Source organism: Blennius ocellaris, assembly GCF_963422515.1.
Source record: "Blennius ocellaris genome assembly, chromosome: 17".
Classification (NCBI taxonomy): Eukaryota; Metazoa; Chordata; class Actinopteri; order Blenniiformes; family Blenniidae; genus Blennius; species Blennius ocellaris.
The window spans coordinates 2,245,991-2,367,886 of record NC_137666.1 but is presented as its reverse complement, the minus strand read 5'-3'; the positions used below and the strand labels follow the sequence as shown (position 1 = coordinate 2,367,886).

Genomic DNA, 121,896 nt, shown 5'->3' with positions numbered 1-121,896 from the left:
TCACAGCGAAGGCGGCCTGTTTGTGATCCCACAGCGAGCAACAGTGCACACGTTTGTTTCTTGTCTGTTCGTGCCCTCGTGCTCGTCCTGCAATAGCCACAGGTAGAGGAGGATCACAGGGTCTCGTGTTGCCGGTTTCACGGTTCTTCCAGTCCGCACATTTCCCCACAACGTCAGCAAGGGATGATTCGGGTTTGGTCGAGGGGGGGGGGGATTTTTTGGGAATGAAATTAGATCAGGGTCAGAGATCAGGAGACATTCACTCTGCAGAAATAACATCCTTTCTTTTGGCGCGTCTACTTGGAGGCCGACTACTGAATGCAATATGAAAGCATTTTCATGCCGTGTGCAATGCATGTAGCAGTCTGCATTTAATGCTTTAGTCGAGTCCATTGTGCCATTTGGTGTTGCACCGTTAAAGTTGTACTCGAGACTTTGAAACAAGAGAGTGTCTGGAAAAATCAGTGTCAATGCTGCTTTTAACACAGATGTTCCCATGTGAAGTCCTGCAGCTACTGACAAGATCATGACTTAAATAGTATTAAACGTCAAGGATCATGTCAATGTATAGGGAAATAAGGAAACTCAATAATATAAATTGTACACAGAGCTGATGTTCTCACTTTCTAAAAGGTACATTTGCATGGGAGGTTCTCTATAGATGTTGAATTATGGTATGCTGCTTCTTCTTCTTCTTCTTCTTCTTCTTCTTCTTCTTCTTCTTCTTCTTCTTCTTCTTCTTCTTCTTCTTCTTCTTCTTCTTCTTCTTCTTCTTCTTCTTCCTTTGTTGCATTACCGCATCTGAGGTTCTATCTACCGACATAGCTCCCTCCCCCGGCCCTGATGACTGTTTCCCTCTCTCTCTCTTATCAGCAGCTTCTCCATCCCTCCGGATGACCGTTTCCCTTCTTCCTCTTCCTCTTCACTTGGTTTCAATGGCAGTTGGCATCCGTGAAGTCTTACTACCGTCATCTGCTGGTTTCAGCTTGTCCATACACTTCCCACCTCTCAGAAAGAAAGAGAGAAAGCAAGAAAGAAAGAAAGAAACCATGCCAGCAAGCTTCATTGTACGCTGTCACGGACGACAATATCAAATCACCTCTTTTTATACGGAAAGTTTAGAATGAATCAATGTTTCCATGCAAGAATGCCAGAGGGATTTGTTTCCACAGGAAGTGAGAAGCATAGTGGCCGGTTTACCCTCGGTGTGACGAACCACTGAAATGTTGCACAGACGTGTTGAATGAAGACGACAGGGCCGACGTCCTTGAGCCAAAGCTAACGTATCATTTTGTAATTTTATTTGAGAATCCACACACACACACACACACACACAGATTTGATTTGGAGATCTGACCCACATCCAGCTTTCAATCCCTCCCTCTTTGAGAGGTATGGATCACAATGCTAAACACCGACCTGCCCTTATCCCTGCAGTGTTTTTTTAACCTACATACAGTTGATGCGTGTCTGTGAGCTATTCATTTGGAGAGGCTCAAGACTTATGCAAAGGGGGCCTCCGGGGTTCACTCGGCACCGCTTCCCCCCCCCTGCGTTTGTGTTTCTTGTATGTCGAGTGTGCTTGTGAAGACATTACAGTGATGGATGGTGGGCGGTGCCACATGCAGGGAACAGAGGGAGCATGCACCTTTCAGCAGTCTAAGTAGAGAGAGAAAAAAAACGAATGATGTAATCGCAGCGTATGTGTTCTTTGAGTTTTGACTCTCCAGAGGAAGCTGTGAGCTCGGCAACCCATGGTGCTGAGGCAGGCGGAGGCCACAGTGAGGTGGATGGAGGAAGAGGGGCGGGCCGGGGTGGCCATGTGCAGGAGGCCTGACAGATTATATAATATTGGCTAACTATGAATGGCAGGATAGTGAACTATTTGAGGATGACACCACGATTCTTAACCTGTGGGGAGGGAGAAATTCAGGAGTTGTCAATTGCGAAAGGAAAATTTGTGTTCATTTCGGTCCGATTAGGATAAATTCAGTTTTGTCGCTGTCTTAAGGTCATTTCGAGTGAGAAGAGATGAAGATGAATATGAAGAAGCAGGGTGGAGGTGGGGGAGTTGGTTTGTAGGATAGATAGAGCTGTGTGTCGTCGGCGAAACAGCAGAAATAGATATTGCATTTGTGCAAGATAACGAAAGGGGAAGGAGGTAGGTGAAGAGAAGAAGGGGCCCGAGGACAGAGCCCTGGGGCACCCCAGAATTGACCTGGAATTCCTGGGATAAACTGAGTGTGGCCTCAGAGATAAGAGGGTGTGAGAGATGCCAGCGGAAGATTTCCAACTGAGAAGGATGGTGTGGGAAATTGTGTCAAAGGCTGCATTCAGTTTGAGGAGGACGAGAATGGAGACCAGACCAGAATCAGTCGCCACGAGGAGATCACTGGGGATTTTGAGGAAATGCGTTTTTGTACTAGAACTAACACTTCCAGTCTGTAACCAGATCGGATCTGCTCATCGAGGCTATTTAAAGACTTAAATAGAAATATAGTAACAGAGCAACAGTTTCTTTTCCCCCCATGATTTTGGCAATGAAAGGTTGGAAATGGAGCGCATATTATTGTAGTTGCTCAGTTCTGAACCAGGTTTGTTCAACGTAGAGGTGATGGCTGCAGTTGTGATGAGTGGATGACGGCGGATATGAGAGGGAAGAGAGAGCAGAGGAAGGATGTGACCATGATGAAGCCAAAAAAAAAAAAAACCTCCAAAAAACCCCATAGTAACTCATTAAAGATTTTGACTCTGATTACGTGTGAACCGCATCATTTGACGTCACACGCCTTTGTCTGAGAAACACTCACAAAAGAAAACTCAAGGTCCTGCACTGGTGAGTAACCCGGAGTGTGTGTGTGAATAAATCAATGCCATCCCTCATTGTTTATCAACAGCACGTCTATCCTGAGACAGAGCAATGCCAGCTCACTTCCTTGTCAACAAAGGAAGAGGAGGAACCAGATGGAGAGTTGTTTCTGCTGCCTGCAAACCGGCCGACGCAACAACACTTCAATGAGCAGAGTCCCAGGACGGGGAAATGTGACAAGCCCAAGGACCTCTCTGACACCCAATTGTTTCCTGAGTTTCTGTGTCCGGCCTTCCGGACCGGAAACTGTTGGGCACCCCCCAGGGGTGAGTTTGTATTTGTGCATTCATGTGTGTGTGTGTGCGCGCGCACTGTACTCCACGCTAGTGTTTTGTGTGGGATGTGAGAGCGCGGTGGGATTGTTAATGAAGACGCAAGAGGTGCACTGGCCCTCTGCCCATTTCTTTTTAAAGAGTGTAGCAAAGGATGGAAAAGAAAAGACATGGAGCGCTGTGCAACAATGCTGCAAACAGCTGCTCATGTTCACTATGAAGCTTTGTGTTCCCAGGGAAGAATATAGTAACTTTGACCTTTCACCATCCTAAGAGAAAGAACTACATGTTTGTTTTGACTCTCAGTTTGTATACAGAACTTTTTTTTTTTAATATATAAAAGAGAGCAAATACAGGAGAGTTACAAATCTCAATGTAACCATTTACAAGTTGTCCTTTTTCAAACAAACTCTACTTCTTCCATACAAATGTAGTCTAATTTTAACCCTGGTGTTCCAGACCAACCAACCAACCCACCTGCCAATCAATTGACCAACTGGCCAACCAATCAACCAACATGCCAACCAATCAACCAACCAACCAATCAACCAACTAAACAACCAAATGGTATATCATCATCATACATACAGTTCAAGGTGACTAACTGAAAGAGAATAATAGATAGAACCGTTGATAAATGAATGGAAATGAATATAACTAAATATGCTACCAACTAAAATGCAACGCAACCAACCAAAGACATTCAATAATAAGGCAGTTTTAGGTCACTGATTTACCTCACGTGAATGTTTTTGAAGGGGCTTTACTTTTTTTCCCCATTTTTGGAGGAAACCCAATTGCAGAGGAAGCTGTCTTGTATTTGCCACTATACAAATAAAATTGAATTGAACTGAAATTTAAATTCCACACAAAAAGGCCAGGCATATACGTTTTTTTTGTTGTTGTTTTTTGGCATTTTGGAAGAAGAAACCAGAGTACAAACTCAAGCATGCGCAGGGGGAAAACGCAAACTCTGCACAGAAATACCTCTTACACTTGACCTTTCCCTTTATGAGATAAGAGTGGTTACCACGAAAACGAAAAAGAAAGAAAGAAAGAAAGAAAGAAAGAAAGAAAGAACTTAACATGACATTATAGTGATTATAAAAGACTTGAGTCTTTTTATATACGCAAATTGCCTCTATTTGATTTAGTCAACACAAGTCATGTTGACTTTATTTCACACTGTGACCAAGCATTGAGAAAATTACTTTTAATCGACACAATTCTGCAACTATAATAAATTAATCTGAAAAAAACAAAAAACTTGAATAATAAACTTGGAAAACGTTCCTCTACCGCCCTCTAGTGGAACACGCGCGCCACTATTACTCAACACTATCAAACTCAAGATTCATATGATGAAATCATCAACTAAAATAATGATATTGTTGTTGTTTCATTGATATTTGTGTTAATAAAGCATCTTATTTAAAAAAAATTTTTTTATAATAATAATAGATAAATAAACCTTGACGCAACTCTGACCCGGAAGTACATTACTGTTATTATGCTAACGATGTGTCATCCAGCCTTCAGGTTCAGAGTGTGAGCTGCTCATTTATGGACAAATAACCACACCGCACAGCTGAGAATCCGTTTTTTATCGGACCTACAAGGACGACTCGTGCTTGTCGAGTCGCTGTCAAACCGGTAAACACGACATTTGTGCGGCGGAACGGTGCTAATCTGCGTCGGTCTGCCACAGCTGGACCGTTAGCACGGGAGCTAACTGGGCTTTCCTGGTCCTGTCGGGTCCACACGGGACTGCAGCGGGATGTCCTGCAGCCTGCTGGAGTTCTGTCGGCTCCAGGAGCTGAAGACCGTCCGGGACTTCTTGTTCCAGGCACAGAAGCCGGACCCGGCGGAGGAGGAGAGGAGCCAGACAGGTAACGCTGGAGGTAAAGGTAAAAAACGACTGTCTGCAGACACAGCAGCTCGGTTAAAACTGCCAAAAAATAACATCCTGATCACGGCACAGTTGAGAGACAACAAGAGTTTTCAGAAAAGTATTTTAGTTATCTGCAGAAGGTGCATTTCAGGTGTCATGTGTGAGGAAATTGGTTGCGACCTGCATCAATGACAAGGTGGAGCACAGAAGAAGCTTCTAGAGGACCTGCAGGCTTCTGCATCTTAAATCATATTAAGACCTTCATGTGTAAAAATGTATACGCATTTGCAGGATAAACATTGTATTTTTTTTTTTAAATGTGAATAATATCTCGGATGGTCCTTGTTTATGTAAAAAAGAAAATGAAAGCAAAAGCATGTTGCTCGATAAATAGAGATTTCATCAGTCAATGTAGATGGAGCAGCTGCTTTGTGTGCAGTGTGGCTGGTTGTGCAAACTGCAGCTGCAGCTCATAATTGAATATCATTGGAAACTTCATTTGTCGGTTGTTTTAAAGTTTGAAGCGTATTTGTTTTGATGAGTATTGCCTTCATTGCATAGGATAAGTAAAAGACTATATTCTTATGAGTTATAAGCTACAAATAATTTGTAACAACTGTAAAATATGTGGACGTTTTTCCTCCAACTTTTCTCTTGCGGTATCACTTTTCTAATGTCCCCCATGCATATGACATTTGAGTCCAGGCTGTTTTCCTCTCCAGCAGAGAATGAGCTGTCCTGGGACACGTCTGACTGGGAGTCGGCATGGGAAGGTGGTGAAAACAAAGAAGAGGAATCTACTTCTACGGCACCGGTGTGTCTTTGCTGCATAATTGTTCTTTTACTCCACTGCACCACTCATCAAGTCCTATTGAAGTCCGCAACGCCAGAGCTGTAAAGGATTCCGTTGGTTTCCTGCTTGGAACAGGTGGAAGAGGAGATCACGGAGCAGAATGGACCCTGGCTGCAGGACTGCGTCGTGTCGCTGTCTCCTTGCTCCGACCTTCTGGTGGTGGCTCATGAACACAAGGCAGCGTTCCTCTCAGGTCGGACAGCATTAAATATACCCACACACACACATTCATCATTGGGGAGTTTTGCGTCCCTGCTTACGTTCGCTCGCTCTTGCAGCTAAGTGGCGCACAGACGACAGCGGCAGAGAGGAAATGACTCTGGCCGTGTCTTGGACTGGAACCCTCAGCGCTGAAGACGGGTGAGAGGAGGTTATGTTCAGACAGGAGAGTTGCATCGACACAAATTGTCGAAAGCAGAAAGAACTGCAGTGATGTCAGTTATAGATTTACACTTTGTCTCGTGGGCGTGGTTCTGGTTCTGGTTCCAAAGCCCTTGATCGGTGCAGTTTGTTTAAAAAAAATGTAGAAAACAGTTGTCTAATTGGGTGATGTTGCAGTTTATTACAGATTGTGAATCTTTAAGTAATCTCGCAAGAGGAACTATATAAATCCGTTTTGAATGGATCCGACACAGTGAAAGCAACATAATTGGTTTTGCTGTGTTTTTGCAGAGAGTGTGTGACGAGTTCCATTTGCATTCCTCTGGCAAGTCAAAAGAGGTAAGAATGACGCAGGCATGTGAAGTGAAGATGAGGACACGGGAAGTCCAAAAGGTTTGAGATGTGGAAACACTGCATGCATCTCATTATTTATTTATTTAATTTTTCCCTGTGTGTCCAGAAGCTCCACGGGGCGGCCGGACTGGACGTGTGTCGTGTTGGGGTTCACGTCCGGCTATGTCCGCTTCTACACCGAGGTACCACTAACTGTGTTTTTTTTTTTTTTTTAAGAGTTCCTATTTGCCTCCGTGAATTCCCGTTGATTCAGCATAAGCGAGATTAATCGGTGTTTCCTGTGTCTGATCAGAGCGGGGTCCTCCTCCTGGCCCAGCTGCTGCACGAGGACCCTGTGCTGAGGCTCAAGTGTCGTACTTACGAGATCCCCCGTCACCCCGGAGTAACCGAACAGGTGACGCTTGTAGTTTTTAAAAGGATAATATAGAGTAACACGGCGCAAAACGGCTCCTACAACTGCGAATTGAATATTCAGCCTTTGCACTGGCTCCTCTAACCTTGCTTAGATTTTGTATTTACATTTTTTTCTTCTTCTGTTGCAGCCTGAGGAGCTGAGCATCCTGTACCCCGTAGCTCTGGTCACCATCGACGGCTTCAGTCTGTTTCAGTCGCTGCGCGCCTGCAGGAACCAGGTGGCGAGAGGTAAAACTGCTTCCGGCTCCTTCTTCCCTCTTCCTTCTTGTCCACTGGGAGCATTACGGTCGCCTGTAATCTTCGTTGTATTGATGACAGACGTTGTTTTTCATGTGCCGACTGGGTGGATAGAGTGTGCCACAAGGCATTCAGGTACTGAAAAAGACACGCGGCGTACTGCATGCCGCCTTTGCTAACCACTAAAGGCGGCAGGCGAGCTTCTAGCAGCTTCTAGCAGCTTCTAGCAGTGCGCCTTGTTAGTCCCTGTGAACCTGCTGGGTTAAGATGGACCAACCAGAGTTTCTTAGTTGCATTTAAATCGGTCAAACATTGACATCTCTTTGCAAATCTCTGAGAAGGTTCTTAAAAAGCCTGGGGAAAGATGCAGAAATATTTTTGCCGGATTTCACAGGTTTAAGCCAAATCCACCAATAGACATTTTAAAGAATCTGGTTTGCTTTTAATTGTCATCTCAATGATCAGTTTGCATTTTTATAATTCCAGTGCACTTTTATCAAAAAATATGTTAACCATAATTCTATTGTGAAAATTATAAAAGGAGATTTTTTTTTTTCTTAGCATGTAATTCCTTATTGTTTCGTCTGCCGTGCAGCCGCAGCAGCAGGAAGTGATGTCATCCAGCCGCCTCCTCTGGCCTATAAGAAGTGGGCCCTGCAGGAGATGGACAACATCGTGGACCACAGCAGTGTGGGTGAGTGACCGCGAGCTTTGATGTATATCGACCGTCTCGCGAAGGGACGACACGGCGTCCAACGGGAACGATTCCCCACGTCCTTTTTTTTTGTCCCCAGGCATCATGACGCTGTGCGTCTTCGACCAAATGAAGAACGCGTCCGTCCTCGGGGGGTTTAACGCGTCGGTCAAGGGCAGCCCTCCCGCCATGAGCCAGTACGTCACCGTAGGAGCCGGCCCGTACGCCGGCTTTTACTACGCCGTGGAGGTGAGTGTGTGTGGACGAGCAGAGGAGACGGTGAGACGTTTCACCTGGGCTGGTTTGAGAAGTGGACCTGGGGTCACCGCTGTGACTCTTCACCCACCACTCTTAGAAACAGGAGGGTTTAAATGTGGATAAATAATTTCCACAATAAAGGGGAATGCAAACTTAATTTCTCTGCTTTTTGCTAAAACTTGTAGACAGTTGAGGAGTCATGGTTGTGATAACTCAACGCCTAATCTTTCTAGCGATGACAGGATACGAATAAATCTGTTATTGGTAAAGGCGGCATGATTGTGTTTGTTACTCAAACTGGACCGACTTTTTATGTTCCAATAAATCCGGTTTTGTTGTGTGTGTTTGTCTCTCTGTCTCTCTCTCTCTCTCTCTCTGTCTGTCTCTGTCTTTCTCTGTCTCTCTCTCTCTCTCTGTCTCTCTCTCTCTCCATCTCTGTCTCTCTCTCTCTCTCTCTCTGTTTCTCTCTCTCTGTCTGTCTCTGTCTTTCTCTGTCTCTCTCTCTCTCTGGCTCTCTCTCTGTCTCTCTCTCTGTCTCTGTCGCTCTCTCTGTCTCTCTGTCTCTGTCGCTCTCTCTGTCTCTCTGTCTCTGTCTCTCTCTCTCTCTCTGTCTCTGTCTCTGTCTCTGTCTCTGTCTCTCTCTCTGTCTGTCTCTGTCTCTCTCTTTGTCTCTGTCTCTGTCGCTCTCTCTGTCTTTCTGTCTTTCTCTGTCTCTCTGTCTCTGTCTCTGTCCCTCCCTCCCTCCCCAGGGAAGCTCCCAGCCTCTCCTGTCCCACGTGGCGATGGCCGTGGCCAGTAAACTCACCTCAGCCCTCTTCAGTGCAGCCAGGTGTGTGTGAACGTCTAAAACCACATCCGATGGTCCGACGCCTTCAACGTCTCATATTTTTCCTTTTTCCCCCGCCTACTTTTTTTAATATGCTGCTTCAATGCTTCTTTTTTTTTTTTCTTCTTTTTTTTAAATGACGTATCTTTAGACACACAGCAGGTTTATACTAAGTGTTACCTTCTGCAGTCTTTTAGGAATCCTCCTTATTCTACATCAATATTAAGCAAAGCAACGTGAGCAATATGAGATTTTAGGCACATCAAACCCTCACGACTCAGAAAAGACTAAGAAAAATGTGTTAGTCCTCTCTGTGCGCCTGCATTCTCTCACACTTGATGCATGATCTGTCTGCAATCCTCGACTGATGTAACTGTAATATATTACAGTCCGATCAATACTCTGAATCAGTGGTTCCCCACCTTGTAGCCTCCCCCTATAAGGTCTCTATGAAAGGCTGCTGACTCCCACTCCAATCTTTCATTTGCCAAAACATGACAGTGAAGTCGTCCCCTCAGCTGCTCTAGATTCTAGATGACATCCTGTAAAACCACATTTTTTTCCAATCACACAAAGCCTTTGCCCCCCCCCCCCCCCCCCCCCCCCCCCAGGTTGGGAACCACTGCTTTAGGCAAAAGCTCTTTTTCTTTGCCCTGTGCTCGGGAGAGACGTTGATTTTCATTCCTCTTTTCCTATTTTTGTTCTTTCTCCTTCTCATTCTCAGTGTCTTCCCTTATTTGCTCATATTTTTTTCGTATGTTCCCTCCTCTTATTGTGTCCTCCATTGTTTTCCTCCCAGTGGATGGTTGGGATGGAATAAGAACAAGAGCGAAGACGAGGCCCCGCAAAAACAGAAGCCCAAGGTGGAGCCCGCGACTCCCTTAGGGATCAGGTAGCAGACCCGCTGTCTCAGTACCGATGCAACCCATGCTCCTGTCGCGTCCCGTTGGAAGTAGGTGCTGTGCGTCTCACCCCGGACCTCCCTCTGCCAGATTTGGCCTCCCAGACTCTCGGCGCCACGGCGAGTCGATATGCTTGTCTCCGTGCAACACGCTGGCCGGAGTGACGGACGACTTCGGTCGAGTCACGCTGCTGGACTTGGGGAGGGGCATCGCCATCCGCATGTGGAAAGGTGAGAGGAGGAAGAGAAACGGAATGGGGAAACGCAAGCGTTTAAGAAAATGTGCAATTTGGTGCCAATTTTCACCCGGAATGACTCTGAAGCTTTATTTTGCAAGAACGTCACAAGAACTGGGAACAAATCTGAGCCAGCATTTGTCATGATGCTCGAGCAGTTATCAGATGAAAATACAAATAATTTCGCGCTTGTGATTGTCTTCTTTTCTTGTCATTTCGTCAGGTCACAAGTGAAATAAAACTCCAAAAAGAAGTAGAGAAGCGGCTGGATTAGATTTGATCAAACATCCTGAAGGCTTATGTCTTTATTTGTTTTATTTCTTTTTGAGAATAGATTTAGAAAGACATCTGAGACTACAACGCAGGAGAAAAGTCACATTATTTTAACATTAACATTAAAGCATGACAGTTATGAGACCCAGCAACTCGCATGAGGAAAGTGCAAAAATGTTTCAAGACATTTTCTAGCAGCCCGACTGAGATGAGTGTTGAAAATGTGCTTTTCATCCCACAAATGCGTGTTTATTTTTGCACCATTCCATTGAGAAACAAGCGAGCTCATTGCAAGATTTCTTTTCTGTGCTGATGAGAAGCTTCTTCTCTCCTGTCGGTGCTTCCAGGCTACAGAGACGCTCAGCTCGGCTGGCTGCAGGTCCCAGAGGAGCGTGGCGATCGAGAGTTCTCCCCCTCGCGTTCACTCCCCAAGCGCCGCGCTCTGTTCCTCGTCATCTACGCCCCCCGCAGGGGGATCCTGGAGGTGTGGGCCATGCAGCAGGGCCCTCGAGTCGGAGCGTTCACTGTGGGAAAGCACTGCAGGTACAGTCGGTGAAATACAAACGTTTGTACTTTGTCAGTCTGGGATCAAAGATAAAGCGACACAAGTACTTCCTGAGTCGGTAATACAGACTTTATGTTTACTAATCGAGGCGGTGAAGGCCTGGCATTAGACACAGGTTTTTTTTTAATTAAGTTTAATTAGAAAATGCACGCACACCTGCTGCACTGTTTGTCGTCAGGCAGGATTCGACAGTGTTTGATTTGAGGGCGGTAACGTTGACACCGTTGCCTCGAATGCAGCAACACAATTTGAACCTGCACGGGTAATTTACACGTCACTGTGACTTTTTCTACGCGGAAATCTTTAACACCTTTTTGTTGAATTGGAGTTTGGAAATGCCGTTATCAGCAGAGCTGCACAAAATAACTGCAAATATAATCTGTAACTGTAAAATTTTGCAAAGAATTTATTTACGTATCTTATTTGCCGAGTTGAAAATACAGAAAGCAATGGTGAATAAATGAGAGGTTTTCTTGTTATAAGTTGTTAGTCACCGGTAGTGGAGAAGTATAAGTGTTTATAATTTTCTGTTTACAAAAGGTCTCATTTCACATCAAAACTAATGAGTTGAATGTAGGTATGGAAAAAGCTTTTTCCCTCCGAGGTCTGTGCTGTACTGTTTACTGATTGTTCACACTATACGAGCTATGAAAGTTACTGTCCTGCATTGGAAGTGTCGTCTCTTCTAAACATAAATGCACGGTGACCGTGTGCGTCGTTCCTCCAGGTTGCTGTACGCAGGCTACCGCCTGATGGGGGTGAACAGTGTGACCAGTCAGGGCTGGCAGCTCCACACGCAGCAGGTGTGTCTGCTGGATCCCACCACCGGCGCCATGAGGACCGTGAGCGTCCCCTTCCATCTCGCCCTCAGGTCGGCACGGCAACACGAAACGACAAGCCGTAGATTTTCCTCCTTCATGCCGGGGTTTCGATCTCAATCTCAATAATCGGCCCGACTCGGGATTTCTGGTCACGACGCAGTCGTCTTTTGTCTTGTGCTGCAGGGGAAACGTACCTTGCGGATTTAAATGTCTTCTTCCGTTTCAGTGACAAGAAGTGCGAACGAGCCAAAGACATGCACCTGATGAAGAGACTGACTGCCGTCCTGAAGACCAGAGACGTGGACCCCGATGTTTTGGAGGAAGAAGCCCGAAGCGTCCTGCTGGATATCAAACACCCGGCCGTTAAGAAGCAGGTGTGGACAAAGTCGCCGCCCGCGTCCACGTGCAGAACCTTCTCGGCTCATGGAGTTCTAGCTCTCGTCGTTTTTTCCTTTCAGGCTTTGGAGTCTCTGCTCTCTGCCAAGAACGCTCCCGTCTCGTGTCTTACCAACATCACCCGTGCCTTACACAACACTTTGAAGCAGCAAGGTGAGGCAGACTTAAGTTTTAAAGCTTTAAAGTTTTACTTGAGTGCCGATTGTGATCGTTTGGCGTTTCTTCGCCGCCAGATCCTAATGAAGTGGACGCCGCGCTGCTCCAACTCTGCTCCTCTCGGCTCAAGCTGCTCCAGCTCTACATCGACATCCGGCAGCTGCACTCTGCCGCAGAAACTCAGGACGAGCCCGAAAATGTGCGACTGACCCGAACGCTCGCGTAGCGCGACCGGAGAATCGACCGGCCGACCTCTAACCCTGCGCCGTCTTCTCTTGCTCCCCCGAAGGATTCCCTGGAAGGCGTGGCGGACGAATTGTTCCGCGTCGGACCCACGCTGCAACGCTACGCCCAGCTCACCTCCAGGCCCAGCGTCTCCTTCGCCCAGGACTCGCCCGACTCCCCGCTGCCCGCCCAGGCGTTTCTCTCCCAGCTGGAGGTCACGGAGGACGGCGAGCTGAAGCTGCTCCGCCGGACTGAAACGGAGTGGAACCAGCTCGGTAAGCACAGCCCATACCTCCATGGCCTCCTCGCTAGGACGCTTGGTGAAACTCCAACACCAGCTAAAGCAAGCCCTCCTGACAAGAAGTGAACAGATACAGACTGAGGTCTTGTGTCCCTGGCAGGAAACTTTGTGTTCTGGGGGTGTCTGTGTGGGAAAAGCTCGCAGCAGCAGGTCTGTGACACACTACAACAGGCTGGCATCAGTCCACAGCAGCTGCTGGTAAGAGTGTGACATTCTGGGAAAATGGGAAAATCAATCAAAATCATCACTTGGCTGATTCTTCTCCGGTAAAACGTTTTTTTTTTTTTTTTCTTACCCTTTCAGGCGTTGTTGCTGAGCGTGTGGCTGCAAAGGGAGAAGGAGGTTCTGCAGAAACCAGCGGAAACCGTCAGAAACTTGCACACGCTACTCGTCGCTCTCAGCAACATGGAAGGTGTGCTTTTCTTGTCTCCCGCCTCGACGGAGCGAAGAGGCGTCTTTTCTTTTTCCACTTTAAACACGAGACGAACTCTCGGGGGTCTCACCAGGTGCGGTGGAGGAGTCCTGGGACACGCAGTCTGTCTCCCCCTGGTGGCAGCAGGTCCGTTGCACGTGCACCCAGTCCCACAACGCCGCCGCCGCTCTGCTGGCTGCCCTGGTCGCTCACCGCGCGGCCAAGGCGAGCGTCGCTAGCCGGGCCGACAGCAAGGTACCGACGCACCGACGGGTCGGCCGCGATGCCGGCGACGATTGAAGCCTCGTTTTCGTTCACGTGCCCAGTTTGTTCGCTCGTGTGTTTTAAGCTGCAGTCGGAGTGGGAGGCCGTGTCGCTGGAGCTGGAGCAGTGGCTGGTGTGTGTCCGTCAGCTGGAGGACGTGCTGGTGCTGCAGACGCTCCTGTTGGTGCCTTCTCCTCCGGGCGCAGCAGGGGGCGCTCCGGCTCACTGCTCCATCAAGGCTCTTCTCGAGGGAGGCACAGGCGAGTCCATTTAATGGGATCGTGCAGATGTCTGGTTTTCGCGGAATCAGCTGTCTTATTGCACAGCAGCTCCGCTAAAGAATCCTGCAGAATTGATTTCTTTGCCGGTCTTTCCGATTGTTTGTTCTTCAGTTTCCCGCAAGTGCAAGACGAGCTTCGCATTTTGCGGTTTGATATTGAAAATTACTTCTAAGGTTGTGAAACATCTGTTTGGTGTGCTGTTTGTTTGTCTCTGTAAAGTTTCCTCATCTTCCTTTCATTCTTAATCTCATGATATTTTATGATTTTTATCATGCTTTTTTTTTCTGTCCACCGTAACTCTTCAAGCACCTTGTACTTCACCGTTGCCTTCATCTGTTCAGGAGGAATTGCCGACAGTGTCTCCAAGTGGGTGTTCAGGCAAAACATGACCCCCGAGCGCCTGAAGGAAATCCTGCAGACGAGAGAAGCTGCTGAGGCGGAGGACGAGCGGGAGCAGAGAGGAGGAGTAGAGGCGGATGTGGAGGAGGAGAAGAACCAGGACGGATCGGACAGAACGGCAGGTTCGACTTCTTTTTTTTTTTTTTTTTTTTCCCAACCCCCTGTCGTCTGGTTTTGAGAGGGCAGCTTGTAAATCCACCCTGTGGCCTGTTGGGCAGAGCTGCTGGTGGCGGTGAGCCAGAGGTTCCCACACTCCCTCGCTCCGGACCTGCTCTTCGCTCACTGCTGCTGGGAGTACGTGGTGCAGTGGAACAAAGACCCGGAGGTGAACGCAGACTCAAACACTGAAATGTCTTTTCATAGCTCCATCAGGCGCCGTGTACATTTTGGATTCAACATCTCACCTGTCTCTCTCTGTTTGTCTCCCTCTGTCTGTCTCTCTCTCGCTCTCTCTGTCTGTCTGTCTGTCTCTCTCTCTCTGTCTCCCTCTGTCTCTCTGTCTCTCTCTCTGTCTGTCTGTCTGTCTCTCTCTCTCTCTGTCTGTCTCTCGCTGTCTCTCTCCGTCTGTCTGTCTCTCTCCGTCTGTCTGTCTCTCGCTCTCTGTCTGTCTCTCGCTCTCTGTCTGTCTCTCGCTCTCTGTCTGTCTCTCGCTCTCTGTCTGTCTCTCGCTCTCTGTCTGTCTCTCGCTCTCTGTCTCTCTCTCTCTGTCTCTATCTCTTGCTTTGTCTCTCTCTGTGTCTCTATCTCTGTCTCTATCTCTCGCTTTGTCTCTCTCTGTCTCTGTCTGTCTCTCTGTCTGTCTCTCTCTCGCTGTCTCTGTCTGTCTGTCTGTCTGTCTCTCTCTGTCTGTCTCTCTCTCTCTGTCTGTCTCTCTCTCTCTGTCTGTCTCTGTCTCCCTCTGTCTCTCTCTTTGTGTGAGTCTCTCTCTCTCTCTCTCTCTCTCTCTCTCTGTCTCTCTCTCTCTCTCTGTGTGTGTCTATCTATCTATCTATCTATCTATCTATCTATCTATCTATCTATCTATCTATCTATCTATCTATCTATCTCTCTGTCTCTCTGTCTCTCTCTCTCTCTCTCTCTCTCTCTAGGAGGGCCGGTACCTGTGCTGGGCTGTGGAGCATTTAAAGTTGGTGTCCAGTCCTCACATCCAGCAAGGTCGGTCGATGTTTATCTGCGGATCTTTCATATTCCTCGCTATAACGCCACACCACACCGACTGTCTCGTCTGTTTCCAGGTATTTCCACAATGATGTGGAGCACATTCATCGTGAAGCGCTTTTCTGCAGCAGCCTTCCTCACAGAGAAGGTAAATCCCTCACGACGGCCTGTAGAACACAGACTTTTGTCAACTCTAAAGCTTTTCACCTAAAAATTTCTCGCGTTTCTCACAGGTGGGGAAAGCGCCCAAAGATCGACTATGTCGACGGGTAAGTTTTCCCTCAGACGCATTTTCTAATCATTCAAGATTAAACACATTGATCAGTCTCAGTGAGGAACTTTCTTAGTATTTTTTTTGTTTTTTATGAACTGACTTATGTGTCGTGATGATGATTCTCACCTCCTCTAGTAAAACATCTTCCATCCTCAGTTGAACAGATCACAATCTCCCAGAATACATCCTATTTTATTTATGTTAAATCTCAAGACACTTGTGTAAATATGTTGAATATTCTCGATGATATTTTAAAAGAAGTTTGGCCATTAGTGGGCGATCGCAGCCTGAGATTTATCACCTATTGATTCTAATTCTAAATACAGATTGTATTAATTTCCTTTGTAATTATTCTGTGTATTCTTTTTGTTTCAATTATTATACTCTTAATTTTACTTTAGCCTGTTTTATCTATCCATGTTTTTGCAGGTAGCACCAGTTCTCAAAGACATTTTTTTTAATCCAGATCAATGACAATTTGATCTGGGCACAAAAAAAAACATTTTAAAGAGGCAGAGTCTCCTAAAAGTAAAGATGCACAAAATCAACCACAACAATTCCAGGAAAATTACTTTCTCTGTGTAAAATTGTGAGAAATTTCTTCATTGTTCTGTCTGGAAAGATTATGATCTATTCCATTTCCTTCAAGATCAATAATTTATCCAAGCAGCATTGATCTAGTTTTAAACACATGTGAACACAATCTAAACCATTTTGAGCCCGTGTTTGTAAAAATGGACTAATGTGGAAGAATAAACTTTTCAAAGAGGATTATTGAGAAATTCCTGTTCTCAAGTGGATCTTCTATTAAATTCAGTCCCGTAGCTGTCATGTTGAATTCTTCCTGAAAGTCTTTTTGTTGTTGTTGTTGTGGTGCAGGATGTCGGGATGGGAGACAAAGCCATGACGTCGTTCCTGGGCGGCTGCGTCCAGCTGCTGCAGATCCTCATGGAGGTGACTGGAGTGTTGGTTAGGAATCACTGCCCTTTGTCTTTTATACACTTCTATGTAAGTACAGAGACGTGCAGGCGGGAGCATGAGGGGAATGAGCCGTGCCTCGCTTTGCTCCAGCAGCATGGACACAGACACAGGGACAGGATGTGGAATTAGCACACTTGAGCGCAGTTTTTTGTGGCTTTTACTGAGACGAGTCCGTTTTTTTTTATCGCCTGCTGCCTGCTGGTGTTTGGAAACATGTTGGTAGAACTACTAATACTAAGCCGCCTGGATTATTCCGAGACGTCACTGACGTCCTGGCGTCTCTCCTCTCCTCTCCTCTCCTCTCCGGTCCTGCAGGCCGACGCCGCCGTGGAGGAGGTGGCCGCGCCGGAGCTCTCCGTGGAGGAGGCGTGGTGTGGCGCCGAGGGCCCCGCCTCCATCGCCGAGCTCGCCCTGGAGCAACGGGGCGTCCACTTCCCGCTGGTCCAGCACCACTGCCTCCTCGCCACCCTGATGCACGCCGCCATGACCTTCGGCCTCAAGGTCAAACCGCTGAGCCTGTTTGACAGCAAGGTGAGGAGACGGACACGGATTCTCTGTCGTTGGCTGAAGAACATTCCTTTAAAGACATCTGCTCGTCTCTCATTAAGGCGGGAAAATAACCGTTTAGGAAGGCTCTTATTTTTATACTGAGTTGTAATATTTTGGTGTGTAACTTTCTGGAGGAAATCTTAGCGTTAACATCCATTAGCAGGGTTTTATCTGATCATAACACAAGTGTGTGTATTTTGTGTCTGTAGGGTAAAAACGCTTTCTTCAGAGACCTGACGACCATCCAGCTGATGCCCAGTGGAGACATGGACCCGAGCCTGATCTTACTGCGACAGGAGGTGAGAGACGCTCTGGACATCGAGTGGAGGAAGATCAACCATCAGTCTCATTGTGTTTCCCTTTATTTCCCTTTTTTTTTTTTTTACAGTTCCTCCTGCGGGTGCTCACTGGCTGGGTGCAGGAGTTGGACAACCCGACAGCTTGTGGTCCTCCGGCCTCCACCGGGCCGAGGGCCGACTGGTGGCCCTCGCTGTGCCTGGACCTGGGCCCCCTGCTGCAGGTCAACGCAGACATCCTGCGACGGCACCTGGTCTGCGAGCTCTACAACCAGGGCCTGGACCGCCGCGCCGAGGAGGTACGGCGAATCCTTCACTCATCCCCCAAAGAAAAAAACTGCTACCGATGACGTCTCCATGCTGTGACTTGCAGGTGATGCTAGAAGTGGAGGATAAGGACGTGCTGGGCTCTCAGCTCTTGGTGCTGACCGGCCAGAGAATGAGCTACTCGCTCCTGCACAGCCAGACTCAGACGCAGACCGCCATGGAGCTGCTGGCCCGCCTGCCGCCCACCCTCTGCACGTGGCTGAAGGCCATGGTGAGAAAACTCAGCGCTGCGCTGACGGATCCGACGTCGGGTCACAGAGAGGAGCCGACCTTAAGTCCTTAATAAAGTCTAACTTCAGAAGCGATGAGGAACCTTGAATCTACATATAATGAACTGGGATCAGAAATACGGCTATAAAGTAGGTCTCGGGGGGGGGGGGGGGGGGTCTGTAGACAATCTTTTATATACGTCTTTGGAAAATTACACTTTTAGCTAAAATCGGTCAAATACGTTCCAAACGATTTTTGCATCAATAAAGATGACTATTAAATTGTAAAACTGCTCGATTACCTTTGTAGGGTTAAGATTCCGAAGTGTATCAACATTTGTTCTGTACAAGAGTGCAAAAATCCCCAAATTTTCAAAGTTGGAAACTTTCCATGGGAATTAAATGAGAATTTATTGGAAAATTTACTTGGAGAATTGACTAACTTGAAGCTGAATATATATAATCTTGACGAACAACTCTAAAACAATCAATTATCACGAACATTTCTACGTCCCATGTGAATTTACCTCAACATGTTAAAAAGAGGAAAGACATGCTCTCTTCAGAATGTCATCACGTTTTTTTCAAACTCCACGTTTCCCGTGCACTCTGCAGGACCCCAGCGAGCTGCGATGCCCCCTGGTGCCGCTGCCCCAGACCAGCCGGCTGGTGGGCCGCCTGGTGGAGATGCTGCCGGAGAACCACGCGCAGTACAGCCTGGCCCTGCACCTGCTGGAGGCCGTGGACGCGCTCACCACCGAGGACTGAAGGAGGAGGAGCTTCATCGTCCTGCTCCTCCTCCTCCTCCACGTCGATACTGAACTTTTAATCCGCCGATTAATCAAGAGGAAGATCGTCATCTTAACCTTTATTTTCCTAATCGATATTTTTCTGCATGTAGCATAAATTATATTGAGCATTTGCAGGTTGTGTGTTGTACCGGGGCGCGTGCCGTCCCTCAGTTGACTTGTGGCGTGTCCCGTCGTGCCGCAGCGAAGACCCACTCAAGACATTCGACCCTCCTCTTCCCCCGACAGGCCGGCCGTGTATCATACAGCATCAGATGTGGACTTTTTATTTTTTATTTATACACGCTGCTCGTACTGTCCTAGCTGTGCCTGTACACTCTGTAGTTGTCGCGTCCAGCCACTGGACACCGCGCAGAATAAAGAGGCTTCGCTTGAAATAACGACGTCCAGTATGACGCTGCTGCACACGAGGGAGACGGAAAGCTCCACGCTTTTAATTCAGATACTCTGCAATTTCATCGGATGTACAGAAGTACACATTCTCTTCTGAAGTATAAAGTCACACAGTGACATCCTCCCTTCTACAGTTACAGTCTTTGATTTCCTGCTTTACATTTATATATGTACAGTAAACAATTCAGACATCAAGTTCAAACTTTTGGTTTTTCCTCCTCCAGTGAATCACTTTAATCTCCGACGGGAGTGTTAAAAAGTCTTTGGCCGGAGCAGAAGTGCGAGCCAGTGTTTGATGTTGCCAAGGAGACGGAAGGGGGGGCGTGGCCTGTCAGTGAGCCTGTGAAACGAGGGTCTGGCAGCGCGGGCACAGGCAGTCTGGAGACGTGGCGGTGTAGCGGCGACATCGGGGGCAGCGGACGGCGGAGGTGGGCACCACCGCGATGCTGTAGGCGCTGTCCTCTCTGATCACGCCGCCTGAGAGAGAAAACACACACACACACACACACACACACACACACACACACCTGTGAAGCCGGCTGTGGACACACGTCCCACGGCGGCGCTCGACGCTGCTCACCCTCCAGGTTGATGAGGAAGGTCCCGTGGCTGAGCAGGGCGTCGGGCGGCAGGTCGCGGGGCAGCTCGCTCCTCAGGTTGACCCGGGCGGCCATCAGCAGCTCCGCCAGCTGCGAGGAGGTGGAGGACGGCTCCTCCTGCAGGGACTACGAGGGAAGCACAGATTTGCGATGACGACGCTGGTGTCAAAAAGTAAAAGTCAAGAGTGGACAGTTGATTCTGCTTTTCATGCAGAAATTTAGAGTTTCTGAAATGTACATGAAGTCGGCCATTAATTAGATCTGATGGTGGTGACGGAGATTAATAAGAATCTGTGTTTTACCACCTCCACGGCTCCAGCTCACCTCCATGAGCTCGAACAGAAGGCTCGGCTCGATGACGACGGTCACGTCGTACTGAGCCGCATTCTTCCCCGGGATGGTGGCCAGGAAAGAGTCTCTGATGGCGCAGGCTCCCTCCATGGCCTCCTCTAATCCCGGGCGCCGCCACACGGAAGCGCTTTTAATCCAGCCGCTTTTGAACAACGTTTCGTCTTCTGCACACAAAACAAGCAGGTTTTTTTTTCTTTTTCTTTCTTTCTTACGGCAGCTGTACGGAGAACCTGAAGAGAGCGAGATTCACGTACGGTCATGTCCTGGCGCGTGACGATACACTTCCTCGGCGAGATGCGGCAGGATGGGAGCGACGGCTCTCGTCACGCCGTCCAGGAGCTCTTCCAAGGTGGTCTGGCAGGATCTTCTGCCCGGCGAGTCCTCCGGCTCGCAGTAGAGCCTGACGGGGGCGAGACGGCCGTCACGGAGGGAGGCCTGGTGTTGCGTGTGGTTTTAGCGGCGGCGGCGGAAGTTCGTACCTGTCCTTGATGATGCTGAAGTAGAAGCTGGAGAGGTCTCTGGTGATGAAGGCCTGCAGGAGGCGGGTCACTCTGCCGGCGTCGAACTCGCTGTAGGCGTCCGTGGCCTTCGTGCTGAACTCGTGCAGCAGGTGCAGCATGTACTGATCCACGTAGTGCATCTCTTTGGGGTCCACGGCTTGAACGCGCGGATCGAAGCCTTGGAGGTTTCCCAGCAGGAACCTCAGCGTGTTCCTCAGCTGAGGAGGAGGGGGAGGGGCAGGGGCGAGGAGGTCAAACCAACATCATGAACGAAGAGAAAACTAAAGACGTTCCGTTACCTTGTTGATGCTGTCGCGGGCCGAGTTGAGCGCGTTGGGTCCGATTTGGACCTCGGAGAAAACGTTGGACTCGGCGACCCACCATCGAAGAACGTCCGCGCCGTACGCCGGCGTGCCGGAGTCCTGGCAACACGACGTGGGAGACGGGACGTGTAAGAAGTGCGCTTGTTGTTTGTCTTGAGCCGATAGTGAGTTTACTGCTACGTTCATACTGCGACCCGATTCTAGTGCAATTCAGATTTATTCAGATTCCTGCAGCTTCGACGTCATCGAGGAACTCTGTGTCAATCTCCTGCCTAACAAAACGACGTCGCATCTCAGAGAACCTCCACGTGTGAACGAAGCCCGAGCGCCTCTAAACTCCAACACTCCAACTCCTTTACCTTCCCTCCATTGATGACCACGTCTGGATCCACCACGTTGCCCAGGGACTTGGACATCTTCTCCCCCTTCTCGCTCACGGCGAAGCCGTGAACCACCAGAGACCTGCGGCACGTGACATTCCCGGTTACCCAGCGCTCGGAAGCAACCGCTGCCGCTTCGGTGTGAATCCGTCGACGGGCCCGTACTTGTAAGGCGCCTTCTTCCTGACGGCCACGCTGGTGAGCAGCGACGACTGGAACCAGCCTCCGATCTGATCCTTCCCCTCCACGTAGGCGTCGGCCCGGGAGTCCGACTCTGGAGGTGGAGGATAAAGAGTCACGTTATTTGTACATTACGTAAGGTAAGAGGAAGCCAACCCCCCCCCCACCCCCCCAACCCAAGAGGACATTAAGATCTGTACAAAAAGAGCGAAGAGTGCAGCTGCTGTTAGTTTAGAAAGTGCAACAATCCATAAGTGAGCACAACTGTAAGTCTCCAAACTGGACACGAGAGGAAAATTGGTCTTCAACCCAGAATCCATCAAATCCAAAGCAAAGAGGAGCAACATTCAGGCCAATCCTGGAAAAAAACAAGACGGCGCCTCCCCCTCACCCCCCGGAGTGAGAAGCTCCGTCGACATCCTGCATGCGGAGGAAGGAAGAAGAAGGACGACACGGAACAGAAGACGTGAAACTGCTGCTTCCTCTTCTGCTGTCGTGAGTTTTTCCCCGCAAACGTGCAAGAAAAGACACACGAGGTGCAACAACAGTCGCAATGTTGCAGCAAAATCAATAAATATGAGTGGACGTGTTCTGTAAAGTCCAGAAGGGTAATAACTTCCTTTTCCCCCTCATACTTTTATTCAATTCAATTAAGACTTAATAGTTACACCAGACTTATGTGTTTATCTAATAATTCGATTATTTAGGAGACGTGTTTGGGGTTTTGTTTTGTCTCATAATTTTCTGAATGGAATAAATAAAGTTCCATAAAATTTGACTACATTTTAGACTTTGAATTCTTCACATTAATGTGCTTGTCGCACTTCGAGATTTTTAAATGAAAAGTGCATTAGGAATCCTGCTCACATGAGTTTATACATATAGTTCTATAAAAAAAACTTTTTAGGTTTAACTTTTGTCACTTTATTCAATTTGGGGGGGAATTGTAGATTTATTTTTGGTTATTTTTATTCACATTTTCACAAACGTAATATAATCATAAATGCATTATAATCATCATTTTCATCCACTGGGAGCTTTATACATTTATGATTTGAGTTTTTATCACTATAAATGCTTAATGATTTTTTTTTCACACATCCTTAGGTTGCTGTATTCCCACATGTTTCTACATTTTCTACGGTTCCCGTCGTTTCACTCGACAACAGCAAAAGCGTGAGAGTTTCATGTGAAGACGTGTTAGATGAGTCCCGACTGAAACGTGTGGCGATGAAGCAGAAAAACAAGCCACGGTGCGAGTTCCAGAGACGGGAGGAGAAGAGGAGGAGGAGAGGAGGAGAGGCAGGAGCTGCTGTGCTGGGAGGAGAGAACTGCTGGAACCACCTGTGGCCAGCGGGGGGCGCAGCTGAGCCGGGAGCCAGCTGAGAAGCGACTCGGGCTCCTCAGAATCGTCCTCGGTCTCCTCTGGAACAAACGGTCACTTCCTGGTGAAAATCACTAGAAACTCATGAAATGAAAGTCTCACACGATTCCCGTTATGAGGATCAAGAACTTGTTAAGGAAACTTCCACGCTCGTGTAAGAAAAGCAGCCGAATTCACTTCGTAACGTCGAACCGCTGACATGCTTGAATGTGGAATTGGACCGTCTTGGATACCGTGAACAGTGTTGGTGTAATCTGACTCGGCAGGTTTGACTAATCCAGGATTGTGAGGATTGTGAGGATCGTGCCAATGATCCGTCAGAAGCTTTCGCTCTAATCAAACTAATGGCGTGAGGCTAGTTTGATTGTATTTTTTAAAAGCTTGGGATAATCGATATTTACGACGACGCGAGGAAGAAGTTGTAAAAGAGCAACTTTACAACACAAGCAAAACGTCCCGAGGAACCTTGAGACTTCAAAGAAACTAAATAATCCTTTCAATGAAAGCTGCATATTTTTAATTGATGCTGTAAATTCGGGTTGTCATTGGCTTCTTCTCTGGGAGAAACGCTGCCCCCTAGTGGATAACGGAGGGAGCTCAACGTAATGCGATTTGATACGAAACTATAATAAAAAAGTAAAATCTTGCCGCTTACAACACAAAATATAAGCGAAACAAATGAAAACGTCAAAACGTTAGAACTCACCCTCGAGCACGGCGGCCCACGACGCTCCGCTGTCGAACCAGATGTCCAGGACGTCGTCTCCACGGAGGAACTCGCTGACCGGACCTGCTTTACTCTGACGAGACGGAGCCAGAGAGTTCTGATTACTTACAGTTTGAACACTTCATTTGACACGTGAATGGCAAAAAAACAAAAAAAAACTAAACAAACAAACTCCTGACTTCTTAAAGTGGATTAACAAAACCGTCTTCACACGCTGGGTTTCCTCACCTTCTTCAGGACGTCCAGCGGCAGCAGATCCTCGATGGGAAGTTCCCACCAACAGTCGCTGCCTTTCTCTTTGAACAGTTTGGCAATGTGGGACACGGTGTACCTGGACAGGACGGACAGACGGACGATAAGGACACGGCTCCAGCGAATCAGGGCGTTAAAACGGTACATTTCCCTTTTGTAATGCTTTTAGAAACCGAAGAAAACAATAAAATGTCATTTTATTTCCAGGTTGGATTCGATGCTGAAGGAAAAATGTCAGCAGTAGTTTATTTTTCTGACTTATAACGAAGCAAAAATCTCCTACGGTAGATTATTAAAGTGCAAATATGTCATTATTTGCCTAAATATTGACTTAAAGGATCTGAAAGTCAACCTCATTTTAATTCAGGAAAACAATTTCACCTCAGGTTCACCGGACTCTGAATGAAAGTATTCATATATTAAGAAGTTGACATTGAATGAACGTGAAATTTGAATAGAATTTCAACAATATTATGCCTCAGATCATCAGTGATTTAGAAATTACAGATCACAGTGGATATTTATTAAATGATTAATATCTTCAAACATTTGGTCACAAGCAGCTGGAACTCTAAACTATAATATAATTCATATTATGATCAGAATAACTTCAATTTCTCCATCTTCTTACAAAAGAAAAATCATATGAGCAATAACTGGTAAATAAAGAAAACAAAAATATGTTAGATTTGTGTTTTTCCTCCGTTAAAGAACGTTTGCTGGATTCGGTGCTTCAGCTCGTCGCGTCTTACTTGTTAATGAGCGCGTCTCCGGTCTCTTTGTGGTAAAACACGGGGATGGGGACGCCCCAGCTTCTCTGCCTGGAGATGCACCAGTAGGTCCGTTTGTCCAGCATGGCGAGCAGGCCGCCCCTCGCCGACTCCGGCAAGACGCGGACCTTCTGCAGCGCGTCCTGCTCAAACGCAACGAGTCCTTAACATAGAAGCCACGCCCTTTACGCGACACCAAACTCGCCGTGCGGCCGGGTTTTTTTTTTTTTTTTTAACCTTGGCTTTGTCTTTGAGTGACGCCGTGTTGATGAACCACTGCTTGCTGGGCCGGATCACCACCGGCTGCTTGGTGCGCCAGTCGTACGGGTAGCTGTGGACGCACTGCTCCTCCTTGACCAGGGCGCCGCACGCCTTCAGCATGGAAACCACTAACACACACACACACACACACACGCAGATTTAGAGAGCGCCTCAGTCACTCAGCACTCTTCCTCGCCTCGCCCTACCTTTGTCCGTCCCCTCTGTCATGGCGGTCAGGTCCTGCAGGTCAGGTCCAGCCATCTCGGTGAATTTACCGTCCTCGTCCACCATACACTCCTTTGTGAGAAGGAAACACACACACACACACACACTGTTATGGTATTCCAACAGTTTTGATTTCTCAAAGGAGAAGGTCATTTTTTTTGTTGCCATTTTAAAAAAAAGGGCCGACGAACCACAGGCAGTTTGAACTGCGACGCCACGCTGTAGTCGTCCATGCCGTGAGCCGGCGCCGTGTGGACCAGCCCCGTCCCTTTAGCCATGGTCACGTGATTGGCCGGCAACAGGGGGACCTGCTTCTCGGGGATTGTGGGATGTTTGCAGACGCCGCCTTCGAGCTGGGAGCCTTGGAGGAAGGAGACGGTCGTGTTTGGATGAATTCTACTGGTGGTGAGCAATGTGGGAATTAACACGCTGGGGGAATACGAGCTCATCGAGTTGCAACGTATCCGAGTGAATTGAGCAGATTTTATACTAAGACGAGGACAGTGGACTGTCTTTCCATGCGTGTGTGTGTGTGTGTGTGTGTGTGTGTGTGTTACCTGTGAAGGTGGCCACGCTCTGCAGCTCGGTGCCCAGCAGTGCGGACAGGCCGGCTACGCGCTCAGACGCGACCAGCAGCAGCTGAGAATCGTCTGCCCTCTTCACCACGGAGTACCTGGAGAGGACGACGACGACACAACACAACGCAGTCAGAGACGCACAACGACGGAAGGAGTCGTGGTTTGTCTTCCCGACGGTTGCAGAAAGAATCCCCGAAAACTAGAGCTAATATTTGCAATGACAAGCATGTGTTGCCTCACTTGGCGTTGGGCATGTAGCAGACGGCCTGGTTGGCGGGTATCGTCCACGGCTGCGTGGTCCACACCAACGCGGAAACGCCTTCCAGACCTGCGGAGGGACACAAACACCCACACGTCGTCAGGAGCTGGAAAACGGAGGACTGATTTTATGGTTTCCTGTGTCTTACCGTCTTCTGAGGCCAGGTTTGGCGGCAGCGTGACCAGCGGGAACGTGGCGTAAACGGCTCTGCTCACATGTTCGGGATTGTACTCCAGCTCTGCCTCTGCCAGCGCCGTCCTACGAAAGCAGAGGAGCCGTTATTTATTTATTTTATTTATTTGTTTATTTCCAAACAACGACAAAAAAGAAACAAGCGAAATAAACCGAATGAATAAAAACAAATAAGAGACGTTCGTGCAAATGAATAATCCAGAGGTCACTTAACACACTCAAATTTTATCTATAACTATCCATTAGTTTAAATTACCTAAAAACAGACGTGTTTTTTTAATCTTTCTAAATGATCATTCCCAATCTTGAAATTAAAGATGCTAAACTTTTAAACTAATAATGTTCAAAATGCAGGTCTGTTAGAAATAAACACTTGACTGTTACAAGAATATGAACGAAATCCCTGAGAGCAAAAAAAGTTGCTCAAACCAGGCAAAGTTGAACTAAAAGCAGTGGAAAGAGCAGGTTTTGATCTTTGATTTGGTACATTGAACTGAACTCCAGTCATTAAATCATCATGATGTTTCGTTTTTTTCTCCTTGGTTCCTTTATACAATTCCCAGGTAACTTCCTGCAGGGTGAGTTTGTACCTCGACGAAGGAGACCAGAACACTGGTTTGTAGTCCTGGTATATGAGCCCCTGGAAGAAAAGAAAACTAGAATCAGCCTGATTCATCCAACGACGTCTGCAGCGACGAGTCCTCTCCCCTCCTTCACCTTGCTGTGCATCTCCTGGAAGACCTTGAGCTGCGTGGCCTCGTAGGCGCCGTCAAACGTGTAGTAGCACTTCTCCCAGTTGGCCATCACGCCCCACCGCTGGAAGGCGGCCTTCTGCCGAGCGATCGCCCCCACCGCGAACTCCCGCGCTGCACGAGACAGGGCAACGACACGTCAGCGGGCCGCGAGCGTCCAGTCGAGCCGCCGCTGTTGAGCCGTCCTCACCTTTCTGCCGGATCTGCAGCGGACTCAGCCCGCTGGTGCCCAGCTCGCCCAGAGCCTTCAGCTCGATGGGCAAGCCGTGGCAGTCCCAGCCTGGCACGTAGTGGACCTGCTGGCCCCGCAGCATCTCGAAACGGTTACGGATGTCCTTCAGGATCTACAACCAACGAGAGAGGAATCGGGAGGCTCGTTTTGAAAATGGGTGGGACGCAAATCAAACTGTCAAGAGAGTAATTTAGAGTAGCAACAGGAAGAAACCTCTGAGACATTGAACAGTGTGATCCCGTCACCTTATTAAGGGCGTGTCCAACGTGAGGGTCTCCATTGGCGTACGGGGGTCCGTCATGGAGGCAGAACTCCTTTTTGGCCTTCCTGGCTCTCTGCCACGAGTACAGATCTGCAAAGCCACACTCCTTCCAAGGAAAGTAGAAATAAGAGAGTATTCTTTCTTTTTTTTCACAAACTAACAATAGAATTTCAAACTTGATTTCAGGTTCAACTTTCACATCCACACATCTGAGGACTCTTCCAGGTATTTCACTTAAGAGACACTATAATAAAAACAAATGTTTAGTCGGTGTATTTCTTCAGGCTAATTTTGGTTTTACAACAACTTCCCAGGTATTATGCAATCCTGTATATTCTAAACTTGAACTTCATATTTACTTAAAAAAAAAGCTTTTAAAAACGTGTGCCACACAACCACAAATGAATTACATTTGCTTCAAGTTTGTCATTATTTTTGTTAGTGTCTCACGTTAAGAACTATGCGATGTTCTCGAAGGTTCAACTTTAGCAGAATGAAAGCTAAAAGATGAACAAGAAATAAGGTTATTTTAATACCTTCTCGTTAAAAAACGTTTAGTCTGGCCTCATTATGTGTAATAGCAGTGATGAGATGCATTAATCATCTAACCAAGTTACTAATAAATAACTTTCCTCGCATTTCCATTAAACCCACTTTCTGTATCTGGAGCTCCCGGTCCACAAGCTTCTGCCCGGTAAGTTTCATGGGGAAGTCAGTCCGGGGGAGAAGCACCGTTTCCCGGTACCGAGCGGAGTCCTCTGCGGGCTGAGCGCCGCCTTCTCCCGGGCCTGCGCCTTGACACCGCCCGGAGCTGAAGGAGAGAGCCCGGTGGAGGAGGCCGCCTCCGTCCCGCGGGGAGCCCCACCTCCTCAGCGTGCGGCCCGCGGCCGACACCCGACACAGCAGCAGCATGGCGGAGAGACGGTCGAAGCGGAGGAAACGGTGGAAGTTCACTTGTACTTTCTGTGTTGTGACAGTGTGACGCTAACGCGCTGCCATGTTCGGAGGTTCTGTCCTTCCGAGGCACAGTTCCACCCGGATGAGTTAGTGGAGAGGACAAGTAAGGAAACCCTGTGAGGACAATATTATCACATTCGCGTTTTCTCGGTAAAGGCGATGGAGTTATCAGTGGAGGACGCTGTTTGTCCACGTTGGATGAATGATGTCGAGTAATGAAGCTGATTTACTTTGATTACACGTAATATAATATGATTTTTCATTTAAAAAATATTAAAAACAAATTGTAGCCCAATTTTGACAGACTTGTTGTCCCACCTTCTATCTTCTCAGCCCAAGTAGGCAATTCATAGCGCCTTACAAATAAAGAAAATACATTAAAGCAATGCTATTCAGAATCTTAATCTTAAGCGTTTCAGTTTTTTTGTCTTTATTTGCACAAAATAAGAATATAATTCAAGATTCAATATATTTATTTTCACATGTAGCCTCCAGATAAATAAATACATATGCTGTACAATGACAGGCTTACTTTGCGGGTCCCCCAACTTTAATGAACTAAAAGGGAAAAAAGAAAGAACGGAGCAGGTACAGACAAATGAGTGACTACATAAGTTTATGAAAAAAATAATATAAATAGGGATAAGGCACGTTATAAAGAAAGTAGCAGCAGCAGCAAGAGGTAAGTACAAGAAATAAAAACTGATTGTACAGGAAAGGAAAGAAGTTCATGGGGCTTATGTGAAATCCTCCCCGGAAATAAAAATCCCTGTGATGAAAATGAAAATAAAAAGTGATCAAGGAACAGCAAGCAGAAAAAACTAACCAAAAATGATAATAATAACAGTCATCTAAACTACACAACATATCTTCTCGGATCAAGATTAAGATTCTTAATCTCCTCCTTTTAATGTATTTCCTTTATTTCACACTATAAAACACTGTGAATGGCCTTGTGTCGGAATGGTGCTTTAGAAATACATTTGCTTCTCCACATGTGAGGTTAATTGGTGACCCTAAATTGCCCTTAGATGTGAATGCGGGTGTCTGTGTTTGTCTGTCTCTGTGTGTTTGCCCTGTGATTGGACTGATGACCTGTCCAGGGTGTATCCCGCCCTGTGCCATAGCTGGAGCCATCTGGGATTGGCTCCAGCAACCTGCAATACTGCACAAGCTGAAGCACTATGGATGGAAGAATGGATGGATGGATGTTTAGATTATTCTAAGTACAATAATGACAAATGATTTTTTTTCATTGCTTATATTTTCAACTTTCATACTACTTCCATTCCCGAGTTAAGTCACTCTATTATATGTTTTGTTTAATAAAAGATAATGTGTTTATTATATGGCTCGAGTTTACATTGAACTCATTTCCGACGGTCCCTGAACGCAGCGCGTCGCGGCGAGCTGTGCCGCAGGTGGGATCGGTTGACTTGATGATGTCACGGCCGGTATAAAAGACGCGGCCGCGTCTCCCGTTTCATTCACCTTCTTTTCACGTCCCGGTAACCACGAGGATCCGCGGCAGCAACAAAACGCACTAAAGATGAAGACGATGTGCACCGCGTACCTGGTCGTTCTCCTGCTGACCCTCCACCTCTCCTCGCAGGTCAGTGCGCCACGTGCAGTGGAAGTTTTGTTTATTCTGATTAGTTTTCCAATATGGGTTAAAAAAAAAAAAATCATGCTTGGAAGCGCTGTGGGAAGCTTTAAGAAGTCACATCTTTCAAACTGAAGGCTCAATTACATAGAACTTTAATGCGCTTCTCGTTTTAACTTTTAATTGTTCTTGGCACGTAGTCTGCCTGAAAAGTTCCTGAACTTTTTTTATTTTTTTTAAGAAACAATCTGAAATTCTGGCACTTTTTTTTTTTTTTTATTTAAACAAAAGCAATTTTCACAGTGCTCCTGTGTCTTGCAGATAATCCGTGCGCAAAGCGCCACCACCGAATCCATGAACACGACGATGATGGCCGACAACACCACGGCCAACTCCTCCATCGCCATGATGACTACGACGGTCTCTCCGAACAGCGGCTCCGGGATTACCGACGCCTTCACCCTGCTGCTCCCCCTGGCCGTGGCCTCCTCTCTCCTCCACGGATGCTCCTAACGGCCGGACTCCTTCTATAGCGGACACAACGCAGCCAAACGCGGCTGGACTGGGTGGGACGCATCCAACACCCCCCCCCCCCCCCCCACTAAACACCATCCCAGTTGCAGGTGTTAAGAAAAAATCTGTCCTCCGCAACAAAAGTGTATCTCCTTTCTGCCATCGGATGCTGGGGGGGGAATTGAAAGAAGCGCCCACTGCTCCATGGTGCCGTCTCCTTTTACGCATCGACGCGCCCTGCCGCTTTTCATGTGTCCTGCTTTTTCCATCGGCGTCGGGGGGGTGGGTAGAGACTGGGGGCTTCCCCCACCCCTTCAAGGACTATGTGAACACCTGATGTCTTCTGTGTATGTGGGGGGGTGGGAGACGTGTCTTGACGGGTAATTTGTGCTCATTTTGCGCTTTAAATGTCTAATGGATGCTTGATACAGGGTTTTGTAGGCCTGAAAGTGATTATGTAAAGGAATTTAGAAACCCTTTGTACAGAAGTGTCATTTTAAGGTCTTGATTTTTGCAGCATGATTCAATAAAGATGAAATTGTAAATTAACAGGGTTTTTTTCTTGATTGCACGAAGTTGTTGGGGTGCAGTTCCACCACACCCGCGGCCTATATTTGCCATTGCTTCAGGTGGTCTTAAAGCCCCGTGGAGCTGCATGTGTGTGTATATAAGGAAGGTAGGTCAGCAGAGAACACAAAATCAGCTCGGGTGTCTGTTGCACTGGGGGATTATCTGGATCTGCCTCAAACTCTTAAAGGCCTTTTAATCACTTCGGCAACTGTTAACTTGCTCTGTGATTAAAATTACCCAATCCATTTAGCTTTCTTTCTCTCTTTTTTTTTTTTTTTTTTTTTTTTTGCATCCCCGTTTGTTCTGCTTTGCTAAAAATGTACTGGCCAAACCAGACTATCTGTCTTAAATGTGGTTTTTGAGGAAGTGAAGTACAATCAACTCTGAAGTCTATCACTTTCACAGGAACTTTTTCTGGAGATGCTAAAAATCTTGGTAAATTTGTCAAGCTTATTGGCAATGCATTTCCATTGTGAGCCATTTTCTCAGTCTTGCCAGTATTGGTGTGTATAAACACAAATTTGTCTCTATTGGTAGTGAAACTGCCGAAACTCCTCCTGGAACCAATGGCGTCTGTTAAAGTTCCTTGTTTTCTTTAGCGTTCAAAGCCTCTGTCTTGAACGTGAAGCTGCCAGGTCGAGTAAGCCACATCAACTGCAAATATCAAACGGTAACTACTGTTTTCACGCCTGACAAAGGCGGGGGGGAGTGAGTAGGGGACTAATTTGAAAGAAGTGCTTCAATAATTGACAGGGAGCGAGTGAATAATTGAAAGACCTCCGACTACCTTCAACCGGCGTACGGGCTTTGCTATCAAAGAGCCTCTATGTGCAAGAGACCGACTGCTGGAATTCACCTGCCCCCCCCCTCAAAAAAACCCCCCTTGATCTGTGTGGGAATTGCGTCGTCCTGCCCACATGACAAAGGCGGCATTGTCTGGCCCATTAAATCTACGAGATCACGACCCCCTGCCCCCCCCCCCCAGCCTCCATGTATCCTCACTACTTCATCTGCTTGTATTTGAAGGGCTCGTCTCTTGTGGGACCGAGGTCACGGGGCCCTGGTGAAGCCGCGGCCACATTCCTGCGGCGTGGCCGCGGTGAAACTGGAGTGCGCTTCAGGTAGCGGGAGTGGAGAGTTCTCCTCTGGCTGACCGTCGGAGTGTGACCACTCTGAAACCACCTTCTCCTCGCCAGGCTCCAGGTGTGGGTGTTCATTCACTGGAAGAGGAAGGCGACGGAGGAAGGGCGTACCGCGGAACAGTGAAGGACACTCCGAGGCTTTCAACAATCTCTCGGTTTCGATCTCTTCGCGGCAGGAATTTGGATTTCGAAACTGAAGGATCTGATGTTCAGTTCCAGACTGAAGTGCTGCATTTGAACACCCCCTTACTTCTTTGTTTGCTTGTTTTTTTTTTTCTACCCGAGTGTCTTTCCAAGACGGTTTTCTGATTCATTCATTCACCCCAGAGAGTCTCCGCACTCCAAAACAACACAGCTCAGACTTTGTTGCTCATCAATAAGTCAGAGGCTATCATGTGCTGGAAAACTTCACCTTCGCTGTGGTTTCCCAGCATGATGCTTGTGTCACCTCACAGCTCCAGAGGGGGGGGTCTAGTCTTTCATCTGCTTGAAGTGACACCTGTAGGGGATGTTAGCGGCGTCGTGTCGCTATTGCGGTGACGCAATGACCACGTGCTGAAAACAAGTACGCTTCTTCATGAGGTCTGTGTGAAGTGGAAAATCTTTCATCTCTTTCTATGTTCAGGAGTGAATCAGATTCCTATCTGAGGACAAGTGAATCATGCCTCGTGACTATTTTGGGGCAGATTTGTGAGTTGAAAACGCCAACTCATTCTGAATTGCACGGCTCAACGTTTGGCTCTTCTGAACGTAACACTTGACAACTCTGTCGTCGTTAAAAAAAAAGTCTAATTCGGACGACCCCTTTGAGTCATTCTGAGAAATCGCTCACCGTCTGAGGTTGAACGAACATGACCTGTATGCATATGAGTGTTTTACATTACATCACATTGTAATATGGTCAACGGCAAAACATTTATGAATGCAAGCAGTTAAATCTACATCTGCAAGCAGTGAGCGTGCATGATCTTTTTATTTTTTTAAAATCTTGAAACAAAGGGACCCACTGCACAAACCACCACAACCACTTTACAAACAAAAAAAAGCAGAAGCGATCCCACAATCGGGTCGGTTCATGCCAATACAGAAGGGACGAACATGATCTGATCCATTTTACAATTCATTTTTTAATCTGTGGAAACCATCAAGCACACCAACTTATTATCTGTGGTTATTTCATTTAACGGATGTTTACTTTGGCGGCCACAAAATGTTTTCTTCACTCTGCATGGAGGGGGCGTTGTACAATTTAAATGCTGATATTTGTGTCAGATGAGATTCTCAACGCGACTTACGAAGACAAACCCTGCTCGGGAGACATCATGGGTGTGATGTTCCTGTTTCGTTCACACGTCCTCCTTCGAGTTTGCGTAACGCGCGCTGGGATCAGGATCAAATGAGAAGCCCTGGAAAGAGCTGGGCAGGTGGGAGGCGATGAAGACAAGATGAAAGAATGGAGAAAGAGAGAGAGGGGGGGTTGGCACTGTGCAAATCCTCACATCCGGACAGGAGAATGTCAAAGGAAACAAGAGCCTGCAAAGAGCAGATCTCGACATAGCTTTTGAGTAAACCAACCAGTTCACATTTATGTAACGTTCTAATGATCAAAGGGATTACTTGACCTTCTTAGGAGCAAACACTAATGTCATGTAATGTACAGTCTGAAAGCAAGACGAGATCGTGGTTTTGGCCCGGAGCAGGCTTTTACATTCGACTGCATTGCAAATAGAGCCGATTAATCCTATTCTCGATCATCCTAATGTGACCTGAGATGAGGTGAGATACCCGGCGCCCCTGAATGCGTCGTAGTCCGGAGGTGTAGGAGGAGGAGGTGGAGGAGAGGCTTTGTGTCGTTCTCAACCCCGGATGCCTCCCTGCGTGCTAAAATTAGCGGCGTGAGCTGCCTCCCATAGACGACCCACAGTCCCCATCACTCCACCGGACGTCAAGGTCCACAAACGGATGAGTTCATATGTGAGAAAAACCAACACATGCACAGTGGAAACATGCAAACTTTATACAGAAAAGAGCCCCGATAAAGCCCAGCGTCTTTCCAGGAGACGTATCGGATTACAAGACAACTTCTTATTCTTACCCACCTTCATAGGTGGCCTATGTTTTCTTATTCGTCGCTGAACGGAACGCTGGAGAAACAACTTGTCGTCTCAAAGCAACATAAAGTGCATAAAGTCCGAGGAAATGAGTTTCTGAAGCAGTAGAGAAACCGAGCGAAGGAAAACATGTCTTATTGGAATAAATGTGTTTATTAGAAGGCAGCTGGAGTGCGGTCAGTACGGCCGCTGCATTCAGTCCTACACCCACGTCATGTACAGTTTCCGTTCCGTCACAGAGAAGTGACGCCGAGGTTTGAAAAATATCCCGACGAAGGATCGTCGTGGTCGTCGTATCGGCGCGTTTCTTCACGCGGCGGAGGTGCGCTCCGTCCCGGCGACTCCCGTCTCGTCGCCGCTCTCCCGGGAGTCCTCGCAGTCTCCGATGGAGGGAAAGCCCACCCGCTGCTCCACCCACTGGGCGACCCTGAGGAGCTCTCCGTCTCGGAGGGCGGGGCCTATGAGCTGTAGGCTGATGGGGAGGCCGCGTCTCGATAAAGCCGTGGGCACGGAGACGGCAGGGAGTCCTGGGAGGGGAAAAAAAAAAAAAAAAAAAAAAGGACAGTTGAAAAAGAAGTGATTGCGCTCCTCCGCTTTAGAGAGTGACGTAATGTTTTAATGTGATCCGAAATGATGAGCAGTTCACACGGTCGTGAGATGTGCCAGCACAGATAAGCGAATTCAAATTGGGGAACTGCTTTTAGGTCGCACAACCCCCCCGCTTCCCGTTTTAGAGCCACGGCGACATTTATGACTTGTAACAAGCTGGAAAATGAGAAGAAACCTTAACTTCGCTTTCATAAACGGGTGACATGGAGAATACTGCAGTTCCTCAGTCCCCGCACACTTACTTCCTGCGTGACTTTGAAAAATGGAAGAAAAGACTGTTGGACATGTTGGATTTTCTGTGCGTGCAGAGCAGCGCGACACCAAACCACACAGGATGTAGGTGGAGGGGATGTGCATTTTTTTTTTTTTTCATAGTTTCTGTATTAAAGTGAATCTTTACAAGAAATCGCGAAAAGAAAAAGAAATAGTTTGAATTTAAGAGTAATGTAAATGTCACGAGGGGAAAGTCCAGTTAACTGTCACTACTGGTGAATAAGAGATAATTATGTCATCCACATATAAGTTCACTATCTTATCTAGCTAATCTCATATTTTGCACATTAAATTTACAATGAACCACAGATATAGGTAAGAAATACTTTCGTGTCAGAAGGACTTAAAACAGTTTAAAAAAAAACTATGACTGAGTCGAGTATAGAAAAAACAACAGGTTGTATTTGGGATATATAAAAACAAAGTGGTACTTCAAACCGAACAATAGGTTTTTGAGGCACTATCAATTTCTGACATCATTCAGATTAAATATACAGTAAATACAAGATTGTGAGCTCCAACTTGGCCTTCAATAACCTTTCAGATGCTTCAGTATTACTGCCGCAATCAAACATTCATGTATTTTGTTTTTCTTCACTCTGGGGTTTTAAAACCCATTCGTTCTTTTCCGTCCGTCTTTGAAAAGTCCATCGATTGCACGTTGGGGGGGAGATGGGGCTGCTGCGTTACCTGCCATGTTGGCGCACTGGGTGAAGACGTCCTCCTGCGAGCTGCGCGCTCGGTTGTCTTCCTGCACGAAGTGGCGGTAGCGGGCCGCGTCGCTCAGCGTGGTCGGCGTCAGCAGCACGTCGACGCCCGAGCCGAACGCGCGCCTGAAATCGTCCGCGATGAGCCGACGCACCTTCTGGGCCTTGACGAAGTAGTGCTGGTAGTTCCTGATGAGAAGTGAGGGGGTTAATGTTGATGTCTTTCCAAACTCAAAACTTGATAGCCAAATCAGTTTGTAATTGTAGAGCCTGGTGACAATGGGGGAGCCGAGAGCAGAGGGAAGGTCACGCCGATAGAGTGACACGCCGGTTTCGGATTCAGTTCAGTCTGCCGCCTCACTTTTTTAGCAGGTAGTAGTTCCCGCACAGGATCCTGCCTCTCACCACGTCGTTGAAGCCCTCGTGTCGGGTGGAGGCGTACATGGCCTCGGTTGAGCTGTCCGCCTGGCTGCGGTGGCCTGGCAACACATCGGTAACGTTAGCATGTGGGACGAAGTGACGCGACAGTGCAACATTAAAGGTCCCATATGAGGCAAAAATTCACTTTATAATGGATTTCTGACGGTGATCTGATTCCACACAGTCTTGTGTATGAAGAAGGTCTATCTTCTCCCACTTGTTAGCAAACGTGTGCTCAAATGGGCGAGTCAGAGATATTCCCTTTATGATGTCATGTGGGGAGGAAAAAAAAAAAAAACCCCACTCCGTCTGGTAGTGGAGCTTTGCCTTGATATATTGCATAAGTTCAGTATAATATGAAAAAGTGTAAGTCTAGCTGTAAGAACACAATCTTTTTAACTCACTATCTTCAGAAACCTCTTCCTCCGGGTCAGATTCCGGTTCAAACTGGTTGAACGGCAGCGTTTATTTCGCGTCACCTCTGTAAAATCCACCATAATCCTTCGTGCGTGGCACCAATGTTTCGTATCAACTGGTTTCCCTGTTAACTGGTGACCAACTTCCTTAAGCGTCCACCTTTTGCCGCTACCTTTACTCTGGCTGAAGTTCAGGACCAAGTTAGATTTGTGAAAATACACTTCGAATACAATGTTGTCGGACCTCCGACACCGATGTGAAATAGTTTTTTAAAAAACCGTACAATATGGGACCTTTAAAGTTCGGAACCAGCAGGTACCGTATTCCAGGCCGTCGAAGCGGGCCATGTTGGACGCCACCTCGGCGCAGCACAGGACGTGGTAGCACACGATGGAGTGCTGGGTGTGGGGGAGGGACACCTGCTCCACCCGGGCCCCCGCCCTCTCGAACAAGTCGGCAACACGACTCCAGTGCGCTCGGGTCTCCTCGGACAGCCCCGGGGCATGGTACTCCTTGACATGTGAAGAGGAACAGGACGGACGGGCGGATTCACAAACTGAAAAGGATACAGGGTCAACTCCTCATTCACAGGTTCACATGTTACACAACCGCCGGCCCGCCTTTGTCACAGGCACAACTGTGATTCAAACAAAAAAAAAGAAAAGGGATTGACTCTCAATTATATTCAGGCCGACTGGATTTCTTCTAAAGTTGTGGCTGTGAGTGAGCGATTATGCTACTTTCTCCAAAATAACTTAAAACTTTTAAGATCTTACAGTGTATCTGTGTGCTTTTAAGGTAGTGAGGAGCTCAAGTTACAAACGTGTGACACGCTGGTGAAGCTCGCCTGTGATTGGACAGGAGAGGACTGAGGAAGTCCCGGTAATGAATGAATAAAGATATAGATTAATAGAAATTGCAGTTTCTGCGGAGGTGAAACTTGTATTGACGTTTCCACGGCAACCACGTTTTTCTTACTGAACCCACCTTCGGGATGCCCACACAGATGTTTTTCACGTCAAAGTCTTCAGGGAGCTCGGTCAATGGTGCCGGCGTGGAAACTGTAGTGGAGTCCTGAATATCACGACCTTGGAGAATACCTGTGTTACACGTCATCGGGGCAGATCAGATCGGAGTCGTAGCGTCACGCGAGTAATTCCAAACCATCTTTTTAACGACAGAGCGTCCCACCCAAGACGACGGCTGCGTCGCTGACGCTGCGCGTCAGTATTCCGGGGACGTCCATGGAATTGACCAGCGGGATGAGACCGTGTCTGGACAGCAGACCGTAGGTGGGCTTCAGTGCGACGACGCCGCACAGCGCTCCGGGGTTACGAGTGGAGCCACCAGTGTCCGAACCCAGAGCCCTGCAGCGTAAATAATCCCCCCCCCCCCAGAAAAAAAACATTAACAGTGTGATTTGCGAACGCGTGTAGCTGCGTACGCTTCATTGGGAGTGCGATTGTCTCACAGGTAGCTGGTGAGCGAGGCCACGGCTGCGGCGCTGCCCCCCGAGCTTCCCCCGCTGATCACCCAGTCGGAGTCCGGCGACGCCCCCGTCCGCTCCCTGTAGGGAGCGGCGTAGCTCCAGGGGTTCTTCACCGGGCCGAAGACCCCGTCAGTACTGCCCGCACTGGGGAGAGAAAAAAAAAAAGTTGGCGGGTTAACTTTCTGCTGGTTCTCTTAACTTGCTGCCTTTTTTCTTTTCCTACTATCTTCTAACTGTTTCCAGAGGAACGCTGCTGCCGTGACTCTGAATCTGCAGCTTGTCTTTACCCTTCCCATCCTTGAGTTTTCTTCTGAATTAAGATTTCTATGTTGTAATTGGTACTGTGAAAATAAAACTTCAGAAAAGTGTTTTACATTAAAATATGTTTGCATTTAGTATTGAAGGAGTTGAAACAAAGAAGTACTTTTTATGGACTTCTCATAGTAAAATACTAAATCATAATGACTGACCAGAATCCTAAAATCCACTAAATTTACATTACAGATGTTTCTTAGACGCACATTCAAATGTACCAAAGACAACATGGAATAAAAGTACATTTTCACGGAAACAAGGTGGAAAAATACACAGAACCTTTGCATAATAATCTCATCCAGTGTTTTCCAGCCCGGATCCAAACCGACATTTTATATGCAAATATATGTTACAAACATGTGATTTGATTTAATAGAATTAATCTGGATGCAGCGGCTGACCACTGAGGAAATAAAAAGCAGGCATGTTTGCGAACTCGGTGTTATCGCTGTTGACATTGTGTTGGCTCCTGATTACATCGTGATGGAAAATTATTATACTGTATGTTAAAATGACATACATACTTTTTTTTTCCTAATAATTTGAGGCTATATCAGTTTCTTCCCATCTGTTTCACTCTATATTTCGCATTTTCTTAACCGTCAGATTCTACAACGACCTCACCCCATTGCAAACTCGTCCATGTTGGTCTTCCCCATCAGCACCGCCCCTTGATCAAGGAGCTTCTGCACCACCGTCGCATTGTAAGGTGGAGTGTAATCTGTCGTCAGAATAAACGGGAGGTTCTCATTACGCACTGAAAAGATTCGACAGCGTGAACCAGACCGGATGTTTTTAGATCCCTACAGACCTGCGAGCATCCGTGACGCACACGTGGTTTTGATGTTCTCTGTGGAGAAATTGTCTTTGACTGCGAACGGGATCCCGTCCAGAGGACCTCTGGGGGAACCTGAACGAACACGGATCTGAACGATTCATGACCTGCAAACCCATTCTCTTAAGAAGTAACAATTCAAAACGCACACGGCTTCCCACCTTTCAACAATCTGGCTTCTGCCTGCTGAGCCTGTTGCAGCGCCAGCTCCTCCGTCACCGTGATGTAGGCGTTGAGATGCTGTGTCTTCTTGATGCGGTCCAGACACTTCCTGCACAATTCTGTCGGGGAGATTCGTCCCTCCCTGAACGCCAAAGACACCTAGAGGATGACAAACCGCCAGCGTGGCAAAAAAAAACTGTCTATTTGAAGCCAGTTTTGACATTTTGAATGATTTAATGATGACAGAGCCATTAATGAATAATAATAGTACTTTATTAGCCTGTGTTTACTTTTTTTTTCACATATGTAATCCAGCATCACATCAACTACCAAGCACTTTTGTATTTTGATATAGATATAAATGTGGCAATACCAGTGACAGCAAACACATACTTGAGATATTTTAGCTGATAATCAAGTGCTGTCATTTTAATTTAAATGTGAAGGGATATCGTGAATGTAGATATTGTTGCCTTCGTTTTTTTTTATTTTGGTCAAAGCTTCAGGGTATTTTAACTTTTTCTGCACCCCAGAAGGACTAGTTGTCTCTGCTGTGCCAACTAATGGGGATCCTGAAATAAACAATAAACAATCAATGCCAGTTGAAATTTACTTGGAGATGAGATTAGAAGACGATTAGGGGATATCTTTACAGCTTGTCTTTCCAATCGTGCAAGTTCATTAACTGCACAGAAAGCCACACAAACAAAGGACACTACATTATACTTATATATATTATACTTACAGACACAATTCGATTAATTATCACGTTATTTAATCACAACGCGACCGGAATGAAAGTTTCACGCATCGCCAGAACAAAACTCGCCGAACAGTGAAGTTTAAAAGTTTCTCTCACCTCTTTAATCGTCCTGCTCAGCATGTTTACAAAGTTTTAATGTCTAATGTTTTAATTTAAACGAGTAAATGATTGTCAACCTTCGCAGCGGTGTGTAGCGACAGGGCGCCGCCATGTTTTGACAGCGGAACAACGTCGTCTGCGATTGGACGGTGGTCGAATACGACGCGCTCTGATTGGTTGAGACCTCGGTGGAGGAGGAAGCGACATGTCGGGGAAGAGAAGGACGTTGTTTTGAAACAACATTGTAGGTTTTAGTTCAGTTTATCGAAAGTGCCGTTGCTCTGACGGGAAGAAGATGTTTATAACGAGAAGGTAGTGGCTACTCGTAACAAACCTTTTACCGCTTCCTCTTATTTGGCTGCAGCTTTGCCCCGTGTGCCAGGGACCCAAAGCACCGATTCCATTCATTCATACCTGTACAGTTTTTAGGCTTTAAATATGAACTTTGCAAGACGTTTTGTGTGCAGAAATGTGACCAGTAATTCACATGTAGTTTCAAGGTCTGGGAATCTGAGAAGGCAACTGAGCACCTCCAGCAGATCCATGACTGTCATGCCTGCCTGGGTCATTGATAAATATGGAAGCAATGATGTGTTGAGGTTTACTAGAAACGCCAGTTTTCCCACGATCAACTACCCCAATGAGGTTATGGTCAAGGTGTTTGCAGCAGGACTGAACCCACTTGATGTCGCCATGAGATGTAAGTGCACCACTATGACACCACTATGTTCTAAAATACATTCTAGTGACTAAAATATATAACTTGTTTAATCATGTCTTACTTAAAAGTTCTCAAAATCTGATTAAAAAAGAAAAAATGGTTACTTGCCATTGGGTACCACTAGTATTGTAGTACTTGAGACCAGTCTTGGTATTGACTTTGTTTCAAATGCTTAAAGTCTTGGTCTTGGGATGCTTTTTTAATCAATGTGCATCTTTTGACAGAATCTAAAACCAAAGTTCAATCTATGTCTGACTGACCTCTCTGGAATCAATTCAGTGTGTCCCACCGTGTGAGAAGTTACTTGTGGTGGTGTGAAGGACTCATTGTTCACCAGCAGATCAAATACTATAAAGTTTAACAACTAAATGGGGTCTACGAAATCAAATATCGGCAAATCATTCCTCAGTTTTATAACTGGACGGACAGACAGTACTAATATTAAGAGCACTACGAAGATTAAATACACATCAATACCACCAGAGTATACACACAAAGGTTATAGTGACAAATTATGTCATTTGTGTCCATAATGAAAAACTTCTGCTGAAGAATTCTATAATCAAGTTTTTTTTTAACTTGAAAATCACTACAGTTGTTATTCAGTGGACTATTACAACGTTTATTTGTAGGTACTTTAATGCACTGGTTGTCCAAATCATTCCTACCTCTGCACAGTCTGACCTGTGTTGTTTATCTCTGTGTGGCTTCGGTTTGACTCGTCGTGACGTCACTCGATAGGTTGGTCGACTTTAATCGGACGCCTTAGTCACGGGTGTTTACAGGCCTGAAGTCATCTTTGCCAAAAATACTTGAGGTTTCAGAAAGAAGAATATTTATCTGTAAGTTATTCATTCCCCCCTCCCTCCCCTGCCAGCCGGCTACGGTGCAGCAACAATGTCCATGAAGCGAGACCCCCTGGGGATGAGCCAGGCGGGCAGCGAGTTCCCTCTGGTCCTGGGCCGGGACGTGTCCGGCGTCGTCATGGAGTGCGGCCTGGACGTGAAGTACTTCAGGGAACGAGATGAGGTAAAGGACACGTTCGACGGATGAGTGTGAGTTTGTACGCCACAAAAAAAGAAAAGAAAAGTGAGTCATGTGTAAGTGGGGAGTCGTACGGTCAGGAGATGGAGTCAACAAAATACATGGACGTTGAATTCTTTTATATTTGGGCTCGACGTCAGAGGGGGCATTCAAAAATTCACGGTTAAATCTGGTTCATGTTCTACATGCATGAGATTTTAAAATATATATATGGTGTGTTTCATAACATGAATATAATCGATACATATTAACTGTTGTACCTGGACGACGTATCGCATCCCCTTGTAATTTGACATCAGCCTCATTGTCTTGCTTGGTGATTATTTAACACTCAACACCATGAGATAAAACTATTTTTGTGTTGTTGTTATTATTATTATTATTATATTTTAGATATTATGAAACTGTTAAAATGCATCAATCAACCTGCGCTGATGAATCCTGATTCTTGATCTCACGCATACACACGCACGCGCACACACACACGCCTGGTGGTGTAATAGTGTGGGAGTGTTTTCTTGGCTGATGTTAAGCTGAGTAATGCCTGCAGAGCTTCACCGCCGCAGTGTGGATTACCTGCTTCACCCGTTCCTGGCTCTGGTGCTTCGTCACTCTTTTTTTAAAGATCTGGATCATCAGCACAAGTCAATAAAAAAAAACAACCAACAAAATACAATAAACTGAACACTTTTAATTCAAATGACTCCCCCCTCCTCACCACATGGATGAGTAAAGGGCGTTGGCACCGTTGGAAACAAGCAGATGGAGCAGGTGTCAAATTACTAGGAACAAGATGTTAAACGTTTACTTCCTGCAAGTGAGTTTGTTTTGGGTTTTTTAGAAGGAAGTGGACTTTAAAGAGACTAAAGAGACCAAACAAAGAGTTAATGAGAACAGAAAAAATACAAAAACACATTCAACACATTCAGGATTCCAGCTTTGCACCGAGTGTTTTATTACTAGTTTGCAATAATTATAATAAAAACAAAACGTCTACAACCCTCGTCAGCATTTTATATAGGCCACATGCCCGAGTCTTTCCTTTTCACCCTGGAGCTGCTATGTTTAGCGTCGGAACGTGTCGAGGCCATCCCGGATTAGTGAGTCTCTGCTATATATATATATATATATATATAAACACACAGCCTCACCCCAACAATGTGTGTACAGTATATACATTTATTGTTTTTTTTATCCTCCCTCAGGTGTGGGCAGCCATCCCACCCTGGAAGCAGGGCAGCTTGGCTGAGTTTGTGGTACTGAGTGCCAATGAGGTAAGCTATTTTTAATTAATCGTATATATCGCTGCAGCTCAGTTACGTATTTACTTGCTATCCCTTCACAATAAAGCGTGCGATGTTTGATTGAATTTGTGTGGTTAAGATCAGCATCACCTGGTTGTGTATCACAATCAGATCAAGCTGAGCTTCAATACAACATTTCTGCCAACGTGTGAACCACAAAAGCACAAATCCACATAGTTAGTGGATAGTCCACATATTATTTGGGCACCTGACTTTTTTTTTTTTTTTTTTAACCCTAAATGATTTATTCCCTTTTTCCGTTCTCATATGGTTAGAATTTTGTCAGATTTAGTCCTTTGGTCAACATTTTCTGATTCTCTTTCAGAGACTGTCGAATCACTCCTACAGTTTTAATTTAAAATCTCGGTCATAATTGACGTGCGTGCGTGCGTGCGTGCGTGTGTGTGTGTGCGATCCTCAGATTTCCCTCAAACCAAAGTCGCTGAGCCACACGGAGGCGGCGGCCGTCCCCTACGTTGCCGCCACCGCCTGGTCTGCTCTAGTCAACACCGGCGGACTGAATAAAGACAACTGTGCTCGCAAACGGTGAGATCACACACACACAACCACACACACACACACACACGCACACGCACACGCACACGCACACGCACACGCACACACACACACACACACACACACACAATTACACAATTTCCACTTGTCTATCCCAATAGAAGCTCCCCGTCTTTGATCTCCTCCATTCTTCCACCTGAGTCTCTTTGAGCTGCTTCATAATGAGCCTCTCGTTTGGCTGCAGTCAATTATCCTGGAGTGGCTTCAGCATCAATCCTCATGACTGTGGACAAGTAGTGACACACACACGCTTTTGTTTTTTTTTTAAATCTCTGTTTCTCTCTGGCTCCACAGGATCTTGATCCTCGGAGGATCCGGTGGCGTGGGAACGTTCGCTATACAGGTACGCAGCGGACAAGCGGACCAAAACTGCATATTGGATATTTGTGTTAATCTGACGTAAATAATAGAATAAAATGTTGTATTTGTTCTGCTTCTGGCCTGAATCCTGCAGCCCATGTTTCACTTTTATCACATTTGACCTTGTTTCATTTCACGGGCGTTCCTGAAGAATTGGGCAACGCTTTGTTGTGCAAAAACGTGGAGGAATTGGCTGTAAAATCTGGAAATAAGCCGTGAATTCTGCAACCTTTTAGCCCCCATTCCTATAAATTAAGCAAAAAAAATTAAGACCGCTTTTATAATACAATCCTTGATTTAGGGTTTGATTTGGTTTCTTGAATCGTGTTAATATTTCATTCCACTACTTTTGAACACTTTAGTAAATACTCACATCGCTCATGTTTAATGAAGCTTTTTTTTTTTTTTTTTATTACAGATAATGCGCATATTCAAATAAAGGGTGAACATTTTATTCTCAAATAAGCAGTATAAGTGGTAGTTTTGATGACGGTTGCACAGTAAATCACAGTTATCATTACATTATGGAGAAATTCATGCTCTGTATGATGTTTTTTTCTAAATATGAAACAAATAGGCGATTATGATTTGATTATTTGAAAAACGTCAATCGGTCGATGAAGCGTCGAGACTAAAACAAACAAACAACTACAAAGTCAACAAAACGGGGGATGTGGATTCGGGGGGGCGAGAGAAAGAGCACCGTTATCTCAAAGATACTGAATAACCAGTTTCTCTGTGTCCAGATGCTGAAGGCGTGGGGGGCCCATGTGACCGTCACCTGCTCCCAGAATGCCGAGCGGTTTGTGCGGGAGCTGGGCGCCGACCACGCCGTGGACTACACCGCCGGACCCGTGGAGGGGCCGCTCGGGTCCCTGGACAAGTACGACAATCTGAGGCCCCCCACCCCTCCCCCATCCCCCTCTCCACCCCACAACAAACCCCGTGTGTCTCTCACCCGCCGAAGGTTCGACCTGATCCTGGATAACATCGGCGGCGACACGGAGCGCTGGGCGCTGACGCTGCTCAAGCCCTGGAGCGGCGCCAAGTACGTGACGCTGGTCACGCCCTTCCTGCAGAACACCGACCGGCTGGGCCTGGCGGACGGCATGATGAAGACGGCCGCCACGGTGGGCGGCAAAGCCCTCAAGGTAAGCCCACGGCGGAGGCATCATCATGCTCCGGGGCTGCTGGAGACTGAAGGAGAAAAAAAAAAAAAAAAGAAAAGTAAAATCCAATTCAAACAGGAATTCAAACAGCAAAATTTGTCAGAAATACACATTTATTCTTTTTTTAACGACGTGATTATTAATGACGGCTGCCAGCAAATTTGAATATATATCAAATTACAAATTCAAATTTGTACAAAATGTATTTTAATGCATTTTACACTAAAACTAATCCAGAAAAAGCTTTTTTTCCCCCCCAAATCCCAATTTAATTTCAAAATTAAAACCAGATGAAGTTCCACTGAATTTTCTTAATAAGCAATGTGAAAACGCTGTGTTTTCCCACCACATTTCTCCAGTTTAAAATAATAATTAAAAAAAAAAAAAAATTTCTAAATCCTTGCCACATGTAGAGATACGTCAATGTGGCATTAAATATGTGGAACGGATGATCTCAGAGGAAATGACTCAAATCATGTCTTCACATGAAGAGGAAGTTGCTCATTATAGCACTGCTGTGATATTTTTTATACAGTATATATATATATATATATATATATACTGTATAAAAAGTACCATACTTCTTGGTGACGACATTGTTTGCGTGTGAACTGGAATCGGTCCTCAGGCTCAGTTTGGGTAAGAACTGAAATTGTAAAAGAAAAGTGAAATTCAACATTAATCGCTCTCTGGCACACACACACACACACACACACACACACACACAGACACAGACACAGACACAGACACAGACACAGACACAGACACAGACACAGACACAGACACAGACACAGACACAGACACAGACACAGACACAGACACAGACACAGACACAGACACAGACACACACACACACACACACACACACACACACACACACACACACACAGACACAGACACAGACACAGACACACACACACACACACACACACACACACACACACACAGACACACACACACACACACCCTGAGCTCACCCACACTAGAGGAAGCGGCACCTTGGTCGTGCCGAGCAAACGTTTGCAAGCAGCCTTTCACTTCCGTTTCACCATCTTTTCCACTCGGCTCCACACCGCAGCCTCTCACTCAAGCATTTCGTGCCGCCGCCGTCTCCCCGGGCCTTTTTACTTTCTGGAGACCCCCACCATAACCCCCCACTTTACTGTGAAAGAACTGGGTTTAGTCTGGTACTTTACTGTGAAAGAACTGGGTTTAGTCTGGTACTTTTATGTGAAAGAAATGGGTTTAATCTGGTACTTTACTGTGAAAGAACTGGGTTTAGTCTGGTACTTTTATGTGAAAGAAATGGGTTTAATCTGGTACTTTACTGTGAAAGAAATGGGTTTAATCTGGTACTTTACTGTGAAAGAACTGGGTTTAGTCTGGTACTTTTATGTGAAAGAAATGGGTTTAATCTGGTACTTTACTGTGAAAGAACTGGGTTTAGTCTGGTACTTTTATGTGAAAGAACTGGGTTTAGTCTGGTACTTTAATGTGAAAGAAATGGGTTTAATCTGGTACTTTACTCTGAAAGAACTGGGTTTAGTCTGGTACTTTACTCTGAAAGAACTGGGTTTCGTCTGGTACTTTACTGTGAAAGAACTGGGTTTAGTCTGGTACTTTACTGTGAAAGAACTGGGTTTAGTCTGGTACTTTAATGTGAAAGAAATGGGTTTAATCTGGTACTTTTATGTGAAAGAACTGGGTTTAGTCTGGTACTTTAATGTGAAAGAAATGGGTTTAATCTGGTACTTTTATGTGAAAGAACTGGGTTTAGTCTGGTACTTTAATGTGAAAGAAATGGGTTTAATCTGGTACTTTTATGTGAAAGAACTGGGTTTAGTCTGGTACTTTAATGTGAAAGAAATGGGTTTAATCTGGTACTTTACTCTGAAAGAACTGGGTTTAGTCTGGTACTTTACTCTGAAAGAACTGGGTTTAGTCTGGTACTTTACTGTGAAAGAACTGGGTTTAGTCTGGTACTTTAATGTGAAAGAACTGGGTTTAGTCTGGTACTTTACTGTGAAAGAACTGGGTTTAGTCTCGTGCTTTACTGTGAAAGTACTGAATTTAGTCTGGTACTTTAATGTGAAAGAACTGGGTTTAGTCTGGTGCTTTAATCTGAAAGAACTGGGTTTAGTCTGGAACTTTACTGTAAAAGTATTTTTGTGAGCCAGAAACTCTTTCTTTATGACTCCATCTTCAAGCAGTCGTTGTTTATAAAGAAAAAAAAAAACAAAAGCAATTTATTATGTGTGATATGTGTATTTTCTGCAATGGATAAGATGAGTAATATTTCTATGGAGTATAGAATTAAAACTTTACTCAAAACGCATCAAAGAAATAGACTTTAATAACTTAGAACTCCTAGATTTCGCCCATCAAGAGAGGAATCCACGTAGTTAACTAAATAAAATAAACACCAGATCTGTACTTTAATTCTCGATACTAAATATTTTCACTTACAGATCGCTTCCCATGTTAAAATAGTATTTCAACTATTAATTTGGATTCCAGGTGAACATGTTTCATGTCAGGATCAAAACTAAGTCGTAACTTTGAACTATTTCCTGTCGGTTGACGTGTCCTTCCTCTCCTGCTGCTCTGACACGTTCTCTCCATCTTCTCTAAAGCGTTTCGGTGATTCGTCTCATTACACAACATTTTAGGACAACTGTCTAATTCGTTTTAGTTCAGGGGTTCACACACTGCGACATCTCATCTCAACCAGTTAGATTTTTATCACAATGACATAAAGAATTCAAGATTGTCATTTTGTTTGAAGGTGTCTCCATCTAGTGGTTGATGAGGGTTACTGCAACTCATTTGGCACTTTCCAAGATGTAAAATCTTATTTTTAAGATACACATATATATATATATATACACACACACACACACACACGCACACGCACACACACAGGACATTTAAATAGCTACTCGATAAAGTTTACAAAGAATAAAATAAATAAGGAAAAGGCACATTACAAAAGATAGACAACGAGTTTGAATCGGTTAGTAGAGCAAATATTTATCACTTTAATATGTGGATTAGTTGTGACAGATAATTTGGCTTATTTTATTTTAAATCTTATTTACCTATCATGGATCCTTAATGTGTCTGTATAATCTAGAATTAAAAATCTTATTTCAAGATTTTTTTATTTATTTATTTATTTTTTTAAATCAAGTAGGAATTACTTTAATTGTTTTAAGTCATTTTCTTCTCAAATTAAGTATTTATATCTTCTATTTGTGCTATTTGGATTTTCGAAATCTTGATTCGTGGGTCAAATTTATTGCTCGTCTGTCGTTTTGTTTTGTTTTACCATAAAAAGCTTGTGATCCACCAACAAATAATAAATTATTGCCAATATTCCAGGTAATCAGTGATCCAGCAGGTCTGATTTCAGACATTCATTAATATATTCAAATTTTTTTTTCCTGGCTTGGTTAATGCTGAGCACATGGTGAGACTCAGCAGCAGCCAAACAGGTCAAAAGGTCAAAAGGTCACACAGCAAAATAAGGTGTGTGTGTGTGGGGTGGGGTGGGGACTCACTGTGTAACTCAGAGGTTTTGACGTTCTCGTGTTCCGGCAGCACCTGGCGAGCGGCGTTCACTACCGCTGGGGATTCTTCGCACCGAGCGGCCCGGCGCTGGACGAAGTGCGAGACATGGTGGACGCAGGAAAGGTGGGGGCGACAAACTCAGAGAGAGAGAGAGAGAGAGAGAGAGAGAGAGAGAGAAGGAGGGCGTGAGCTGGGCCTGACCGGGTTCCCCTCCTGACAGATCCGGCCGGTGGTGGAGGAGACGTTCAGCTTCCCCCAGGTGCCGGAGGCCCTGGGGAAGGTGGAGAAGGGCCACGCTCGGGGGAAAACCGTGGTGCAGGTCAGCCGGGGAGGAGACGACTTGTAGCGCCGGACGCCTGGGAAACTGTCGCTGCTGCAAAAAGGGAGGATTGTAATTCTTTTTTTGAATTTAATTCTTTTTCTTTTGTCTATTCTTCACTTTTTCTGTTTCTTTTCTTACCTTTTGGGTTTCCCCCGCATTTTTCCATTTTCTTAGTTTTTTTTTCTTTTTTTTGTTTTCTTTCCCCCTAATTTTCTAAATATTTTTAATTTTATTTTCCTCGCGGCTTGTAATCTTAATGAGCGATTGCGAGGATGTTTATACTGCGATACATGGATGGGTAAAAATAACTGCTGCAAAAGGGAGGCTTGTATTTCTCACTTTTCCCTTTAATAAAATTTTCTTTTGTAACTTTTTGCTGTTTTTTCTTTTTCTCTATTTTTTTCTTCCTTTTTTTACATCTCTTATTTTTCCCATCATTTTCTTTTTTTTTTCTCCTCTCGAGACTTGTCATCTCAACGCGAGGAGGTTTCCGCTGGGATACATGGATAAGAAATAAAAACAGACTTTACTGTATTTCCTGGTGCAACCAAAGATCCTGACCGATATTTCTTTTTCGTACTTTTTTTTTTTTGGACGCACAGAAGCGCCACAGCCGGTCGCTGCACGCACAAATAAATAATCTTCGTCAAGGGAACCCGGTGCAGCTCCCGGAAGCATGTTTGAGTTTATCAATACATTTTCATTGCAAAATTACGCGACCGTCATGAAATAAATCCAAAATTGTGGATTTGCCTCGTAGCTTGTCGGCAGTCTGTTGGTAAATTATTAAAGTAGAATGATACTTACACTCTTGTTTTTTTTCTTTCCCACCTGCCAAAAACATGAATTCCACTCGTCTCTTCACAGATGAACCACAGAGACGACAGACAATCACATGTTTTTAATATGTAACAGTTTAACAGCCGGTATTTACACACAAATCAACAAGAGGGCAGCAGTGTTATTGTCTTAAAGTGTAAATCTAATCTGTACAAGCAGGTAAAAGTCCAGTCTGTGTGTAAAAAAAACAACTATTAATTCCTAGAAGTATATCAAAACTTTACAGTAGATCTATGTGATGTACAAGAATTAGAAAGCTCGTAGGCACGTCAAGACTTCATATCTTAGCTCCCGGTTTTTACTGAGTTCATCCACAAGACGACTAGCAAAACACACGGGGGGGGGGGGGGGGAGGGGGGGTTAGCGGCGTCGTACCGGAGGAAGAGGAAAGCGTGCAGCATTGAAACAGGGCTGAAATCCCTCCAACGAGGAGTCTTTGGTCTGAAGAGGTTTGGAAACGTTTTCACTGGTTTGATCGGCGACGATCGTCGTTCCAGTCGACGAGAGGAAACTGGGGGAAAACAATCCGAGTGCGGCGGGTTCCAGTTCGTCGGGTCATAAGATCTCCACCGTCCACTTCTGGCTGAGCTTCCCGTCGTCCAGCGTGTTGACGATCACCTGGTTCTTGTCGTACTGTTGACCCCCTGGAAGTTGAAACCAGTGGAAGCCGTCAGGACGTAAAGTCACACTGTTTCTTTCTTGTTTCAATCAATTTATTTAACCTCCAATAGGGTTCAAATAAATTCTGAGATCACACAATTAAAATGTTCGCCTCCACTCTGTAGTTTTTAGTGGCATTTTCCTCCTTTACATCTTGAGGGGTACAATAGTGCCACAACAACCTTTAAAATTAAACTTGTAAGTGTTTGTTGTTGTGGCGCAGAGTATGTGTGATGAAAATGCCTGGATTTTCATAAAACACATAATTACTACTGAAATAACGAAAATCTCAACTTTAATGATACGTTCTGCTGTAAAATACAGTGAAATGTAGAAACTGGAAAATTCCCTCGTTTTATGCACAATTTAGTAGTTTAATCTAAATCACAGGTAAAGATTGTTTAACTTAATACCACAACATCATATCATCACATTTCTGTGGTGAAAACAAGGAAATAGGAAGTGAATCCTGGAGTCATAATAACCTCAACCGATTCTTTTTTTGTCTTTCCTCCTTAAAAAAAAGTTTTAATTGGATCGTTTTCTTTTAATTTTCTGCTATAAATAGTTCCTAATTCCATAATTTCTCTATTGAATTTGGGTCTACATTCTTCCTGGTTCACCAATGTTTTAATGTATAAGATAAGAATAGATCACAGTAGAATATAAGCACATTATTCATCCCAGAGAGAAATGAAATTACTTAATTAATCTTTGATCCTAACGAATGCTAAGGTCATTTTCCATGATGCTCCCTCCACCGTGCTTCACCGTGTGGATGAACGTCGGCTGACCTTTGACCTCCAGGGTCAGATCCGGCCGGTGGTGGCAGCGCACCACGCCGTCCGGGCCGATGTCCCACAGCTGGTTCTCTTTGCCCCGCTCCGGAGAGACGCACAGCCGCCCGCCCGCCATCATCAAACCGCCCGCCGTTTCCAGGCAACAGTCCTCCGCCAGCTGGACGGAAGCAGGAACACCACTCGTTTCTTATTCAACACCCTTTTTTTGTTAAAAGTGTGTCCAGTAATGTCAGTACAGAGAAAAGAACAACTGATATTATAGTGCAGCTTTTCATTTTTCAAAGTAGCTTTACAAAAAAACAAAACAAAAAAACTAATGGGGGGAAAAAGTAAGTCAACCTTCATTGAAATGAGTTTAAACTGAATGTTTTCACCTCTGGGTGTGTGACAGTTTAAAGAAAGCACAAATAAACACAATTTAAAAAGAATAAAATCTGTTAGACAGCTGACCAAAATTACTGTTTTTTGTTTACAATTAAATAGAGAAAAAAAACGACACTAACCAGAATAAAATCCTCACTTTAAAAACTATAGTTTGATGATGTGTAGTAACTGTAAGAGTTTGAAAGTGTTAAAAATTCATTAATTACCAAATACTACTAGATAAGAGCATAAATAAATTGCTACTAAATATCAACGTGTGCTTTATGTTCAAATTTCTTAAAAAGAAATGTCAGTAATAACTTTTCTCCACTAGAGGGAGCTAGTTGAATTGAATACAACCCATTCAACTTAAAATGTAACTAATACTTAGATTATTATTTGAGAACAGTATTTATTTTCTATTAATATAATTGATCATCTCCATACAATTCAAGCCAACAGTATTCTAAAAATTTTGAGGGGAGAATTATTGGGTACAAAACGAGAGACGAATGATGAAAAGGAGATTAAAAATCAAATATTGAAATTGTGTTTACGGGGTTTGAGGTTTTAGTTTCGCCCACTTCTTTTCCCGCCTCATTAGAAGCGATGTGAAATATCCTGCTGACAGACGACAGACATTGTTTGTTGGGACGAGAGACGCCTGCCGGGACTCTTTGCCACTTCCTGTTTTTCTGCAACCGAGTGGATTGTGTCCATTGTGACGTGGCGGTTGAACACAATAGTTTGTGTCTCTGGGTGGAAAGTAGGTGAAGGTTCTGTGTACGACTCCCACTTAGTGTTGTTCTTCCTCACTCACGGCGATGGGGAGAGGACAGAGGAGGAGAGAGGACAGAGGAAAGGAGGAGAGAGGAGAGGACAGAGAAGAGAGGAAAAGACAGAGGAGAGAGGAGAGGACAGAGGAGCGAGGAGGAAAGAGGAAAGGACAGAGGAGAGAAGAGAGGAGAGGACAGATGAGAGGAGGAGAGAGGACAGAGGAGTAAGGACAGAGGATAGAGGAAAGGACACAGGAGAGAGGACAGAGGAGCGAGGAGGAGAGAGGACAGAGGAGAGGAGAGAGGAAAGGACAGAGGAGAGAGGAGAGGACAGAGGAGCGAGGAGGAGAGAGGACAGAGGAGAGGAGAGAGGACAGAGGAGAGGAGAGAGGAAAGGACAGAGGAGAGAGGAGAGGACAGAGGAGCGAGGAGGAGAGAGGACAGAGGAGAGGGGAGAGGACAGAGAAGAGGAGGACAGAGGAAAGGACAGAGGAGAGAGGAAAGGACAGAGGAGAGGAGGAGAGAGCAGAGGACAGAGGAGCGAGGAGGAGAGAGGAAAGGACAGAGGACAGAGGAGCGAGGAGGAGAGAGGACAGAGGAGGAGAGAGGAGAGAGGAAAGGACAGAGGAGAGGAGGACAGAGGAGCGAGGAGGAGAGAGGAAAGGACAGAGGACAGAGGAGCGAGGAGGAGAGAGGACAGAGGAGGAGAGAGGAGAGAGGAAAGGACAGAGGAGAGGAGGACAGAGGAGCGAGGAGGAGAGAGGACAGAGGAGGAGAGAGGAGAGAGGAAAGGACAGAGGAGAGGAGGAGAGAGTACAGAGGAGAGAGGAGCGAGGAGGAGAGTACGGTACCTTGCAGGTGATTTGTCCGTCCCGATAGAGCCACACCTGCTCCACGCCCCCCGTGTCCTCCACGGCCTGGACCCTCATCAGCTTGATGTCGTCCAGCGTCCCCGTCAGGGACACCAGGCAGCCCGTCTCTCTGCTCCGCAGGCGGAAGTACGCCTGCTTCTGTTGGACGACCAGGAACGAAACGAGGGTTTTACACACTGATTTAGAGAAAAGTAGATTGTATCACGACGTTTTGTTGTCAACTAGAGAAAATAAGGATCAAACATGCACTTCTTGTCAATATATCCTTATTAAAAATATATCTAGTGATTATTTTATAGAAGATTAGGTTTATTTTGCAACTTTAAATGAATTGAAATGAATAAAAGGTCAAACCAGCATGATGTAACTTTAATCGTATCTTATGTGAAAAGATTTGGAAATATGACGTTCAACAGCAAATTAGCACTTGGTGTGAGAGTCGAATGTGGTCGAACTTTAAATTTTTTTTTTACATTAATCATAATGTAAGACTATTGAATATTGGAGAAAAGCTCGGATATGATAAGTTTTACTTCCTCCTTCCACACAATGAGAAAATCCTTCTTCATCCTTCTTTTCCTTTCCACAGTCGCAAACAAACCTGCTTGCTAATGTGGATATGTTGGGCTTTTCTATTTTCTCTATAAAAGCACATTGGAATGACTGTAATGTATTTAAAAATGTCTTTTTTTTAAGAGAATGTGTAGCGGAGCTAATGAAGCCAAAAAAAAAAAAGAAAATCCTTCTTCAGACCAAACTACTGAGAGATCAATCTGTTGCAAATTCAATGGAGTTTAATTGAAATGATAGAATTAAACTAAACTCAACTAAAAGCCTAAACCAGCACGAGACAAGACTTGAAGCGACGAGACACTAGTTTTGCAGATCAACAGATACGATTTAAGTCTTTAAGAAGCTGTAGTTATTCTGCTTGTGTGACAGGAGATAAGATTAGTTTCATTAAAAAACTGTCGTGAAGAAAAGGTTTTTGTCTTCTGGCCTCCGTACCTGCAGGAGTGGACGGAGGGATCCGATTCGCTGCCAGCCGCTGTACTTGAACAGGTCGTCCACTCCGCCGGGCCGCAGCAGCAGCTGTCGGCCTCTGTAGTTGCTGCCTTCGTACACCACCCACCTGCGGTCACACACAGTCTCAATCAGCCAAAAAACAAAACAAAAAAAAAACCCTTGAAAAGTTTGTGTTAAATGTTAAAAGTTGCTTGCAGGTTGACGTACGTTCCCCCCTCCACCACCAGGGAGCGCACTCGAGTGTCCACGCCGGCTTGATGCAGGTTCACCACGCCGCTTGTCAGCACCGCCCTCCGCCCTCTGCAGCCGTCTCTGGCGAAGACGCTGACGGAGGGGAGCGAGAAGTCCTGGCAGGGAAAAGACGATTCATGCATCTTTCCGGATTTGTGAAAATAATGTTGTTTTTTTACACACAGAGAAAGAAAAAAAAACACTCACATGTTCGACGATCTGAATAGATCGAACGTTGGTGTCGGACGCCGGGAAGCCCATGGCCTCCGCGTTGGGGTAGTCCCCCTCCTCCAGGACGTAGATGTCCTCTGTGAACTGGGCCCCTTCGTACGCCACCCAGCTATAGCAAAACACAACATACACATTATTTCCCAGCGGACTTTCAGAGGAGGAGACGTGAAGAGGCCGTCGTTCTTCCGTACCTGCCGGCCAGCACCCTGCAGGACCTGGGCGTGAAGTCCTCCTCCAGGGCGTCCACGCTGTCGTCCAGGGCAACCAGCCTCCCCTGGAAGTCCGGCTCGGAGTAGAGATGGACCTGGAACCAACATCCAGACAACAACCGGAGGAAAAGTGAAGTTTGAGTCCCAGAAGATGGACAGAGAGGAAGAAAGCACAACGGGGGTCCACGATACCTTGAACTTCGTCGTTCCCATCAGCATGTCCTGCACAACAAACAAAGAAAGAGGCCGGTGTAAACAAAGCCGTCAGGTTTGACTCCCGCGTGAAGGTGGAGGGCGTTTCTCACGTGGAAGACGGGCTGTATGGACGAGATCCTGACGTTGAGCGCCCCCCAGTCCTCGGGCGTGGCGTACAAGCCTCTCTCCAAGACGTACAGCTCCCCGCTGAACCCGGGGTTTTCAAACGCCACCCACCTGCAAACCGCAACCACACTTCAACTTGCGCACTTTGAGACAAACGGGGCCAACAAAAGGCACAAATACACAAAGTAAGACATTGTTCTAAGTGGGCAACTGCATCAACATGAGAAAAAAAACCTCTTTTTTCCTCACAGTTCACAAACGAAGAAGAATGATGTTGCTGTGAAGCTTCAAAATTTTATAAATTGGGAATTAGAACGTCACAGATTTCAGTTAAAACTACAAATATAATACTGCAAATGATGTAAGCACTTTTATTTTGGGGCTTCTGGTCCACTTAGGCCTTAAACTTGTGGCATTTAAAACAAAAAACACGCAGTATTACGGGTACAGTTCCTGTGCAAATTAAAATAAATAAATAAATAAATAAATCACATGTCGCTCCAGTTTAAAATGAATTGGATTGTAAATCCAGTAAATTCAATAGTTTAACACAACTGGACTGCTGCATGTGGCCCAATATCTCTCGCACGCACGCACGCACACACACACACACACACACGCAGTCATTTTTAACGCGAGACCAAAAGATATAAACAAAACATGTCCTGCTTTTTAAAATCCCGTCACATGACTTCTATAACAAAAACCGTGAGCTGATCGAAGTGCAATAGTAAACGATACCGATGATCAACTGTGCGTTCCAATGCCTCTGGAGCATGTTCCCTCTTGTGTCCGTTTAATAAAGTTTGATTGAAGTCTGAATGTCTAATGGGTCCAGACAGAGCGTGCCGGGAAACGGGCCAAAAAACCTGCTTTTGTCTCGAATCAAACTCGTGTGATCGCAGTTTCCCCCGTCGGGAGTTTGTTTTAATGTGATCAAACATGACGGTGTTGACTCACTGGAGACGGAGGAGCGGCACACACACCGTGGTGTTGGGCTGAAAGGTGTGTGAGTGAATTCACACAATGTGCCGTGGAGATCGAGTTTAATGAAACTAACATTATCTTTTTCCATCATCGAGCTGAAAGCCGCCACCTCTGAGCCTCGTTCTGCAAAGGTGTCTTCCTACAAGGACGGCGCGATATAAATAAAGTTGAATTGAATACTTTTTGTGACTATTTGCAATATTTAAGAACCTTCTAAAAAATAAAATAAAATAAAAATATATAATTAAATTAAATGGCAGGGGAAAAGATTTCAAAACTCACAGGGTCACATGTGTCTTTGTCAACACGTCTCTTCTCACTCAGTTGAATTTACATTGTCGCTGTTCTTATATATTGTCCATTTCTCCCATTTCTCCTCAAACTGGGATCTTTGTAATCTCAGCATGTGAGTCAAATGTTCCATTCACTGGATTAACAGTCTGGATCCATTTTTCCGTCGTTGGAGGATCAGCTTGGTACCACTTCCTTGTTATAGTTTTTTTTACAAGCCACTGTTAAAATTCTCAACAGGTTTTCTGTAGGTACAAACTCAACTGGAAAATTGCACAGGTACAGTATATATTGACATCCAACGGTATATTATAACCCAAAATTTGTATTATTTCTGTGTTTATTATTTTCCAATAGTCACTTATTTTTGAACACTTCCAGAATATATGGCTACGATTAACATTTACTGATCCACAGTTTCTCCAGCATGGAAGAGGTTGCTTTAAATATTTACTTTTAACCCTCGGGGTAAAAAAAAAAAACGGATCAGGTTGACGCCAAGTGGTTGTTTGGTGGTTCCTCCACATATGGTGCCAGTCATTACTTGATATTTCAGTCGTCAGTTCTGTTTCCCATTTAGTTTTTATGTGTTCTGTTGAGTTCTGTTTTTTGTTTTTTTAAGATTATACGTCCAGCTCTCGGCAGAAATCAGGAGGTAAAGGAAATACTCGCTCCAAATGGCTAAAACAGCTGAACGAAGGCGGCGTGTAAACGGAGGTTTATCATATAATAGTAGTGAGAGATACAACTTAAAAAAAACAAAACTACACCGTCTCAGTTTCACAAGTCCACGCTGCAGGCCTGCAGGCATGAAGCGTACGCGCGTTTCTTCATACGTCAACAGAACAGGGAGTTCGCGTCTCCGAGGCGAGACGCACACGCCCCGGGCGAGCCGACGGGGGATTTGACTCACACTCCGGCGGTGACGCTGGCGGACCGGGTCTTGACGCCGTGGCCGATGGCGTCCATGTCGACGACGGGGCCCAGCAGGTCGGCGCAGAGGCCGCGCTCGCTAAAGTCCGGCTCGCCGAACAGTTTGACGTGGGGGGAGAGGTAATCCTGGGAACAGACAGTCGGCGCTTTCTTTTTAGCAACACAAAAAAAACCCAACAACAAACCAAAACAGGCTGAAACATAAAAGCACATACTCAAACCATCAACACTCGTTTGAGAATGACACAATTTAATTGGATAATGCGAACATATATTTCCCCTGTACAATTAAATACATTTAATTCTAATATTCTTGGTCTATGTTATAAATGTAACAATCACCAGGGTACATTATTTCACTATTTATGGAAATGTAAAGAGTTCAGTGTTAAAATATGTTTCTCAAATCACAACTCCTCCTGTACCTCGACGCCCTAAGCTATGTATTTTAGCTATCTATCCTGAGAACTGTTCTTTATCCTGCAAAGAAAGGAAAACGGTTGATCTGTGTTCATAACATGGAGTTTGGCTCTTGAGAAAACGGACCTATATTGTGAGAAAGAGAGCTTCTGAATTTTATGACATTTTGGAAGATGTTTCTGGAACTGTTGGAGACATTGGGAGAGTGAGATGATAAAGATATTTATATAAAAGTTTTTTTTGTTGTTTTGTTTTCTTTGATGGAAGTATATGTTCTAACTTACATTGAGAATATTATTATTCATCATTATCCCTTGTGTGGCGTTCCAAAAAACTTCCTTATGTGGCGTTCGTGGCTGTTTTCATCCACTAACTTTGACAGCCGTAAAATTATATCAGAAGAAAAAAAAATTTCTACTTTTTTTTGCATGAATCTGTTAATCAACCTCAGTCCTGATCAAAACTACCAAATATTTAAAAAATATATATTTTTAATCAACCCTTTAAATGCCCATTTAGAAGATGAAGTCACTGATTTTGGGAGGAAAAAAAACACAAAATTACCTCTTTTCAATATAATAAATGATCAGAGACAAGAAATGTATTACATGTTATCACGGTCTTGGAAATGTCAAAGATTAGCAATGTAACTGACTTTAAAGCACATTTAGTTTTTGTGCAGCATCAGCTTTTCAAAAAAAACTCCCTTTGGTGGCGTTCGTGGCCGTTTTCATCCACTCACTTTGACTGCCGTAAAAATATATCGGCAAAAATGTTTTAGCAATTTTTTTTGCATAAATCTGTTAATCAACTTCAGACCTGATCAAAACTACCAAATATTATTTATCAAATTTTTTTTGAAGAAATATTTATCTGACATATTTTTACAGGGGTCAAAGTGAGTGGATGAAAACAGCCACCAACGCCACATAAGGAAGTTTTTTTGCCGACAGTGTATTATTGACCGAGTGAAACATTTTAAAATCCAATTTTTAAATTGCATGTAAAAGTGAGCTTCCTCAGCAAAAATCATGCCATTTGAGCCAAAACAGTGAAAGTTATGGTCAAATTAAGAGGAAAAATGACCCCTAGTGGATGTTTTTGCCCCCAAGGGTTATTGTCAATGAGTATTTTCATTTATGTATGTATTTATTTATTGATTTTCTCTTCATTTATTGCTCAGAAATTTGGTGAATATTTGTTGGTGTATTTTCTTATTTTTTTCAAAAATGCCATATTTTTAAATTGTTCAAATTGTCGGTTGCTGTATTGTTGTATGAATATTAAAAATAATAAAGATATGCTTCAAAAAAACAAAACAAAAAACAAAACCAAAAACTTACTGCCAGTACGGGCCGGAGGGATCCCAGCCCCTCCTCTGATCCTCCCCACTCGCTGCAGTCGGGGTACTCGCCCTCCTCCAGGACGTACTGCTGCCCTTCAAACTGCGCCTCCTGGTAGCCCACCCAGCTGCAAGACACATCCACAAACACATTTGTTATTAAAACAAACACAAAGAAACTTTCCCTTCAAGTTAAAAGCTGTCTTTATACGTTTTCTTTTCCCCTTCCCGTTATAAGATTGTTGCCATTTCACCCGGCTCACCTTGCATTCACACATTTATTTGACATTTTTGATTTATTTACATTTATTCACACATCAAAATTGAGTTGAAAGACTTAATTTAAAGCAAAAGATTTATTTGGGTGAATACACACAGAACTTCTTCTACCCTTCACATGAAGGTTGAGAACAAGGTGTCATAAGTATCTCGTGTTTTTAACTCTACGTGATATTTCATTAACATTTAGACACTTTTTATTCCAAACATCTGATAAGTCATATATAGTCTGTAACTTACACTATGTTACAATTTGTCCAATGTAGTTACACTGATTTCAGCCCTAAAAATTGTGTTAACTTAAGTTTTGAGTGTGATTTTTTGACAACATATACTCATTTAAATATTATTTTTAACCTGTTGTAACAAGCTGCCATGATTCACGCGAAGTCACATGAAGTAGGTCAGGAAAACGAGGATTACGGAATTATTATAATACGAAATCAGGAGCAAACTAAAACCAAAAAAGGCTCCTTCTTTCTCGTGAATCTTTCTTTTCCGTCCACAGGGAACATGCTATTCGCTCCATTTGGAAGATTTCACAAGACTTTCTCAACCTCTTGGCTTCCACCCTTCCATCTTTTGCAATATTTCCTTGAGAAATTGCTCTTAGTGCCTCGAGGGTATTTGTATAATTTAGGGCAGGTCCAGAATAGACCAGTGTGATTCACACTTTCCGTGTTAAGAGTTCCTCCAGCGGGTGTCTCTGTACCGTCGAGCCATTTTTCATTTTATTACTTCAGGTGTGCGGAAAAATAGTTTTTTTTTTTCTATTTGAAGTTCAACACATTGAGATTTAGTTACCTCGTGGCTTCAATACACATTTCTTCTTCACGCACATGAATAACTATTAACGAATCGAAAGATTCCTGTAGATAACAAGTATAAGCTCACAGGCCGCCGAGAATCTTCACGGAGCCGACGGCGGGGAGCGTCTTCCCCTTGGCCTCGGCCCGGTCCGGTTCCTTCTCGTCCAGCTGCTGCAGGCTGCAGACGTCACAGTCCAGCTCCACGCACTCGCCTTCAAAGTCGGGCTTCTCGAACACTAAAGCCTGAGACGAAAGAGAGAAATCACAATGTAGGTGTGGCCTGAAACCCTCTCGCCATGGCGACTTTGACACGTGTATCTCTACTGAATGCCTTTCATGCCGCCGAGCGCAGTGGAGACTAAAACTACATATCTTGTCGTCACTTCTGTGGGTCTTTCAGAGGCTGCAGGCTATTCACATACCTCAGCATGTGAAAGTGCTGACAAGCTCCCATAATCACTACATTTTCGGATTTGTACTCTCAACAGTATTTAGACGATCCGTGCGCTTAAGACTTTCTCCAATTCCTTAATTGCATGAACCAACATTTTTCAGAAATACATTTTATTTCCCTTGCGCATGAAGCAAAATAGAATTACATGTTATCATTTTGCTCTCTATTTTTAGTCTTCTCTTAACCGAGTGAAAACTCAAAGAGGACGAAAACACAAATTCTCCATGTTTGAGAAAAAACACAATAATCTAATTTTACGATGTTATTAAATAATTGGATCACATGATTACATTGATGATCAACCTGAGCCCAGTGAGCACCTGACCTCTCGAAGTATCTGGAGAAAAAGATGCACGAGGTCCAAAGTCTTCCCTCTTTTTTTTCACATTTACATGATTAGATTACAACTGCAGCGTTTCTCAACCCCGTGTGACTTCCTGTCAAGCCGTCAACAGTCCGGGATTAACTTCACGGACTTCGTCTTATCGTCTTCAATAGCCCGGCATAGTACCCGTGCCCTAGCGGGGTATGAGTGGACGAGTTGCAGGACAAACCTTGACGTCGTTGGGATGGTCCACTCGGATCGCTCCCTGGAAAAAAGAAAAAAGAAAAGACGAAGAACCGTGGCGTCAGACTGACCAGCGACGGTGCAAACGTGCGTGAAGCTGTATATCTCTACCATTCGGAGGGGTCGGAGAGAACCCACGAAGGGCTCCGGGAAGCCCCAGGTCTCGGGGCAGGGGTACTCGCCCACCTCCAGCACGCCGATTAACCCATCGAACCCTGGGTTGGAGTAAACCAGCCAGCTGCAGACACACAGCAGGAGGATGGAAACGTTAGAACCACGGGGAAAGGGCGAGCGGAGGCGTGTTCATCCAGAAGATAACCACGTCAATAACTAGGGCACTTATGTGAGCCGGTAAAACAAGAGTACCAGATATCCTCCCGGCTCAACCGCAAGTCTGCGGCATGCGACCCTTCACACGCAGAGCTCAGGACGACACGTTTATTTCATGGGATGTTGATATATATGCGAGCTGGAACTTACACTCCCGAGTGGACCTTGATGGAGCCGGTGGTCTGCGGGATTCCGTAGGAGCTGATCTCGACGGTGTCGTCGCAGTAGGACGCCACGCGGCCCAGCCCGTTGACCTCCGTGAACAGGTTGATCTGCGGAACGCTGTAGTCCTACAGAGGTGGGAGAACCGTGCCCTCAGAGCGAAGAACTGAAAAACTGTGTGACCCACTTTTATTCTCACACCGCGCGAGTCGTGTGGTCCCCTGTGTCTTTTATTTATTTTATGGCTTTTTAAGCGTTTTTATATTTCTATTTATTCTTTTAAATTGTTTTATTCTTATTTGTAGTTTTTTTTTATGTGTTTGTAGTTTTTAATCTGTTTTTATTTTGATTTTATGGTTTTATACTTATTTAGTGTGGGACTGTATAGTTTTGTTTTTATGTGCAGTCTCATGTGCAGCACTTTGGAAACGCTTTGTTGTTAAAATGTGCTGTACAAATAAAGTGGATTGGATTGCATTTAATATAGCTGTAAAATGACGGGATATACCAGTTTTTGAATGTGTGTGTGTGTGTGTGTGTGTAGGAGCTCTTGTTAATTTTTCTTGCTATTTTTAAGTGTTTTATATCGTTGCTTTTAGCTTATATTGTTGTTTAAAGCACTTTGAGGACAAAATGCAGTACAAATAAAATGCATAATAATAAGGATAAGGATTAAATTATTCCTACCTCTTTTCAGACATGTTAAATTACACACATGTGCCATATGTGTGTATGTAGAGTATATAAACATGTATACGTGTGCATGTACCTGGGTGAAGATTAATTTTGTGCAAATGTATTTCCATAAAATCTACATTTAATTATTTACATAGACATTTCAGGCTTTTATATCCGAAATGACTTAATAAAAACAATAACACTAATATTTTAAGGGGTCATATGAGGTGAATTGCAGAAGTCAGACTCAAAGGCTCACTTACCCGTACTGCCAGTCGAATAGAACCGATGACCATCGGTGCGGTCGGGACAGGTCGACCCATGTCGTCGAGCGTCGTCGGAGCCCCCTCCTCCGCCCACATGTTCACCAGGTGCTCCGTGGGACCCTCCTCCAGCGCAATGACGCGGCCCTGGAAGCCGGCTTTCTCATAGAGCAGCCAGCTGTGGGGACACAACATGAGGAAATGGCACGGTGAAGGCAATATCTCAGATTAAGCATTAAAAATGAACATTTTCAGAATACGAGTGTAGATTTTTTTTTGATGCCGACGGAGCTGAAACTGATTTTTTTTTTATAAAGGGAGCACCACCCAACGTACCATCCTCGTATGATTCTGACCGATATGACCGGGGAGAGCTTCATGCCGGTGGCGTCCTCGACATCACGGTGGAGTTCGAAAGCCTCTCCTCCAAACTGTGCGTGTTCGAATAGAACAATCTAGAAGAGTAATTAAAGAATATTATTGCCATAAGATTATGTATCACCACCATGTAATCTGCCACGTAATTGTGAGAAAAATGTACCTTTCCGGGCCGTTTGTGGAATCCTCTTATTACTGGCACCTGTGAAACAAAAAGTTAGGAGCAGAGTTTAGATACAAAAACATCTTCACTTCTTTTTAAATCAGTGTATTTATTTATCAATTTCTTTGGAGAAATTAGCATTTTTGAGCATTATTACTTGTTAGTTTGACAATATCTGGGAAACAATTTTAACCTTCTATCTATAGAGCACTTTAGTTTTTTTTTCCCCAGCGAAATTGTTGCGCCATCATAGAGTGTATACTGTGCGTTATGTAGACATATTTGTATATTATTTAAATTTTCATGGACTGGTGAAAGTAAAAGAGCTAAAACTGCTTTGTACATATTGTTGGTTGGGATTAGCTGTAGGACAGAGACGGAACAAAGCAATTCTTGTTCCCCGGAACACCGCGTGAGTCTAAATATACTTTGTTTTTTTGCATAAATCTGCTTCATTTGCACTGGTGCAAAGTTAGATCTTATCGCGGTCCGGCAGATACGCAGAGCAAACAAAAAAAAACTGCTCTCGTTGTCAAACATCATTTTCTCCTGTCCCTACTTGCGAATGAGTCACGTCCACATTGCGGCAGTACCGCAGAACAAAAGTACAGGATGTGAAAGTGGGGCACATGTTGCCAGGGTAACATATCTGTGGTTTTGTGTGCTTAAAGCTGGTGAAAACCCAAGGAGTCGCTGAAAGTTTACGACTCATGAAGTACTACAAATATAATGCCTACCTTTGTCTTAGGAGTGCAAAGTCCGTTCTGAGAGGTCTGCAGTCGGCTGTGGCTGGTTCCAGACGGTCCTGCTGGGTCCTTCAGATCCACGTCCACATGTTGGGCCGACGGGTCCTGCTCCACGGCGGCCCCCTCCTGGGAATCCAGGTCGGTCTTAGTCATCTGTGCGGAGTCCTCGGAGGTGCCCGCGGTCCGTTTGCTCTCCGTGAGGTACTTCTCCAAATGATCCGGCAGCTTAATCTCTGAGAACTTGGGCAGAGGAGGAGCGGGGGAGGGGCCAAGGGCTGACTCAGCAGCTGCACCCGCACCTCCTCCCGGCTGATCTGCAGCTGTTGCGCCTTCCTTATCCGCTCCCGGCTTCCCGGGCGCCGACGGAAGCGTGCTCGGCGTGGCTTCCCTGTTGGCGTTCCTGCCGGACCGAGTGGCGCTCAGCAAGTTGGAGAGGATGGACATCCGTCCAAGCCGGGACGTCAGTTTCCCGGGCTCCCCGTCGTCTTTTGGCGTCTCGTCCTTTGGCGTCTCGTCTTTAGCCTCGTGTTTGACGCCGTCGCTCTCCTCTTGCCCGTCAAGGTTTTCCATCGCGGAGGCCTCGTCCTCTGTTCGTTTTTTCACACTCAGGGAAGTGACGTCCCTCCCTTTCCGCTTGATTACCGAGGCTGGTAAAAGATCCATGAAATTCCGGCCATTTTTCCGCCGCCCGAACTGGAATTCTTCGGGATCGAATGTTTTCTCGCAGTGATCCTCCCGAATCGACGGCATGACAAACGGCAGCGATTGGGATCTCTTGTGAATCCGCCTCCTGGTCGGTATCGAGAAGGGCATTCCTCCTTCCTTGATGTTCTTCATGAAATCATCGACGTTGATTTCGAGCGAGTCGTTCTGACCAGACGACGTTTTCACCATTCGCTTCCGTTCCATTTTCGTTTCTGGATGTGGCTTCTTCTGATAATTTTCCAAACCGAGCCAGCTGGACGGAGAGTCTGTCTTAAGAGGCGGAACTGATGGTTTTGATGCAGTGGGAACAGATAAACTGCCACCTGCCGGCTTTGAAAGCTTTTCCTTTTCTGTGGTACTTTGCTGTTTCAAACCGACTGCAGCGAAAGACTCGTCTGTTTTTGTTTTTCCTTTACTGTCTTTATCAATCGTCTTAGCATCAGCACTCACAGGTATCTTATCTGAAACCACGTGGGGTGATTCTGTTTTATCTGATAAATCAGACTCACGTTCTTGCTTGGCCTCCGTCTTTGAAGTCTTCAAGTTCTTGTCCTTTATCACTTTGGTCTCGACTTTTACAACATGTTTTTCTTTTTCAGTGGGAGTCTTATTAGCTGCTTCTCCAGATGATGAAGTGCGCGATTTTCCTGATTTTTCGGTCTTGGGTTCCTGCTCCTGTTTGCAACTTGAGTCTGTTTTATCTGATAAATCAGACTCAGGTTCTTGCTTGGCCTCCGTCTTTGAAGTCTTTAAGTTCTTGTCCTTTATCACTTTGGTCTCGACTTCTACAACATCTTTTTCTTTTTTAGTGGGAGTCTTATTAGCTGCTTCTCCAGATGATGAAGTGCGCGATTTTCCTGATTTTTCGGTCTTGGGTTCCTGCTCCTGTTTGCAACTTGAGTCTGTTTTATCTGATAAATCAGACTCAGGTTCTTGCTTGGCCTCCGTCTTTGAAGTCTTCAAGTTCTTGTCCTTTATCACTTTGATCTTGACTTCTACAACATCTTTTTCTTTTTTAGTGGGAGTCTTATTAGCTGCTTCTCCAGGTGATGACGTGCTCGATTTTCCAGATTTTTCTCTCTTGGGTTCCTGCTCCTGTTTGCAACTTGTGGACTGATCAGTGTTTTTCTCCATCTTTGTCGATGGATCTTTGGTTTCAGTCTTTTCTTGATTCTGTTTTGAGTCAGCCTTTAAAGATTTGGATTTTTTGGCTTTCCTTTTATCCTGTCTGGTAAAATTGACATCTTTGTCACTAACCACACTACTTATAGATGAATCTTTAATGACAGCTTCTTCCCCCACTATAGTCTTCATCTTTTCACATTCAGGCTCATTTTTATCTTTAGATTTGTCACCAGAACCTTTGATTCCTGTCGATTTGTCTTGAGCTGGTTTTGTTAGACTCTCCTGCTTTTCATTAATTACAGACTCCTGATCTTGCCGTGTCACAGCTCCAACCTTCGCTTCTGTACTCGGTGCCTCATTAACCAAAGTCTTTTTAATTTTGGTCTCAATTTTCTCTTTACTACTCTCAGTACTCTTGTTTTTGTCCGAGATGGTTTCAGCCTGATTAGTAGATATTTTGGTCTCCAGACTGTCTCTCAATGAGTCTTTGGCTTCAGATTTTTCACTGGCGTCTTTAGAAGTGCTCACAGAGCTGCTTTCACAAGTTGTATCTGTGTTTTGTTTTTGCACCTCCTTCTCTCTCGCCTCATGTCCTGCCTTCTCCGGTTCTTGTTCTACTTTATCATTTACACATTTGGATTTTGTAGATTTGTCTTGCTCTGGCGTTCTTACAACCTCATCTTTGTCTCCAGCAGCTGTGGGCTTCTGATCTTGCTGTGCAACCACTTCCTCATTCGCCTTTTCACTCACCGGCTCTTTTACAAACTCAGCTGCAGGTGTTTCTTCGGTTTCAGGCTTTAGGTCTTGAATTCGGCTGTCTTGTGCGTCCTGTGGCGCTCCTGTTGCCTTTTTTAGCAGAGTATTTGGCAGTTCGATTTCTGCGGGTTTGTTTTTCTCTGTCCCTGTGACGTCCACATCTTGTTTGTCTTTTGATAACGCCTCCTGTTCTTGGCTAACTCCACCATTAACATTTGCAGGGGAGTTTTCAGTCCCTGATGATGAATCTTTGAGTTCACTCTCCTCGTTTTTCTTTTTGCGGGTTACAGTTTTTATTTCTTGAGCTTGGTCTTCCACCGTGTCCTTTTCAGCGTCGACTCGTACCGATTCCGGAGTCTGTTTGCGTACTGTATCATTAGATTCCTTTTTCTCAGGTTTTATGTTCACATCTTTGCTGCGATCAGTTATGGACATCTGAGCGTTTTGGCTGTTAACTTCACTATTTGGTGTCTCGTTCACTACGCTCTCTAATGAGGATTTCTCGGCATCTATGTTTTCTTTGGTATCGCCAGCGGGGAGAGAGGGCGATTCTTGAGTCTCCTCTGCTTTTTGGTTCTCCCGAGTTTCTGCTTCTGTGTTCTCTTTTGATTTGTCTGGTTTTGTCAAGTTAGATTTACTCACATCCTCCTTTTGGCCACCAGGAGAAGTGTACTTTTGCTCTGGTTTAGTGCTAATGTGACTATCAGCAGCAGCAGCAGCCTCACTCACCGAACCCTCCACTGAATCTTTTGTTTCCATTTCTTCTTTAAGGCTCTCGGCACCTTGAGGTACAGTAACAGCAGCTGCTACTTGCTGAGTTGTATCCTTCGGTGAGATGTGGCTTCCTGGTGTCTTCTGTGAGTCTTTCACTAAAACGCATGTCTCAGTCGCAGCAGTCAGACTACTGGACACCGCTGAAGAAGTTTTATTTTCAGTTGCCACGTCCTCAGCCTTTTTCACGGGAATGGAAGACTTCTTGTTCTCTTTGTTTGGGGCATCAGATTCAGAAGTCTTATTTGATGCAGTCTCTGTTTTACCTCCGTCTCTCACCGGCTTGTCTTTGGTTTGTAGAACTTTGGATTCATCTCCCACAGCTGATGTCTTTACATTCTGCTCCGCTCCCTCCGATGTCTTGCTCTCTGCATTTCCTGTCACATCGGCAGCACTTTCATTTCGCGGTTCCCCTTTCGATTCAGGAAGCAAACGCTCCTCCTCTGGTGCATGTCTGTGTTCCTCTGAATCCGTAATGCCCTTCTTTGTTGTTCTCTCGGGTATTATGCCCTCGAGCTCCCCGTTGCAACTGTTCCGTGAGTCGGTGCCGTTCACTGCTGCATCTATGAGCATCTTTTCATTTGGTTTGGAGTCGTTATCCTTTCTTTCAGATTGCCCTGCCAGTAAAAGAGCCTCTTTGTCTGCACAGTTTTCAACATTCTTGGGCAATTCAGAAACAGCCACAGTCTGTGTCTGACTGTCCAAAGCCTCTGCTGGCCTCCTGCCAACCTCCTCTTTATTTTTCTCCTCTGCGTCAAGATCTTTTACTAAATCCTTTCTGTCTTTTTCATTTGTTGTCAGGTCCTTGGGTAACTTCTTGTGCTGCCCTGCGCTGGCCCCGTTGGATTGACCCGAGGCGGCAGTGACGCTGCCTTTGTGAACATTCTTGGGTTCAGGATCTGGGCCTTTCGAGGCCAGTTTATCAGGAAGGCTGCTTGAAGTGATCTCTTCTTTGGAAATGAGTACATTTATTTCCGTAACACCTTCCTGGTCAGACCGGTCCATTTTGCCACTTTGAATTCCGTCGTCCACGACAGGCTCGGCTGAGATATCGGTTACATCCTGAGCCGATGTTGTGGATTCGGTCTCTTCATGCTGCATTAAATCCATGTTGTTTGTTGGCTTTGGTGCCGGTTTCTCTTTTAGCAAAGGGGAGGATTTTGGTGATATCTGTGCTTTCTTCCCCGTTTCAATGGCAGACACGTTTTCCGGTAGAATCTCAGCTTTTGCTTGCTTGGCTTCACGCTGTCCTCGATCAGTCGAAGTATCTACATCAGTAACTTGTGGCTTCATCAGGTTCTCATCCTCACTTCCCGAGTCTGTAACTTTTACCTTCTCTGTAACAACATCACGGTTTTGTAATGTATGTGTGTTTGAAATTTGATTTGTAGCACAGGTTTTGCTTCCCTCTGATTCCTTCATGTCTTCTTCTTTCTCCTCAATATTGCTCGTGGTGCATTTATCAGGAAGCTTTACAACCTTTTCCTTCTCTGCGGAGGCAGACTTGAATTTCAATTTGTCACCACTTCCGACATCCTTCATTTGATCTGCCGTGACACCCGTAGATCCTTTGACGGTCGTCTCCGTGGATACGCTGAGATTTGCCTCGTCCGGGGTCTCAGTGGGCGACGGTTGAGATTTCCTGACTCTTAATTTAGTGGGACTTCTCGGGCCTCTTGTTGGAAGCTTGCTTACGGACGTCGGGGTGTCATCAGATTCTTTCTCAGGAGTTTTGTGGTTCTGTTTGACACTTTCAGTCTGTTTGAGGAGTCGTGAAAGCCTTGAAGGTTTCTCTTGCGTGGTGGGAGACGGAGTCTCACTCTCCTCGTGGTTGATGATTCCTTTGGAAAGGTGTTTGGACGATTTTGTCGGTGACAGCCTTCCTGCTGGCGACACGCACACATAAACAGCTTTAGTGCAAGACAGTGACGTTTACAAACGTCACATACTCATTTCGACTGACAAAAAAAGCACAATAGGTTAATCTGTACAAAAACCCTGAAAAGCTGCTGTTTTTACAGAATAAACAAAGGGACATATTATAACTGGTGAGTTTTTGGTGCCATTCATCCTGTTCCCTCGAGGGCAATGCAGGCCAATACTGCTTTACGCCCATCAAACAGCGGCACCAGCTAGGGAGCATTGTCTTTGTCTTTTTAATCTTTATTTCAAACATGTAAAGAAAGAAGAAAAACAAACAGACAAAGAATAAAGAAAAAAAATCTGTATGAGTAAACAGATGGAGACAATCTGACTTCAATATGTGCATATCTGGCTTTACATGTTCGAAAGGGAGCGGGGAGAAGCGTAAACCTTTTAAATTCTACTCTTCGTTGTCATTAACTTCAATTTTTAGTCAAACAATATTTTTTCCCTAATTGAAAATCAATGTATGTTTAAAAATTTCAGACTGATGCAATTATCACGTTATATCGGAAAATCCATTTATATATTCATCTACAAAAGGGCTGCAATCACACACTTTGGTGGTCCATTGCTATCTTAAGGTAACCTGAAAACACACACAATGAGCTTAACTTTCATACTTTGTAAACCAAATCTCATCTACACTACGTTTTTTTTTTTTTACAGGAGTTAAGAGCTGGAGTGAATCTTTTTGACTCCAGCTATTTGTAAAATTATTTTCTGACTTGACCTGAAACCTGGTGAAGAATCTTTGTTGTGGAATATCTACCATCGAAGCTACTAAACTTATATTTGAACACTCTGTGACTGATGACAACACTGTAATTTACTCACTTGTAATGTTATTTGAGTGAGTTTAATGTCTTCAAATTTTCTTTAAATGCTATCTTCTATTGTGTTTTCACTTACATGCTGGCTTTACCATCAGTGTTACTGTTACTTCTAAAGAGACAGTAAATGTGTTTGTGTCACAGACCGTTGCTTCCGTAATTTATAAAAGTCAAATTAAACTTTATTTTCAAGTCGATATTAAACTTTTGATGTCAGTGGATAATGGTTTCTCACCTTTCTTGGGGCTCTCAGGGTGAGGCGGTGGCGTCTCACTTCTCGATCTCCGCTCAGAGGAAATGTCTTCTTTCTCCCAGTTCAGCTTCTGCCCTTTCAGACGACCGTCTGGATCCTTCGGACCGGCCGGAACCTTTTCCAAGCCGGTTCCGCCGGTTTGAGCTCCGTCGTCGTTCTTCCTTCTCGTTGGGGATGGAATCGGCAACCGACTCGTTGAGGCGTCGTCTTGCGGCCGATCGCACTCCTGTTTTCTGACGCGGACGTTTTCCTTCTCGGGAAGCCGGTCGGCCTCGACGCTTTTCTCCCCTTTCTTTTTCCCCACCCTGTTGGGCCGGTTTGCGGTTTCTTCAACAGGCTGTTCTCTAGCCAGTTTGTTTGCCTCTGACTTGGTGGAGAGCGCTGAGGGAGAAACATTTCCTGATGAAGATTTGACTCCTTTAACTTCCTCGAGGCTCACTTTGCTGCTGGACTTGGTGGCGGCGGCGGTCGGAGATTTTAAAGACTCTTTGGTCTTGGCTTGTTTTTGCAGCTTGGGTGTGACTGCTGACCCCGAGGTATCAGGCTCTGATGTTTTATCCGCTGACACTGGGGGTTTCACATCAGGATCTGACGAGGGCCTTTTGGGGATTTTGGACTTTGAGCTTGTTGCGCTTGAGGTACTGCTGCCGGGTGACCGGTCTTTTAATGTCGGCAACGCTGAAGCTGCTCTACCGTTGCCGTGGTCCCTTCGGGGCGGACTCAGACTGGAGCTTTCCACTTTCGGGCCCTCAGTGGAGACCTTTGCTTTTGTTGTGACATTCCTGGCCTTGCCTGCAGCTGCGCAGGTCTGCGTCTTTGTTCCACTTGCAGCTGCATGCCGACTCTCCGCTGCTCCTTTAACCCCTCGTTTGGAGAGGGCCGTCGCAGGAGATCCCAGGCCTCCTGCCGCAGGTTCCACAGTTCGCGACTTACTTTTGTACATGTCTGAAGCTGCAGAGGTTTCATCAACGTCAGAAGCCTCAGAGTCTGTTTTTTCTGCCGCTATGGGCTCAGAAGTGATTGAATCAGAGTGTGGGGTCGCCTCTGTAGCTGTGGACGGTTCACACTTTGCATCTTCAGCTTCTGCGTCCCCTTTGTCTTGGACGCTCGGTAGCCTAACAGAAGAAAGAGAGAAAAGGAAAGAAAAAAAAAAAAAATCACGTGAGCAATAACATAAACATTAATTTAGACGCTCCTGCGACAATATATTAGCTGCATCTAACAATCGCCGATGATACTTTTATTTGCATTCCTTTCCTGAAAGGGAGATGAACATTAATGGAACTCTCACCAGCTTGGCAAATGTTTAGCTGCGACTCATTTCCAGCCAGTATAAAGGCAGGAAACAAAGTTTCCTGGCTCACTCCAAAGATAACAAACCTCCGAAGACTCTTCTCGAGAACGATTTGCCTCGGATTTGTTGTGTGCTCAGGATGTGCAGCAGCATGTGTTGACGCAACAATAAATGCGTGTTTTTCAGCTGTTCCTCGCGTATTTTTAACATCAATGGAAAGATTATTACTGAGGGGGTAAAGAATGATCTGCACTGCTGGTTGTCGTGTCCTTGAAGTCAACAGATTACACATATCTTTTTGTTTTAGTATGTGAAATAACTTTTAAGGCTTTCACATGACCAAAAACGAGTGATCGCTAACAAGGGGCTTCGTATTGATGAAAAGACAGTTGTTGTGTTCAGGATATAGGGTTCTTTTACTCGTTTGTTATGAAAACTTAGTTAATGTTTTTTTTGCCTAAATTTATTAGGCTTTCAAGCTAAAGTATAATCCTTTATTTAATTGTGGATTTAAACAACAGCCATTAAACTAGCCAACAAAATAACAAAGGCATTTGAAGGCTTTATCTTGATTAACTCAGCCCCTCCCCATTTAAACCTAAACTGACAGAAGCATTCACACACATTTAAAATACATATGTGATTGTAGTGTGACACTTTCTCAGCAGTAAAGCTAGACTTGATGTCGTAACACAATTTCACACTGTAAAGTGAAAACATGGACACGACAAAACAAAACAAAAACTCTTCACCACTATTGTATGTAAATGAGTCATAACCTTCCATCATTCACACACAAATGAAGATTGAGAATAGCATCACTCTCAACAGGTAACTCCAGGCAGAAAGGCAGAAATCTACCTGGCCTACTCATTTTTACCGGAAGACCTCCATTTCAAACAAATATGTGGAAAAGAAATACTTTTGGAAAACTTTACGACAGAAAAAAAAAATGTGAGGAATCTCCTTGCAGTAGTTCCAAGAACTATAAATCAGGAAGAATACAGTTTCGGGGTCTGACTTACAGCCCGAGGTACTAAAAAGAAATGAAACAGGTGAACTGTAGTCATCCTTGCTGCAGTCGAATTTTAATAAAACAGAGAATAATAACTTGTTTCTCTTCAACTGTTTACTCATGTAACTAAATGGCTTCCTGCCATGTTCTGTAATGACTCATCCATTCATGGAGAAAAATACTCCAAAGATAAACATATAAATGACGATATCCAATTAAACTGAAATAATTCTAGCTCCTGTACTGACATTTCCCGTTTATAGTTTCATTTTAAAACGAGGCCACTGAAGCCCCGTGACGTAAAAGTGTCTGTGTTTTCAGGATTAGATGTACAGTAAATGAATATTTCAGTGGCTCACTGCAGCTTTAGCTCATTGTTCCCCGCTGACACAATGGGACATGGGAACTCGGAGCTCAGGTTGCATTCGGGCTGAGCTCCCTTCGGCTCCCCTCCTTTCTCGTCCTCTCAAAGGGATCAAAGGCAATTTTCAAACGGGAGCCAGAGAAAATAGACAAGACACTCACGGTTCCGCCTCTGTTGTGTCCGACTTCTTTGAACTCGAACCTCTGCTGAGCTCCCCTTCTAGCGCCTCCTCGCCGTCCGAGCCCGACTCCGGGTTGACGTACACCTTGCGGGCATACACCTTGTTCTTGGAAGGCAGATTCACAGTCTTCCGCGTCACACGATTTTCCCTCGGCCTCCGCTTCTCCTGACGTGAACTCCGCTCTGAGTCCGGGCCAGCGTCGGGCTCCTGCGGCTGCTGGCAGGTTGTGTGGAGCTCGTCTGTCGCCGGTGCCAAGGAGCCGGCGGATCCTGGCACGCTGCCACCGGACGGTGAAGCCTCCGAGGGGGTGGAACGGCTTTCAGCAGCGCCCTCAGTCACTGAGTCGTCCACGGGAATTACAGTGACAGGTATAGCCAGTACGGGAGGCGAGTCTGCTCTCGAGCCCTCCTCCTCTTGCTTCATTACAGCATTTCCTCCCCCTCCCTCCCCCTTGCTCGCCCTCCCCCCCTCCTCTTCCTCTCCCAGGTAGGTCTCCACCCATACTGCTTTGTGGAGCTGGACAGGTGAATGAACCAGCGGATCCTGCTCCTGCTCCGGTGCGAGGCTCGACGACGAGCCTCTAGTGTCCCCCGGGGGGCTGCTGGACGTCACCCAGGCTTCAGTTCTGGATTTTGAGATTTCTCTGGCCTCCGGTGAAGACTTGTCTACCCGTTTGGTTGAGACGACGTGCGAGGTAGATGACTTAGAGCCGAGAGTAATACCTTTCAGCGCGGTGCTGTGTCCTTGTTTCCCCGTTTTCACGGAGGTCTTGTTAGTCCCTAAGCTTATGGAGGTTAAGTTCGGGGACTTCTTCGGGGCCTGAGCTGCATTGGCACACGCAGGCATCGGGAGAGAAGTCACGCCGGACGAGCCGACTGCATTTTCCTCGCGCTTCGCTTCCTTGAGGATGTCCTCTTCCAGATTGACGTGCAGCCTCTTGGCGACTTCCTCCACCACCGATTCTGAGAAGCTCAGTTCTGAGCTGGAGTCGCCGACGGGACAAGGAAGGTCCAGCCCGGTGGGAGTCACACTACCGGAGTTCCTCTCCTCGCTGGCCGTGCTTATCCTGCAGCTGTGCGCCTCCCTGATGCTGCTCCTCCTGCTGCTGCCGTCGTCGGCGAACGGAAGGTCGAGGTCCACCGGCTGCACCGAGGTCATGCTCGAGTAGAAGTGGCCGGAGACCTGGCTGAGGGTGTCGCTGTAATGGAGCGAGGTCTGGTCAAAGCTTTTCCGGGAGGGGGTCGGAGTCCTCAGCCCAGCCTCCTCCTCGGACCTCGGTGAGGCCGGAGAGCAGGGGGATCCAGGGGAACTGGCATCGGTGGAGGCGTCCGAACCGTGTCGACTGCCACTCTTCTTTCGCTTGCTGAAGAAGTGAGCCAGGCGGTTGACGAACCCCTTCTTTCCCTCAGAGTTCTGGAAGAGGACGAGGGAGAAGAACGATGAATAACACAGATTGTATCCACCGTGATACGATTCCAGTCGACACACGTCTGCTATGGTTCAATTATTCTCACACACTGGAGAAAACCGAGGAAAAGTAGAGCCGTCATCTCTCACACAACTCTGAACTCAAGCACACAACATTTCCCAAAGAGCAGTCTTGGTTGTTTGCCAAACTTCCTGCTTGTCCTCATAAAAAGACTTTGTTGTCCATGTTTGATATGAAGGTAATAAATTACATGTATTGATGGGGGCCAGTTAGAAACACATAGACACAGAATGCAAAAAAAACTGGCATTACTTTTATTAGATACAACAACTATAACTTCCATCTTACTAAAAATGACCTGTGTTTCATTACAAATCGTATAATTTATGCTGTGCAGCCACCACACACACACACACACACACACACACACACACACACACACACACACACACACACACACACACACACACACACACACACACACACACACACACACAGTAACGCATTGAGGTATTGTGCTACATCATAATCTGAATACAGTATATCTCACGGCGTATTATAAGTTCTATTTGATATTTCATTACACTGTAGCATCACAATACCTTTTTAACTAATAAGTTCAAGATCTAGGTCACAATGTCACATTGTTCTATTGTACAATACCACAAAAATTGTGTTGCATCAGTAACGTTTACAATATATGTCAAGGTTCAATGGTTCATGTTATGCTCCATTTTTGTTTATTGTCATAGCAACAGTCAATACACACTTTCTTTTAAAACACTTTTGTCATTTCTTTTTCAAGGAGCAAGTGGGAAACATTTTAATATTAAGAAATTATGGTACTTTTTGTGATTAGATTTAAAAAAATAAATAAATAGTCGCAACACATTGTAATTAAAAATCACACAAATAAAGCTGCATGATTGAACTTAAACCTACTGCTGCACACAACAACGCACTGCAAACAGTCACAGACTGGATGGGAAATGAATAACTAGAATAATTATAAAAGAGCTGTGATGCTCAGCTCAAGGGTCACGAGACTCTCAGCTACTGACTTCAGCTAGAGAATAACAGGTATAAAAAAAAAACCGTGAGGGGAAACAGGTTTTAATCAAAATAATAGGAAGCGGCAATATTAAAAATTGACAACAGTGACAGACATGATCAAACAGAGGTCGCAAAAACAATCGCGTAGCACGCAACGTATAACGACATGGAGTACAAACCACAGCGAATATTCAGGAAAAACAAAAAAAAACACCTCCATACCATATTGACTTCCTTTTAGTGCTGATTTCTTCACAATCCCATGTCTCACTTCTTTTTCACTCTCCCAAACAGCAGAATGTACCAAAGTGTTATCATGTTAATTTACATGACCACAAACAATGGGTTCAGAACCAACACCCGTTAAAAAAAAAAAAAACAACAAAAAAAAAACATTCCTATGTGGGCAAAACAAAGTAGAAGTCACTCCCGCCTTGGAATCCAACAGGCGGTGCTGGCTACATCTGCTTGTCTGTCTGTCTGTCTGTCGACAGGTGAAACGTTCCGGGACAAAGTATCTGGCTGGAGGGCATGGCCATTTGCGTTACAGCGACAAAAAAAAAGGTCTTGTGAAAGACGCCTCACATGGCAAACGACTGAAAGGAATTCACAATGCTGTAAAAAAAAATTGAAAGGGTGTGTACAGGTCTGGCGATGACAGGCGCGCCCTTCCTCGTTCTAAAGCGCCGCGTATCACTGACATCTCTTATCTCCCGCGTCTACGCTTCTGAAAAATACGCTTGAAATCGGTTCACGCTTGTTTAACTTATCAGCCACATGAGAAGGGGGGCAGAGACGCTCAGATCCAAGCAGGAAGAGTCACTTGATGAATGTTGACCCTCACCTGTTCTGAGAGGCCAATGCCCCCCCCCCCCCCCCCCGAGGACATTCTGAAACAAGGGTGATGAAAACCAGTTTCCACACAAACACGTTTAAGCATTTTTCACTACGTAAACAAAAGGTAAACGCGAGTTTGTCAAGCCGCGATGTATGTATTCTGGTCATCTGTGACGTCTAAGCCGTCGATACCGTACCTTCGCAGTCGTTTTGGCTCAATGACAAATCCACAAAAGGAACAAACGAAAGAAGTCAGAGCGTCTGATGAGAGTCCGAGACGTGTCTCTCCCGGCACTGCCAGCGGAGCATTAGCTCTCCACCGAGCATTCCCCGTGTCTTCACTCACAGCAAGTGACACATGGCAGGTAGGTGGGGATAAAGCGCCACCGCTTCATTGCTCCCTTATCTGGCAGCTCTGCTTCGTTCTCTAATCTCAGCAGCAGCTCAAAGGCTCACAGCTATTCAGGATACGTTTTCTATTACAACTAATTAGGTGTTTTTATCTGCCTGCAAAAGGGTTTGGTAAACACAAGGAGTTTGTGGAGGTTTTGAATTGGACCTTTGTGGTCCCCCCCCCCCTAAAAAATTTTCTTTTTATTTCTCGAGACAAAAACACCACGGGACCTGGTCCGACAGGTTTGAATATATGGAAAACAGGTCAGGAACAACGACATCCCATTGGATTGTGAGCATCTCTTCTTAAAAGGGGAAGCATTTCTATTTTTTTTTTTTAAACAGTCACAGTGGGGCGTGTCGACGCCCGGCGGGTCTGGCTTGTTTAACGCTTTGCTGCACTTCCTCTTTTGGTGCACTTTTATTGTTTTGTGAAAGTATCCTGTCATCCCCCCCTGCAGGAGGGGGTCCGTTTCCACAGCGGCTCACCAGATTGTACTCAACCAGACACGGGACGGACAACAGATGTGTGGCGCTCTGCTTCCCCTCACCGGACCGTCCCCGCTGTCGGTCGGCACGCGTGGCAAAGAGTCGGTAGATTCTCGACACTCAAGCTTTTGTTCGATCAAATCCGCCAAGTCTAACTCCACACCGATGATTCCTGAATAGCGTGACGATGACATAAGTCAGATTGTTGTCGTGCCCGAAATATTTCAAAGTGTTTTCCGAGTGCCACACATACACATCGGGTGAGGTCAAACCAAGACGACCGCAAGAGAAAGACGAGCACTTCTTACTTGTTGAGATGCCCGAGAATCAAGTTCCTGTTACATTCTCAAGCTATTTACACAACGATACAAACCAGAGCGCCTTATCATTCCCCTGTTCCACCATCACGCACCCTCCTGTCACAGATCACTAACATAAATAGGTAACTAGATTAATTGGCAGTAAAACACCAGTTTATCTTATCCTGTGGTCAATGTCGGCTTGTATTTCATCTCTTATGAAGTGCTTTGATATCGTCTACATACTCCTCTATTAGAAACACTCAGTGTCGGAGACGTAGAACATCAAACATCAATCTGACTCAAGAAAACACTCAAGAAAATCTGAGCCCTTTTATGACGAGTCAGCAAAATCTGCTCTATCTAATTTGAAGGTAACTGCATCAGCTTGAAGGAAGAACTCCTTAGTTGTTCTGGCAGCAGCACCTGAAGCGTAAAGTCTTTTAAGCGAGTATCTCACCACGAAGAAATGAGGAGTACCTTCATTTGGTAGGACCAGTCAAGTACTTCAAATACTCCCGTCGACATACTTTGCTCCTCCCGCTCACAAAACGCAGTGACGCACTGAATGAACGCGTGAACGCGCCGTTCTTAAAATTCCATTTAAGTGTTAATAAACGCGTCCGAGAGGTTGGTGCCTAAATGGGAGAAGTCACGGCCTAAAATTCTGCGCTTTGATATTACGAAACACGTTTTCCGATATCGGACTTACAGCGCAGGTCGACGGGCCTCGACAAATAAATCCCAGCTTTGGTGTGACTGCAGGTGAACAAAAATAAAGAACACAAAAACCTCTTTAAGCTCTGCAGAGTGTTTCTAGTGCGGCATTAACAGTCCGTCAAGAGGAGACGTGGAGACCATTTGTTTTTTTTCCAAAAAGTAGGAATACTTTGATAAATCTTTGAAACACATGGATGAAATCCTGATTTATTTCTACTGGCCAGCTGAAGCGAGTCTGTGTAGCCAGGGTGGCACAACACTGTCTTCAAACGGCGTTTTCTCCACCACCTCATTGCGCTTGTGTCTGGATAAGCAACGTCTCCACCCCACTGACATTTACACTACAAAGGAAGCCCAGCTGTGTTTTTGGAAGAGAACCCCACCCACCCTGAACACCACCTGACCTACAGACTGTTTAAAACTTCACCAAACAGACTGAAAAGTCTATCCGTTTGACCCGACAGGAGGCTGGTACGCAAGTTTTTAAACAGCGCAAGGAGCGGAGCTGGGAGGTGGTGGGAGTGGTATCAGTTCTGCCGCACTTTTGAAAGTCGATCGAAACAGTTTTTCTCGTATATTTATTCAGGTTATATCTGCTGCGTATGCAAATTATGTCACAATTGAGCTAATTCGGAAAGAAAAATATGAGTAGAGAGCTTTATTCCTCCCCAGGGGGAAACACAAACTTACAACAGCTCAAGGTAAAAGGTGCAGAACTTATAAAACTAAGGAATTAAAATATGTAAACATATGTAAATCTCTAAACAAGAGCCAAAAAGAGCACAAAAAATAGAATATGCAAATATAAAAATAAATATAAAATAAAACAATCCAGTAAAAAGAAAAAAATCCTCTAAAATAGAGTCAATTGCCAGGATTGTTATACACACAGTGTAGATGGGTAAAGAGCTATGGAAATATGTGGAAATAAAACCACTGTAATGAATAAGCAGTCACTTAAAATCCATAAACACATGATTTTAATGTATAAACAACAGATGAATGAAAAAAAAACCTACAAGACAAAGTGCAACTAGTGCATAAAAAGCATCAACTGCCTTATGCATATAAAAAAAGAGCAGTGCATCCACCGGTTGTTTAAGTTCAATTGCTATTTAGGGAGAAGCATTATTGGACGGTCAGGTCTGCACTGCCCTGTGAAACCAGTAGTAAGTAAGTAAATAAATAAAAGTCCCACCTTGTAGCTTTTGGAGGGCGACATGGGGCTGTGAGGCTGAGTCATGTCGAAGCTGATCATGGAGTGACACTCGGACTGAGGGTCCCAGTCCGACTCGGTCCGGAAACTGCACTCTGTGGACACACTGATCTGGTCGAAGCTCCTGGTGGGGAGGGAGAAAGGGGAGAGGAAGCAGAGAGAGAGAGAGAGAGAGGGAGGAAAAAGGGGGAGGAGAGGATGTTATGTCACTTGGCTTTTGTCTCCGATATCATTGCATGTTGCTTGTGTTTGTACAACTTCATGTATTCATCGGCTGCCGCGCCGGCTTTGCTCGGAGACAAGGGAGATCTTTTTATTGAGTTATACTGACACACCCTCCTCCAAATAAATCAATAAATAAAAAATAACCTGCTGCTGGAAAGAAGTGATAGCATGGAAGAGAGAGGAGGAGCCTTTCTGTGGCTGATGATGAGTCAATATAAACCACTTCAGTTTCATCTGACGGCTGCTTTAAGTGGAGAAACTCCACCTGTCAACGATGAGGAAACAACTTAAATCGACGGAAATTAGAATACGTGACAGGATTCCACACAACACAAATGGGAACAAGACCTGTCACTTGCTCCTGATGCCAACTTCTGGACTCAGATACGCAATAACGTCTACAGTATGTCGACAAATGCTAATCTACAATTGATACAATACAAAACAATACACACATCCCACTGTCCCCCCCCCTCACTCTGCCTTCTACTATCACTCTCCACTCACCACATACTAAACTACTGCTTGTATCCCGAACCATCGCCAAGAAAACCATCCTCACAAACTGGAAATCAAAAAATATCAGTATACGTCAATGGAAAAATCTGCTGTCTGACTATATTATTACGGAATCTCAGTCGACACTCACTGAATTGATGACAATAGAACCTCAATTCCAAAACAAACTCATTCAATTTCTACAAAATGGATAATTTCACTTTTTTTTCCTCTTTTGCACCTTTCTATGTTCCTATACAAACTATTTCCTTTCTCCTCTGTTTCCTCCATAAACAGAACCAAGTCACACTTAGTATTTCATATACAAGCTCACACACATTATGTAAATAGCACTTGTTTGTATTACTTTTGTATATAGAATGTATTGTTCATTTTCACACATCTTTGGAATTGTTTACTGTTTTGTATTGTTTATCTGCACTACCTTAAATAATTTTTTTTTTTTAAAGAATACGTGATAGGATGTTGCAGGAGATATATTTTGACCCCATTGAAATGGCGAAACACACGCGGATACATCTTGGGAACATTTTTGTCATTCCCACAGGTGAAGGCAGCCAGAGGGTGAAGCCGTTGTGTTTATGCGTTGCCATGGTGCGTTCAAAGTCAAAACAGCCATTAACATGGAACTGATCCTGGGAGCAATAACGGAGGGCACAAAACCAGCATATTTCATATTTGGCTGGAAGCATTTTTAAGACAGTCTGTTGTATTTGGCTCATTGGCCTCGTTCACAAGTGAAAAACGCATCGTTTTCATTTCATTTCAGAAAAGTTTCACGTTTACACGGGGAACGGCCGAAACACTAAAAAACGATGGTAGTTTTCCAGGAGGGCCGACAGTTTCACCTTGTTAAAAATAACACCAACATATTTTCTAAAAGAAATAAAGAAGAATGAGGGGCAATTACAGAACCCAATTGAATAACACGATCAATAAGACAGGCATATACTGGTAACTCCAAATCGATCATCTCAAAACTTTATCAAGGAATTATAAAAGGTAGAGGAGAGACTACAAACTTCATCAGGGAGAGATGGGGGGAAAGAATTGAACCATTTGAATTTTGTTGGAAGAACCCTGTTCGCTTTTTTGCTACGGAATATACCATTAAAACACTTTATCTGGGTGATTTAGCGGAAGGAATGACAGGACATGATAGATACCTGCTGAAAATACTGATTGCTTCAGCGAAGAAAGCAATAACTCGTAAATGGCTCCAGAAGGATGCACCTCCAGTAGATAACTGGGGTGGAAGTTATCAGGGAGATTCATGAGATGGAAAGATGGACCTTCTTACTACGCCTACAAAAGGAGTCGTACATTGCAAAATGGACAAAACTACTGCTATACTTTCAGATATAAGATCATCCCCACACACTAAACACACACGGCCTGTGCAGTGTAATAAAACAAACTTAACATGCTGTACCAAATGCTGTAAGAATGTAAATTACCTGGAATTGTAATAGAAAAATGACTGTCAATTCAGATGTACTGTGACACTGTTTACGTTGCTGCATGGTTTATATGTTTCTCTGTTCTTATGAAAAAAACTAAGAAACTTAAAAGTATTAAAAAAAAATACCAAAAAACACCAAATAGCATTTTTTTTTTTCAAAGTAAATTAACATTTATTCAACATACTCATGAAAAATCATTAAATCAAGCAAAAACCTGTGTTTGAAATGCCACCTTAAGGTAATGTGAAGAAAGCTTGAGAGGGAATGCTGTAAAACTATTTGACAATCTCTGTGGCATGACTGAAGCAGAGGAACTGTACCAACAGCGACACAAAGCATCTCTCTAATGCTCCTGTTGGCCCTGCGTGTTATTTTTAGAGTGCAGACACTTCGAACTGAACAGTTTAGCTGGGTTTCCCCCCCCCCCCCCCCCCCCCCGTCCCAAAGCGGCGTTGAACGAAACACACCGGGGTGAAAAGAGCAATGTGACAGTTGAAGGATGACGTTTAACTCCACACACGAAGAGCAATTAGAGTCCGAGCGGAGTTTCTGGCAAACACGTGCAACACGAGGAGGAGAAGACGACGTCCCTGCGAGCTGAAGCCTTGTCATTTGCAGATGCAGTCACGCCCAGTCTGCAAACCCACCTTCCTCTGGGAGAACGGCATTCCTGCACCGCAGGCCGGGTTAACTCCACACCGCCACACTGTGGCGGAAAGGCAGCACTGCGAGCAACGCCTCGCCTGAGTTCCCAACTACTTTTCAGGCATTATTTTATACGTACGGTCTTTAACGTATCCCAAAGTCAGCACTTTATTTGGACCATATGTTGTTTATAAAGGAAGATTGACATTAAGCAGCACCTTGGAATCAACCAGCCAGGAGTGTGCAATAACAGACTTTTGCCACAAGGGGGCAGAGCTCAACTAAAAAAATTAAAAAATAAAAACATTTGTAGAAATCAATCAATCATCATGAATTATTATTTAGATTGATTATTGACTTTGTGAGGAAGATTTAAAAATTGTTTTGGGGGCATTTTCTTATCGGGAGGTTTATTGTTATTATTCATAGTAAATATAACTTTCTGGGCATCCTACCATAGAATCATGATTTAATCCTCTTGTATTGGACGTATTGTCAACAATGAGTGAGAATGAAAATAAAAACAGAGGAAGAATAAAAAAAAAAACAGGTTAAATGTCTTTGGAGACGTTAAAAATGACAGCGTGAGAGTTGACTTGTTGACAAACCATTGATGCACATACCTCTCACCCTATCCAGATTGCCTATTTCACCCAAAATGGTTCGACGGCTTCCAGGGACGCATGAATCGACTTGTTGCCGTCAGTCCGACGGGCCCACAAACGGCAGCATGGCGTAATCGTGCCGATACATGTGGGCGAGAAGAACAACAACGGGCTGCCGCATCGTGTAAAAATATTGACTCTTAAAGGAATAGTTTAGACTGGAAGACGTTGATCTGCGCGGCCTCAGATTACAGTTAAATCTGCCACTTTTGGTTGCCGATTTGCTTGATCGGTCGGTTTTTGATGTCGCGTGTCTGGATTTGCTGAGTCGCCCCTGGCACAGCGACCCTGTTTCTCAAAAACGGTTCCCTCTCAGCTGTTGACTCTCGCGTTGCCGTGCCGCCATAGATGACTCCAGTCTGCAATCTGATTTATAGTCCCATGTGGGATTTCACACGTCAACGTCCTTGCAGCGGTGGATGGATGTGCCCTACAGTTATGCAGCTCTCTCCCAGGACTCCGCCAGCCTCTGTGCCAGATCAGTTAAGAAATTAAGTCGAGCGTGCAGAAAGACAACGACCTGGCCTTTCTTCAAGCTGTCACTACAATTATAACCGGAGCATTTTTGAACAAGTGCATAGAGTTTGGAACAATGCGATAAATACTTGAAGTGCACAAAGGGCTGAGTTTGCAAAAAACACAACTTTTGTCACGTTTGTTGCATTGTGCTTCATTGTCACTTCATTTAGTATTCAAAAAGTAGCTGTAATCCGATTTATCCAAAAGGTACTGCTGAGGTACAAAGTGATTGACACATGCTTCAAATCAGGCTGTTAAACTTTCTCCATCAAGGCGCCAGTCTGAACACGAGAGGTGCCAGTGAAATGTAATCCTAATAATCTATGACCAACCAACTCCTTGGACAGTACGCTTGACATCCTTTCCCTTCCTCAATGTGTTCCAATGAAATAATTTAATCCAAAAGCAGGCGACACACAAGGCACCTATAACCCAAACCTGACGTTTACACCGAAATGCGGAAAATGATGTAATTAGCATGGCAGGCCACAAGCTGGTGCTGTTGGGTTTGTTTTTCTTTTTTGTGTGAGACCACACTTAGATGCACAAGAGAATACGGACTGGGAGCCTAACCCTAACCAGATAAAGGACATTTGGTATTAAAAAAAAAAAAAAGGCTATGACCTCCGATAGGGAATTTAAAATCCACAGAACACTGAATATACCAAAAGCTCTGTACTGCTACCTTTTAGAGAGTCCCTCATGTCCCGGTGGGAGTAAAGTTGTAGAAGCTGAGATCTGTCTCTCACCCACTCCGTCAACGTTCAGACCAGCTTCAACTTGCCCGAATATCCTCTCTGCTGCACTGCAGACAGATAATATAGGCTCCACGATACAAAGCACTCAGCTCATTACATTTACATGCTTGCTCTTTGTCGTCTTTGAAGACTTGATTAAACTACATCTTGAGGTACAAACGTGTTTCTATGGGAAAATGTACAAAGTAAGACAAAAAAAACAACAATATCAGAGCTTTGTGTGCAGGCTGCTTTCAGGCTGCCACCTTATCTAATCCTTCTTAAGTCAGCAGGTAAACACAGATAGATGGACTCTGGACAGAGGTTAAATGAGCGTTGAAATATATGCATTTCCACACGTGCCAAAACAGCAGTGAGGAGATCAACGTCTGTACGACAGATCAAAGAAACGCTTCTCACCGTTATCTTTTATCGGCACACATGTACAGGGTGTGATCTAAAACGTGTGCGACTATTCTGTTCCGCGAACAAATGTTCTTCCCACAAAGCACCTTGGTATTTTCAGGAGCAAAAGAGCGTCGTCCCTGGGTGGGCTCGAACCACCAACCTTTCGGTTAACAGCCGAACGCGCTAACCAATTGCGCCACAGAGACAGCTGCATGCCGGCCTGTTAGCAGGAGGAGCAGGAGGGAAGGACTGGGGTTGATCGTGGGAACTTCATTACACAACAATATTTCACTCGACCTTAAAAAACCACCTTAAAAAAAACCCACCTTATCCTTCTAATTCAGTCATTTATTGGCATAATCTTTGAGGTCTAAAGATTTAAGATCTGCAAAACTGTATTTAATGAGCTGACGGCTTCTCCACTGCGGAGCACTGAATGCACCAACATTAAATAATTAATTCAATGTGTCATTAATGAATTAAAATTGGAATTCAATGTGAAAGTATTATCAAAACAATAAGTAATTATTTAAATGTGTCATTAATTATTTAAAATTGTAATAAAATATATAAATGTGTCATTAAATATGTAATTTATTCATTAAAATAAGAATTCGTTTTGTGCAAAAAAAAAACCTGGATATAATTATTTCACAATGTAATTACATGTGCCAAAATTAAATAAATACACCATTAAATAATTAATTAAATGGGTCATTCATTCAATACTATTGTAATAAAATATATAAATGAGTCATTAATTAATTAAAAATAATTCATTTGATGTAAAAAAAAACACATTTAATTATATCAATATTTAATTAATTTTTCATGGTCCGGTGGTGCCCTGCCTCGTGAATTTATGTCTTGCCAATGCTTATATATTGTAATTTTCCCCCCCTAATTTAAAGTCGCAGGGATAGTTTCTCACACCTGCACGAAATACTAGTCATCAATCGTTTTCGCCTTTCAGGAAGAAAGCAGAGAGAACATGCAAACATGGTGACTAAGATGCATTCAATATGTTTTTTGACCAAATTTTTTTCCCCCCAAAGTGAATAAATCTGAAAAATTCTACATTTTCATCTTTAAAGTGCTGGAAGATTAGTGTCAAAACCCCGTCGGTCCCCAAATCTTCTGTTCTTCCTCTCACTGTGGAGCAAAAACCAAAAATAAGTACTTATGCACAAATGCCACATGGACATTTGTCTCTTTGGGTTTTTTTGTTGTTGTTTTGGTTCTGTGTTTATTGTGGCAGCGGTGTGACTCCTGCAGTGTTTTCTGTGGCTGCACAATCAGGACCGACACGATTTCTCCATTTGCAGCATCGAGTGTTCGCAGCAGCAGCAGCTACTGGATAAACCGAAAACAAGGGATGGAGAGAATTCAACTCCACTGACTCACCCTCCGGAGGGGTTGAATGAGTCACTGGAAGAAGTTCCTTGTTCTAATATTGGAAAACTGAAAAGCTGGACCACACTGGGGGAGCACGTTGGAGCGATCCGGTGACGAGACGTGATAGAAAACTGCTGCTTGAAGGTCAAACACAAACGCTTCTGTTTTACTGTTTCAAAATAAATAAATAAATAAAACGTGAAGCAAAGAACAATGCATTGGACCCACAGACTTAAGACACAATCTACATAGGCTTTTGCACAGTCAATGTAAGGCAGCTGTTGTTTGTGAGCGCGGCCGAGGGATTAAGGAGTGCCTGGAACAACTTCTCCGGAGCCCAATGTTTGCCAGACGCAGGGCGGGTCCGCGGCAGCCGCTTCCACTCGGACCAGCAACGACCGAGAACCACAGCCAACTGTGGGAGACGATTTAGAAAAACTTCCCGGTGCGTGTTGGAACGGACTTCAATTCGCGAAACGCGACACGTATCTGTGGTGCGTTGAGCTCGGAGACAAACGGCAATAAAGAAGACCGTTGAGTGTAGTGGAAGTACCGGTAATAACACACACAGGCAGTATTTCATAGTGGCAATTAGCTTTGGGGGGGGGTGGGAGGAGGAGAGACTTTATTACAACTACAAAACAGATCGTAATAATTGATTTGTTGACTTTGGAAGAGGAGCTTGGAACTTATGATATCTTGCTTCAGGTAACGCACTCGGTTTGCCGTCATACTAACTTTCATTTCTATCCACGGAGTTATAAAAGGCCAGCAATCGACTCCGTTTAAAGCAAATATAATAGGATATTTGTCACCCCTGTTTTTCAGTGGAAACGGAAAACGTTCTGATTCCGTTTCCACGACAACGATGCTCGGAGCTGCCGAAACGGCAACTTTTTGGGAAAACTGACGGGCAATAACGACAAAGTTTCCTCCAGAGTGTCACGACTCCAAGTCCATATATTCTTCTCGGTACTATCATAGTACCAACAGCAATCCAACTTCCGTTGTCTCGTCATTGCAAATGTTTACAGTACATTGTTGTCTGTAGGAATGTGTGCTATAACAACTAACGGCCTTGCATGTTAACATTGTTTGCAGTGTCTCAGACATTGGCGTTTAGAGCGAAACATCTACTGAAATCAATGAAAATGCAAAAATTATGCATTTTTTTTGTTTTTATTTTTTACAAGATGTGTAAACAGGGTCTAAATTAATTAGTCCCAGTTTCATCCCTAATTCTGATCATGTCTTGGCCAACTATATAGTGTAATAAATGTATAAAACAAGATCAACAAACTGAGGTGAAGCCTGGTTGCTTACAGTCAAGTAGAGTAAAGTTAAAGTTAGTAATTGCAAGTTACAACTTAAGTTTTTTTTTTTAAATATGGACATTTTTTTGGCCATCTTACTTGTGAGAAAACCCAATGCAAGTGTTTTTTTTTTTTTTTGCACAACCCTAAAATACACACACTTTGAAAATGCAATGTATTTGCATGAGCGTAAAGTTTTTTTGCACACTTTCATACAGGATGTCAGTAAGTCAGTCTCAAAGTGTTTGCAGGACTTGGTGCTCAGTCTGTTGCAAAGTCATGATGAAGTTCCACGAAATTCCTTCCACAAAGAGAACTTTCTTTGCTGAGGGGGGGAAAGAAACAAAACAAAAAAACAAAAAAACCACGAGTCAGCGTACAGAGCTCAAAACCGTTGTGCCGTCCCGGAGGCGTGCCGTGTGAGAAACGCGTGGTCCTGGAAGAATGTTGTACAGTACCGTGTACATTTGTTTTTGTGTTCTGAAACACACTAATGAACGAGTGCACACAGGTTTTTTTTTTTTTTATCAGGGAGTGTGGGAGTTTCGGGACCGCGGCCAGGTTGTGTGAGCTTTACTTTGAAAAGTCTGTTTGCTGCTCCCTCTGTTTTCTATCACTGCACAAAAGACACCAACAATGTGTTTGTTGTTGCAGTTAACACCCAGAATCCCTGCTGAGTGCGCGGCGTGCCGGACCTCAAACACACAGCCAACACACAAGTATGATTATACGTAGTTTGTGCTCAGTATTCAATGTAAGTCAATTAATTCTGCAATTAAATAAATATAAGTTTTGCTTCGCCATGTGGTGGATACATAACACAATCTAGATTTAATAGGCAATCCAAACAAAATAAGCTGATAAATGTCCATTAAATTAAATGCAATGACATGCAAGACAATGTAAATATTTAGTTTAAATGTCGAAAAGGGGAAAAACTGCACAGAAACCTCCAGATACAGGCGCTGGATGCTCGCGTTCATCCAAACCTTAAGAGGCAATATATTAATTACTGGGAACCACCGTCTGTGAGCACGGAACGCAGACCTGACGCCACAACCAAAATACCCACTTCTTTATCAAACCAGGCTAAAGAAAAGAGGAACACTGCAGTCGATAATCATCATCTTCTCTTCTAACTTCGTCTGAACATTGTTCTGAACATAGACGTTGAGAAAACCACAATTCAAACCACGCGAGATGAAAAATTTAAACGTAATGTAACCTCCTCAACATGCTCCAAACAAAACGACGCTTTGATTTGCCCGTCTATTAAACACCACCAGCACACATGCGGCAACACGGCTTATGAAGTGGCTCTAATTTGTTGACACTGTAATGAGACATATTTTACCAGAACGTTTTAATATGCTAGCGAGGAGCCGGTGGAAATGTGATGTTCCCCGCTGCTGTTGTTACTCCTGGTTGTCGTGGTCGTAGCTGTTATTATCAAATCACAATTAATCGGAGTTCCCTCAAGCAGGCCAGTTCCACACCGACCGATCAGATGAACCTCCTTCATTTGTTATGGAGCCGCTCCATTAGAAATGTATTGATTGAATATCAGCTCGCTGTTACCGTCATACAAGGCCAAAGTTTTGAGGATTTTTGGGGAATGTTGAATGAATTGAATGATTTAACTACTCCATGCATGGTTTTAAAGAACAATGACATTTTATTTTAAACTATTGTGACCTTTTACAGCTAGTAAAAATGGTACTGAACACCAATAATACTGCATTTAAAACTGCAACTAAAATAAAACCAGATTCTAACTTAAAGGACGATTTTAAGAATCTATCACAGTGGATATGATCAAATGGTGAAGATTTTCTATCATCTAAAGCAGGTAAGTGATATCTAGTAAAATTATGGCAGAAGTTATAAAAGTTGTCATTCAACAAATTAACCACTGTTGATGTGGGGGGGGGAATGAGAAAGTTATGAAATGGTCACTCATCCTATAAGAGTTACTTATTTTCTAAGGGTGTGTTCAAACTCATTGAAGTTGTTCCGATTCTATCAAACCTCGGTTTGTTTGCTGCGCTGGAATTAAAAGGCATCTAGACTAAAGCATATAAATCCCCTGAGGGGAATTCTTTTTTTTACGTATTAACTTATCGTATTTCTGGGACGTGGGTGGAAGCTACTTCAAGACGCTCCAGGGAGCTGAGGAGGGTCGAGGGTCAAGGGTCAAGGGTCTTGCTCCAGGAGTCACGGTGGCGAACTTTTCCCCCCTAAGAACTCCTGATCCCAGATCTGCTCCTCTCCCCTTGAGGCCACCGCTCCCTAAAAGAAGCGCCCAACATGGGGCTCGAACCCACGACCCTGAGATTAAGAGTCTCATGCTCTACCGACTGAGCTAGCCGGGCACATGCTGGTAGCCTACAGATCTCACACCTTCAGTTGGTTCGGTTTGCTTTATCGCTGCTCGTTCTGAAACCGGTAAACCACCGTGGACACCGTCACTCAATTACAACAGCCACCCATTTGGGGGCGCTGTCGCCCGGAACGAACACAGAGAGGAAGAGAAAGAAAAGCATGACGGAATAGAAACCAGGCTCCTAGGCTGGTCCGAACCGAAAGTGAAAATCTTGTCCGTTTAGCAGGCGAGTCGCCAACTGCGATATAATTTGTATTCAGACGAGGGCTACTCAATTAATTAAATTTTACTGGAGATTATGACTTTCAAAATTGTAATCCCGATTAAAACTCGATTAATTTGGCAGCTCTATTCTTGCGCAGATCAAACAGCAGTGAACATCAGGAGAGCAGATCCAGATGAAGGCACCTAAACAAAAAGCGAATCCTTCCGTTTCGTTTCAATGACGCACAGATCAGACGTCAGCGTTGTTAAATAACCAGAAACATTCTCCGGTAAGAACCGTGTGAGGAGGTGCAGCACATTTAGCAGCACGTAACTTGAGTTTTACCAACACTGAAACATTGCCATAGGCTTCTGTCAGGTCTTTAGGTAATTACGATCTGATTGGCTGGTTGTTCTTGTTTTGACAGTATTGGCGCAGGAACCAACAGCTGAAGGAATTAAGAGTATTCGCGGAACCGTGATGTTCTGATGTTATCGTAAGTAGACCTGCTACACTCCGTGAGCAACAACACGACAGACACGACTGTCAGGTGAAGTCATGTGCTTTAGATCTGCTGACACAACAACTGAACCCTGACAGGCGACACTCCAAGTCAACAAGGGTTTCAACAACTGCTTTTCCGTCTGTCAGTATTAAAAAAAACAAAAAAACTGCAGCGACCACACTGATTTCTGAGATGAACCGTCGATTCCTAACATTTTCCTAAGAAGCTCTTCAACCGCTGACGTTTCACGGAGGGACAAGACTGTAATTTGAAGAGCAGTGTTCAGTTGTGGGTTGAGAAAGTATAACAACTACAAATTATTTCAGATTAAAATTTAAAAAAAAGTTTGGGATAACATTTTTTAAATCAAAGCTGAAAACCTATTTTTTTAGGTTGGCTTTTAACTCTGTCTAGGGCAGTGTATTTATTCTGTATGCTCTGTTTTTATGAATCTCTGGAAGGCTTCCAACAACCTGCAGCAACGTCGCACCTGTGTTTTATTGTTTTTATGTATTATTCTTGTATTTGTTTCTTAATGCATTGTTTTTATAGCTTTGTTGTAAAGCACTTTGGGTAACACTGGGTTATTTATTGTAAAGGGCTATACAAATAAAATTTGATTGATTGATTGATTGAAAAATGTCATCCGACTGTTCATGAACTTGATATAAGAGCGACTAAAATAAGATGTCTTTTCATGAAGGGATCGTCTGTACTTTAGTGTAGGATGAAGGCAGAATAACGTTTTATTGTCGCTGATCAATTTAACAGCTATTAGTTGCTAAATATTGCATATTAAATCGTCAAATTCCAACGTTTCATGCAAACTCATTATCCAATCAATGACTTTTGGATCTGTTGGACGACTAACAATCGCATTTTCAAAAACATTAAATACTGCAATATTGTAAAAACTTATAACGACCCATTAAACATTTGCAATTGATGTTATATAAGGTGATTCAATATGTGCTCCATAGAGCTAATAAAGAAAAATAAAACAGGATGAAAGAACCAAATGTCTCTTCTAAAAGCCACCACCGGCATCGACCGCGTCTGGAATACCTCCTGCAGCCATGTTTTTGCAAAACGCTTTCTAACCAGTATGTCTAGTTGGAATTAGCGCATTGTAATTAAAAGGAGGAGCAACAAAAAAGAAAGTAAAAGGAGTCAGGAGAGAAAAAGGTCTGTGAAAAAAAAAAGTGTGTGAGCACATAAAACTCGACAGTCTGGTCTGAGAAAACAAAACAAAAAAAAAGATTGTACCTTTATACAGCCTCATCATTTTGCTGTGGACAGATGTGGTATTGAAAATCAAGCTCTTGCATTTCTTTAAACGACAACAATGGAGTGGCGACACTCCTCACTGACATTAGGATTATTAATCCAGAACAAAAGGCTGGTTGCGCAACAAGATGTCCACGTACATCACAACAAGTAAAACACCTTATGAAGGCTCCAGCTGCACAAATGGTCTATTTTGACGTGTGCGAGGATTTCCACCCTTTTTCCCCCGGAGCATCTTTCCTTTGTTTTCAAAAATTCTTCCTTCCAGCCACTCCAAATGACTCATTAACTCCGACCTTATTTTTGAAGTGGCCATGACTATGTCCGACATAATGAGTTAACAAAAAAATAAACATCCATACCGACGCCGCCGGCCGGCTGAACACAATCAATCTGAAAACCCTCAGCACTTTTTAAAGGCATGAGGTAATTCCTGTTTAAAGCACCTGTGGGCATGTCGGTGTCGTTGCCACGCCGATCAATCAATCAGTGAATCAGCACTTGAAAGGTTAAAAAGTTAAAAAGCTCCGCTGGCTGAGTGTCTTCCTTTAAAGACGAACCGAGAGAAAGTTTGACTGTTTGGACTTAAAAAGTGAAAGAAAAAAAAAAAAAAACAGTTCCGACGAGTTCGACAGACCTGTGAGAGCAAAACGTCATCGCTGAACCAGGATGTAAGCGACGCCTGGTTATTGCCTCGGAGCTTCTTTTTTTTTGCATGCGCCGGTTTAATATTAACAGAATCCTGGCAGCTGTCCTTCAGCATTCACACACTTCACTTTAGTAGCACTGAGGCTGCAGTTAGATTCGTACATACAACTCATATACACGATAGTTTCAAAGCTGTTTTTGCAAATAAAACAGGTTTTTTTCCTGCATGTTTGTAGTTCGTGACAAAAATCTGCATGTTTTAGCTTTTTATCCTCCGACAATAACAATTACTCATCGTAAACATTGAGTCATTTTCTCTTCTCATCTAATTACACCATTTTCTGTGTTTCTGCCTTGTAAACGTGAAACTTTTCCGACACACAAAAAATGCAAAAACGATGCATTTTCACTTGAAATTTCTATTAACCGTGCCACTCTATCACGAACAGTCACACTCTAATAAACCTAATTTGAACGTTTGAACACTTTGCATATTTAACTCATATTTAACTCTCACTTTAAACATTTCCACCTTCAGTGTAGAAATAAAACTTGGGCCTGTTTGGAATATTCACCTATCAAGACCGTAAGGCTGGGACATGTTTTCCCGGTAAAACTCTGCACAACACAGGAGTCTTTATGAGGAACTCTTATCTGACATCATCACCTGATCTGAGTTCATGAGAAGGACAGATACTTTATTTACAAGACCTTCTGTGCTGCTGCGTTGTCTCTGATTGAAGCAAAGGAAATAATAGCATAAACGAATAAGGACGCGATTACATTTCTCTAAATAATAACATATAAGAGTGCAGTCAAACCTCATGGCTGGCAAGCTGACGGATTTTATTTTGCACCTCGATTCCCTTGTTTGTTGACCAATAAATGCAGATAAACAGTGTGGTCCTTTATATATTATCACAGCCTGAGAAAACAAGAGGTGTATACACAAACTGTGAAGATAATAAACCCTGAGATTACATAAAATTGATCACAGATTGATCACAGAGGTAAAAGTCTGTTCGTTTAGCCTCAAGGTCACAGCATCCCCAACTAATGAACACGTGTTGACGTCTGCTTTTTAAACGTTCGGCAAACAAATGAAAGTCATCGTCATGCAGCAGAGAGCAAATACTTTCCTAAACGAGCATGGCTCTAGGGCGATGCACTGTACACTATCTTTGACATCTCAGCCTAGCATTCAGAAGCGGCTTTTCTGTGAAGGTAATGCAGTTTTTGCCGACACTCTCACACGCAACATGTTAGAGGTTTCACTGTTGAAAGAAAATCCTCCACTTCAAAACAATGCCTTCGCTTCAAATCATCAAATATCAAGATACCCAAGATTTAAAGAAAACTTAAAAAATGTCCTAAAAAAACCCCCCAAAAAACAAGAAATGAAATTCTACTGATTAAATACGGAGGAAAAATAGACATTTAATGGACTTTAAGATAAAGCGAAGATGGACGCCATACAAACCACGTACCGTAATTTCTGGACTATTAATCGCATCCGAATACAAGCCGCATTGACCAAATTTAAAAAAGAAAACGAGAGAGCGACGGCAGGTGAATTACAGCAAAAAATACACTGACAAAAGTATTTTATCGGTTATTTGCTGATTGTGATTCTGAAGAGGAAGATTTTCCTCTGAAGACGACGACAGGTCGGTTTTACGTGATGCACCTGAACGCATCACCCAGGGTTTGTGGCTCCTGCGGTAAAGACCGGACCACATAAAGTGGCTACAATAGCGAGACGAGGTCAGAAAGACAGAAATATCACTTTGAGAGGCAAATGTTGGAGAAGCAGCGGTGCTCAAAACAGCGCAGACACAGGGGGGAGTAGAATCTGGCCACTCAAAGCTCCTTAATCCGTAAATTAGCCGCGTCGTTGTTGAAGCCGCAGGGTTCAGAGCGTGTGAAAAGTAGTAGTAGCTCATAGTCCGGAAATTATGGTAACTGCACCTCATGAGGTGAGCTTCGTCTTTGTGGAGCAATCGCAGTGTGTTTGATGATTATCAAACAAAGTACCCCATCAGTGGCGGTTTAAGTCGATGTTACAGATAAAGCAACGATTTCAAGTGAAAACGGAAAAGTTGTGTTGAGTTTTGGGTCTTTGTTTACCCGACAACAGTGAAAACGCAACTTTCTGAAAACGCCGGGGCTCTGGCGTCGTGCAGATGAGCGAAAATGACACTTTCTGCAAAAGCTCGGGCTCCATAGTAAATAGTCGATGGACGATAACAACAACGTCTGTCTCCAGAGTGTCATGACTCCACATTCTCCTGGGACTTTTGGTAGTTTTGTGTTCGAGAGTCATCCGTATTGGCGACCCAACTACGTCGTCCGCCCGTACAAACAAATGTCAGTGTGCTCTCCATTTTCAACCTTTACAGCCTATTATGCCACAGATGTTGATAAAAGTAATGGTCGCAGTTCCATCCATGTCTTGTGCTGTGCAGTTCTGTACCATTTCGTAGTTTTGTGGTTCAACAGATCCAACTTGACCTCGTCTCGGTTCTAACGAGGATATTTTAGCACCAAACATATCCAGCACTTTGACCTGTCAAACTGAATATGAACCTGCTTCAGGCCTTTTCCAGGTCTTCACTTCTGCCCCCAACAATCAATTTTACACAAAGGACCAGTCAAATATTTCTTGCTGATGTGAGAAGGAGATAGAAAGTTATTCAAAACATTTCTGCTGAAGATACAAAACTGCCAAGTCAAGACAGGATTGTATTTTTTTTTGTTAAATCTGTTGGAACTTTTAATTTAATTGTGTTTGTTGTGTTCTAAGTCACCTTCGCCTTGATTTTATGAAAATTTTTTTTACATCTCCATGCAATTTTGAACTCAACTTAAAGACATTTTACCCCCAATGATCTAAAACTTCAGTCGAAGAATGTCACAGACTTATCTGATTTGACGTACTTTATATACACTGAAATGGATGTATAATTCTTTTCTCACACCAAAGTAAAGTACAGGACGGTATTGCTGGTACGTTCTGAGGAAAGGCCCAAATACTGAAGTGTGTATTCTTGGCTGGGTTTTTTACAAAAATAAGCAAAATACTGAACCCATCCCTCTCGTATTATCGCAGAATTTGAACAGACTGTACTCTAGCGGCCCCCCCACGGTGCAGGTAAGTTTGCCGTGCTGATCAGATTCCAGCGAGTCGCGAGTCTGGAAATTCAAAAAGGCCTGTGACATAACTCTCCTCCGTCACTCTGACAGAACAAACACAGCCAAGTCCTCATCCTTTAGCACAACAATCACTTCTCTGAAAGGCGATATTCTATTATTGCCACTGTTTGTGTACCGTAGCTGTAATATATAGGTCACTTAACCCAGGCGCGGTTTAATCCTGTGCAAAGTTACTCGGCGAGTCACCGAACGCAATGAAAGGCAGTGTTCAGGGAGTGTATAGGAGCGAAATCCACAGAGGAATTGTGATTCTTTACCTCAGTTCTTGGCCTGCAAGGTGCGGATAGAACAAGGCCTCACCTACAAGTGCAAGTGGACTTTATACATTTTCAATCACTGCCGTTGTGTGATCTGAATATAAACTTCGACTGAACAAGCATGTTTCAAAATCTGAATCATGAAATGCAAATAACATCCAATGTGCAAACGTCTACATTCTTAGAGCAGCTGTTGCAGAAACGGTAGTCAAAAGCAAGGATGCAAATAATCGCAGTGGCAATTAGATTTTTAATAATCTCACCCGATGAAAATACGGCTTTGTCCCCGTGGCGTAATTAGCACATTCGGTCGTTGATTGAAAGGTTGATGGGTCAATGCTATCTCCATAATTACCACCCTGGTACAAAATAATCACCAGGTTGGCCGTTTTAAAAAAAACAAGACATATTCTAGTGGACATCCAGCAAATAAACCAAAACGTTTTGTTGTCCGCAATCAAATGTTGGTTTGCAAATCTTCATTTGACCCTGGAAGGTGTAGAAACGTCCCAAATGTTAACAAGAGTCTTGCCTGCATTAAAGTAAAACTTAAATTAAACATGATTTGAGAACATATTGTTCTTCTGGAAACAACGTGCAGTATTCTTTCCCAGTCTATTTATTAAATTGCAATAAATATATAAAAAATGTTGGTCTAATTGGAAACGGTTTTATTTTCTGGTGGGACTGTATATATTCATGCTTTTTACCATAAAGGTAATTGTGGGTTTTGTATTATTTTGGTCATTTGTTAGTGTTCAGTTTTAGATTAATATGGGTGACTTTAGTTATTTCACATTATCTTTTTTTTTTTTTTTTGTTCAATAAATTGTCACATAAACAGAAGAACATCTCGCCGCCATCACGTGTCCTTAAATTACTTTGTTGTATTCGGAAATAAAGTTGAATTGCATTATATTGAATAGAAAAATATATTCCAATTGGGATTTATAAAACGTCCTGCACATATGAAAACTTTGGGAAAATATATAAAAACGGAAACGTGAACAAATTCTATCATAAATGGCAGCCTATTATCGATTTGTTTATGACCATGAAATCTATTTATTTTGTATATTTTAAATTGTTTCCATTGTATTGTTGTATTGGTTTATTTTTTTGTCATTGTTCTTAAAATAAAATGTAAATCTGATCATGTATACAAGCTAGTTTAATGCCAATATCAGTATGCCATGTTTTTGTCTAAAATGTCTCTTTTCATATCAAGTTTGTTGGGTTTCGCACTTATTCGAACTTTTAGACGACAATGTTGGTTAAGACGTTCGTTGTATACCTGTTGTGTTGTTTCAGAAGTCCTACACCCTTAGCGGTCTCGTCTATTACGGCGACTATCTCAATAACGGAGGTTTGCACCGAGAAGCAGATTCCACTCAATTCTCAAAGCTCCCAACTGTATCCGACTGAAATGAGCGTCACGCGTTACGTCAATCAAAATGCTTGCGTTTCGGTAAGCGGATCACAGGTTGTGCCCACATGAGCAACTTCCCATCATTTGTGACACAACATAAACTCATCTGCATCCCACAGATTTGAAATATGGAAACGTGGCCTAACCCTGCACGACAGGTTTGTCTTTTCAAATTTTTTTTTTTAAGCCAGAGCTGCAAACGCTGATTCACGTAAGCCAAGCGTCAATGAAGGTCAACCTGACAATGAGACGGTGTGAGTGAGTCAGAGGTGTTTTTGTCAACCTGTCAACATGTCGGTTGGGACGTGGATCTGCACGATCAAACACACAAGATTAAAAATAAAATAAAAGAGAGAGGACAGAGGAATAACTGGGAATCTTTCGCTGGGGAAACGCCGAGTCAGCAGGGCGGTGGTGCCCCTCTGAAGACGAGCGCCACCAGAAGTGTGCAAATGGGGGGGGGTTCAAAGGCCTCAAACTCAAAATCACAACAGCATCTTTTGCAGGTTTCATCTGTTTCTACTCGGTTTGTTTACCTCTTACCACATTTGTCAAACTTATCCACAGAGGCATGCATGACTAAACTAGCTCAGCTCGAAACCACACTGTGTAGATTTGCAGAATAATAAGAAGAAAAAAACTGCCAGAGGGGGTAAACGGCCTCTCTTGTGAGTTCTTTCCTTTCTTGTGAAATACTGTGTAAATGTTTCAAGGTGGCAGCTCTGGGGGGGTGGAGGAGGAGGGGGGGTGGGTCTCTGGACCTCCTCACCCACTTTCATCAGCATCTCTGTGAACTGATCTGAGGGTAGAATTTTTTTTTTTTTTATAACATGGCACAATTGATCACAAATGTTTGTGACTGCTTGCAAATTGGCTGGGATGATCATTGCTTTGCAATATGAAAACACAATTTGAATTTAAGTTATCTGCAGGTATTTTGTTTTGTTTTTAAGATACTTTTTATGAGGGATTGGGGAAAAGAAAAAAAAAAAATCCTAAAAGTAAATTTGAAATAACAAATTGCACTTGCGCGGCTTACATGTGGCGGTCGAAGCTGTCCAGCTCTCCGGTCTCGGAGAAAAACACGTCGTCTTGACTTTTCTTCGACTTCTTCTTCTTCAGCTTGAGCGAGAACAGCCGCTTCCCCTTCTTCTCTTTCGGGGACGTGAGGAGCCGGTCCCCGGGCAGCGTGGCGCTGTCCCCCAGGCTGAGGGGACCGCCGGTGGTCGGCGGGGCGACGACGGAGGAGGAGGAATAATAATCCCCGGGGGAGAGAGTCTCGGCTCCATCTCTGAGGGAGCCCGTCCGCTTCCGCTCCTTGTTCTCCTTGTCGGGCGATTTGAGCTTAAAGACGTTTTTGAGTTTGAGCGAGCCGGACTTACTCATGGCGTCCAGGCACGGAGGAGAAGTGAAAACACACAAAAAAAAAAGAAGGGGGAAGGAGGGAAAGTAGGAAGGTAGGAGCACCGGGGGAAGGAGTGCGCACTTTTTCAGGGAGGAGTGACGGGGTTGGGTGAATCACCGGGATAACCTGCGGAGCGGGTTCCCGCGACCTGCCTGCACAGGCCGCGCGCGCCACCAGGTAACGTCCCGGTGGAGGTGAACGGGACAACTTCGTCTACATTAAAAAAAAAATGTTAAATTATTTTTACTTGTCACATGTCCGACGTTTCAAGTGAAAATGTGAAAAATGTATTAAAAAAACCTAAAAAAACTTCTGCTCTCATATACATCTTTTCAAAACATGCACGTGGCTTTTGATGGTCCAAAATCTTTATATTCAGTTTATTGTCCCAAATCCAGCTTTTCCTTTATTTTCACCCATTTGAATATTGGATCATATGGTAAATGTGCTTCACCTATTTAATGCACTTTACACAGTTCGTCACACTCACCCGCTATGCAACGCGCAATTTGGGAGTTCAGGTCTTGCCCCAAGATGGGAATCGAACCTGCAACCTTCCAATTGTCAGACAACCACTCTACTATCTCTAACTTGTTTTATTTTCTAATAGAACCCTCTCGCCAGTCGTAATTGAAATAAAGTTTCAACACCCAGATTTTTGGCGTGGACATCGAAAACACCGATTCCTGCCGTAAACCATAGAGCTATCATATGAGCTCCATTCAGAATCTGCTGTGTCTGTGTGAGCTGGACTGGCTCCGCCCACACATGCCCATCTTGGGTAGAGGAGGAAGTACTTCCTCTCATGGCGCCATGTGCCAGAGCAGATCTGCCAGATTGTGGGAGGAGCCAAAGGGTTAAACCAATCAATGATTGACGATTCTCTGCACATGTGTGGTTTCACTACAAAACTAAACCTCCAGCACCCACTGGTGGCCCCACAAGAAAACAACACTGTTTTCAAAATTTATGCCGTTTCCATGTACGCGGACATTGTTTTCAAAACGTTTTTGTGTAAACGGGGCCATAGAGCCAATTCAACCTTCTCACTCACTGCAGGCTTAGAGCCCGGAACTGTTTTAACAATGCCTGTCTGAGTACTTAATGTCAGTGTAAATATGAATCTGATGCTGTGCAAACACTGTTAATGAAAATAATGCATCATAGCACTTTGGCTAATGTCCAAGAGTGATTGAAACCGAACATTTCTAATTTGGTAAATAACTCATTCAAGTCTTTATAATAACTGAAAGTCACAAATGTGTCCTTGTAAAAAAAAAAAAAAAGACTACTATTGTTTTACACTGATTTTAAATTGTAAAAAATACCACCACTATATTAAAATAGTGTTAAAGTTAAAAGTAAACGTGTTCATTTTCTACTATGATCCGATTTTGGGGCCAGTCAAACGGTACCAACAATAAAACAAAAACGTTGCACATCTCCAGTCTGGATGAAAACCAACTTAATGTGTAAATCATGTTAGTTTACCATTGAGGAACTTGACCTATTTTTTTTTTTTAAGTGATGATACACTGATTGATACAGATATGGCAGAGGATAAAAAAAACTTCCTTATTTTTGAGACTGGGAAGTGTTTATTTTATGACTTGTGTACTTTCTCAAACAGTGGCCAGATTAGGAATGGTAATTACATTTATTGAATGTAATATTCAGTATTTTCTTTCCACTTGGCCAGACTGAAGCATAATGCATGTTTTCACCCACAGACTACTTTTTCAGACAGTAACAGTAGGAAATGGTGCTAATTTATGTTAAAATGTTTATGGTTCCACTCATAACTTGACCAACATGACCAAAATATTTGCATTTGGATTTCTAAATATATCTAAAGAGGCACATATAGTTTAAACTCAACTTCAACAGGCTGAGAGGTTTGTGTTCTGCTTGTATTCTCACTTTAAAGGTTAATTACTCACCTAATTGCTTTGCGGTGATACAAAACAACATGCTGCTGTCTTACTGTATATAGGTTACTTCCTCAAGGGAGTGTGGTTGTTCTTTTTTTTTTATATATATGTAAATGCGAAAACATTCCTTTTCAGCTTGCAGGATCTTCATACTCAAACTACAAATTTTGTGATTTACTGTTATTTTGCAGCAAGCCTCCAATTCAGCTTCATTCACCACACCGTGCAAACCTATATTTATGTTCCTGCTTTATGGCGACGGCGCACGTTCTTTCCTGTAACGACACGAGAACTTCAGCTGAAAAACTTCCCCGCTATAAAATATCATCAGACAGGTACAAGAGTATTCTCGCTCAATCCGCCGGCATCAGTTTCAAACCTGTTTGCTCGTCTGGGTTGTTTCACTCTTATACGTTCTTATTTTAAAATTAAAATAAAAAAACCAAAACAGCTGTAGACAGTTTGCAACAGTTGATCTCAGAAATGAAAAATAAATAAGGCCTTTATTCTTATACATTCTTAAAATAGCCTAGATAGATATACTAATGTCAAAATAAGTAGGTCTTGAGTTACGTCACATTTAACCTAGAAACATGGGATGGACCTTTCCCCCCCCCCCACATTCATCTTCTTGGATCCAGTGAGATAACGGCTCTATCTGCTGGTCACGGTGAGGAAAAACCAGGAATGGCAAATATATTACATTACAGTGACTGTAAGCATGTTTTTGGGAAACTCCAGGGTTCCAGCAGACCTACTTTTTGATTTCTACATTTGCAAAAAAACACTAGAATGAAGCCAAACACTGGCCCTTTAAACCTACGTGCAAAAGTAAAAGCTTTCAAAATGTAAGAAAAAAAAAAGAAGATGTTTTTAAACCTCAAAATGTATAAAATGTCTTATGTTTTCAGTTTCAGGTTGAGAATTGAGTCGTATGGACTGTGTTTTCTTCATGAAGCCATCTTGATCTAAACCCAAATTTAAAAAAAACAAAAAAAAAACATCTAAGATGACAAATGAAGACAAACTTGACTGAGACAATCAGATCTATTCGTTCTAAAATGAAGGTATTGGGCAAATAAACAAAAACTAAAGTCCTTCAAAGACAAAAGCAGGCAAGCGAGAGTAAAGTAGGAAGGCATAGTTCTCATTTCTAAAGGTGCTTTAAAAAAAAAAAAAAAAAACCTTCATGTGGTGTAAAACCGTGACGGATGAAAAGAGAAACAAAGCCAAAAAAAAAAAGTTTTTCAGGGGGCAGCAGTCGACAGATTTTGGGTAAATCAGTCGATCTCCTGCACATGAAAGCAAAAGGAAACCTGCAAAGTGTCGTCTTGTGAGCGGGACCATCAGATAAGGAAGATCCGTGCATTTGAGATCAAAAGCAGGAAGATCATGCACTTATCTCTCGCACAGTAGCAGGAATTTACAGACGTGGTTTCGGTTTTAGCTTCTCGCCTTTTTTTTTTTTTTTCTTCCTCTGTTTTTCTGCACATTATTTGTGACAAAGGCTGAACACATTGTACTGGTTCGTCACAATCTGAAGGTGTGGCGCCGGAGCAGTCGCACAGTTTTTGTTTTTTTTGGACTTCACTGCATCAGGATACCTGGCTGAGGTACGTGCACTACTTTCTACCACATGACACTTCATAGACGATTTCAAAATAAGCTGGTTTATTCTGTGTCTTGTATGTGTGGAACATTAAACCAGCTTTTACATGGTATCTTTTATTCTTAATTTAAAAGTGATAATCGTGAAATCTCTGGAATCCAATAACGGCATGTTAACTAAAATAATGCACAATTATATCTATTATGAGAAAAGTTACAGAAATTATTCATCCATGACGAGGGAGTAAAATAAGAGAGGAATTAAACTTTTAAAAAGAACATTTATAACAATAAAAAAAAGTGATTGATGAATGATTCAGCCGTGCTATTAAATACTTGATCCAGTTTACAAAACACTGAAAAGTTGACTTATTGCGTGTACAAAGCTTTGCTGTTCCCTTTATGGCATCTTCCTCAAAGGCCTAATACCTTCCCCATTTACCAGCAAGTACTTTTGCCTCTCACTACTTTTTAGATGAGACAATTTTTAAAATATTTTTGTTAATGTCCTTTAACTTCAAGCTTCAAATTCTGATAGAAATTACTGTTATGTATCTGATTTTTAAATTGGTTGCAGTGTTATTGCTGCAACACAAACATATATATATATAAAATGTATTATTATTATTTTTTTTTAAACCATTACAGGTGAGCTCATAGGCTGGGTTAGTTAAAACTGACTCTGGGGTCAAATGTTCTATTTTTACATGAGATTATGAGAAAAACCTGATATTGTTTCGTTGTACTAACAGAATAAAGCTTTCGCAATCTATCCTGTTCTCGTCTCGAGCAGTTAATCGGGTCAGTGTTGCCACAGTTGCCTTGAAAAAGTAATCTGATTACTGATTTAAATAGTAACTTAGTTATTTTACCAATTACTTGTTTTTGAAAGTAACTAAGTTAGAATACAAGTAACTTTTGAGTTAGTTTCAGCAGCCGCCGTCTCGACATAATAAAGGAAACTGGTTTTGCTAAAAAAACTCTGGGAAAAAGGGGCGGAGCTTCCTGCCAATATTATCTTCTTACCCAGAATATTAAAAAAAAATAGTGTAACATCTCTGCAGTTGTGTTCTTATTGCAATGACATTTTCTCGTGGTTATGTTTGTTAGTTGCTATTCTTTTGTGTCACCTTGTCGCGTTGTGAGAGCGAGCTGGTCTGTGATTGGCTGAGAGTGGAGAAGGAGGCGGGGTCAGGTGAGCGTGTAGACACAGTGCACGTGAAGTAACTTTAATCTGATTACTGGTTTGGAAATAGTTATGCGTTTGGATTACTCGTTACTGTAAAAAAAAAAAAGAGGTCATATGAGAGTAAAGCGTTACCGGCAATCACTGAACAGGGGCGAGTTATGGAGGGAGTGTGAACGACCACGCACATTTTTTTTTAATAAATAATCAGAATTAAGACCTGCAGTGAACTAAGACATTAACTAATACTGCTAACTAATCCAGAAATGTGTGCAGACACAAAAAACTCCAACAGTGTTTGGTGAAACTAATCCAGATGCCAGTAGGTAAAACTAACCACACCTACACAGAAATACAGAACTTTACCGCCGACTTCCTACACGCCATGCTTCTCGGTGATGCATCTAAAGATGCTCCGCGATAACGATCACCATATTCTCGGAGAACAGTCACGAGCACCGAGCGCAGTCTCCCCTTAGCCTTGCGGTCCCTTCACACCGAATCGGCCTGCAATTGGGTCATTGACGAACTGCCAAACCTGAACTAGGACGGTGACTTATATCCTGTAAAAAAAACAAAAAAAACCGCTATGGTGACAGTTTTCAACAGACCAGGCAGTGTGCCAGTTTTCGTCTGAAAACTTGACGCTCTAGATTTCTGCAGTTTGACACTGAAGAGTGAGTCAACAGTTGTTATAACTTCACTTTTATTCAAGGTGAATAACCTATAAAAACGAGTCTTAAGACATCGGTTTGACATATTTCCAAATGTTAGAGTCAAAAAGATGAATCGAGCACGCTTTCAATTCTCTCAGTAAATATTGTGCAAAATGTTCATTATTATTTTATTTTTTTTTAAGATGCTAATAAATAATATCTGACTTGGCGACATTTTTCAGGACATTATGTTTGGAAAGCAGAAAAGTTCTCAATACTTTGCATTTTAAATACATAAATAATTTCACAAAGTAAGTAGAGCGTCGTGTTTTAAGTTTGTGTTATTCAAAACTTTATTCGTGGATATTTTATACTTAAAAACATTTGCAATACTATTTCGAGTAAAAAATAAAAGTCTTCCCACAAGTATTGTTTTTTTTTTTTTTTTAATTAAGAAAAAATACTTAAAATGTAATATCGTATCAGAACCAATGTTAAATATAGATTTCCTTTCGGGGAGTCGTTTTGTGAAGTGGACTAAGCGACGACTTAAAATTGTGTAAATCTCAGTTGTGCTTCAAAAAAAGCATTGAAAGGTAAAATAATTACTGGTTACAATGAAAAATGACCTCTTACATTTTGTTTTATTTTTCGTAATATTTCTGTTATGTTCTATTTAACTATTTTTTTCTCTTTTGTATTACTTCTGTTAAGTTTTTTTTTTCTTTATCTCTTGTATCACTGGTGTCCTGGGTGACAATACGGGTTTTTAAGGGATAGGAAATAATAAACCTTGAGTTCAGTCTATACCCATTTCGGCTACAGATATCGTAAAAACGAAGCAAAAAAAAAATATGCTTGGAAATTTCACACACGATAAACTGAACGTGGCCAAATTCGACTTTTGCACTGTGACTTTTACAGATTTACAATCTGTGCCGATTCATTTTCGTTGTACCTGTTACGATGACAATAAAGAAATTCTGATTCTGATTCTGATTCACAACTTTTCTACTGACCTTTCACGAAAGACCCATCACCTTCCTTCTCATTTTATTTCTCCAGATTAAAAAAAACAAACGATGGAGCCGGTGACTTCGGATTATGGTCCTACTACAGATTACTTTGACACGGATGACGACCTCTGCGTCCTGGACCTCAACCCGGTGGAGGTCATCACCCAGACCTACATCCACTCCTTCATCTGCGCCTTCGGCCTGATCGGCAACGCCCTGGTCATGATCACCTACATATTCTACAAGAGGAAGAAGACCATGACGGACGTCTACCTCTTCAACGTGGCGGTGGCCGACCTGATGTTCGTGGCGTCCCTGCCGTTCATCATATACAACGAGCAGCACGACTGGGCGATGGGCCCCGTGGCCTGCAAGGTGCTCGGCTCGGCCTACAGCGTCAACCTCTACAGCGGCATGCTGCTGCTGGCGTGCATCAGCGGCGATCGGTACGTCGCCATCGTCCTGGCCCGCCGCTCCTTCGGCGCCCGCTCGCGCATCCTCGCCTACAGCCGACTCATCTGCGCGGCGGTGTGGCTCTCCGCCGTGGCGCTGACCCTGCCCACGTTCGTCTACACCGAACGCTTCGAGGAGCGAGAGCCGGGGTCCGACGCCGTCGCCGTCCTGTGCCAGATGTCGTTCAGCCGGAAGGAGACGGCGAGGCTGGTGAAGGTGCTGGTGCCCAGCTGCCAGATGGCCGTCGGCTTCCTGGTGCCGCTGTGCGTCATGGTGTTCTGCTACTCCAGCATCATGTGCACCCTGCTGAGGGCGCAGAGCAGCCAGCGGCACAAGGCCATCCGCGTGGTGCTGGCGGTCGTCGGCGTCTTCGTCGTCTGCCACCTGCCGTACAACGTGGCGCTGCTCGCCCACACGCTCTCCCTTTTCAAGAGGAGGAGCTGCGAGGCGGAGCAGCTCAAGCTGCACGTCCTGGCCATTTCCCGGAGCGTGGCGTTCCTCCACTGCTGCCTCAACCCCGTCCTGTACGCCTTCGTCGGGGTGAAGTTCCGGAGCCACTTCAGGCAGATCGTGGTGGACATCTGGTGCCTCAGCAAGAGGTACATGTCCTCCGCCCGGTCGTCTCGCCGGACGTCCGACGTTTGTGTCTCGGGATACAAGTCGTCGGAGGCTTCAAACATGTCGTCCTTCAGTGCGTGACGCGTCGGTGAAATACGTAGCGGCCAATCTCTTCCTTTTTAAGCTTGAAGTGTGTAGCGTTAATCAGAATTTGGTCGTCGAGGACCAGTAACGTTTATTTTGAAAAATTACCGAATGAGCCCTTCACACCTACCAGGGCTGCTTCCTGTGAGTTTAACCTGCAATATTCAATAATGTCGTCAAGTTGCAATCGCCACGTGACTTGCTGGAAATGTACAAAAGCTTATGTGTGTGATGTTGATGTTTTGTGCGCAGGATTGTTTTTTTTTTTTTTTCAAGCAGTGTTTTTGAAGTAAAGCAGTTGTTGGCTTTGTTGTTTTCAGTTATGTTTCCTTAACGTTTGGCCTCTATGTTGAAATGTTATGGTGCACTGTCAGTGAAATCCAGTTGTAATCTCCACTTTGAGCAGAAAACACAAGCCAGCTCTCTCAAATGTCTTGAAGCAGAAGCAAAAGGAAAGTTTAGATTTTTTGGGGGGGGCAGTATTTTACACTCAAATTGCTGATTCCACCTAAATTCTCCACAGGTGATATCATATTTAATGGTTAAATCTGAATGTCCACTGATTTCATTTTTTTCTTCCTTGTTGGTTAATGGTTTTTACTGTAATTACAAGAGTTTTCACATGAAAATGACGTTCAACATCGTGCAACGGGGCCAGATTTGTTCCATAATGCGAAAGCAGAGAGACTGGAGGCGTTTTACTTTGTCTTTGATGTGCCAAAGTCAACAAAGCCCTTTGTTCCTTTAGTTTACTTGTATTTCTGTGCATATATTTCCCGAATACACATTTTACATTTTGTTGTGTTCATTTATAATGTTTAGTTTTACCTGTGCATTGTGGTTGTTCTGTTTCTTCACATTGACACGTCACTGAATAAAAACTACGAAATGTTCATTTCGGTTCATATTAATGATGTATCCTAACATGTGACGAGGCTACACAAGATATATTGCACATTTTTACTATTCTCCCGATTTATATTGATTGTAAATTGACAATCTATGCATTAAAATAATCACGTTTAACATTGTCATAACTATCACAAGATATTGAGATCATATATCTGCAATTTCTTAGAATATTCAAGTCATTTTCAGCCATAATCACCCTACTATGGCAAATGATTTCTTACTATACTGACAACTTCATGTTTTATGCACAATACTGTACACATACTGATTTTTTTTTGACAGTGAAGGGAGAAGTTGTGTTTGTACTTTGAACTTCAGGTCAAAGTCTTCCCACACAACATGCTCAGCAGGTGAGAGACCCAAAAAAATATATAATCCAAAAATGTCTATGCAGCAGATTTCTCGGCTTTGTTGTGGTTAAAGAGGGTTGACAGACAAAGATGCCATCTAGTGATAAAGGTCATAGACAAATGTCAAATATTCATGTCAAACGAAAACAGCTCGGATAAACAACTCACACTAATCCTTTCACCGATTAAACTGCTAAAATGAAACCACTGAAATGTTTGCGTTATCATAACCAGTTAAAAAGAACCAGCTGCCTATTAAGCCTTAGTTAGCCACGTTAAGCAAATGTCTTTTTGAAAACATGTGATAATAATATTTATTATTATTAAACTGTAAACTCTGAATCACATGGTGGTTGTAAAATAGAATAGAATAACTTTAATAATTCCAGAGGGAAGTTCCTTCAAGCATTGCTCCACACAAAACAAACAGGAAATAAAGTTAACTTAAAAAAATAGTTTTTTTTTTAAACTAAATTGTCATTAATATCACTAAAAACAACATTTTCCTTTTCATAAAGTACAAACAGTAGAGTTCAAAACAGATGTGGGGGGAAATGACTCCAGGTTACAAATGAGTTCAAGCTGAATCCTTTTCACAGACTCGTCTTTCCTGCGTGTTGGATCTACTTTTGTTATGAACACAGAATCAAAGCGCCAAAGTTGTATACAGACCAAGCTGCAGTTAATAATAATTAAGATTTTTTTTATAACCAAAGGAAAGGATGCTGTTGTGGAGATTTACAAACATGAGTGCATTTCATAAACTAAAATTAATCCTCTTTGTTCAAGACAGACTGAAAGACTTGAAGTAAAGTTTAAGCTCAACTAAATGTTTGGTAACATCAACATATCGACACTGTTGATTTTAATCATAAAGCCTTGTGTGTGGGAAACCTCAATAATAGGTACAGGAGCACCTGCATGGGATGAATGGGGGGGGGGGGGGGGGGGGGGGGGAGACACACATCTGTGGCAACTTGAATAAATCACAGATGATCAGATCCAGAGGAGACGAGGAAATGGCCAACTGAAGACTTTCTTTAACTTGACAAGAGTAGAGGAATGAGCCAGTTCTGCTTTCATCCACTGGATGTCCTCAGTGAGCTACATTTTGGTTTTGCCCTTTATGTGTTACTTTGGGTTCCTTCATATTATCTGTACTCCCTAATGAAATAAACTGAAAAAAAAACTCCTCATATATTGTGATTCTTTACCTTTTTAATTTCACCTACTGAGATCCACACAGTTCACACATCTTATGAACTGTGTGTGTGTGTGTGTGTGTGTGTGTGTGTGTAACCATGAGCTAGCTACCCTGGGAAAAAGGTGACAGTGTGTCGACCACACGGCGATCTTTCAGGGTTAGGAAACCACCGTCTCACCCGCTAACCTCATAACGGCCTTTATACACCATGAACTGGCGAGGTAACAATAGCCGCTGTCGTTAAGGTCTGTTTGCTTAACTTAACTTAAAAGTTTCTCATGGGAATGTACAAGAGATGCACCGATAACAGTACCGATACCAATACCGATACTGCACATAGTACTCACGCTTGTCAATGCTGCCTGATTCATGCACAAAGCTTGCGTATGTAATTATGAATCAGGCTTTAAGTACTTGTATCGGGACTCGGAATCGGCAACTTGCTAGAGCTTAGTACTTGTACTCATCCTGATGCATCCCCATGTATAACATGCAGTATATCTCCTCCAAGAATCCCTCTACAAACCTGCCTCTTCATTCTGTTCATGCTCTTCACCGACGCCCTGTTTCTAGCGGTACGACAACACGTACCCAGACCCAAATCTGTTGCGCGTTGTTGTTGTTGTTGTTGTTGTTGTTTACATCCTCTGCTTTGCGCTAGTTGTTAACTTCTTTTTCTATTTTTTTTTTTTTGTGGCCACAGAGCTGCGGCTGCAACTTCTGTGTTGGTTCCAAGAGTCCCAACAACAACAAAATAAATAAGTAAAAGTGCAAAGCTGAATATACTAACAGAGGATTCAAACGGCCGACATATTAAAATATTACGCGTATGTCGTAAATAATTGACCAATCAGCAGACGGCTCCTCAAAATTGTCCCGAGTACCCCCAACGGAAAGGCGACGGAAGAAGCGTGAACCTTTGGAGCGGTTGACAAAGACAAGAAAGACAAGAAAGACAAGAACTTAATATTTGAAGCCACTGTATATTTTCTTGGTATATATTATTCTGGAAGGCAACACTGTGATCTCCACTTGCTCTCAACTTATGGCATAAAGTAGATATTTAAAAATATGGGAAAATCTAGAGCCACGATGAGTTTTAATCATAGTTAAACAGTTTTGGAAAGAACCTATTGGGGAAAACAAAAAAACAACAAAAAGCCACCAAATGCAGGTCGGAATACCTGAACGCAAAGGAAAATATTTGAGAAACTGAAAGCTCTGCTTTTAAGTCATGAGAATCATTAAAAGATTAGAACATCATATCACAACTGCAATGCTTTGTATTCCTTTGAAGGACTCTTACATTTGGAGAGTTCAAATTGCATATAATATCACTAATCTGCACTTCGGATTTTGGAAAATTAACAATTCTAAAGCATCAAAATGAAGAAAGGTCGTCTTGAGAGGGCTTGGCCGGTAAGACAGTGTCGGAATAAATAACCTTTAACTGTAAACCTTAAACGTTTGTCTTTGTTGTGGTGCAGAGTAAACGTAATGAAAATGCTTTGCAAAACCAAACAATTACTGTGGAAAATGGCGAGGATCTCAACATAAAGCCAATTTTAATGAAGCCTTCTGGTGCAAAATACAGTGGAATGTCCACTGCAGAGCTAGAAAAAAAGTGGAAAGACACTAAGTGTTCTGTAAAGTTCAGGTGAACTGCAGTGTGGGAGGCTGTTGTTCCTACCAGTTTGATCTATTGCCGATGTGAAAATAGGAGATCGGTTCAGCTGCCGACTTCTCCTTAACTGTAAAGCTTTCTCACGGTCGGAGTGTAAAAACGACTACTTTGGCCTCCAGTCGCGTCGTCTTGACCCCCTGCTGATTCTCCCCAGTCTCCGTCAGTGAGCAACTATGCCGTCCGATGATATACGAGTATCTATTCATCTTCAGAGTAACGACAACTTGTTAAGGAGCGTTTTACGTTGATGATTTAAAGCCCCCCCCCCCCCCCCCTTTAGCCCCGGGCTCATTCCAGATAACGCTGGATGGGTATCACATGTTACGGACGTGCTTTAACAGCGTAGCGCTCGGTGCCATCTTCGGCGCCGCGCTGACTAAGTGGTATGAACTCCCCTCGATGCGGATCTGTGGCGCCTTTTCACGAGGCGGCTATTTTTAAGCACTCGACGATATTCGTGTAAACATCTGGCATTTGCTAATGAAGTCACTGCTCTGGACTCCGAGGCCGCAGATGACTTGTGATTCACTCTGGCGGGAGTCGTCTTGTCTTGAAGGGTTTTATTGTGGCAGCGTGACACGTTGCCATGGTGATTTGAGCCCGGTCAGCGGGAGCTGTTCGCCGTTCCGTGACACCGGGGTCTTCACGAGAACAATAACACGCCGTGTCTTAACCAGACGGTGTACGCGTTGCCCCGTCCGGGTGAGTGTCGCAGGTACCGGCGGTTCTGAAAAGTTGCGCCTGCGCACGACGGCCGTAAGCAAACGCAATATTTTTGGGGGGCATTTTCGTCTCAGAAAAAGTTCCAATGGCTGTGGTGCGCGTGAACGGCAGCACCGTTTGTCGTCTCCGTGGCGATAGAGCTGGAGCATTTTAGAAAGAAGTTCCACAATGGGGGTCATTTTCAAAAAGTTGCATTTTCAGTGAGTTGGAGCACCATTGCACAAAATGCGACGAACGTTTCGATTTTCACGTGAAATTGTTGCCGTGTAAATTAGCCCCTAAATACTTTTTTTTCTCTCACTCAATTAAAATGAATGAGTGCATCTTGGCGTCATTCTGTGATCTGTAGTTGTTGAATATTTCCTCCAATCGAGAACGGAAGGAGATCTGATTTCAAACAGTATGAGCAATAACCTCCCATTTACTCAAAATCTGTGACGAATTGAGAATACAGAGCTACTGTACTGAACCAGAGGGACACGGCAGTGTGCATCAGGGACGACACTGCGGCACAGCAATGGAAAGCATGAGAATAACACTATTCTTCATTTTTGAGTGACGTAATGCGACGTGGCTGGCACGAAGAGTGGACGACCTTTCGAAGCGACCCAAGAGAATCAGCTTTTCCAGCCAGGTGACGTAGCAACATACAGGTGGATTCATTTTTATTTCAAACGTCAGAGAGGTTCTAAAGGTATTAGCTCATTTCAAAGTCCACATTTCCAGATATTCATAATGAAACCTTGGCGCATTAGCTGCATTTTTTTTCTTGTTGTTTACTTTTGGCTTTTCCAAAAACCCACATATTGGCCAGAAGCAACATTTCCCCAACTCATTAAGGTCCAGTTTAAATCCACACCAAGTCAATGGAGCTTTACGATTCTCGACCAAACATGTGAAAATGACTCGTTTGGCTTTACCGAAACGTTTTAGCACAGACTTTTGGAATCCAGAGGGGCGTCAAAAAAAAAGAAGCTTGGGAATCACTGACCAAAAAAAACTTCTTGTGCAGTGCAGTTGTAGTAAACAGCTCTTCTGCACATGCATGGAGGAGATGGACAATAACAATGGCGGCCCCCAGATGACTCCCAGTCCATATCCTCCTGGGACTTGGGACTCTAATTACAAAACCGTTCCGAAACCAAAACGCAAAAACTCCAAAACGCTGTTGCATAAACAGCTCCAAGGCGATTTCAAGAAGCAAATCCTGCATAAAGGTTTCAGATCTGCAGCTCTCATTACCTGCTAAGTATTACTATGAAAACCCGGGAATCATCGGCGCGGCCTGTCGGGCCAGAGTAGAAGAAGAGTGGCGGTATCTTTTAATGATTTAGCGTTACAGTTCAACTCGCTGAACCGACGTCGTTTCCTTTCGGTGATGACAGCATCTGGCAATGTGGACTCGCTGATTCCCCTCAATAAAATCCCCCTTTGTGTGTTTGTTTAAATTTGTCTTTTCTATCCACAGCCTCCAAGTACCTCTCAGTGGGTTTTTTTTTTTGGTAATTTAAGGCTCTTTTCTCACAAAAAAAAACCCAGTTACATTTCCCTGACGACTGGGGAACGACGCGCCAGCCAAAGTTAACTTATCTCATCCAGCACGTCTCTCGCTTTTTTTTTTTTTCAGGAAACGTTAGAGGTCTTGTAAGACTGATGATCCTTCTTGGCGTCGCGGCGTATGTGTTTGTGCGCCGAGCGAACATACATTCCTTCAGCGTGTGTGTGTGTGTGTGTGTGTGTGTGTGTGTGTGTGTGTGTGTGTGTGTGTGTGTGAGAGGTTTTAGGTCTGGAGGAGAACTGATTAGGGGTCCTGGCAGCGAGGGGATTATCACGCTGGGTCAGACTGTGCTCTGCTGGCATCCGCCGAGGAATGCGGGCAAATCAGCCGGCGGGCGTATCAGTGGGCCAGTCAGTTGGTGGTCACGCAGTCCAGTCGTCCCGTCTGCCGGTTCCGTCGTCGGTCAGCCCTCACGTGAGGTCGGCTTTGGCTTCCGACCGCCGACGAGTCGCCGGTCGGGTCTGCGTTGTCCTCCTCAAATCACGACGCAACGTTAGAATCGCCGTATTCCTCTTATCAGTCGACCGGCTTCGCTGACATTTCAAGTCCGGAGGTACGTTTCTGTTGAATCAATTAGCATCAACAGACCTGGGAGAGGAGTTTGGTATTTTTTTTCATACTGAGGAAGAAAGAGTCCCTGCAGGAGGGAGGCGGGGGTCAAAACGTGCTCCGTTCAGCGCCGAGTCACAGCCGCGGATGGAATTAAAGTCCCAGTGAAATGAAAACTCGACCTCCAAAACACTCTGGCTGTCGATTCTAGGATCCTTTTTATGCTAACTGGCCGAAGGGTAAAATGCTAAAACACGGCAATCTGCGAGAAAATAGCCGATAAACAGCGCTATGTGTGACATCACGAGTTGTGCACACGCCCAAGTTGTGTTTACATTATGGAGGATCAGAGTTTTGACCACGAAGAGGCTGAATTTAACCATATTTCATCATCATCGTCATTTCAAACCCAGTGATTGATGAAGAAGACACAGAAGGTCGTTCTGCCATCGGTGACCCCGTCTGGAACATGTTTGAGGAAGCAGAAGACGCTTCGTCCTCCATTCGTCCTCGTCTCCTCGCCTCAGCGAGGAGACGAGGACGAATGGAGGACGAAGCCTCTCATGTTGATTTTATTTTTCTATTTGTATTAAATGTGTATTGTTTTATTGTATGGATCTGTACAGCACTTTGGGGCAGTGGCTGCTGTTTGTAAATGTGCTATATAAATAAATTTGACCTTGACCTTGACCTTGACCTCAGCAGCCGCCAGTTTTCACCATTGAGGCTTTGAGGCGTCCTGACTTTTGGCAGAACGACCGGCTTCCTGGATCGAACACGTCCAAGAGCTTTTCCGACTGCGCGGAATCACCGAAGATGAGTCCAGGTATTACTTGATTGTCTACTAGTCGCCCGAGCTAGCGGCTCCCGCTACCTGCTCGCCGCGCAAGCTAGCGGCTCCCGCCGCCCGTGCTCCTTTTCTCCTCTCTCAGTCTCTTCCAGGCTCAATCTTTCATCAAGGCTCATAAAACGCCGACTATAACTTCAAAACACTGTAAAAACTTGGATATTTAAGAGGGAAACAAGCCGATATAAACACAACCGATCGAGATCTGCACAACTCGTGACGTCACGCCCACGAAGAAGAAGGATTCCCCCGACTTCCTCGGCTGGAGATTCAAAATTCAAATAACTTTGTTATGTGACAACAGTGGTGGGGCAGAGTCGGAGGAACCTTAGAAGTAGTACCACAATTATCGTTTTTTGCAAAGTAGTGTTTTACATTTCACTAGGACTTTAAGTTTACGTCTAACGTTGGCAACTGAAAACAACAAAAAACGAGTGTGACGTCAGGGAACGTGCACGAGGGAGGGCGGCAAACTCATCAAGCCTTCACACACACAACAGGCTTCACACGCTGTTAAGTGGCGACGCCATCGGAAAACAAGTGGCGATGCTGTTTTCTTGCAAAGCGAAAACAACTGGATGACGCCATCGTTGGCAAAAACTCATGAAGTTGTTTAACCGCTGAAGGGAAATGAGGGTTTTAAAAGGTTGAACACCATTTTTTTTTTTTTTTATGACTTGTGTTCAGAATCAATGTTCAAACCCCCCCATAGCTGTGTCATTCAGAGAGGCACAGCAGGAGGAATGTATGAGGTCTTTTCCACGAAAATCATCACAAGTTTTCTCAATTAAGAGTTTGTGATGGAAGTTGGTGCAACACCACAAGTCCACACAGAGACATTTCTATGGAGTATTATTCAAAACTGATGATGCAGTGGGATGGAATTCTGACGAGCTACAAACTGAGATAAACCAGGAGGATTGAGGCGATGGACGAGTGGAGGCCAGCAGGATGGAGGACAAGTAAGACATGGGGGTTCAGGACAACCAGGATTTTCTCCAGAAGAAAATATATAGATAGTATAGATATACATACAGTAGATAGCACAAAAAAAAAAAAAAACCCCAGCCCTCTCTCATGATACCCCTGGCCTAAATTCAACAGAAAGTCAGCAATTTGCCTTTCAAAATAAGACTTGTAAATGCCATCTCCTGAGGGCGAATATCATATTTGCTTCAAAACACTATTAAATGACAGAGGAGACTCAATAATTCCGTTCAACTTTTTGACTAGTGGAGCAGTTTCATTCTTTATTGGCCTATTATTATTATTATTATTATTATTATTATTATTATTATTAAGAAGAAGAAGGGAAGCAGTCATCAGGGATGATGAGAGCAGTGGGAAACTGAAGATAGAACCAGAATCTGGTGGTAATATTGCAACTTTATAGAGGCAAACTGCCATTAAACTCAAAAGAAGAAGAAAAAAAAAAACACGTTTTCTGGAGCTGGAACCAGCGGATGGCGGTCGTGCAACTTCAAACCCAAGAAGAAGAAGAAGGGGGGGGTTGCTGATTATAGAGAGGGAAACCATGATGACCTCGTGTCATCTTAAACAAGCTGTTTTTTGTTCTTCATATTCAAAAATGTTAACGTAAAAATTGTTCAATCGTTAATATTGTCCCCGAAAAACATGATGCAATTTGCACCAGGTTTCCGAAATTCTTGTTGCAAACTGTAGAAACTGGCAGCCGTGAAAGAAGGTTTCCAACCACACAGTGACTCATTTGTAATTGTTCCTGTTGTGATTTCCAGCATTCAAGAGGGGAAAGAGGCCAAAAAAAAAGTTTCCACCGAGTCCAGCGGACAGATGGAAAAACAAAACTCCGAAAAAAAAAAAAAGAAAGAACGCAGCGACAATGGAAATATTCCAAAGCTAATCAGAGAGTTCCTGAGTGGCGGCAACGCGTGCCGGAGAAATAAACACCATTTGCGTAATATTTACAAAAAAGGCATAGAAGCGAGACACTTTTGATGAGAATGTTCGTCATTTCAAGAGAACGAGTGTTTAAAACCAAATGAAGAAAATACGACCCTGAATAATGTGAAGTTTCCATTTTAACATATCCAAGAAAACTAGAACCCATCCTTGTTTTGTTTTTTAGCTTTTCCCAACAAATCTACAACACAATTTCCAATTTGAATATAGATTTTTGCGTTTGTTTTGCTAAAGGTCAGCATGCTGAGACGTCCCTGAGAGACTGTTTGACTTGCATCTCACATGTAACTCCAATCAGGTAAGACGGGCTTCTGCCGTCCCGACCAGTTTTCCACATACTGCAACTGCCTGTGGCAAACAGATAAACCTGCACAATAAACCCCAGAGAGTCGGAGCCAAAACACTAGCGGGAAGCCATCTCATGACATTCCCCACCCGCCGGGGGTCACAAGCCATCGCCGCAGCCGTTTGAGTCCTGAGAGGCAAAAAAAACCTATTTCCCCCCCAAGCGGGACACCACTTCTCTTCTCTTTCATCCGCCTCGCTCTGGAAATGAGAGCGACGTTCCATTAGCGAGGGGAAAGAATCCCCCCCCCCTCCCCTCCCCTCCTCCTCCTCCTCCCCAGCTTGGCGAGTCAGAGGTGCGACGCTGAGAGCCAATTGCCTAAATGAAATTCCAGTATGTGATGAGTGGGAAAGAGAGGTGGGGGTAGGGGGGGGGGGGGGAGCTCGCAGGGTAAAAAACCAGGACTGTGCAGCTGCGGGCCTGCGTCCTTTCCAAACCCCCGAAAGCCACAATCCTCCAGATCTGAAGCATTCTGGGTGAAGATTCAGATGTGGAAGGATCACTCCTGGGTTGTATTTCAAGTCTGCATGAAGGTTCAGACACCCAAAGCGCTTCCTTTTTCTTGCATAACCAGATTTTCATTTCAAACAACGTGGACCTGCAGCAGCCGGCGGACCGAAGGGAAACCACAACAAGATTATTGGTGTGCATGTGTGCTAAAAGCATGTTTGGACCTCTGTTACCTTACATAAGGTAGGTTGCTTGTTCTTTTCTTCTTTTTTTTTCTTTCTTTAATGCGTTTTCCGGCTGGACTCAAAAGATGGAGGCACTTTTATCCATGCAGCCACTGGAAACCTCATTTCCTGGTCCAGTTTTCCTTCCAGCGGCTGCGTCCACTCGCGGCTCAGCTGCCAGCGCTTGGGGGGGGGAAGAGGTGGAAGAGGAGGGGTGCGGACAAAAGCAGGAAAAGATAGAGGACAAGAATGGAGATGGGAGGAGGAAAACAAACAAAAAAAAGAGAGGGATAATAAAACACAAGTGCCAATTTGAGCATGACAGCAGGGGCAATTTTCTACAAGCCACACGGGACTAAAAAGTCTGCAGCAGCAGCAGCAACATACGTGGGTTGAGCTTCGCCAATCGCTGATATTACTCACCTTGCAAACATCCATTCCCCCAGAACTTCACAGCTGCTTTTTGTTTGTCTGCACCTCATTTGGCCGTTTCTCATGTCAGAGCCTGGAGAGAAAACCAGAGGGGGAAAAATAGAGAAAAAGAAAAGAGGAAGCGACGTTAACGACTCTGTAGGCTTGGACCGCTCCCACATGCTAAGAGTACATTTTACTATTGCCACCATTGTAGCTCGGGGTGCAAATTTCCTAATTCAATATATAAAATAGTTGCGGTGACGGAACGAAAGGTTTCGGTGACGCATATGGTTTTTTATGTCATTCAATTAACAGTTAATTACAGACAAGGGTGTCAAACATAAGGCCTTTGGGCCAAAACCGGCCGGCAAAGAGGCTTCAATATGGCCAAGGTGCCAGGAAAATGACAGAAAATATAGGTTTTTTCTTTTCTTTTCATGCAACAAACTATTTTCTAACAAATTTAAGTTTGTTTAAGTTTAACAAATTTCTAACACTACACAGAACCCCAAGCTGATGCTGTCATGGACGCTAACAAACTAGCATTATTCTCAAAGCCGCGCTGTCAGGGTGTAAAAACATGTATTATACGAATAAACTACTGGAGTTTTTTTTTTTTTTTACATTTCACTGTATTTTACACAAGACTAAACATTTGCAATTGTGCACTTGCACCTTTAAAATACAACCTTGTTCACTCGGTCGCGGACAAGTGTTTCGGATTAACTGGCTTCCGTGTTAATTGGTGACCGACGTAATACGTTGCTGCGGCAGATAACACACGAAAAAGTCGGACTTTTCGAAACTTCATTGCAAATGCGGTTAAACAGCGTTCGCAGCACACTTACGAATTTCTCTCGGGTTTTTAACATCTACCAACAGCAACAAGGAACGTTGGTCACTAATTAACATGGGAACCAGTTATTCCGGAACACTGGACATGTTGCACAAGTCCTGACATTTTTTGGGGACATTTAAATCTTCCAGAAAGCAACCTGCTCGTCAAAGAATAATTATCTAACCAGAAGACCCATGAAAAATATCCATAACTGTGTAAAAAGCAGTAATGAATATATTGGCGGTGCTTACCTGCCATCGTTTGTTGTCCTCCACAGGGTGTTTGAGCAAATGTGTCCTCTGAAACACCTGAGAAAGGTTCCGGAGGGAACCACGAGGACGTCTTGCTTTTTTTTTAGCTGTGATTTGTTGAAATGTAAGGAAGAACATAGTTAAGTATCTTAATAAGACAAGAAATAAATAGTCAAAACCATTGAGGATTTTAAACCATTAGAATGAGGCTTAACGACTTTATTCCAAGAGATTTTAGACAACTTCAGTTCAGGGGGGTCACTTACTGTACGACCGAATTTCCAGTGGGCCAAACCGATAAAATGGTAATTTAATACAGTGAATAAAATCTTTTTGAAAACTCAATTTCTTTTTCTTGACTGGAGTGCAAAACATTATGAAAAAGCTTACATTCAAACCGTTTTTAACCACCAACAGCGTTTTCAAGACAAGACAAAAAAAAAGGTTTAGTTTTGCTTGGCCAACTTTTTGAAAATGGATCTTAATGTGGAACTTTTTGAAAATGCTCCATCTCAGTGGAAATGGAGAAAATGCAACTTTTTGAAAATGTGCTTACTCAGCGGGGGCCAATCCCTACTCGGGGCCAAAAAACAACATAAACATCCTTTGTAAAACATTCTTATACAAATGCAAAACTTAAAATAGGCACAATTTCAACAATATGCACACGAGCACGTTGCTTAGAAGCCGGGCTGCACGTTTGACACTCCCGCTTTCAGAAGCGACGACTTTTTGATGACTTTTATTGACTTTAATGCAAATCCTTTTTTTTCTCCCCCAGCACAGTTTCGTGCCAAGCCCAGGAGCTGGCAAAAGAACAGGCAGCGACATGTCCACACTGTAAACGTGGCTTGTTTATTTGTTTATTTATTTATTTATTATTACTGTCGAGAGGCATACATTACAGTGCAAACCATTCTTTGGCAAAAGGTACAATACGACTGTCACGATAGCTGACGGGTATATCCACATTGACCACTGGTGGTGGTGGAGGTGGTGGTGGTGGTGGAGGGGGAGAAGTGTAGGTGAAGCATGTTCAGTCTCGCGGAGCAGTGCATTCCATTGACACTTGGAGAGGAAACCATGATGCAATGACGACAACAACAACAACAAAAACACAATAGATGCATGAATATGAGTAGTGGTGATGAGGAAAAAAAATAAACGACACAGACGTTGGGGATGTTACAGTGTTGTAGGACAGTGGCTCCCAACAGGAGGGTCAACGGGGATTTGTGGAGGTTAAAAAAAACAAAAAACAACAACAAATAAACAAGCCCCTCCCTCCAAAAAAAAAAGGATGGAAACCACAAAAGAAGTCACAGTCACAACACAATGAAGCAGAGACAAATACACAACTGTAAACACAAAAACACTGATATTTGTACAGGCGATCAGAAGGGTCACCACAACAACAGGAAGTGAGCAGTGTGTGTGTGTGTGTGGGGGGGGGGGGTGTTGTGGTTGTGACATTTCACAATTTAAACCCTCTGCTTCCACTGTGACTTTTGTGTTGATCTTGTTCGGCAGATTGGAGCGACCCTTCTGAACTACCGTACGTTTAAACATTCAACCTGACACTAATGTGACCCCCCCCCCCCCCATATATATATATATATATAAGAAAAACACAGATACTGTAGTCGCTTCCACTTCATTCCGTGAAGCGAGTGCGTCTGTCTGTGTTGAAGAGACACCGAAGCATAAACCCCCCCCCCTGCTCTGATTGACACAAGATCCCAATCTGCCCCCCCCCCCCTTCCCACCCCCACATTACGCCTGCTTTCCGCTCATATGGCTTCCATTACAGTGGAATGAGGGTCAGAGGGGCCGCGCTCCGCCAAGGCGACGTCACGCCATCCTTGAATTCTGCAATATGGCAAAGAAAGTGGGAGGAGGAGGAGGAGGAGGAGGGTGGAGGTGGAGGGTGGAGGAGGGGGAGGGTGGAGGAGGAGGAAGGGGAGGGAGGAGGAGGGGGAGGAGGGTGGAGGTGGAGGAGGAGGAGGAGAAGGGTGGAGGAGGAGGAGGGTGGAGGAGGGGGAGGGTGGAGGAGGAGGAGGAGAAGGGTGGAGGAGGAGGAGGGTGGAGGAGGGGGAGGGTGGAGGAGGAGGAAGGGGAGGGAGGAGGAGGGTGGGGCCACGTCCTAACCGGGTATCGACACAGAAACGGTTCTCTAGAAATGGAGGAGGAAGAGGAGGAGGAGTGGACGCTTGGCGGAGGAATGCGTGCGAGCTCGTCCTCGTGTAAACCGGAGCCGTCGGCACGGCGACGGAACAGGAAGTACTGAGGAACAGAGTGCGATGATGTGCAGATCATTTTAAACGCTTTTCTTTTTTTAACTGATTCAATGCGCAAAGAAAACATATCAGACGTTTTGGATGGGAGGGAGGGAAGGAGGGAGGGAGGGAAGGAGGGAGGGGGGGAGGTCATGTGCGGCATCGGGCCAATCGAATACTTCAAATTCTGCAATTTTCTTTTTCATTTTCACCCG

At 44.1% G+C, this 121,896-nt stretch overlaps 7 protein-coding genes across 15 annotated transcripts in view; 3 read left to right on the top strand and 4 right to left on the bottom strand.

Moving 5' to 3' along the window:
- Positions 1–4,668: 4,668 nt before the first annotated feature.
- On the top strand, positions 4,669–18,841 carry rab3gap2 (RAB3 GTPase activating protein subunit 2 (non-catalytic); the record flags this gene model as incomplete). Of its 8 annotated transcripts, none has more annotated exons than XM_080512891.1 (34): positions 4,669–5,030; positions 5,758–5,846; positions 5,961–6,078; positions 6,164–6,245; positions 6,558–6,605; positions 6,727–6,802; positions 6,913–7,014; positions 7,163–7,262; positions 7,867–7,965; positions 8,066–8,214; positions 8,973–9,052; positions 9,849–9,941; positions 10,042–10,181; positions 10,807–11,002; positions 11,752–11,895; positions 12,072–12,219; positions 12,304–12,394; positions 12,475–12,596; positions 12,687–12,897; positions 13,024–13,121; positions 13,227–13,335; positions 13,430–13,590; positions 13,685–13,859; positions 14,222–14,401; positions 14,498–14,604; positions 15,368–15,434; positions 15,515–15,585; positions 15,671–15,706; positions 16,591–16,665; positions 17,008–17,223; positions 17,451–17,540; positions 17,630–17,836; positions 17,911–18,075; positions 18,689–18,841. In XM_080512891.1, the coding sequence occupies exons 1-34, from the start codon at positions 4,919–4,921 to the stop codon at positions 18,839–18,841; spliced, it is 4,110 nt and encodes a 1,369-aa protein (XP_080369017.1). In that variant the 5' UTR covers positions 4,669–4,918. The 8 variants fall into 8 exon arrangements, with proteins under 8 accessions (XP_080369017.1, XP_080369015.1, XP_080369018.1 ...); XM_080512889.1 differs by having other exon boundaries at positions 16,591–16,719; XM_080512892.1 differs by having other exon boundaries at positions 5,755–5,846.
- A 757-nt stretch (positions 18,842–19,598) lies between these two features.
- On the bottom strand, positions 19,599–28,527 carry iars2 (isoleucyl-tRNA synthetase 2, mitochondrial). Of its 2 annotated transcripts, XM_080512896.1 has the most exons (23): positions 28,157–28,527; positions 27,486–27,608; positions 27,199–27,352; positions 26,974–27,122; positions 26,847–26,896; positions 26,213–26,322; positions 26,046–26,133; positions 25,785–25,900; positions 25,419–25,588; positions 25,209–25,299; positions 24,979–25,130; positions 24,724–24,884; positions 23,948–24,050; positions 23,699–23,792; positions 22,953–23,033; positions 21,594–21,702; positions 21,408–21,510; positions 21,025–21,147; positions 20,705–20,943; positions 20,480–20,625; positions 20,199–20,389; positions 19,856–20,000; positions 19,599–19,752 (listed from the first exon to the last, which is right to left on the bottom strand). In XM_080512896.1, exons 1-23 carry the CDS (start codon positions 28,412–28,414, stop codon positions 19,607–19,609), a joined length of 3,102 nt encoding a protein of 1,033 aa, XP_080369022.1. In that variant the 5' UTR covers positions 28,415–28,527; the 3' UTR covers positions 19,599–19,606. The 2 variants fall into 2 exon arrangements, with proteins under 2 accessions (XP_080369022.1, XP_080369023.1); XM_080512897.1 differs by lacking the exon at positions 22,953–23,033.
- A 6,016-nt stretch (positions 28,528–34,543) lies between these two features.
- On the bottom strand, positions 34,544–40,594 carry qrsl1 (glutaminyl-tRNA amidotransferase subunit QRSL1). The gene is made up of 11 exons (XM_080513300.1): positions 40,485–40,594; positions 39,625–39,784; positions 39,440–39,538; positions 39,253–39,349; positions 38,296–38,457; positions 38,016–38,191; positions 37,812–37,924; positions 37,144–37,336; positions 36,349–36,466; positions 35,971–36,176; positions 34,544–34,925 (listed from the first exon to the last, which is right to left on the bottom strand). The coding sequence occupies exons 1-11, from the start codon at positions 40,506–40,508 to the stop codon at positions 34,708–34,710; spliced, it is 1,566 nt and encodes a 521-aa protein (XP_080369426.1). The 5' UTR covers positions 40,509–40,594; the 3' UTR covers positions 34,544–34,707.
- Positions 40,595–40,704: 110 nt separating this feature from the next.
- On the top strand, positions 40,705–49,922 carry rtn4ip1 (reticulon 4 interacting protein 1). Its single transcript, XM_080512769.1, has 9 exons — positions 40,705–41,187; positions 42,086–42,237; positions 43,458–43,526; positions 43,978–44,102; positions 44,427–44,475; positions 45,239–45,375; positions 45,460–45,643; positions 49,262–49,354; positions 49,452–49,922. The coding sequence occupies exons 1-9, from the start codon at positions 40,926–40,928 to the stop codon at positions 49,575–49,577; spliced, it is 1,197 nt and encodes a 398-aa protein (XP_080368895.1). The 5' UTR covers positions 40,705–40,925; the 3' UTR covers positions 49,578–49,922.
- A 122-nt stretch (positions 49,923–50,044) lies between these two features.
- Positions 50,045–99,543, bottom strand: crybg1a (crystallin beta-gamma domain containing 1a; the record flags this gene model as incomplete). Its single annotated transcript, XM_080512587.1, has 23 exons — positions 50,045–51,037; positions 51,848–52,010; positions 53,844–54,002; positions 54,873–54,996; positions 55,098–55,237; positions 55,329–55,461; positions 55,544–55,656; positions 55,754–55,783; positions 55,867–55,993; positions 58,074–58,219; positions 59,857–59,983; positions 61,029–61,186; positions 61,952–61,987; positions 62,077–62,203; positions 62,446–62,585; positions 63,399–63,576; positions 63,735–63,853; positions 63,940–63,978; positions 64,677–69,928; positions 71,034–72,166; positions 73,886–75,318; positions 80,324–80,465; positions 99,197–99,543. The coding sequence occupies 23 exons, from the start codon at positions 99,541–99,543 to the stop codon at positions 50,949–50,951; spliced, it is 10,455 nt and encodes a 3,484-aa protein (XP_080368713.1). The 3' UTR covers positions 50,045–50,948.
- Positions 99,544–106,025: 6,482 nt separating this feature from the next.
- Positions 106,026–107,111, top strand: ccr6b (chemokine (C-C motif) receptor 6b; the record flags this gene model as incomplete). The annotated part of the gene is made up of 1 exon (XM_080512586.1): positions 106,026–107,111. The coding sequence occupies one exon, from the start codon at positions 106,026–106,028 to the stop codon at positions 107,109–107,111; it is 1,086 nt and encodes a 361-aa protein (XP_080368712.1).
- Positions 107,112–121,190: 14,079 nt separating this feature from the next.
- Positions 121,191–121,896, bottom strand: part of pxdn (peroxidasin) — a 66,711-nt gene continuing 66,005 nt past the window's right edge. Inside the window, exon 23 of the mRNA XM_080512808.1 lies at positions 121,191–121,896. This exon is cut by the window's right edge and continues 1,760 nt beyond it. The gene's annotated coding sequence lies outside the window, so the exon portion shown is untranslated.

Coding starts and splice junctions, on each gene's coding strand:
- rtn4ip1 (XM_080512769.1), top strand. CDS start 40,926: ATGAACTTTGCAAGACGTTTTGTGTGCAGAAATGTGACCAGTAATTCA. Junction 41,188..42,085: donor ACTTGATGTCGCCATGAGAT/GTAAGTGCACCA, acceptor CTCCCCTGCCAG/CCGGCTACGGTGCAGCAACA. Junction 44,476..45,238: donor TGGGAACGTTCGCTATACAG/GTACGCAGCGGA, acceptor CTCTGTGTCCAG/ATGCTGAAGGCGTGGGGGGC.
- qrsl1 (XM_080513300.1), bottom strand. CDS start 40,508: ATGCTGAGCAGGACGATTAAAGAG. Junction 39,350..39,439: donor TGCGTCACGGATGCTCGCAG/GTCTGTAGGGAT, acceptor TTCTGACGACAG/ATTACACTCCACCTTACAAT. Junction 36,467..37,143: donor CTTCGACGGCCTGGAATACG/GTACCTGCTGGT, acceptor ATGTGTTGCCAG/GCCACCGCAGCCAGGCGGAC.
- iars2 (XM_080512896.1), bottom strand. CDS start 28,414: ATGCTGCTGCTGTGTCGGGTGTCGGCCGCGGGCCGCACGCTGAGGAGG. Junction 21,703..22,952: donor GCGCCCCCCGCTGGCCACAG/GTGGTTCCAGCA, acceptor CTCCACCTCCAG/AGTCGGACTCCCGGGCCGAC. Junction 20,626..20,704: donor TTCAGCATCATCAAGGACAG/GTACGAACTTCC, acceptor CGCCCCCGTCAG/GCTCTACTGCGAGCCGGAGG.